The following is a 144,179-nucleotide window of genomic DNA, read 5'->3' on the forward strand; positions in this document are numbered from 1 at the left end:
GCTAAGAACCAGGCTCTGTTTCATCACTCGCAGGCCCATCTCTGCTGGGCAGCTGTGGAGGTACCCACTACCTCCCAGCTCCAGAAGAGACACCTGCAATGGAATGACCTGCAGCAGCGCAGCATTTACTGTGAAGCCGTCTGGTCAAGAATCTGTCAGGCACCAGTATTTCTTCTTCACGTTGGTATCACGTGTACCAATCCACTGTAAAACTCCCTTACGACATACTTTACGTACTCGGATTTACAGCAGATGCATTATGGAATTACTTTAAGAGTATGAACAGATAATGGAGATGCCCATCGAGAGGCCTGTTTTTATTTACTTAGTAAGAACAATTAAGTTGAACCCTGCTGGAAACTCTCCCTGCAATGGATGCTCCAGGAGGCAGCAATGCGAATTTCTTCAAAGTGCCATGTCTTAACATGGTCTTAAGAGCCAGTTTCAAGACAACCCTCTCACAGACACAAAGCACCAGCCATGAAGCAGAATACAAGACATCAGGCATTGCATGACACCAGGTAGCACGTTTCCATTTATTTGCCTTTCTTCAAGAACCCTTAGCTCACCCTTGGGCAAAGGAGTGCATACAAGATGTACAAGAAAAGATTAAAAGAGACTTCCTTATCATTGTGTTCTGTGGTATGAAGGACCACAGCCTTTGTTCTTCTCTGTAAAAGGATAATTTTCTGTGCTCCAGCTGACATGTCACCGTCCAGAGAACAACCTGCCCTTCTACAGGAGTCTCTTGAGTCATTTACCAGGTGGCATGACTGAATCGACACTGCCAGTTGGAACAAGTGCGTTTTACCAGATACCTGCTTGTTTGTGAATCCCTAAGTTCAGAAGGACAGAAATCAGAATGCAGAGGATGGGGACTGGGAGAAGTCATCGGGGTTGCTCCCCCCAGGCAGCTGATTCCTGCCTGTTGTAAACCGTTGTGTTTTTATACCTCAACACAGCTGAGGTTGTGCCCTAGACACATGTAGGTTTTGCCCATGGTCTGACTCAACACATTAGTAGCTTTCTTGTATAATATTAAAACCCAAGGCTCAGGTCCTGCTGTCCTTCACAAGACACTCTGTCTGTTCACGTCCACATTGTATGCTGATGATTTGGAACAGCCTCGGCCAAAATCAATGAAAATGCCTTCAGAATCAGAGTCAATGGACTCTAAAATCTGGTCCACCATGTTCTCGGGGCTAGAAGAAGGAACAGGAATCAAGGAAGGGTCCCTGTCCAGCTCAAAAGACCTACGTGGGTCGTCCATTGAGTGGAAGTGTCCTTTCTGTTGCTCCACTGCGCTGAGCTTGCCAGAGCACTGCGCTGACCCAGCACTGGACCGCTCCTGGTCGGACAGCAAGTTCTTTGTGGCCGTCATGGAGCTCTTAGAACCGTTGTCCATGATGGTGGTGAGGTTGGAGTAGCCCTGGAGCTCCAGGCAGGAAGTCATTTCTGAAACAGAGTGTCTTCGGACACTTGTCCCGTTGGCAGCCATACCCTCTGTTTCATACTCAGCTACCGGTGTCAGCAGCGGATTATTGTAGCTTTTCGATCGCACCACGGGGTTCTTGGCGAGGATGTCACCTGACTTGGAACGCCTGAAGAACCGCTTCTCTGTAAGTAAAGAAAGATCCACAATGACACCTGTGACGTCTCCTGTTTCTGTGGTACTCGTAATTATGAGTGTTCAAAAGAAAAGTCAAGGCCCACATACTAAGAAGCTTTTCTGGTGTGACGGGAACTTCTTAACGATAATATATTTGGCTGGTTTTATAGCTCCATAGGATTCAGATTCCTAGCTTTCTTCATCATACCGAATGCCTCAACTCTAATTAAAAAATAGTTGAAATTCCCTTACGGTCATTCAATTTCAACTGCTAGAGTAAAACAGTACATATTGCAGAAGGCTTGATGTACACTTGAAAATATTTTCTTCAAGCTGTGCCAGAAAGCCAAATTCTGTTCTTGTTCTGCCTATTAAGATCATCACTAATTTCAAGTCTTTGAAAGCTGACTTTGAAGATCAGTGGCACCGATTTCTATTTAACTTCACCTCCTTTTGCGCTTTCAGAACCTCATCTCTTCAATCCAAATCAAAAGGGCACTGCAGAGGCAGTGCAATCAACCCACATCAGAAAGCAGGGAACCAGACACCCACCCTGGGAAAAATCTCATCTCTTCATATTTGGAGCATAAAGGATGAAGATACACAGTTTCACTAAATTATTTTGGAAAAAACTTTGATTCAAGGCATTGTTTGGAGACCACACCACGAGAGAACACCAACAGCCTTTGCAAAAGGTCACTGGAGGGCAGTGCCCACAGCACCTTACTGGGAAACAGCGCGGCACTCAGCCCGGCAGAAGTTTTCAGGACGCCACTGTTAACACAGTGCGTGCTTTGCAAAGAATGAACGGCAGGTGGCAGCAAGTGAGCATGGAGATCCTCCACCGGTGCTTCAGGGCAGGAGTGATCTCTGCAGCTAGATGAAATCATCATCATGCAAATGTTTGGCCTATTTCATTGCTCTGCCTCACTTGTGCACAAAATAAAGATAAAAACGTGGTGTATCGATTGGGTCACACTTCTGAAGCTTTCTCCCTGCCACTCACACTTCCCATCCTCATGAAAAGGGCACGGCTGGAGGAGGGAATTGGGTTATAGTCTGGATGTCAACTACAGCCACTGAAAATAATAATAAAAAAAGTGCTTGAAGTTAGGATGCTTAGAATATGCTCAGCTCCAAGCTTTGCAATTTCCATTAACAATGCCTTTCTCTTTGACAATTACACTTTCGTGCTTACCTGTATACAAAAGCCAATCACACAAATTAAAGAAGTTTCTGTAATTAAGACCGCAATTTACAATATCACATATTTGTTTCTTCAGTGCATACTGCAGCACAAGCATTTTTCCACTCAGCTTCCAGAGGAAGATCAGCAACCAGACAAAATGGACTGTACAGAATCCATGCAATTTAACTTATTTACTCCTCGATTTTCTCTATTCAAGTAGGCCATCACAATACTTACATAAAAGTATTTGGGTTGTACCACACTTCCTCGATACCTTACAATGTAAGTAACACTGTAACACCCCCTTTGCAATTTCAACAGATTACATCACTCAGAGGGATTTTCCAAAGACTTTCCTCTTGACCTCATCTTGCCTTCGCATAACAGAGCACACGGAACCCTAGACAGTAAGTTGGAAGGGACTCTGCCATCAGGCAGGACATTTTCAACCACCGTGGTTTTTATAGGTGCAATGCATAAATAGCACCTCTAGCAGTGAACATTCAACAGCCTACGCCAACAATTTACTCCAGCACATAACCAATGCAATGTTAGAGACCTTCCCTCCCGTGTAATCTGAGTTTCTCTTGGTATGTGTGCTAATCTTATCTTCCACTCAGCAGAAACCTTTTACATATTTGAAAGCTCGCCATTTAGTCTTTTTAAAGAGAAATTCTCACTTTTTACTGCCTTAAATAACCTTGTAAAATCTTTGCACACTAGTGAACACACAATACTCAGCAATCTCAAAATTGCTTCTTACGTCTTCTCTCTCTGTCCATAAGGCATCCTGTGTCAAAACTCATTCCCTCAGAGTGAATGGAAAAGCAGAACACGTTCCAGATTCAAAGCACTAAAGCAGTGAGTGCTGGTTCCATCTTCTGCCACTGCCAAATCATCGTGACTTTGCATTTTGCGTGACCTCAGAAAAATAGCGTGGTCATACTGCTCAGTCTCATGGAACCATAGAATCACCAAGGTTGGAAAAGACCTCCAAGATCATCCAGTCCCACTGTCCACCTACCACCAGCACTGCCCACTAAACTATGTTCCCTGGTACCACATCTATACTTTCTTGAACCTGCAGGGTCGGTGATTCATCTCTGGTCTGCCCACTCCAGCACCAGGCCACTCTTTTGGATAAGCAGTATTTCCTGACGTCCAGCCCAAATCTCCCCTGGAGAACCTTGATGCCATTCCCTCTAATCCTATCGCTGTTACCTTGGAAAAGAAGCCAACCCGCCTGTGCCACAACTTTCATGTAGCTGTAGGGGGCAGAATGGTCTTCCCAAGACTCCTCTACCCCAGATGGAAAAATCCCAGCTCCCTCAGCCACTCCTCAAAAGACTTGTGCTTCACTTCCCTCACCAGCTTCATTGCCCTTCTCTGGACTCTGCCTCCTCACGTGCAGGCCCCAGTCCTGTGTGGACTAAGCTTTTGGGGATGCTCTCTGTGCCGTGTCAAATCAAGCTGCAGTGATACTCACCCAGGATACAGGAAGAGTGTGTGAAGGGTCCGTCACTGGAATACAGACCATAGGTGCCCAAATAAGGTGAAACCACTTTCTGGATCAGAGATTCCAGTTTCAAATAATCTTCAGTCACACCTTTTGACTCGTGAACCCCCTGAAAGAGAAACACCAACATGATGAGCGCTGTCTCCTCCAACCACAAGCACTTGCTCACCACAGCAAGCAGAGAGGCAGCAAGCACGTTCAGTAAATTACACAGCAAATGCAAACTGTAAGGTGATGCTGTTGTTCTACTGCTGCTTCATCTGACTGTAAAGTCAAGAGACCATGTAGCACTGCACAGATGCTCAGAAGGAGGCAGCAGCTATTTTGAGGAGTTGACATTGCAGGCTTTTAGAAGCGGCCTGGGTGGTACGAGGGCACTCTGGGATGATGGAGGATGAGGTCTGTGAAGATCGGTTAGACCAGCCCCAGAGTTCCTGTCATTTGCAATCCTCTGCTGACTTCCTGAATGAAAGATGAGCACTAACGACCAAACACTACACCTGCAGCTGGTACCACACGGTGGCACTGCCATGTAAGTAATGCAACAGGGTCAAGGAAAAGATGAAACCGACTCTCAAAAGTATTTCTTCCATGGTATTGTAAAAAAAAAAAACAACAACAAAACCCACACCTATAGTGAAGGGGTTTATATCTCCTTCTTCCCTCCTTCCTTTTATTTGCCAGGGCAAGAGAGGCAAAATTGCATAAATCCAGGCAAAATTCGCATTAAAAGTAGCAACTGCAACAATCCCCTAAAGACAAAACCCATTGCCCTTAGATCTTAACTCTGCAATTCCACTCACAAACAGGCTCATAAGGCTAAGCTCTGTAGATCTGCACTCTCGCTTCCACTTAGCGTGTCTGCTCCTGTGCAGAGCACAGCTCTATTTACTCAAGTGTAGGATGTCTCATCCTACCTAAAGTGTACTCACCTATGTTGTACACCTGACTAATTTTGTTCAGATCCTAAATGTCACACCCAACAGAAATCTTCTTGAATTTACTTGGATTCCAGAATATTATCAAATAAACAAGAATCAACACACTGGGATAAAAGCCTCCTGAGAGCCAGATGCAGAACAAATGGGAAAAACTGCAACACCTCCTACAGTACGTGACAGGATCCTGATGTTCTGGATGTATTAGCTGCTCAGAATGACTCACCAAACAGTATCCACAAATGTGCATCAGCCTGCAATGTGTTTATGAATGTTTGCTTCACCCCTTGGCTGCTGCACATCCTGAATGCCAGCTGGCACTCACTGACCAAAATTTATGAATGAAAAACAAATAAAATCCAGCAGAGGGTACACAGAATCTCCTTTCCAATTCACTGGGCTTTTGATAATGAGTAACAATCTTTGGTGATGTGCTATGTCCTGTAAACTTACAGAGATTCACAAATACAAATATGACTACAAGCACATATGCTGTGAATCTGAAAGCTTGCAAACACCAAACAAACCTGCAGAATAAACTCATAACTACCTAACCAATTAAAGCTAGACAAAAGTAACACGGGAATAATTCAGAATGCTTAGTGAAGATGCATGTATTATTTCTAAGTTACTGAGGTCTGCACCACAGAAAATGTTTCAAACAGGAGGAGGATGGCTACTTTTTTTGATACTGAGATCTGTTCCATCTCCTGTCTTGGTGGGATTTACTCAAGATCTTTCCAGTCCTCATAAAGGTAACTGCCTTACACCTTAGTATTCATGACCCCATCTCATTCACAACCTGCTGACAAAGATCAAAACAGTAGGCCACCCACTTCAGGTACCTGCTTCAGTTACCTCAGGAACCAGTGCCCGAAACATAAAATTGGTAGCAAAGACAAGTGTTATTTAACATTGTCCGTAGCCAGAATTTGAGGCCTTACGCACTTTTCTGCCACTTAGGTATTTTTGGTGAAAGAGGGCAGCTAAAATATCAGCTGTGGAGAATGAAACCCAGTAATTTGCTAGTACCACGCTGCCCACAACACAACCCTGAACACTGGCAGAACTGGTATACTGTGTGAGTGATAAAAGCAACCTTGCTCAGTGGCATCTTAATGCTGCCAGATTTCCTATCAGTTTCACACGCCTGAATTTTTGGTTTCCATGGTAGCTATTCATAGAGTCATAGAATGGCCTGGGTTGAAAAGGACCACAATCATCATCCAGTTTCAACCCTCCTGCTATGTGCAGAGTCGCCAACCATTAGACCAGGACAGCCTTCCTGAAGGCAGCTCCCCCAAATCATAGTTCAGAAGCAGTCTGCAGCTTCAATGAGAAAACACACAGCGGACTTCACACCACAAACTGAGCATGTAAGGAACATTTTAAAATGATGTTTCTCTCATATCTCTTTCGCTATGTTACTGAGAGATAAACTTATTCCCCCAGACCTCGGTTTAACTTCTAGTGGAGGTTTTAGAATGGAGCAAAGTATGTTTATAAATGCTTCACATATCTACACATTAATATAAAATCAGCTTTAAATTAAAGCCAGCTTGTGACTGTGATCCATTTCACAATAGTTTCTAAGATGGCAGGACTTCCAAGTCGCCAATAAGCATTTTCCTGTTATGCTGGAAACTCATGGTTCTTCTTATAAGTACTGCTTCATGTCTTAGTAGACTGACATGCCACTAAGTAGCAATAAAGCAGCAGTCAGATCTAGCAGGATGGCTGCTTAGCTTGCAGGAAACTGTATCATAATTTGGAGAAAAAAATGAGAACTTGGAACATTATCAGTAAAACAGAGGCTCTAGCCTTATCTTTAATGCAGTCATGTATTTGCTCTGCAGTCATGCAAAAACTTACTTTAGAAGATAACTCTGCCCTTTCATGAACTCAATTTCATTTTAGCAGTAGAGTTTCATGCTTCTCCGAAAGCACTAGATGTATCTATTACCTCATTACCAGTGGAAGGATTGCAGTGTACCATTTTGACAAGTCTGCCCTACTCCCAAGGCATGGATAATGAGGATTGGAGTCTTGAATGTGTGAAAACCATCACAAACGGTAAAGTTTGCGCTCAGCATCCAGGAGACATGTATTTCTGCATATAATACTGTATCCAAATCCCTGACTTCATGAACATATAATTGAGACATCTAGAAACAGAGAATGGCATACAGCAGTTTGGAAGCATTAAAGGGACCTTATGCACTCCTATTTTTGATATATAAAAATATACCATAAGTACTCCCAGAAGGGCCATATTCACAGAAGACCACTGGTTACTGGTAGCTCTTTTAGGAAGTTCCTGCTCTCTCTGCTGGAGCTTGCCCCATCCATGAGCCTGCAGTTACCAGCAGTGACTTTGTCATCCCAGTGGGGATAGAGGCACTGAGCTACTCAGGTTTGCATTGCTACCAGTGCAGCAAGCTAACCACAACTCCCACTGTCTTTTTAAAGGACACAAGGACTTCATATGAAAGCACAGGGGAACAAATAGGTGATAAACTTGCCTTGGCACTGCTAATAAATGATCGGAAGGATGATGTGGGGTTTAGTAAACTAATATAGTAAACTCAGCCTCCTTTTTAAATACATAGGATTGCTTGAAGCATGAAAGAGATCCTAAAGTGGGCCCGAGTCCAGGCATGCATTTAAGGGCTTGAAGAGCCTCTTCAAACTTGCCTATGGTTAGCATTTATGGATTTGACCTTAAGCAAACTGTAAAACAAGGACAGATTGCTCTGGAGGTTTTTTAACAAACACACATATTAACACAAAATATTATTAATCCATTATAAATGTTTTACCTAAGTGTAGGTTATAAAACTTGCAAAGATGTCAGAAAAATATTCTCTGCTTGTCACAATTTTTCTGACAAAAAAGAACAAAATGAAAGAAAGACAGAAATCAAATGTCCCTCTTTTTTTTTTTTTTATTTCTGTCAATGAAATAACAACACAATTCTTCATTTCTATATCCTATGACACCCATTCTAACATCCTGCATTTTTCTTTGCAGGCAGCCAGCAGTGGCAATGGCACAAAGCAGATCAACCCTCTGCTGAATTCTCTGAGAGGATGCGAGCGTGCCTGCAGCCTCTGCCCCTGTACCCTGGGTCAGCCCCCCCTGATGCTCCTTCTCTTTCTTTTTGTTCGTCACAGCAACTCAGATCCTTTCATTTTTGGTAATAATGACAACTAAAATACACCCTGATAGAACCAGCACTTCCAAACGAGCGCTGCTGATAGGTTGGTAGGTCTCATTAGAGAGCCTGGCTAAACAAGAGCACAGTTTTAGGCTTCCCATATTCCTGTAAGTAGATGCAGGACTTCTTATGGAAAAGAGCTGGTTTGTGAAACCTGACATGCTTCAGAAAGGGAACTGCTTTTGTGTTTTTTGTTTCTCACTTCTCACCTCAACAACTGGATGCAAAGCTGCACGTCTCCTTTTCACAGATATTAAGGTTCAAAGTGATGCCAAAATCTGTACTGTTTATTGGCAGAAAGTAGTAACAAATCTCTACTGTTGATAAGAAGACTGATAACAACATACAGCCCCTTAGGACCAGATGCCACAGAGCACACTGGGGAATTTCTGCACTGTTGCTCCATGAATTGTAGCCTGCTCACACATCCTTGCTAGCACAGGATCAAGTAGAACAAAGATGAAATTTTCCTCTCCAGCACTTCTACTGGGCAGAGCAACCACAAGAAAAAATATGATCTATTTATCACTTCATCCAGCTTTCTTGAAATCTTAGGGGTTGGTGGGTTATGTTGGCTCAGAAATACTTATCCTAAAAATCCTGCAGTGCATCATCCTCTTGATGACAGGCAAGGTACCAGATCAGAGAACTGAACACATAAATTAAAATAATTGGAGACAAAAATGCTACAGCAAAAGCTGTCATGTCCTCTTGCTTATCTGGCACACCTGAAAAGAATGTCTCATGCATGCCAAGAGGGTAGGAACAAAGCTACCTGCTGGCTACTCTTTGCCTCCAGATTCTCCTGGATGTTTTCTGTTGATGCTTGGCTCATGTCATTCTTCTTTGGTATCTTGGCTGGATTTCTACACAGCCATCACTCCCTCATACCCAGCTCCTCTCAATTCAACCCTTAACTTCATCCCATTGCCCCCACTCTCTCCTAATACCTCACATTCATCCTTAGCTCCTTTTTCAAACCCTGCACGAGCTCCTCACCATCTGCTGGGCTTCTCTGTAGAGCCCTCTGTACTCATCTTGACTGCAGGCTGCTTCAGTACTGGACTACTGCAACTTGGCCCATGTAACTCCTCACTCATCTGTGTGTGAAAATATGCACAAACAACCATTAACACCAAACCACTTCTAAGTAACCAACAGAAACTGAAGAGTTTTGCTCAGAACTTATGAAAGGTGACAGGTCCTTTACAGTTTCCAGTTCTGACTAACAATTTCCACCACTAGAAACACCTAGAAATGGAGGTCTCAATCAGTTGCTTTTCATTTCTCTCTTTAGCACAGAGTATTATAGGTCCATTTACCTAATAAATTATACAAGAAAATATATCTCCAGTGTCTAAGTGTACTCTAACAATTAGACATAATGCTGACCTAATGGGCTGACCACCCAGCATGCAAATGTAGATATGCTCAAGTGTACACTGGTTGTTGATTACATGATTATAGTACTCTGAAGTTCAGCTTTAATGTTTCAGCTGATCAGCATGTTTACATGAATAAACAGTGGTGTGGGAGATTGCCTTGTAATTAAACTGCTGGGCAGCAGCACTACCACAGGGGACACCAAGCAGGAACAGCCACAAGCCAGATCTTAGTTTACTGACTTCTGGACTCGAGAAACAAAAAAGCAAAAACCAGACTTCTGGGTTAAGTAATCATAGTAATCATTATTCTTGGTGTTTTGATGACCCACAGGAGTGAAGTCCCTGGGGCAGGAAGCTGTAGCAAGAGTTGTATGTGGCTCAGCTTATGGTTAGAAAACATTCCCTGAGAGTTAGGCTGCTGGGGCATCCTTATCCACTAGTCCCTGCCGACAAAAAACAATCCTGCCCTTGTCCTGCATGAAATGAAACAGGCAGCAGGAGGTGCCCACAGGGTCAGGCCCAAATACAGAATGAGGTCCTGGCCTCAGAAACCGCCCTGTCTCAACCACACAGGAAAATGGCTAAGAAACATAGCTCTTTTCTGCTAAAACCTAGCAGATTCTTTGAAGGAAAGAAAAATGCATTAAGAAATGCATTTCTCTCTTTCACTGGTGAAAGACCAGATCAGTATGACTGACACGCATGCAACGCAATAATCTGACAAACACTGGGTAGTAATAGTCGGCCAGATACTCCCAGGGAAAACTGCAATTAAAAGTCACAAGTCATACCACAAGACAGACACAGAACAATGTCTACAGTGAAAACACGCGTTATTCAGCCAGTCCTGCTTGTGGAGAAGTGAACGAACAGACTACAGCATACATCCTGGTGACCACATGACAGCAAGATCTTTTATTTCAGTCAGTGAAGTAGCAGGAGCCTTGCTTCTAAGAGATGAGTGAAAAAGTACCCTCACAGGCCATAACTGCTTCTCACCATGCTTTCATGGAGCCATGGAGCCTTCTCAAATTTGAAGCAACACAGCAGCAACCTTGACTCAGGGCAGGCACGAAATCACTGCAAGTGGGGTGTGGGGACTGTGGGCCACTGGACTGTTCTCCTGCGCACAGCTGCTCTTACTGCAAAGTGGAGCACCATGAGCCTCCTCGCAGCTCCTCCATCAGCTAACTTGCACAACACTCTACTGAAAAACTCACTGACCTTGATCTTACAACTGCCTGGGGCTCCCATCAGAATCAGGATGCCTTAAGCTATATACACGGTGACCTTGATTCCTACCTTGTGCCCAGAGAGTCACACCCACAGAAAGGATTCCCTTGTACTACACAAATGGAATCGTATTCATGGAACAGCATATGCCTTCACTGACACATAGAATAAAGGCAAATTCGTGAGTAAACTCCTGCAATATCACATGTGATAACTGATTCTTCTCAGCTTTCCCAATCTTGACAATCAAGGGCAATGCAGTACATAGAATTCAGTGCTCAGTGTCAGACCAAAAGTTCACTAACTTCAACGTTTTGTCACTAACAGTGACAGCATGTGAAGTGCATGGAAGAACAAAAAAAGGAAATAGTGTGTACATGAAGGGCTTTCTTGTAGGAAATACTGATGCTTCTAGAAAGCAGTGATGTAAAAACCCAGCATATGGCAATTTGCAGAAGACCGTAAGAAAAAAGAATACGTGCTAGAAACTATTTAACCACTGAAATGGAGATGGTGAATAATTGATAAGACTAGTTTCTAAAAATAAAGGAAAAAACAGATTAACTAGTGAATCCTCTGAACAGGGGTGAGAATGGCTTTCTTCAGCACTTTTGCAAAACGCTTTTCTTGTGTAGCTGCATCCTTCCTCTTGCATGAGTGCAATGCTGAACTCTTCTGCTGTCCTACAAAAGAAGATTGGGCTATTGGGCTATACAATTATTCAGCCCAAATCTGAATATTAGTCACAGTTAGTGAAGGTATGCTGGGTGACATCAGCTGGCAGACTGACTCAACCACCAAGGGGTGCAAACTGACGACAGATATGAGATAGAAAGAGTGATAACTTTTCTATGTTGATTAAATCCTAACATTTCACCATCAATACAGAGGCTCGGTATTTCTGGAGGACTTTACACTTGAGAGCTCCCAGAAAGAACTGAATCAAACTCTGTGAGCTCACTTAGAGGGACTATGTGATCAGTATGTGCCCTTCGAAAAGTCTTCTAGATAAAAGGAACACCCTAACTCAAACTAACTAGGTGCAGAGACAGGTTGAGAATTGACAGTTTAAACAACCAGGTCCTGTCTCTAGCCCACTCATCTGCATTTTCCAGCCTGGACCAAATATTCCAGTTACTTCCTCCTGGGTTCCCCCAATGATTTGTGCCACTTGCATGCCAAGCAGACAAATTAAACATTTTTAGCCCTTAGGAAACAGACTCAAAAAAGGATCAAAACTGCTTCAAGCAGAGACTACATTCTGCTTTGAATCTGTGTTGCCAATGCTGAACCTGATCCACCTGAATTATCCATGCCCCTTTCCAAGGGAGTTTCTCTGCAGCAGCCCAAACGCTGCTGTCCTGGGAAAAACAGACTGCCCATTTCTGCAGACAAGACCAAGTTTAAAAAAAACTGCTTCCCCTCTCTGATACAGCCCTCACCCCTGGGGAGGAGGCCAATAATTCATGTCTAATGCAGGATAATTTGTTTTCAGCAGTATGTTTTCACAACTAGATATACCTGGTGCCTGGAGGGAATGTGAAAAATTGGTCTTGTTCATCAAACATTCAGAATCAGAACAGTCCCCATTATGTTCATGGTTTCATGCTGTTTTACAACTACTAAAGGCCAAGCTCTACGTATGACATGTCCATTTCTAAACAGCAGTAGATTTTTCACGTGTTGGAATGATGCAGCCACACAAGTGATGGTTGTATGCCTACGATCCGCTGGCAGTACCACCTCAAGTCATTTCTTTCTCACGTTGCCCTAGCTTAAGTCACTACTACACTGGTAAGTCCTCGAATATTTCAAGGGTTAAACACATCTGGTCTTATCTCTGCCTTTTGCTTTTCTCATAGCAACAGTGCTCGCAGAGGAAGAGGCAGAACAGCTTGCCAATGAGGCATTGACAGAAGTCAGCACTTCAGATCCCACTGCCTCAGAAATAAAGATCTTGTCATATTCACTTTAATCTCCAGCAAGTGCCAAGTTCTGTCACTGTCAGCGTGAGAAGCAGTGCTGTCTCTCTCTTCCTTTCAGTGGTGGCACTCAGACACAGACAAAAGATAAGGGAGACAAAACAGCAGACATGGTATGTGTTAGGCAACTCAGAGTTTTCCCAGTGGTTCATCTGTACAAAGACAGCAATGGGATTTTTCTTTCCAGAAAGGATCAAACACTGAGAAGAGGCCAGTCTTCCTCTGACCCTCAGAAATATATATGCTACTAAATACACTAAATATACTACTTTTCTTGAAAATGCTATATGAGATTGCAAAAACAAACAAAGCAGAAGATGAAGACTGAAGATAAGTAAGTGATACAAAATGATTAGAAGTAAGGAAGTTACTTTGAGACTTTGGTTAGCATCCTGCAGAAGCTGAGCGGCCAATCTGCTAAAAAAGATTCAGCAAAAATAATGCTATGCATTTCGACTTTCTTAGTTTTAGGGCCGGAGGTTGCCTGATTCCCAGCTAAGTGTCTCCTCTGGGCACTGATAAAAACTGCAATCATTCCAGTCAAATAAGCTAATTAATGTGACTTTGACAACACATCAAATGAATCTGTGCATAAGTGAGTGTCTCTGAAGAGCTATTTATAGAATAAACTTGAGCTGGAGCTAGTTTGTCTGCGCTTCCAGATGCTGTGGCACTGCCACATTAGACTCAGAGGCAAACACAGGCTTGCAAGAAGAGCAAGTGCAGCCCCACACAAAGATCACTCTGTGAGTCACCAAATAATGAGATGTGACATTTAATGGCCAAGGGAGTGAAACCTCTCATTTTTCTCAGGTTCCCTCCTGAAGTTCTCTCTGATCTGTACACATTAAGCTCATCTCACCTTGCTGGGAAATTGACAACTTTTAACTCTGAGCATTCAAGTCTTTTACAGAGTCTTGTCTCCAAGTTTCTTCTCACTAAGTATTTATTATAAGAAAATCCATCATGCATTTATTTTCAGGTGGGGACTTGAACAGAAAAAAAAAGGATGGTAGAGCCCTCCCTCAGTGCATCTGGCCTCATTTGAAAAGACATCGAAGAAATGCTTTTGAAGCTCTGCAAACACTAACTTGACTGCTGTTACCTACCTGTGAGGACTTCCGATGCCGTCTTTCACTGCCACTCTCCTCTCTTAAATCATTAATAAGTATTCATCCCTCAGCATCCTCCCTGCCACTTCAACCTCTGCAGGGGACTCAAGAAAGGAATTAATGGAAAACATGTCAGCTGTGCCTTCTGAAGGTTTTTTTTTCCATTTTTGCTATTTCTGATGGTGACAATTTCCATGCCCACCAACTCATCCCCGTGAACCAGGAGGCAGCATCTTCCAGAAGCCCTATCCTAAGCAGTCAGGCAGGCTGCCCATCCTTCCTTCATCCTGGCTACCTGTCACACTAACGACATCACACTGTGGCACATCAGTGACACAGCAGCTCTCGCAACAACTGCGATAGATTAACATGGAGGAAAAAAACGTGTGGTTGACGTCAATTGAACCTCTGATGTACCTCTTGAAGATACAACCCTGCTACTTAAATGAAAGCCATTTGTCTTCAAAGCAGTCTGATGCTGGAAGTTAATCTGCATAACAGCTCACAGCTGCCTGCTGGAACAATCCTTCAACTTGCTGCTGTTTTAAATGTTAGTAGTTCTGAAAAATACATAATCATATTATACAACTTTTCAGACCACACTGCTGCTCAGTTTCTTCTCTGGAAAACAGGGGCTTTAGTCAACCTGCATTAGTTTCTTGCTGCCTAAATACCCAGCCTTGTGTGATTCAGACACTGTGAGAAATAGTGGAAATACCCCTTCTTCAAAGCCTTTGTTCTTTGTAGCTGAACAGTGAAACCACAAGAAAGGCTCATGAGTGATACAGGAGGAATGAGAGATTTATCTTCATTCTTGGAACTCAAAAGGCGACCTACAGCCTACAGAGGACAAAGACCTCATTGCCCTCTCTAGAGGACATCTGGATCACTGTGGACAACAAGAAATTATTTGCCATAGATCAGTACTAGTAAGTTTGACTCCTTGTTTTGTTACTCTATCCATCTGCCCATCCATATATTTCCCTGTCTCCTATCAGGTTGCAAAGTCTTCATTGCAGAGAGCATATTTCTATTGTGCTTATTCAGTGTCCTTCACAGGAAGGCTCCATCTATCCATATTGGCGAGAATCGTGGAGATGCACCTTAGCAGAAGAAACTGACAGCTCTTAGATGCACAAGAAACAGAAAGTAAACTGGTGTTACGTGAGAGCTACTCCAAGTGCAACAGCTGTGTTTTGCAGAATATCTTCTTGACAGGCTTCAGCCAGGCTAAGCTATGACTCTTTTGCCAGTATCTTCTCAATTCCAGTGTACTTGCATTTTCCAAAATTGCACTTGGATTAGCAAACACTAAAAAGCAGCACTGCTGGAGGGAAAGACGGGCAAGGCAGCCCCCCCCTCACTCCACCATGCCTCTTCTCACTGCAGTTCCCATACTGTTTCTGACAAAAGGTCAAGTCTCAGCAAAACTGCACTGCGAAGGCCAGTCAGCTCACTCAGCCATAGCAAGGCTGCTAGGTATCAGGGCCACTCCACAGTGACCCACTGCCTGACCCCAGGCAGGACCATCTTACCCTGCACCCCTGGAAGATTTGCAGCAAGGAGTAGGCAGCTCACTGGCAACAACAGATGGCTGGCAACAGAGAGATTTCAATCAAAGAGCATAATCCAAAGCCTGCACAGGCACATGATTAACTGTTTGCCTTTTAATTGCTTGTAATTACTGGGTAGTGGCAAGTTAATGAATTTCACAGTACGCATATCTCTGTGCCACGCAGTTGTTACTTCTGCAGCCACAACAGAGCTCTGGGTAAGGCTGCGAAACTCCTGACGGAAGACATTTCACACTCCGCACTTGCCATGAGAGAGAGGATGACTCCAAGATACTCAGCCACTCCTCCACCTACTGTAGATTGAGATGGACAGCCCTTTATTTTAGAATACACCACAAAGCAATTACCTCCTGTGCAAGCCTTCACACCACCAGCCTGCAACATACTCTCCCATGGACTTCTGGCTCTAGTTGCCACAGAAGGGGCAACAGTAGGCCCAGAGATAGGCTTGGGTAGCATTTCAGAGCAGAAGCTTCCATATCTTTCACAACTCTTTGCTTTTCCAAAGCATCTTTCAGGGAGATGTCAGAGGCGAGGAAAATCTGTGCAATTTGTTTTAAGCACCCTGCCGCTTTAAATGGAAAATTATAGCTTCGCATAACAATAAAATCCTATGGCATAGTTGAAGAAACAGGCAAACAACAAAACCCCAGGAGAAATCATTCCTGAAGGAAAGCAAGCAGCTGTCAGAACTGCTTCCAAACAGTTCACACAGGAAATTATTTTTTTCACTCTTTAATTACATATGTGGGACTTCTCCACCACACTGCCATTTGAACTGACGTAGGCAAACTGCTCCCACACTGCCATCGGGGAAAAGCCATCTCTCGAACTGGGAGTGCTGGCCATGCCGTCTGCCCCCAAACCACCTGGCTGCCCATTTCACTGTGCCTGAATTTCATAGAATCATGTGAATCATAGAATGGCCTGGGTTGAAAAGGACAGCAGTGATCATCTAGCTTCAACCCCGCTGCTATGTGCAGGGTCGCCAACCCAGCAGACCAGCTTGCACAGAGCCACATCCAGCCTGGCCTTGAATGTCTCCAGGGATGGGGCATCCACAACTTTCTAGTGTCTTCTTTTAACTTGCTGCTACCTCTGGGAGGACAGCACTTTGGACATTATCAAGAGATGTTCATCAGTCACAACCACCTAATGTGCCTTGCTGTTGTGTCCTGGCACACAGCAACAGGCTGCTTCTGGGGCCTGGTCCAGTTTAACATCATGATTGAAGATGGGAGAGGAAAACTGAGGCCAGAGAAAAAGCTTCCTGTAAGGATGAGCTTCCAGCTCTCTGTGAGCAGTGCCAGCTGAATCAAAACAAGAAATGCTGCTCACAGATGCCTTGCCCAAAGCATCAGTTGGCCTTGCGACCTGCCTGAAAACACCATGTGCATGGAGATCCCGCTGTCCTCCTTCCCCTGGCACTAAGTGTCACCACTGCTGACAGGTGCCACGCAAGGTCTGGTGGCACTAGGCTCACAAGTCAATGTCTGTGAGGGCTGGGAAGTGACTGATGCTTCTGGGAACCAGCTGCTGTGATTCCACGGTGGTTTGTCTACCTGGAGGCACTCAGGAAAATGAAGCAATATTCACTATGAACCTCTTAGATAAATTGTGCGCTGGCCTCTGAAGTAGAATTAAAGTGTCATTCATCTATCTTGCCACTCTTCCTAGTCCTTTAATTCTCAGAATTAGTATCCATACCGAGTTTTAATGAGGTTTAATTAATCTTATTTAAAAGGTAGCTAAACTTTCTTACATTCCCCCTGTAGACAAGCCGTGAATTACAGTACTAAAACACCCTGCCTCAAAGGATTCCTGCACCGTGGGAACACTCCCTACTCAGTTTTCAATGGTAAAAACTTCTATACTGCCTTTTATACTGGGTTTAGTCCAGTAGCCTGAGTAGGTCCACAAAAGGCATTTGTACAAACTAACGTAATTAGGTAAAGCATTCCACCTCTCAATAAAATTATGGAGCCTGCAGGGATGTTCTAATTCAAGTTAAAAATGATTTTACCAATTTAACTCTGTTTTGTTTGTTTGTTTAACTCCGTTCAAGATTTGCTTACAAATGAACTGGTTTTAATAGGCCAGGCTCAATTGAGGCCAACTCCAGAGCACAAATGCATTTTAGTAAGGACTGCTAGGTGTAGCACAGGTTAAACATGTATCGACCTGGCTTGAGCAGATGCAGCTCTTAGGATAATGCCACAGTGCAAGATGACATTCAGGCAGTTCACTGCAGCTCTGGAGGGATGGGAACAGCCTAGCTCAAAGAAGAGCTTCACAGCCATGCCTTTGGCATTCCTCACAGAAGTGACATTTTACATAAAGCAAGGTACTTTCAAAATGCACCATGAGCATACACCCAAAGGGAGTTTGCACAATGCAAATTGCCTCCCAACACAATTGTGTTTAATTGGTGCAGGCAAGGCTGTGGTCATGTTGCCTTGAACTGACTTACACTGCCTTTCTGTGAAGATGATGAACAAGATGCACATTTGAAGGATTATGACATGGTATTAATGAGACAAGTTCATATACAGCAAAACAACAGAACAGTTTGTGTTGCTTTCCTTTTTTTCCCCACTGCTTACAGTTAGAAAAATGGTAACACATAGTGCTGTCAAATGTTGACAGCTAGTTTTAGTGAACACTCAGTTTCAAAATGCAATCTGTTCTTTTCATTTATGACCCTGGACTTTCACCGCCATGATAATAAGGAAGATCCACACGAGCACCCACCTTTCCAAGTCAACTAAGTGGAAGAAATGACTGAAATGCAATTGTGATTGTAGAAGCCCACAGTCAGACAAACTTATGGAGTGCTCAGCAGCATCCATCCCCACCTCCCTGCCTCTGCACCTAGAGAAGATGTGGCAAGCCTCAAACTAAGCACAAGGTGGAAACTGAGCTAGAAGCATTAGAGGGGAACAATGCCTGTGATGTGGTTTCTCTCTTGAACTACAAATCTACAGCTGGAAAAAGGACAGCCCCCAGCTGTCCCTAGCTCATGGCCTTGTCACTTACATTGTTGTGTCTGCCCGTGGCAGGGGAATCACTTTTGACTGACATGCAAGAAAGTGAATGAAGGCATATTTTGGCTAGGACACATGGCGTACTTGGAACTCCTGTCTTGGCACCATGGTGCCTACAGAAGCGTCAGCAGTACTATAACACACATTTAAACCTTTCTGGTTTAGGGCTGCTGCTGACATTTTTTTTAGAACACTCCCATCAATTCCCAGCTCCCCATCCCAGCCACCTGCATAGCACATCCAAACCTGCTTGAGGTAATACTCCATGACACAGATGGAATAATGCAGCATTTTTACTGCTTCCATGCAGAAATATATTCCAGCATCTGCAAACTAACACAGTAATAAAAATCATAAGAAGAAAAGCAAAATCAAACATGAAAAGTACTCCTTGCTAGTGAAAACACCAAGATTTGCTTTCAAAAGCAAATTTTTCCTACAAAAAATGAATGGTATGCCTTGATAAAAATCATGGTCATACAAATTCATTCCAGCGTAACAAACTTCTGACAATTTCATTGCTACAAACTGCACTTTCAGAAACAACAAATGCAACAGAATAAGACTGAGGACACTGCTTAGAAATTCTCAGTTTACTTTATATCAATATAAAACAAAGGTGGGATCTTCACTATTTGTCAAGGACTGTCCTGGCTGTAAGATTTCTGATCTGACCCCTTACATGTCTGTGAGGTTGACGCAAACAACACAAACAAGACAAAGCATTTTTTTCACTGGGAAGGAGGAAGACACATCTTGCACTAACTAGGGGAAGCAGGGTTTTCTGTTTGTTGATTGATACTTCTATAAATAAATATATTGCAAACCCTACAGGTTTCCTTTTATTATTATTATTATTATTATTGTTATTATTATTATTTTTGTATCATCAACCAGAAATTAAGAGGAAAGTAGAGAAGCATTGTGGTTTAACCCAGCAGGTGGCTGAGCACCACACAGTCATTTGCTCATCCTCCTTCCCTTCTCAGTGAGGTGGGGGGGCAGAATTGGAAAAAAAAAAAAAAAAAAAAAAAAGGCAAAGTAGAACTTGTGGGGTGAGACAGAACTACTTATTAAAAGAAAAGGATAATAGTCAAGACCGTGTATGTGATATACACATATATATACATATATATATATATATACACCTTATAGCACACACTATTAACAGTGAAGGGTCCAAGGAGCAGGGAGAGAATAGTATTAGAACAGCTGACTATAAATGGCCAAAGGGATATTCCGTACTGTATGGCATCATGCAGAAGGAGTTCTGAAGGGAGTGAGAATTCATCTCACTCTCTTCCACCGCTTAGGGGGTGAACTGGGCATCTTTGAGGGGATAGTGAGCAATTGCTTGTGTATCACTTGTTTTATACACTCATATATGACAATGCCATACAGTATGGAACATCCCTTTGGCCAGTTTAAGTCACCTGCCCTAATACTATTCCCTCCCAGATCCTTGGACCCTTCAGCGTGAATGGCCTTGGCACTGTACAACACTGCCTAGCGGTAACTATAAACATTGGTGTGTTGTCAACATTGTCTTTTTCTGAGAATGAAAACAAAACACCATGCCAGACACTCTAAAGAAAACAATTCTGTCCCAGCTAAAACTAAGAAAAGAAGAAAATAAAGGTATGGACAAACCTTACACCCACAGCACTTTGTTCAAGTTACGCTTCAGGTCCAAACGATTTAGTAGGAAAACCTCTCAAAAGCAATCACCGAATTAAAAATCCTATGGCCACAGTGACTTGACTCCCATTTACAGACATCACAGTCTTTCAGAAATTCTGTTTTTCCACAGACAGACCCCTGCAGTTTTCCGATAGAAAAGGGTATTTTCTTTCTAACCACTGTGCTGTCTTTGGTTTGCTGTGTGGTTGCTGAGATGGAAAAACAGCAGTCTTTGCATCTACTTTCAGGTCTTGCAATGTGCTCTTCCACATCTTTTTAAGTGTGAGGAGTTGCATGTTTGTTATCTCTAGAATGTCCTAAACATACAGGTCCCAGTGGGTGATTTTAAGTATTTATATTGTCTCCTTTTACAGAGAGAAAACGAACAAGGCATTTCAAGTGAAGCTCAGAGAAGCCGAAAAGGAAACCACAGTTTTATTTTTCTCTTTAGATCTAAAGTTCAGTGAGGCCTTGTCCCTCAACACAAATGGCTGTGCTATGCTTTTCTATAGTTTTGAAAAATCTCGGGTGACCTAGAGACATTCTTGAACTCAAATAATCCTGATGTCAACCAAAAGATGCAGATAAACACTCTTTAATTCTCCCACTTCTGACTTTCTCAGATGTCAAGAAAGATACCTGGAGACAAGATGTTCCAGTTTCAGTGGCAAAAACCTTAGGCAATACGGGTTTTGGAAAATAAGGTAGATTGTTTACCCTCTGGCAGTATTTTACTCTCTTTGATTCACACAATATATGGGATATATATAATATGGGATATTGTGATATCTTGTTCTGTTTACTCCTCTTTCTCCACCTTCCTAATTCCACACAAAAAGAAAGGTCATTGAGGTGAGACTGATAACACAGTGTATTGATGTGGATGTGACTCTGGGCAGTCTGGTCTAGTAGTTGGTGACCCTACAAATAGGGAGGGGGTTGAAACTAGATGATCATTGTAGTCCTTTTCAACCCAGATCATTCTATGATTCTATGATATGCACTCCAGTGCATATACCTGTGCTCAAAAGCTTTTAGCTCTTCTTTTACTTCCCTCAATCACAAATCTGTTCTTGAAGATTCTACCAGATAAACAGGAGCATCCTGCCTGGAGGCACTTTAACTTTAGTGGCCACAAAGGATTAACATTTCAGTTCATTCTCTGTAAGTGGGTCAGGCCGCACTGGCAGCAGAAAGTATCAGTGGTACAAGGCACTTCTTCCATTCTACAGTATTAAGTGCATAGCTGGTAGACACATTTCCAAGCAAATAGTTTACTCTGGACAGGAAGAACGATTTGCTATAAAAAAGGCAAAACAATCACTCAAACAATGAAATAGGGGGAACTTCATCTCTGTACCTGTTACCCAGGAGGTCTTTGTCAGAGACTGTTTTAATCTCCTTGCTAGAGTGGTGCCAGCTGAGCAAGCAAAGTACATGTGAAACTTGCAATAGGTCAGTAACCACACAGAGGCCAACAAAGTTGCTCACGTGCTAAAGCCAGTGAAGCTAACCATGTTCAGGTAAAATACTTGCTTACTGAGCTTTGCTGGATCAGCAACCTGCCTCCTGAATAAAGTTCAAAGATTGCTGCTGCTTCTATTTCCTCTTTAAAAAGCTTCCTTTTCCCTCCATAAGGAATGTGTCTGCTGCCAGACTGACAGAGCACTACCTTTACGTTATGACAAGATAGTACATGAGCAGTATCAGATGCACCCTGTACTAGTTACCAAACCTCTGCTTTTTCGAGTCCAACAGGCCAGACTGGTACATGCAAGCATGTGCCTTTGTCAAACTGTGACCTTCAGCTGACATTACAGATTCTGTCCTGAAGAGTATGATGTGTCTGTAATTATGTAATGTAACTGCAGAACACTTTCAAGGACAGAAATGGGGAAATTTCATGGCAAGTTCAACACTTTGTCCAGGGCCACTAGAATCATCTTCCAGCCATGGGAATTTGCTGCAGTATCACTGAGCTTCTTAGGAAAGTGATATAGATAGCACACAGAATAGGGATTAAACAATGCCTACACCAAAGCATCTTCTCTCAGTCTGGGATATTTATACACACAACATCACTATGTACTTTTTGGGCAGCTGAACTGTTCTCCCGCTTTCAGCCTTATTCACATATTGAGCTAATCTATCTTGAGGAAATTCCATTATTATGTCATAAACATATAAAAATTGCTTTTGTGTAATGTGAAATTTGCATTTGGGAGAAAGTCTTTGCTCTGAAGTTCAATTATTGGCAACTATAGGCTAAGCATGTAAATAGCTCTTTCCCAGATCCTCTTCTGTCCTTTTCCTGTAATTTCCATTAGATTTTAAACCACAAGTTTGGCAGAGCTACTGCCAATAAAGGACTTTCACCATCCCCACCACAAAACTGTAGGTAACACATGCAGAAATGAACACCCACGGGCAAATTCCCTCTCCTTCTTTTAATTGATTTCTACCGACATTTTTGCAATGGGAATGGATTAACTTGACAACTTGTTAACTCTTTTGGTTATTGAAGAAAGCAGATTTGTCAACAAACTGTTTCTTGTAGCACTGATCCTGGCAAAGGACTCTGCATGAACTTTCTGAATCAGGATGTTCATTTTCTAGCTCACCATGGAATTCATTTGAAGCAGGATCGTGCCCATAGCTAATGCAGATCCTTTAAAGAAGAAACCACAACAAAGCTAGCAGATGTCAGTAACAACACTTCTGAAGCTGGTTTCCGATAGGCAGTTTACCTTACGTCTAGAAGAGGAGGCTTGGTAGAAAACCTTCCTGTGATTAAGATTTTCATAATGGTATTCTCTCATGTGGAGTCTCTGGTGTCTATTAACACAGTCGGGTTCACAGTTCAATTATGTGAATTCTTTGAAGTCTCATTATGCAGTTAAGCTCTTACTCCAATTTTTCCTTGAGGTTCCTCTCCTCTCTCCAGACAGTAATTTCCAAGGAACTCATAGGAATATTAATATCTCTGATATCAATGTCAATGTGTCACAATAAGCCTGCAGTTTCAATAAACATTTGGTGAGAGGGAGCCTAGGGAGAAAGGTAGTAAGCGGCAACCAGGCAGTCCTATCGCGTAAGGAACTTTTTTGAGGAAACTAAGTTAAACACCTCAACAAATGCACTCTGTAATCCCTGAATGAAACACTATTTCTTGACAAAGTGAAGGTCATCTTCTTGCTCCATTTTCATCATCAGCTTGTAGATTATCAAGCCCTTTAAAATCACTCCAGACACAGGACTAATTAAGTGTGAGAAACCATATCCTTTTGTTTGCTGTAAATCTATTTGTTTATTAAAAAAATAACCAACCAAGAAAATATCAACTTCTCCCACTCCATAGGAAATCCACTCCTGGGTCTCTCCCTCTCTCTGTCTCACCCTCCTTCTCAACACAAGGCCATGCCTTTCTTCAATTAGGAAAACATTTTATACACTTGCCTTTTGACCTGAATTCCTCCTCTTCATTACTAATAAAACTTTTAACACAGAAGGCAAGTACCAGTGTTTGGTTTTAATGCTACTGTGTTCACAGTTTTGACTGAATTTCTTTCTAGTGACCAAATATGACTGTAAATTGCAAATTTGTTTTGTTGCCTACTCCAGATGTGAATCTTCATATCCAGAACTGCTAGTGCAGTAACACAAAGCACTTCATGAAAGTCATGTTATTACCACATACACTGGTTGCTTGCAAAACTTCTTATTTTAAGCCTTATGGTTTCAAAACTAGTGTGTATTCTTGGACCCCCTGAATCTTAAGCATACAATCTGAGATTCTGCAGATCCAGATAAATTATCAAGATTAAATTTAATTACATAGAAGCTATAGAATTTTGGGTAAGAACTTTTCAGTGAAGGATTAAAATTAGAAGCCACTAAAGAAGACTTGAGCAATACAGTAAGGAAAGACAGATAAAGAAAACAGTCAGAAAAAGTATCAATGTACCTGGAGTATTAGCAGCATTTGAATAATAGAAGGTGGAACTCTTGCTCTGGAACGTGATAATGCATCTTCTAGTTTAATATTGAGGGTAATTATATTCCTAAAGTGCAGAAGAGCCAGCTGCCGAACTGAAGGTTCCTTTCCCTGGGAACAGAAACAAAGAAAAATGGATTATGAATTTTGTGAAAACGAGTTTCCATATCCTCAGTCTTTTCTCCACTTCTGAAGGATTACAAGAACGATCAACCTGAGTGAAAAGCAGAGGAAATACAACAAAGGATACAGGACAGCCCACAAATCTGCACAGTGAATGTGATTCCGAAGTTCTGAATACGCAGACAATGAATGAGTACAGCTACATATGAAGATAATGAGAGATGGGGGAGGAGAGGTGAAAATCTTACCTGAGTGCAGGATATATATTGTACATATTGTACTTTAACACCAAGGAGACATACAGTGTGTTAAATAAAAGAAAGTAGTGATGAAAAAGCAGGGCTGGATCTCCAGTATTTCTCAAGATTTTGAGTAGTGCTTGGGTACTCTCTTCAATTTATGGTGTAATTCCTGACTCAGCCCACCTGTGGATCCCAATGCTCTCTTCAGCTTCAGGGTTTTCAGTGTAAGGCAAGAACTAAGCTGAAGTCTCATACTGCATTTTCCAAGATGTCTTTCTGCAGTGCAAGAATCACACCTTGTTTAGAAAAATCTGATCTGAAAAATGTGATGCTAGCTTTGCCCACAAAGATTAACAGCACATCATTTATGCCCAATGAGAAGTTGTAAAACTGTTCCAGTTGCTGGGATTAGGGATTTTTCTTCAGACCTATGTAGCTGTACATGCATATTCTTGCCTGCAGTTTTGAGTGCTGCCAGTCAAATATCAACACTTCTGAAAAATCTGGTTTTCAGCTAGCACTGATTTAGATTAGCTTAGAACAAAAGCTGACTCCTCCATACCGTCATTCCTTTTCATTTTGTGTAATTATTTATACTAAAGTAAAGAAAGCCCCCTAATCTGCTTTAATTGCCAGTGAATAGAACTCCCAGGAGTGCATGAACATCAGTTAGGTTTTTGGAAATAACCTTAGAACATCAGGGACCTAGATCTATTTGAAATTACCCGGAACTTAGGGCTTTTATTCCCTTCAGGCTTCTTTGAAAATTAAAGCAATTATTTCCATTTGAAAAATGAAAAGATTTGCATTGATAGGTTATTTTCAAATGTTTCAAGAACACAATATTGAAAAGAGGTATTTGGTGCAATTTTCAAAAACATCCGAGTTCTAATTCAGTTAAGCACTTTTTAAAATCAGGTTGAGAACTTACCTATACTCCTAGGTTCCTAAACCCTTTGGATTTAGCTTATGTGTCACTATGAAAAATCATGATGTTCTAACAGATTTTAATATCAACTTCTCTCTACCATTTTAAACTTTCTACTAGGCAGACACAAGTCTGTGAGCTAGCAATATATATGATTTCAGAGTGCTCCTCTTTCAGAATCAAATTTTCTGTAAAGTTGCAACTTCTCCACTTAATTCATATTTCATGCCTTCAATTAACTCTGTTAATTGCAAAATGGTAATGCTGATGACCTTTGCACAATCACTTCAGGCATAAAGTCCATTTGGCAAAATTAAAGAAAGTTTCCAAAGCTTTCCCAAATATGATTAGGCAGTGAACTCCCCAAAAAAACCTATAGGTATCCAAGAATAACTCTAGAACACTTATGACTATCTGGGACAAATTCCCTTAGGACCTCAGTAAAAAACAACACTCCTTTGACCATCAGTAAGTTAGAAGTTTGAGCCTTCATTCAAATCAGACCAAGTACCTAATATGGATTTTAAATTACTGGAGTCAAACTCTGAGCTCAAGTTAACTTGTCTAACTTTACTGACTGTTGTTTTCCATTTTAAGTAGTATAGAATTTGACCTTCTTCTCAAAAGTAGGGTACTTCACAGGCATTCATATGGCAGAGGAGGAAATGTGTGCATTGAAGTCAACACAGCTCCACTTATTTCCCTGTGTGCACATTTTAGTTTATTGTTCAGGACCTTCATGGACTTCTAGTGTGAGCTGACATAAGGAGTCATCCTACCTGTACTCTATACCTATTTTCAAAGTTCCCCTTCATCTTTCTCACCCGAGCACTTCAAATCTCTGTTTGCATAAGTGACTTATTTGCATAACTTGTCTGTACAGAAGAGCTGTAATGGAAGGTTGGCCCGAGGAGAGAGAGTTTAGGATTGCATCAATCCGTTGACGAACCAGTAAGGTTGCTTTTTCCAGTTTTTCAAGATTCTATAGTAACAGTGTAATTTTTCACCTGCACAGGATAGAAAATAGCCTGGAGCATGGGCAGGACATCACTGAAGAAAAAATCCCAGGTTTCAGCTAAGGTATCCAGCAGCTTCTGCCCTGCAAAAACATAAAACAAATTAGTGAACTGTTTTGATTTTAATCAGCCAACTGAAAACATGACTCTGCTAGCTCTATATAAAGATGAATCATTTACCACACACTTTCAGTAGCAAGGAATTTGTATTTCTTTCAGAACATCAAATAATTCAATATTTGTATCTTTTCAGATGACAAAACTAATGCTCTTACTAAACTCAGTGACTTGAGATTCAAGATTATGCAGAAAAACCTTGTGAAGAATAGAGTCATGCCTCCTCTTCCTGCAGTAATTCCAACTGGACAAGACTGCAGGAAACAGCAGGAGGACACAGCAGATTAAATGTAGAAGCATTCCTGCAGGAAATTTCCCCCCACCATCTTTCTCTCTGCACTTCAAGCCACAGGGCAGCAGAGAAAGGCTTACTCCATAGAGATGCTTCTACAAAGCAACCCCATGCATCAACCTTTCGGCTTCCTTGCATCTACCCTTACACAGTTGATCTCAACCAAGGTCTATGGAAAGCAGAGAATGGTGCTGCAGGCGTTCCGCTTTCCTATAGCTTTCAAAGGATGCATCAAATCTGTGATGACATGACAGGAATTTCTTCAATTCCTTTCCAGTTGCAGCTACCTGGAAGCCTTCACAGGACACACTGGAGAAGCCCTGGATTATACAACCAAGCTGAACACCGAGTTCCTCACAGAATATCTTATATAAAACATAGAGGCAAAGGCAGGACCTGAGAGCTGCAGGACAGAAATTCTGGCTTGATAGCTGAATGCAGGCCCAAGAGGCCTATGTGAACAGAGGCAAGCTCTTCAGTAGCCTTCTGCCCCTCACCCATGAACTGGGGACAACTGCACACACACCAGCAAGTATTCTGGACATAAATACATGAATGACATGAGGCATTCAGATATGACAACATGACTTATCAGGATGCAAATTTAATGGCAATCTCAATACTGGTTTCAGAATCAAAAACTATTCATATTTGTACTACAGCATTATTTAAGGTTCAGCCAGGAGCATTTTGCCCAGAACTGTACACATATCACTAAGAAAATCTGCATGAAAGCACCTATATTCTGAGTTAGACAAGTACCAATCTTTATTATGGGATACTTCATCTTGCTGCATTTTTAAATGCAAGACAAACAGCAGCAGCTCTGGCCCAGCTGCAGCTCCTGGGTTGATGACATAGAGTGCTCTGAGTGACAAATCCAGAGCCAGATCGCTATTCTATACTGCAGCTGATGATCCATTCCAAGACCTTCATATCTGCAATATCAGGCAGGGGTTCTCCCTGTCCTACACACTCCTGTACTAGACTGAAAAGGGTCTTCTCATTTTCAGTTTGTTTTTTTTTTTTTATTTGTCTTTTTCCTACCAGCTGTGGCAGTAGTAATTGTAATAAATACCACTGCATTATAAACTCCATAAGAAACTGTGTTTCAGCGACAAAAAACTTGATCATGATGGAGAATCCAAATAACACCAAGCCAGAAAGGCAGATTTTTAAAAACAGTTAAATAAATTAGCTGCCCATAAATTCAGGTTAAATGGAAAGGAAGCCTTTAAAAAATCTGGAACCAAAATGTGGGTGTTGAATATTTAGATTCAGTCCTTTTCAAATTTTGCTCCCAAATTGTACGAAGTAGAAATACGTGGTTGTGATAAGCATGCCTTTAGTACAGCACATTCCTTCCATGTTGTGGGCAGCTTGTTTTGTAAAGGGGTGGATTTCTGTGCAGTAGCTCAGAAAGGCTGCAGAGATAATTTTCACCAGGCAGGCCTTTTATTGTGGGCTGAGGAGGAATTCCTGTAGTGTGGTGATGATTAGCATCTTTCACATCAAGGAATATGACTTCTTGGTCCTTTCAAGAATATGTTTTCTTTTACTGTCAGGCAAAGAGTCCTATATTTACCGTAAGTATTTGCTTGATTCAAGAAATCTAGGTTACTTCAAATGTTCATTTAAGTGAAGGGTAATGTTGTCAGTTTTGTATGACTTGAAAATACACACTGTACATTTCTCAGCATTTCCTGAAGTTAACTGAAAATTCTGAAGGAAATAGAAGACTGAAATACCATTTTCTCAAAACAAAGGCTGAAATTTTCAGAACTTCCTGCAGAACAAAACCACTCCAATGTGTGCTCTGAAATGACCTGTTCTCTTCTGAAAACACCGAGTTGACACAGACACCCACACCATCAGATGCAGGACAACCTGAGATTTGAGGGAAGGACCACTACAGACCAAGGAGGGACCTTCCATTGGAGAGACCAAGGACCTGCTCAGAATGGGAGCTTCCATGACTTCTGGGCTCTCAACTTAGTGGCAGGTATTTTGAGAGAGAAATGGGATCAGCAACTATGGGATAGACTCTACAGTGTTGCACCTTCGCTGCTGTGAAAACCAGATTCCAGCCCTGGAAACTCACATCGACCAGCAACTCAAAAGGTAAGGTAGTAGAAAAGTTTGTGCCAGGAAGGTCTCTGCTTCTAAATTAGATTCCTGAACTGCAGCTGCCTTCCTATATCCTTCAGTGAGTTGACATTTCCATGTTTTTTTTCCAAGCGTATGTTTGGTCAACTTAACAGTCACCAGCAGTTCTGATCATATTTTAAAGAGAAAACATAAAATGATTCACCACATTAAAAAAATAAATAAATTCCCAGATTGCTGAAATTTTGGTATTTAATAAAAACACTCCTGTATTTGAAAGCCACTTACTGGTCTTACATTTCAATTTTTCTTTTCATTTTCAAGCTAGTAAAACCTTAAGAACAAGGGATTGAACTTTGGTAGTTCTCTGCATCTAATTTACCAATTTGATCCTTAAAAATGACTTTCTTTGTGATATTCAAAGCAGCTACAAAGACCTCGAAAGCCTTACAGCTCTGTTGTGCTCTCCAAGCTGTTATTTCATGTAACTGAGGAACTCAGTGTTTTGCTCAGAAGAGTTTGAGTACTGTAATGTGAAACTTGTTCTCCTTCTGTTGTGTTCTGGGCTATTGTCTTTTTATCAGAAAAGTTGGATCTTATAGCACCATCTTATACCCATCAACTGTTCTGCCAGTAATGAAAGGTCACATTTAAGGTTCAGAGATAGCTGAAATGAATGGAAATGGTTGTCTCCAGGCTACTGCTAAAACAGTATATTTATACTAAGTGATATTATGACTGCAGCTCTGCTTGGGGAAAGCCACATTTCTTTAAAAAGGCTCTTCAAAGATCTTCAGACCACTTACACATTCAATAATCTTTGAAAATATTCCGAAATCATGTCACTTTCTAATGCTGTATGCCTACATCTAAGACAAAAGAGCATATTGAATAACACATCTGAAAGCTGCAGAATAGCATAGGACAGGAAATGAGGGTGGCCATCAATAGGAAGCATTGGTTGAAAGTTGACCAGGCAAAACACATCTGCTCCTGCTGCATCTTTCCCATGCACTGCCCGAGGCACACAGAGAAGATACCTTTCTGCATTCATGTAGATTATTCAAAAGCTACCCTGGCTCAAGTTTTTTTGTGGTGCTTACACTGACAGGGAAGAGAACAAGTGGACCGAGAAATGTAGATTGGGTAAATGACACCACTGTATCAGTGGGAACTAATTCTAATGGGCACATTTCTCCAGATTTGCACACACACATACGAAAAAAATAAAAAGAAGAAATTGCTTCGCACTCACAAATTCATTCCCTGTCTCTGTATTCATTTATTTTAAATTTGGACTGTTCCAAACATAAAAGAAACTACCTTGATGTTTACTTCTACAAGGTGACACCTCCAGAAGGTGCAGGCAGTTTAACGTTGCCTTGACAGTAAAAAAAGAGACAGCATCTGACCTCATTTATGTAAGCATGAATCCAAAACAACTCTTAAGACAACCCACAGCATTGCTCTGCATTTTGACAGGCGCTTCAACTAACTTGGATCTCAAAGTCATTCTGTTTTTCCTCTTTTCTTTAATATTGAGTAGACTAATTGGAGGAGAAGGAAGTGCCTACATCCGAGGTATTAATCCTTTACTCTCTAGCTTCTCTGGGCTGTCACTTCTCCCTGATGAAGGTCAGTGGGAACATCATGGTATGTCAGAACAACATATTGGAGGAATAGACTGATACCTCTTAATCCACAGTACAGAAGAATTCACAAAAAGAACTGAGCTGCTTTCAGGATGCAATGCTAAAACTCCTCTGACACTATAGGTAGCTATGCTAAAATTCAACTTACCTTCATAAAACCGGATCTTGTCTCTTAGGATCACCATGCCTTTTGTGAGCAGTTGATTCTGTAAATAAAATAAAGACTGACATTACTCAATTATATACTTCCCTGTAGCCATCATATTTCACCTTTTGATCTTTCTTAACTTTTGACAGTAGACCAGGTTTCATTTTGATGATCAATTACAGAAGGCCTTTTCCTGCCACGTCCAACTTGCCTGGGACACTTTTCAAATAATGCTGTAATCTCCTACTGCTTGCAGGACACAGCATCTACTCTGTGCAGTGCAAAGTGCTCCTTGACTTCAAATGTCTGACTGACACTGCAGGTATTCTGTCTCAGAAAAGAATACTGCTTCAATAGATGATAGATACCCAGTACTAACTGTCTTTCCTAGGAACCATACTTACAGTGAAATTAGTTGCTTTATTCAGGAATTTAAATTTTAAGTTACAAGTGAATGTCTGAAATCTACTGAAAGATGGTAGTGCCATACAAAAAACATCAACTGCACAAAGCTATTGCAGGTACTGGGGTTTCACTATCTGAATGTATGTATAAACCCCAGATCTCACTTACTCATAAATGACAACATAGAGAAGTCAATGGAAATCTCTAAATGGTTTCAAGTGACTCCGTATTGGCATTTAGAGCAGGGGAAGGGATTTTCCTCAGTAGCATGTAAAAAAATTTCTGATTTAAATGAAAGAAAACACATGCCTACCTGTAAATATTCGGTGAAGAAGGATCCCAGTTCTGTTTTCAATAACTGCCTGTATAAAAAGAATATGAAAAGGACCTCTGTAATCAACAAACTGTATTAGCTGCTCACTGTATGAGAAAGGGGAAGATGCTAATAACAAAATATTTTCACACGGCCTGCCAATAAAGGCTAACTAAAATTATAACAAACAGGGCCAACAATACTAAGACTCTCAACCAGCATTTCTCTGCGGTGCAAAATACCCGCTGTTCTTTTAGATGGTTCATTGCACAAACACATATGAAAAGAAACTGAAAGAGGTTGTATTCCATCCTACATCTAACGCTTTTAAAAATGCCTGAGCTGTTCTTCTTCAGTGTCAGGGTTTGACTGGTGTCTGGTGTGGCAAATGTGGGAGAAATCTTGGCACTCTGTGTCTGTCAGTGCGGCTGAGCCAACAAACGGGCATGTAACTTAGCTGAGGTGTACTCACAGCCAGATAATTTGTTCTGTGTAACTCCCCAAAAGAGCCATGACAAAATGTTTAGTGGGAAACCTGAGACAAGATGATATTCCGCAGGTGTTGTTGCAGGTATGAAATGTAGTGAATTTTCTGAAAGGGGTCACGATCTTCCAAGTCAGGATCCAGTTTCAGTGAAAAAGCAGGTATAAACGTAACAGTTCAACCCTGTGTTTCATGACTCCTTTGCACTAAAACCTACAAACTCATCTCACAGAGCAAACCAAATTCACATCCAAAAAACCACAACAACCTACCATAAAGAACTTTCATGTCAAGAGCCAGCATTCCTCCAGACCCACAAGCCCAACAGTTCCATCCAGACAGAAGTCACCACAAAGCTGAAGAGCTGTATATTGTTTAAGTCTCACATATTGGATGCTAGATGTTTAGCACTTCTTTGTACTCATGTCACTGTTAAGATGCACAAGCAAGAGGTCAGACCATTTAAGAGTTTCACTCCAACTGGACCTTCTGAGCTCTTGCCAGTCAGGCCTTGGCCTCTTATGGAAACCTGCCCATGCAGTACCAGGTAGAAATGAGGTAAAATTCAACTCAAAATCTAAAGACTTGCATCAGCTAGACAACTCAGTGCTCTGATTATTTGTGTAGTTATGTAAACTACACATTTGGTAGCAAATTATCATCTATCCCTTTAGGCTATATCTTTAATAAACAAACAAGCAATTAAATTATTACAACTAGTAACCAAATGCATGTCCAGTTTGAAAAGCCCAGCATAACACTATGCTCCCATAAAGAAGTCTGCAGAGTTGTTGTCTGATGCATGGGATTCAGCATAGCCTCCTGAGATCTTCTGAAAGTTCAGGGGAAGGAGGGTCAGGCCAATCTTTAGGAGGCCCAAATACAGTATCTTATTTATTTATCCTCAAGTGCATGTCCACACTGACCCCATATCACACTGGGGAAACACTCCAGACATGAAGGAAATGGAAAATAAACACAATGAAGAGTTTTTTTCAGAAGCTTCTAATCATTTAAATCCTCTTTGGTTACAAATCTGATTAACTCAGACAAACTATCTATAAACAAAAGTTATCTAAGCCAGTCCAGGCTTTAGCTGTATGTCTCTCATTGCCATGGATGACCACTGTATGGGTAGACCTCTCAGCATGCCTGCTGTTACAACATATGGGAGAGAACAATCCTTGCAGAGTCCTGAGACTCCATCCTTTCCCATGTGCATTGACAATCCCATCATCAAGGTTGAACACCTGCCCCCACAAAACTGTTAAACCTTAAAGCATTAGAAGTGTTCACCAGCCCTTACTTCAACAAGTAAAAGGATGCTATGCATGCCATGCATATTCAGAATGGTAATTTACTGTCCAAGTTGTTTTTCTTCTGGATCACAAGCAATGGAACTTAAGGTTTTTCTTACTTTGAATGTAGATAATTAAGCAATTTTATGTTAAAATAACAAGAAAGATGTGGTTTTGAATTCTACTATGCTTAAATTTCTACCCTTTCCTCAAGCTAGCAGCTCTTTGAAGTCTAGTCCTAGTTTCCTCGTAGTCTTTAACAGGTGATATGCAAATACTTTCTCTTTTTATTCTACTGATATCTACTGATAATTCTTGGCATTTAGAGAAAGAAATAAAAAATGATGTTCTACTTATCTGATAACTGGCCCTCTGATAAAACAAAATCCCATCCCATTTCCACTTTTCAGCTGTGAATGAACTAAACAACAAGCTTGCAGTTAATTATGTCATAGAATCATGTTTAAAAGAGAACAAAAAACTTTTTCTACAAATATATTAACAGTAAGAGAAGGGCTAAAGAGAATCTCCATCTTTTACTGGATGCAGCGGGGAACATGACCGCTGAGAATAAGGAAAAGGCTGAGGTTCTCAATGCCATCTTTACATCTGTCTTTAAAAGTCAGACCACTGTCCTTGGGGTACTCTACCCTCTGACCTGGAAGTCTGGAATGAGGAGCAGAGTAAACGCCCCATGATTCAGGTGGAAACAGTTAGAGACCTGCTACTCCACCTGGACTGCCACAAGTCCATGGGGTCAGATAGGGTGCTGAGGGAGCTGGCAGAGGTGATTACCAAGCTGCTTTCCACCATGTAACAGCGTTCCTGGTTAGCTGGAGAGGTACCAGAGGACTGGAGACTTGTCAGTCTGATTCCCATCTACAATAATAGTCATAAGGAAGATCTAGGGAACTACAGGCGTGTCAGCCTGATCTTGGCACCAGGTAAGGTTGTGGAGCAGACTGTCCTGAGGGAGATCACATGGCATGTGTGGGACAGCTGGGGGCTTAGGCCTAGCCAGCACAGGTTCATGAAGGGCAGGTCCTGCTTGACCAACCTGATCTCCTTCTGTGATGCAGTGACCTGGCTGGTGGAGGAGGGAAAGGCCTTTGACACTGTCTCTCACAGAGAAACTGTCAGGCTTGGATAGATGCACTCTGCTGGGTAAGGAACTGGCTGGAAAGCCAGTCCCAGAGAGTGGTGGTGAATGGAGTTAAATGCAGCTGGTGACCAGTACTGGGGGAACAGTCAGTGTTGAGGTCTGTCCTGTTCAATATCTTACCAACAACCTGGATGAGGGCATTGAGAGCACCCTCAGTAAGTCCGCAGATGACACCAAGTTGGCAGGAAGCGTCCATCTGCCTGAGTGTAGGAAGACCCTACACAAGGATCTGGACAGGCTGGATTTATGGGCTGAGGCCAACAGGATTGAGGTTCAAGAAAACCAAGTGCCAGGTTCTGCACTTTGGCACTTTGGCCACAGCAACCCAGGCAACACTAGAGGTTTGGGGCAGAGTGGCTGGAAGACAGTGTAGGGGAAATGGACCTGGGAATATTGATCAACGCTTGGCTGAACGTGAGCCAGCAGTGTGCCCAGGTGGCCAAGAAGGCCAAAAGGCATCCTGGCTTGTATCAGAAATAGTGTTATTAGCAGGAGCAGGGAGGTGATCATCCCTTTGTACTCAGCCTCAGTGAGGCCACACCTTGAGTACTGCGTTCAGTTTGGGGCATCTCACTGGAAAAAAGTGGTATCAAGTCCCTGGAGCATGTTCAGAAAAGGGCAACAAAGCTGGGGTAACCTGAGCTCTGTACAACTACCTGAAGAGAGGTTGTGGCCAGCTGGGGGTCAGCCTCTTCTCCCATGTAACTAGTGATAGGACTAGAGGGAATGGTTTCAAGTTGTTCCAGGGAAGATTCAGTTTGGACATTAGGAAATACTTCTTCACCGAGAGAATGGTAAGGAGCTGGGATGGGCTGCCCAGGGAGGTGGTAGAGTCCCATTCCCTGGAGGTGTTCAAGGAATGTTTAGATACCGCACTCAGGGACATGGTTTAGTGGGAAATATTGGTGATATGTGGAAGGTAGGACTGGATGACCTTGGAGGTCTTTTCCAGTCTTGGTGATTTTATGATTCTATGACTGTACGCACTGGACTGCTTCACATTATGCAGCACAGCTACATTAACACCTCTGGTTCAAGGTAGAAAAAACTGACAGCACAATTAATGCATCTTGCTCTTTGAATCCCTAATAAAACAGACACTTCACACTGCTTAATTAATTTCTAGTGAAATAGTGAGGCCCTCAGGCCACAGCAGAGCACTGCTGTTTGAAGTTCTCAGCACCATATTCATTTCAGAGTTCCACAACGAAACTAGACAGAACACACTGCTTGCTCTTTATTCTTCAATCCTTATTTAAATTCCTTTAAAAAAAATCGATTGGGTTGTCATCTGTCAGAAGCTGGAAAATTCAGATTGCTGAGTAAATTTATCTAGATAAGTGGATGTTATGGTGGAATCTAGGTAAAAATCTGATTAAACCTGTAAGAGATCACTGATCAGATAGAAGACTCGTGCATCTGATTTTGCTGACAGTCATTATGCAGTTTTATGATGCTTGTATATCATTATTATCAGACTTTCATTGCCTGTTTAATGCCTTCATAAATTAATATGATAGTAAAAATGCACATAAAACACACTAAAATAGTTCCTGTCTTTTTTAATCTTCCTGCTGCTGCTTCCTTGGTTCATTTTGAGATTCTCTAGAAACATTACTCAGAATCACAGAATCATCAAGGTTGGAAAAGACTTACAAAATCTTCATCCAGTCCAACCAATTAGTTCTCACTAAACCATGTCCCTCAATGCAGTGTATGAACATCCCTTGAACACATCCAGGGTCGGTGACTCCCTGGGCAGCCCATTCCAGTGCCTGACGACTCAGAGAAGTAGTATTTCCTAATGTCCAGCCTGAATCTCGCCTGGTGCAGCTTGAAGCCATTCCCTCTAGTCGTATCTCTGCTTACAAGAGAGAAGAAACCAATCCCCAGCTCACTGCAACCTCCCTTCAGGAAGTGACAGAGTCCAATAAGGTCTCCTTATTGTATGTAATTGTACTGAATTTAAAGTCTAAGACAGTATTATACCTGATTTTATCTTTACTAGCAATTAGATTATATGAAGCAAATATAAGGATGTGATCTAACTGGGTTTGAACTTTTGCTACAAAAGAGGAAACAACACTGAAGTGTATTGTGTTTGATCAAAACATTATCTTGAAACTCAAAAAAAGGGAGCTATGATGTGTATTGATCTTAACACAGGATATTGGGCTTCCTCTCCATTTCCCTTACCTTGTTTTTCTTCCTTGGTTTACAAGTGGTGTAAATAAACATTTTGAAATGACATATTGTGACATATGAAATGAAAATGGAAAACGTGCCATCATTTCCACTCCACTGCACAAATAAACCAAGATAAATACTAAGTAGTAAGTATATGCATAGAGATTTTTGTTACTTAAACTTTTAATCAATCCCCTACTGAATTATCTAGTAAGAGCTCACAAGAAGTAATGTACAAGACATGCATTGATGAGACTCCTCTTACTAGAGTATCTTCTCTGGTACCTGCATTATGATGCATCTTTATTCAGGTGGTAGGGCAATTTGAAATGAACTGAAATCATACACTGTTTAGGTTTTTTGTTTTAGTTGTTGTTCTTGTTTTGATGTAGGTCTCCTCAGTTCTATCCAACTTCTTAAGGCCACCTTCTAATACCAGAGTAATTACATAACAATGGTGTCAAAAGGCACCGGTTTAAATTAGTGGCCAAACGCAGAGCAGTAAGTGATACTGTACTGATTTGTACCCACTGACACTTATTAAGCAACCAGTGCATAAATAATCAGAGTACAAATCCTCTACATGTGTATTCAGGCTAGGAAGCTGTACTTGCCCATATGCGTGACTTATGGTAATGGAACACTGTGACATTCCTAAATCAAATTGAAGGTGCACAAACATCACAGGAATAACGTGCTCAAATATTAACACTTGGTCTGTGGGTCAACTGGGTATTCAAGGTTTAACTATGAAAATACTCCAGAATCTGCTCCAATTAAAGTGTCAAAACAAAAACTTCCTTTACCATTCAGTAAATGCTGAAAAAGGTTATTGATAACTCAAACACTTCCATACAAAAAATTTTGCTCCACGGAAGTAATGGTGATGTGTTTCATTTTATTAATGTACTTCTTGGGAAAATACATCTAAAACAATCTTAAGGCAAACAAGGACTTGTCCCACTTCTGAGGTCATATTTATAAACCAGATATTTTTACACTGAATACTAATATTAACCAAAATAAAATATTTTGAATTTAATATCAAGAGTAGTAACCCAGATTTTTTTGTATGTGTGAAGTTGGTCTCAACCAAAAGTTGGTTTGAGCTGAATTTAATTGAAGAGAAAGGTTTGAGTTGCAAATAGTCAGGAGGTCCCACAAAGTTAATGACTATGATCAGCAGTAAAATGAAGAAACTAGCAGGAATGCAGATTCAAGAAAGAGGCCACATCTGGACGTGTACACAAACAGGCTCAAAAAATATCACCACCATGCTTTCTTCTTTAGACAGAGCTTTCTGTACTCTTAGTCCATTTGCTGTTTTCTCATCTTAGAATTCTGTGTGAATGAACTGCATGCAGGACACACACTGAGAAGCTTCACCAAGAAGTCCAAGCAGTCAATAAGAGAAAGGGTGGAATTTGGCAATGAATTAGAAGGATGTTCAGGCCAAGTGGAAGGTGAGAGGGAACGACCGCTAGGCTGGGGCTCCTTTGAATAACCTGCCCTTACTTTCCAGGCTGTAAGGGGAAAGTCATACATTTCCTGAACGTGATTCTCATTAGGAGCTTGATTTGATTAGTGGGAATCAAATACCTGTAGCAGGGACACAACTATGTGAACCAGCCTCAAAAGCCATGCTGCAGCCCATCACACATTCACTCACATAACAAGTGATGCTGCTGATGTCTTGTTTATGACAGCGCCTTTCTAGATCGATCTAGATTTCATAATATTTGGTCCATCAGTTCAGGTGTGAGTCACCAGACATTATTCCTCCCAGAACAAAGCAAAACTGAATGATCAGCCATGATGACAATGCAGCAGCATTATTCTTACACTAACAAAGGAAACAGGCCTATCATGCAGCATCATAATCCATCACTAGCTGGGAAAAAAAATCGGTCTGTAGTCAGTTTGCCTCTTCTGCTGCCTCAGATGTTGCAATTAAACACAGCTGTACTAGCAAGTATCATCGCTGTGCAGGGCTTACACCCAGGTGAATGAATGCAAAATCTGGGTGCTGTTTACTAGATAGCAGCAATTTTACTTCTGTTTATTGGTCCATACAAGATTATACTTGTATCCTCAGAGGATAATTTCCTTTTCCTCTTCTGTTCCTTACCAGCAGACAAGCATCCCGAGGCAAGTGCAATGGACCAGGAAATCTCAGCCCAGAACAACCATTTTCTGTCATTCAGATGAAGCTGGAGAATCCTAGCTTCACTTACAGTAATGATCAACCATTATTCCAATAACCAACTCAAAATGATTGATGGATCATGCTAACTGACAGCCATCCTAGAAAATCTATTCTTTGCGTGTCATTTTCTCCCCAGAGAAATAAGAAATAACTGAAGAATAAGTTTATTTTAATTTTAAAAAGACAAAGAAAGAGGAAAAAAGAGAGAGCTCACTGGCCAAATGTAATCTGCCTGGACTTCTCTGAAGATATTCCCACAATTATCCTGACTGGACCAGCATTTTCTGGATATTCTATGGATGTTGTCACACTGTGGTGCCCAGACAGAGCAGGAATAATTATCAAGTGACAGGGAGTCGTTGAGGATTTATCTGAAGACAGAGAGGGAATACAAGAAGCTGTCTGTCTTTTGTAAATGTGGCTTGTTTTTCCCTTGCTTATTCTTCAAAGCACTGGGACAAGCTTTGAAAAGGAAATGTGCTACTTGCCCTTGTCAGTGAGACAGTTTAGTAAATAATCACAGATGCTGTAAATCCATGTTGTCAGCTTATGTCTTGATAGATTTTTCTTTGTAACAAAAACTTATATGACTAAAATGATGGGATTTTCACCTTCACTTTTCTTCATGTAAAAAAAAACCAAAACCAAAAACAAAAACAGAACAAAAAAAACAAAAAACCAAAAACCCAACAACCTACAACATTATATGCCTCACTGGTCTATATTTAGTCTATTGAAACAGCATCAGCACAGCATGACGGAGAAACAGGAACATTAAATTGTGTTACTAAGGTCACTCTGCTGACAAGACAGCTTTATAACATCTAGAGCACATTCAGTTCACACAGAAGGAGCAGCTACATGGAAGGGACTCCCAGGCACAATGTCCTTCCTTGCTCTGTTGCACCTGAGCACTTGAAGGCTTTGTATCATACATGCATGCAAAGGAAGCACTTCAGAGATAGGCTTAGCATCAGTGGAAAGGATGGCATAATTGCAGTGGTATAGAGCTGCATTGCTATGTGTTCAGGATGGGATCCTGTTTTTCCTTCCTTATTTTCAAACCAACATATCAAGAAAGATGATACTCCAACTGCAAGTCCTAGCAAACCGTGCTGCGCATGCCAGCTAATGGCACCTTGAGTAGAGCTGAGTCACCTACCTGACTCCTTCATTGAGGTTGTAAAGTTCATGATCGGGGAGACCCTTACGCTGGAACACGGCTATTACTCCATTGTGGATACTGAAAGAGAACAGGAGGAGTCATTAGCACCAGATCACATTTTAGAAAGGTATCGCTTCCACGGTGCGGCAAATATCTCTTCCCAGACACCACAGTACCATTCTTAAAAGTAACAGATGACTGCTGGTTATATCTCAGATCCCTTAAAATGAATTATACTCTAGGAAACAAATGACATTTTTGAAAAGCATCTCTTTCTGATTTTTGCAATTTCACAATTTTCATAGTTACGCACCTGAAATCAGTAACCTCAGAAAATTTATCCTCATATACTCCAGGTACTTCTGTATAATTTTAAGCATATTTTTGCCTATATTTTATGGGCTCATTACAGAGATAATTTACAACTTTGCTATGACATCAGTTTGATCTTTCCAGCATTGCTGGCATCTCACTTATGATTACTTGATTTCTTTACTAACAAACCAGTGTTTGTCAAGTCTGGACACTGGACCTGAAGCTCAATTCATAAATAAAGCATCAATTTATTAGAACAGGGTTATTGGAATCTCAAAAATAATTAGTTCTTTAAAAAGTATAAAAGGCAGAAACACTACACAATTATGAATTTTAAGGCAATTTCATCAATCTCTCATTCATTTTCAATAAAGGGGCAACACTTACAACACTTACAACAGCAGCGATTACAAAACACGGTTTTCTGTTTCTCAAAAATTTGTGCTCGTGCTCCATCTAAAGAAAAACCAAGGCTGCATAAAAAGAACAACAGGTGGAAAGTTTCTGAGACAGACAACAAGAAACAAAACGACGTGCTAACCATCTGTCCTACAGCAATGCTTCCTTTTCATTTTCATTGATGTATGTAACTGTCCTGAAGGAGATGTTTCTTAGTGGTGATGATTTTCTTCTGCAATCAGCCACAAGTGAAGCTATGATTAAGAGCGACAGAATTCTCTAGCTCAACAGAAAGCCACATTTCCAGCACAGTCTGTAAGTGGAGCACATGGCCACCATCCCCACAAATGCTAAAATGCTGAATGACAAACCGCTGAAAAGTGTTGCACGTTCTACAAAGCAATCCACATGCTTGGCAGAGATGCTTACCAAACCCATGAATTTAACAAGACCACACCTCAAAAGGTTGCTAAAATGAGTTCAAGTGCTTCAGGATGAAGCCCTGAAATGCTCCTGAAACACACAGAATGCACTTAGGGTGATGACACATCAGTCTAAATCTCTGAGGTGAAGTCTGAGGGCAAAGGTAAAGAAATGCTAGTGAAAGGTGAGACCAAACCTGTTCCAGTACTAGCAGAAGGAAGGTAGAAGTCTCCTTCCTTCCCCATCCCAATTCCATCTTTTACAGCTTCACCGCAGACTTCATCTTTGATTCCTAAAGAAAAGAAGACTGATACAATCTTCCTATCTGTTAGCTAATCCCTGATCTTGTAGATGCTTGGTGATTTTTGCCACATTTAAGCATGGAGCTAAAATCCTCAAAGTACTACAGGGCTTTTAGATTTCAGCTGGGAAGGAAGGACCACCTTCAAGCAGCCCCACTAAGGTTGAGTACAGCCTTTACTTGACAGGCACACAGATTTGTCCAGCCAGGAGGTATGAGGATTTGGGACTGCCCTATCTAGTGACAAAGAGCTGAAATGAGTTCTGCTCATAAGGTCTACACAGACAACCTGATTCCCACTGGCAGAGGATCTCAGGAGGATTTCCAGGTGCATTCAACAACATCCTGCAAGGCCAAGGCATCACTGCAGTGTCACAGCAAAGCTTGGTATTTGCTGCTTAGAAGGAAATGCAGAGGGTATGTGGGAATCGCAGGGACCCACATCAAACCTCCTCAGGTCCACAGTAAAACAAAGCCCTTGTAATACTTGCTGGAAGCAGAGGAGTGAGCTGGCAGATAGAACTGCAGACCCAACAACATCAAACAGCAAAGAGAAGCTCAGTTGCATTCATCTGTGAGTAAAGGACATTAAAAGTGGCAGCTGAAGGATATGACACACTGGGAAGAAACGCACAAGCAGGTCCAAATAGGAACTGCTATCATCTTCTCCCTCTTGGTGCTAAGCACTCCCACACACGCAGTGGTCATCCCTTCCCCCCATGCATTTATGTGCACATAGACATACATGATAATCTAACCCAGTTTATTTTGGCTGGCTCAAGCAATCACATTCCATTTACGACTATTTGAAAATGGGCAGCTAAATGTCTACAGTATACAGCGAGGTGACTTGGGTATTTTAATATTGTGAGTAATATGTGAAGTACAATGAATGTAGTGAATAAAACAAGCAGCCTTTACACGCTCTTCTGATTCGGAAATGAACTTTGCAGTGTTCCTGCCATCCTTCTGCAGGGAGGAATGACTAAACCTCTCTCCTAGAAGCCAGTATGCTCTCGCTTTCTTTCTGGTGCTTTTCTAAATGAGGGGGAGGTTTTCTCTTTCCAGCCTAGCAGGTCCATCATAATCCCTCAAAGAAATCACACAGAACAAGGTTTTTTAATGAGAACTATGAGTTGCAAGCACCTATAAACATCCTAGTGATGACATTTCCATCTGCCTGGGATCCTTCTTGAAGTGAGGGATGGCTGTTTAACCCACAGGACAAGTCTTGGCCCTGCCTTCCCATCTCAGCCAGCAGTGCATTCATGCAGGATGCCGGGATGCAGTTACAGTCACACCACTATGGTCTGCCGCTCAATGTTTGCTCAGCAGAATGCAGAGGAGTCAGAAAAATAGGAATGCTACTGATGGCGTAAGTTGGTGTCAGAGTAATAAAAAGCTAGCATAAATCCTCTTAGTAAACATAAGCTAATGAAAAAAAACCCCAGCAAATCCAACTGTGCTTAAAGTAATGCTATGGTTTCCTTAATGAGTGATTGTTTAAAAGGGTTTAGTCAGATCAGTACAATCTTTTGGTGAAAAGAAAGCCTGAGCTGCTGCTTACACACAAGAGTTCTGCTAGATGCTTAAGGTGGGTGGATCACTTGTGCCTGCAACCAACCTCCATTGAGGTTTAAGTCATGATGTACATAATTAAACTTACATTTTAATGGTTACACTAAATTGGAAATGCTTTGTAAACTGCCTTCTTTAACTCTTTTACATCATGAAAGTTAATAATGGGTGTACTCACGCACTGATATTACTGTGAACACCTTCCCTGGAGCTGCTGTGCCTGTAAATGTGTGCTCAAGGTGAAGAAGAAAGCAGAACAGAAGACAAAGCAGAGCTGAAAAGAAACCAAAAATGGGTCTGTTCCCGAGGTACCCACACTTGGTAATAAATAAGGCTGTAATCTCTAATCAAGACAAGACCCCATATGATTTTAAGCTCAGGGTTATGAATGTTTCTGCTTTGCTGTATTGACATGTTTTACATATAACTCCTCCTGGTCCTGCATTACTGTGCTTTCTCCTGTTTAAGGAAATGAGCAGTTTCTAGCAGAACCCCATCAGTATCTTCTGGTAGAGAAGGGGACTGGAAGGCTCTGTGCACCCGAGCAGTAAGCATCTGAAACATGCCTCCATATTGCAAAAGAACACAAATCTCGGGGTTATGGGATTACTGCACTTTTTGAGAGTAGAATATTAATTCACATGCCAGCTCCTCAACTAGCAGGACTTGGGGCAAACTGCTGTGGCTGTGTTATTTAACATGTGCTATTTAATATGGATTAGTGTCCATGCAGTAAGACACACACAAGCCATGGGCCATTCGTGGTGTGAAGATGATGGCTGGTATCCACAAGAAGAAATCATTTTGAGAAACCAGCAGTGGAGCAGGAGGAAGCCTGGGAGGAGGCATGAGCCAGTGGGTGGGCAGGGAAGAGGTGAGTACCCACAGTAGGCTCAGCCCAAGAGTGGAAATTTGGATGAGACAACTGCGGAGATCACTGTTGAGTAGAAAATGAAAGTCTACAAAAACTTCAGAGCATTGCAGAGTTGTCAGTTTTATCCAGTATTTCAGTCTTGAAAAGAAGAAAGTAAGAACAACAAAAAATGTTTTGATAATGTTCTTTTTTTGCCTTTAGAATTAAGACAAAATGCTAGATCACTCCAGTAGTTGCCACAGTTACAGCTGACTGCCAAAAGGTAACTAGAATTGAGAAGGCTCTCACAGCAGCAAAAATCAACCCAGAACACTAAGAAATTTCAGCTCCTTGGAGAGATCACTCATTACAGATTTGCCTGACCCCGCAGAGAAGGCAGCAGTGGCTACAGCTGCAGCACACAGCCCTGGCTTCACCGCTGTTTACATTAGCATGGAGGGATATAGAAAATGTCAATCTCTTTGTGTAAAGCACCAAGTTTGACACTCACTATTGACACTCCCAACCACCCTAGTAGTACAAGTGCCAAGGCAGGAGGGTGGGGCTTATTTTTCTGACTTTTACCTGATAGAAAGCCCTTGCCAATGCAGCTCACTATCACCAACACACGCACTTCACTTGAGTCACTAGCTGAGCACCCAAACACCACTGCCTTCTGCCTCACTGTCCCATTACTCCAGCCACAAAATACCCCTGACATTTTTAAGAATCCAAAAAGGAAGAAGTGCAATGATCAAAACACTGTTTTCTGTCTCCCATAACAACCTCATAAGTGAACTTGAGAAGTGTGAGATAGATGAGTGGACAGTGAGGTGGACTGAGAACAAGCTAACCAACATAGCTCAAAGGGTTGAAGTCAGTAGTGCAGTCTGTTTGGAGGCCTGTGGCAAGCAGTGGCAAGCAGGGGTAGGTACTGGGCCTGGTCTTCTTCAGTGTCTTCATCAATGACCTGGATGAAGGGATAGAATGCACGCTCTGCAGGTTTGCTGATCATGAATCTGGAATGAGTGGCAGACACACCAGAAGGCTGTGCTTCTATTCACTGAGACCTGGACAGGCAGAAGAATTGGGTGCAGAGGAATTTGGTGAGGTTCAAGGTACACTACAAGAGCTAGTGTAGAGTCTAGACCTCAGGAGGAGTAACTTGCTGTGTGATATGGTTTAGTACTAGTGGTGGCAATGGTGATGAGGAGACGGTTGGACTGGATGATCTTATAGGTCCAACCTTGTGATTCTTGTGATTTGTGATTCTTGTGATTCTTGTGATTCTTGTAACTGCATGCATCATAACTGGCTAGGAACAGACCTGCTGGAAAGAAGCTCTGCAGAGAAGGACCTGGGTGTGCTGGTGGACAAGAGGTTGACCGTGAGCCAGCAGTGGTGCATTGTGGCTAAGAAGGCCAATGGTATCCTAATATGCATTAAAAAGAGTGTGACCAGCAAGTCAAGGGAGGTGATCTTTTCCTTCTACTCTACCCTGATGAGGCTACATCTGAAATGCTGTGTCCAGGTTTGGGCTCCCCAGTTCAACAAAGATAGGGAATTTTGAGAGAGAATCCCACGGAGGGTCACAAAGAACACTAGGAGTCTGGAGCATCTGCCTTATGAGGAAAGGCTGAGAGCCCTGGGACTGTTCAGTCTGGAGGAGACTGAGATCTTACCAATATTTATAAATATCTAAACTGTGGGAGTCAAATGGATGGGCCAGGTTCTATTTAGCAATGCCCAGCAAAAGAATAAAGGGCAATGGACACAAACTGGACCACAGGAAGTTCCATCTGAACTTGAGGAAAAAATTCTTTACTTTGAGGGTGACAGAGCACACTTCTCAGAGAGGTCACAGTCTCCTTCTCTGGAAATATTCAAAACAGAGGGGATGGACTAAATGATCTCCAGCCCCTACAATTCTGTGATTCTTTGACTCTATCAGATCAGAAGCACTTTGCCTGCAGAGCTGAGAAACAACTGCAAAATCCGACTGCCTGTTTGGTCCAACCAGATCATAGCCCCAGGTCGGGACCGCCTAGCAAAGCATGTGGTGTGGCCCAACATTTTACTTGTGCAAAGCACGCAGGTGATTTTTGTTCTCTAAAGCATTCATTACTGTCATATGCAAGCAGTGTGTGTAAAAATATCACTGTATTTTTTATTCAGGGTCTGCAAATTTCTTTAGGTGAAATTGGTGAATGTAAACAACATCACATAAATAATCAGTCTTTGCTAGCACCACAGAGTTAAATGCAATGTTTTTGAAAGGGAATAAATGACTGAGGGCTCCTTTTCCTTTGGACAGTATTCCAAATAGCTAATTTGCAATGATGAACCTGATACAATTCTTTGAGGACAACCCTGCTCCAGAAGATAGACTCATTTTTCTGAATTAGCTTAATTCAACCTGGACAATCCCACTTTCAGAATAGCTTCAGTCCAGCTGGAACTCCACAGGCTTTGTCCTTGTCAAAGTAACATTGCAGCTGCTAGTTCACTGATGTTTCTCAAATTTCTAGCCAAGGTAAAGCAATCTACAAAGTGGGATAGGCTGTAATTATGCACTGCATCACACAGCTGAAAGTAAGCTGGTCTGCGAAACTGTCTTCAAAGAGTTTTGGAGACATTAGTTCCCCAACTTCACCAACTCTAAATACTACTTTGACTTATGAAGAAGTTGAGAAAGACAGGTGAAGTGACTTCCCTGAGGTGTACCAAGATTTCATATTTTATGGAGTGCAAGATTATGGAAACTCTTCCGATCATACCTGCATTCAAACAAGTACAGATGAGTCTGGAGAGCTCTGGGAAGCAGCTCCCACCACCAGTTCCTAGAGCAGCAGTCAAGGCTCGGCATGCTGCACTAGTGTGATGGTGGTATGGCCAAGTGGGAAGTCCCCTGCCCCCTTCCCCACCCTGCAGCTTGCCTCTGGCTCTCACCCATGTAAGTAAGTGCTCTCCAGAGGACTCCCACTGAAGGGAGAGGAAAAAGAAGCCAGTCCTCCTCACACAGGCATGAATATCTCACAATATTTCTAAATAAATACTAAATAATGGAAGAAGGAAGTTTTCCCAGTAGAAGCAGTAGATATATATGAATGCATCTATTACCATACATACTGTATCTATTGAATATGGAATAGGTCTGGAATGTTTTCTCCACTAGAGTAGCCTCACTATGATCCGGAAAAAAAAAAACACTCATGTTTAAGTAGGAGATGAAATATGGTTCCTGTGACTGTAAAAATTACTTTACAAGAAGTTACTGCACACATTACAACCCTATAAAAATTACCCCAAACCATAAAACTCTGATTCTGCATGTCTGCTTGGCTTTACTGCTGGCATCACTGCCATAACAAGCATCCCATCTTTGCGCTCTTTGCCTTTCCATCACTACCTACTCCTTCACCTTATTCCCCTTAACTTCCCCATTTTCACACAGCAAGAGGACAGAAGCACCTTCCACTGGAGATTTATCCACAGCAGAACCTGGGCAGCATCAGCCTTATCTGGGCAGTCTGTGCTGGCTTGCTCAGAAAGAAAAACTTTCTGGATTTTATTTGCCCCAGCAGCAAGCTCAGGATTACAAACTCTGGGTTTCTTGGTCCGATTGGTTTAGTCAGCACTCAGCTCTCAGTTTTTGCCTGAAGCAGAAGAGGGCGGGGAGTGGGGGAAGGAATTGAAGACAATTCTAGTGAAAAAATCTAAGCTATTTTAATCCAATGCAAATTCTGTGAGCTGTAATGAAACTGCATTGTTCCACTATGTTGCTGCGGGTTGCTAGTTAACATGCGACCTGCGAGCTGATGCACACTGATCTTCTGCGGTTTGTGGAAACGCAGGTTCGGAAGAAGCTGTGATATAAAGCCTGATTTGCAGCTCATCACCAATTTCTCTTGATCTATCAGTGCCAAGAATTTTTACAGCACTTCTGTTTGCAGGTGATGGAAAGGTATTACGGAGGAAGAAATTGTCCTTTCCCACAGCAGGCACTGTGTTTCCCCTTGCAAGCCCTACCATTAGGCCACAGAAGGCAGCAGTCTCTGCGCTGAGAGGCAGCAGAGGGGATGTCTCTGGGCAGCCATACTGCTGTGACACAAAGCCTGATGGCAGAAGAGAGGCTGCAGGTCCTTGGCAGAGATTGCCTGCTGTGACTAAGCAGTAGTCCACAGAAAGTCTCAGCACTGTGACTGCAGCTTGGACTTGCTCCACCTCAAAGCACAACACCACCAGCCCCATGCAGGGCAGGGCCTGCCATGGTACTGTGCTTTCCCTCTCCCTAAACCCATTTTGATGTACTGGGTACAACACCTCTCTCCAAAGCAGATACCTGCATGGCACGCCCAGACAAAGCTGCTGCCAAGAAACAAGAACCGACAGTGCATTTAAATATAGCACAACCAGGACTGGCGAGAGGGGCAAACTCTTCTGGTGTGTCCTGACTTCCTTGATCAGCAAGATCTCACACTCAGTACTGCACAGAGCACAGCAGCACAGGCAATCTGTTCATGCTAGCTCTTTGTTGGGGTGTGCTATTGCATCAGAAATAAAGGCTCTCCCCTTCGTCCCTGCAGCACAACCTGCTCACTATCTGTATCTCGTCACAGCTCCAGGGAGCTGCTAGTGCAGACATGGAGATGCCCACTTGGTTTGCAGGGCAGTACCAGGTGTCTCAAGTCTCACGCCACCAAACCGTGGGGACACATGGCACAGCCACCAGTGCATGGGGAAAGGCAGCCCCAGCAGAAAGCCAGCCTGGGCAGGGTTCACACACAGTAGTGGCACAGCTGCTCACAGATACCTCGCTCACACCAAGCAGCACCTCCCCTCCCTGCTGACTCCTCCCTGAGTACCACCACCATCAGGACACAGGAAGCATCTCTGACATTCAAACAGCACGTATTTCTGAGCAGGTACCCAGCCTCTTCTGTTATCATACAGTTTCAGCGCTCACTGTGCTGCTGACAGCAGACAGCCAATTCATAATCCGAGTATGAATACACAGCAATGGGTGAGAGGGATGAGAGATATTTTAAAATCTTATTATAATTGCTTAAAACTGAAATACCTTTAAAAATGTGTCTATAGTTCTCCACTATTTTTCTTTCCGTGACCTCCAGACAATTATAAAACATGAGTGAAACTTTCCATGCAGTGACACAGTCCTCAGGACTCAGAGGCTTAGACTCATCTTTCAGTGTCACTTCATTCTTTATTCATTGAATCTCTGCTCAGTGGCTCATTCAAGATCATATGTTTGAATGTTTGCGATTTTCTTTTTTACCAAACAGTAATAAAATTCAAATGTATAAGAACACAACCAAGGACCGTTTTTCCTTGCCCAAAATGCATGTGCACAAACACACATGCAAACAGAAACAAACACAAACAACTTTTTGCACTGAAGTGAATAAATTGAGTATTTCAGCAAATCTGCATCAACCATCAGCAGTACAGTCATGTGGATAAAAATAACATATATATGAATTTTAATAATTGTAAATATATTTTTGCATATAATGTATATATACAATTGTTTATATATGTATATGAATGTATATATATGAATTGTATCAATTGTGTGTGTATATATATATATATATATATATTTTTTTTTTTTTTGAGTAAAATAAACCAAATCCACTTTGAATGAGAATATCCAGATGGACTCAAGGACCTACATGCAGCCAGATCTTTTGCAACGAGTCCTTGCCTGTCACAACAGAGTGGCTGAACCATCTGCAGGAAGCACTGCTTGCTATCAGCCTGCAAAGAAAATCTAACAGCAAGGTGAATACAAGCTAGTCTGGCCTTTCGCTGAAGCACATATCCATGGAATGCACCAAGGCAGAGCCCAGCTAGCTCTCACCCATTCAGGGTGTCAGCAAGCCAGGCTGCCTGTGCCTTCTTGGCAAGCACGGGGCAGCCCGGGGGTGGCAGGACATGGTGCAGGAGCTCACCTGTTCCAGGTAGCGTTGGAGCAGGCCCGTCGCTGCTGGGTCCCCCGCTCATCCAAGGCTGCCTGCTCTCTCTTGCCCAGATCACTGAGGCTGGGCGAACTCATGAACTTCAACCTGCGAAGAGTCCTCATGGTCAAATGTGTGTTTGCGCGTGGCCGCTACAGATACACCATCCTGTTTACACACACACACGCGCAGCTGGAGCAGCAGCAGCAGCAGCAATGCGAGCAGTTCCCTCCGTTTGCTGTTCAAAAAAGAAACTTAAAAAAAAAAGAAGAGAGAACCAGTCTCTACGGAGCACACCTCTGCCAGCAAGAAAACAAACCTTTAATCAGATCAACTCTGACGTCATGAATTGTGGTTAATAATTTCTCCAGTCCTTTTAAAAAACAAAAGCCGAGCTCCCGGCTGCGGCTCAGGCGCTTTGAAGGGGCCCCTATAGCCCACAGCCCCCGGCACAGGGCTGCTCCCACCCCAGAGCCAGGGCCCAGAGCCCTGGGGCGCTCCACCTGCCCCGGGACCTGCGTTCCCCTGGGGCCCAGCCCTGCTAGCTCTGCTGAGCCCGCCTCTCTGAGATCGTGATGGAAATGAAACTGGAGGCAACAGACACACACACACAAGAAAAAAAAAAAAAAAGTAAAAAAAAAACAACACCCAAGCGACCAATACTGACGCGCAGAGAGTTTATTGGAAAGTTTCATAACTGCCTGTGCCCTGCCATGTTACAACACTGCACTCATGTGCTCTCGCTGCCTCACTCATACAGACATACACACAGTACCGCGGCACCAAGAGCGCTCACACACAGAACAGCGGCAGGACGGAAACTGGAAGTGTGGTTTTGCCCTTTTGAGGAGGTTTTGGTGAGTCTGATGGCTGGTCTTTCTGTCTCTTTGTAGAATAATGTAGCAACTGCATGACTTGGGGCATAGCAAGCTCCTTTAGAAGCCCTAAGTGCCTTATGTTCAAAGGAGAAATCTGTCAGAGCACTGGGGCTGAGGCTATGCTGCTACAAGGTCCCACCTCGCTCAGTTTGCTGCTGCTCACTCCAGGTTCTGCTCTGTGCCCAGGACAGCTTCACTCCCCAGTGGGGAAGGAGCTAACAGGACCACGACAGCTCCCTCAGAAAGTATGCAGGCTGCAGCAAGAGTGAGCTGCAGTGCAACGACCACTCCTGTCACTGCAAAGCATCTGGTCAGAGCTGTGAGGGCTCAGCCTGGCAGATAAGAGGGCTGCAGTACAGAAGGACTTGTCTTCTCCTTTTCTGTTTTCATCTGTGATAACTTACTGTCTAGATCCAGGCTACAAGCAGATTTTTTGTGCTCAAATAGTATCTCAAGGATGATATTACAGGAGAACTGATTTGTTTTTTCAACCATGAGATCTGCCCTCTCTGCATCAGTTGTTGAAATATCTCAATAATAGCTAATTTCTTTCGCTACTCACCAAAACTCAGCCAAGCTTCTTGCGTATCAATATCTACTTCCCAAAATTATATTTGGTAGCACCTTTGTGGGAAGTAGTAGCTGAATTGCACAGGAAAAAAAAATACATATATTTTTTACCTTGCACTAGTTTTAGTAGTAGTAATAGTATCCACTGTTTGGGTCAGTGCTAATACTCATTGCCCTTTCCAATCCAAAAATCTGAGTACACAAACAAGCACTGCAGCAGACAATACGTAACTTTGCATTTTGGAAGGGACCTACAGCTCCAAATCTGACTTATGGACAAAGGCACTGCTATTCCTGGTCTCTTCCAGATGTGTGAATCCCTCAGACAAACAACAATCTACTGTGTACACAGCTACTAAGGGAAACAAACACAACAATACACTGCTGTATTCTGAGGAATGAGACAAATCAGCCACCAAAAGTAGACACAGCAGAACAGTGCTTTGTTCACAGAGGATGAAGGACATCCAATTTCTGTGGACAACACAGCCAGTGAGACTAGCCTGGAGGTGAAGCTTCCGATAAAAGTGCACCTACCCCTTTAAGGGACACAAGTTAGACAAACCTCTGGCAATAGGATTCCATCTAATTTCATTTTCCACCTAGCTTGGTTGCTTTTGTGTTGCTCACGTGCTGTCAATTCGACAGGCCTTGCAAATGTTATTATCCTGAATTAAACCTCTGCATTTTTTTTAACTCTTTCTTTCCTTGGCAATACTGAAGATTTTGTGTATTGCATCCTAACGATGCCAGCACGCCAGCAGCTACATAATAATATTTCATCTGCCTTTTTTTCCTCTCAAAATCCTCCACTTCATAAATTGATCAAATCCAAAGAGCTGTTATGCTGGATGCGCCAGCCAGCACTGCAAAGAGCAGTGCTTGGCTTCCTCATAAAGCACCAAGTCCCAAGAGAAGAAAAATCATAGAATCATCATAGAATTATAGAATGGCCTGGGTTAAAAAGGACCTCAAAGACCATCTAGTTTCAACCCCCCTGCTATGTGCACGGTCACCATTCAACAGACGGGGCTGCCAGAGCCACATCCAGCCTTGAATGCCTCCAGCGATGGGACATCCACAGCCTCCTTGGGCAACCTGTTCCAGTGTGTCACCACCCTCTGTGTGAAAAACTTCCTTCTAATATCTAACCTAAACCTCCTTTCTCTTAGTTTAAAACCATTCCTCCTTGTCCTGTCAAAAAAAATCTTTTTTCCCTCTGTATGTTGAAACATACACAGCAGTCAGACTGTTTTCATGCCACCCCATCCTTAGCCAGCACTGGACTCAGCATCTAGCAGGCACACAGCACAAGGGAAAAGCAGCATTCCAGTTTCCTGAAACATTTCTGACAAAGGTAGAAGAGGGCAGGCTTGGTCTATGCTTCCTGCTCCTTCCTATGACTCCACCTGATCAAATGTTGACTTATGATAAAACGAATCACTCTCAACAAGGGTTACCTCACCCGTAATTACAAAGCACTACTTCACATTTACATTTTGCTGTACGTCCTGGCACATCATGGACTTCACGGCATTCATTAATTCAGCCTGAAGAGCTCTGGGGTACTAAAGCAGAACGCAGGATCCGCACTTTGGTATTCCCAGTGAAGAGGAAAAAGGTGAGGTGCAAGACTACCCAGAGAGCAGGCAGCAGAGATGCCAAGGGAGCCTGGTGCTTGAAGTGCTTGTTCCAGCACATTTCCCAGGGGATGCTGCAGGGCCAGGGCGGCCAGAGTGTGATGCAGTACTCTTCAATGGGGCCTGTAGGCAGCTGCTCCTCTGGAGTCACAGGTGAAGTAATCACAGCACAGTGACTGAGGGGATGAATGGCAGAGAGCACTCACTAATGTCCCCCAAGAGGGCTGAGAGCCCTAACCAGGGTGGCTGGGAGGGGGAGGCTGGCAGGCAGAGGCCCTCCATGGGCTCGGTAACAAGCTTCTTAAACAGAACAACTTGGCTCAGCACACTTGTAGAGCCGAGGCTCTAAAGCACTATTCCATTAATTTGGTTAATCTCTGTACACAGTACCCTGTGCTAATGTCATTCTACTTGCAAGAAGCTTGTGGCACAAAGGTTAAGTGATTTCATCAAAGTCCCACAGCTACCTCAGTGCAGCAGAAGACCCAGTGCCAGCACCTGCTCCCACCCTTCCAGCATCTCCCCATCAAACCAGGCCTGTTTCTACTCAGAACTGCTTTCTTTCATATGGGGTCCCACATCCCATGGGTGACTGTGGTACATCCCTCAGTTTCCACAGAGCCTGAGATGAAGTCAGGCATCCTGCAGGGCAACACTGCTTGCCTGGAATTGCCTGCAGGCCTCAAACAACACCAGTATATATTGTGTACGTATAATGACCCTGCATAACTCTGCAGTTACTGCTGATGTGCCTGTAACGCCTGCACTAATCCTTTGGGAGCTGGGGCCTTGAAACTGTCAGCAAAATTCCAGGCAGACCTCCTCCTAACAGTTTCAAAAAATGAGATTTGCCTAAAAAAAAAGAAAAAAAAAACCCTACATTGTATTTACTTAACATTATACCAGTTTCTACGATACAATCTTGCTGGCTTCTCACAAGTTTCCTATGGACTGCTATGAGATGGGAAAGAAAAACAAAAAATAATGTTCATGAGCAGGGACCCTAGGAAATTCACAATATATGAAATCCTTAATAAAGCTGCCAATGCTGTTACCACTGTGGGTCAGCTGTTCTGCTGACAGGTTAGCACTGCGGAAGGAATGGTGCAAGCGTGGGGACATAATGAGGAAGAGAATCTGCCATGTCAGCTTTATTCAGCACAGCCTTGGCATGTAAAAAGCGACTGAATAAATACAAATTTTAACTGGAGAAAAAAATATATATGTATATTTATATGTATATGCATATATATCCCCTTCCCTTTTGGGGAAGAGAACAGAAATCTTTACAGAAATGCTGAACAGTGCATGCTCTGCAAGCAAAGAACAAAGAGGAAAAGCACACCCATGGCAGCAAGGAGTTAAAAAGCTCCCCACTGCAGTTTTTCATAAAGCACACCACAAAAGTTGGGGCATGCCTAAGCACATGCCAAAGCTCAGGAATTAGTCTTTGGAAAAACCACTCTTCTTAAAGGCGCAGCATGGAAGGGCAGAGGGAGATGAGGCTGTCAGGAAAAGGACGAAGAGTGGAAGGGAAAACGAACCTTATGACTCATCAGTTCCTTTGCTACAATAGCCACATAAAGCTCCTCTATCGTCAGAAAACAAAGAATAAAGAGAATAAAGACAGTATAAAACTACATAGGGTCTATTTACACCCCACCCCCTCCATCCCACTCATTTTGCAGCCCCTGGAGATAAAGGAACTCTCAAGGGCAGTTTCTACCTGGCATTTTTGAGACTGGTCATAGGACATCATCGGCTTTGCTGGCCGTTTCTTTTACCTCTGCCCTCGTCACAGCTGAGCACTGATTTATAGGGCACAACTGACTTTACTGGGCCCCCTAAGCCTCTGAAAGACTTCCTGTGCCCTCCTGAACTGCTGCGACCACCAGTGCTGCCTGTCAGAGAGCGCTGGCGTTTCTGCTCTATCAGCTGCACGTGGGGCATGCACATACAAGGTTTCTTTGTACTTTACACTGATAGAAAGAAGAAATGCTGGACAACAGTATCTCCTTCCTAAGCAAGCAGAAGAAGGAAGAACCTTTCTGGATTCTGCTAGAAAGAGGTGACCTGTCCCCCTTGTGACTTCTGCAGCAACACCTCCAAGCACAGTTCATCCTGCAGAACTTCAGACCCTACCCACAGGCACCGCCTGCCTTGGAGATACACCAACTTACTCCAGCTAAGGACAACCATAATCACTACAAACCACAGCAGATCAGGGCCAGCTTCCTAAGCATTCCCTTCACAGTTTGAGCAGCTAGAATGATCTTAGGAGACTTTCTTAGCAGAAACAGAGACCTGCATTGTGAGCAAAGGACCACCTGAACTACAGCAAACATCGATGTCCTCCCATATCTACTGGACATTTCTTAACTTGCTCATTGACTGTGCCTACCTTTTTCCCTTCCTGTTTCTCCATCATCCTTTGTCGTCATGGTTCCTGCTTTCTTGGTTAGCTAACTCTTCAGGAAAAGTTTTAATACAGACAGGGGGAAAAAAAAGGGAGACTGAAATGGTGCTACTAACACAGTCCTTGCAAATGAGTCTTCAGCTGTCTCATGAATCTAGCAACACTTAGATAAACACCTTTGCTTTAAAGCATCCATGAAATCTCTTCCCCTTTGACAGCAGAATTTTTCAGTTTACTAAGCACAACAACATAATCAGTTCTTAAAATACAGAAGATAGCTACATCTTCTATCCTAGTCCTTCAGGAGATTGAAATTAGGAGACAATTGGAATAGGAATAGGCCCACTACGCCCTCTTCTAAAATATGAAGCATCCCATAAGCAGGCAGTTCAGCTCATATTATTCCTCATTATCTCCATATAGGTTTGGGGAACTAAAGGTAATGTTGCAATCCAAAAGAGCACAGTGGTCATACGCTCTTGGTTACAGGACCTGTGCCAGTATAGCATTCCATTCACATCCCCTCCAGGCATGTGGTGGGCTTCCAAAGAGCAGATGTGCCCATGCCAGGTTTCACTGTTGCCCACTCACCAAATTCACAGATCATTGCAAACAGCATACATCGCACAATTGATATGAACTGCAAGGCAAACGCACAGCTTGACTGTTAAATGCAGTCAGCCTTGTAGTTGTGATTTAGAAACTGAGGTCTTCAGAATCCTGATCAATGAGCAAATCAAGCGTTTAAAATACTTTGTGCTTTTATTACAAGATCATGAGATAGCAAAAACTTAATCTTACAAAGTAACTGAGCTCATAATGTACATGAATTTTTTTTCTTCCTAAACTCTATATGAATTCTTTCCTAAATTGCTTATCTTGCATAATTTTAATTGGATCCCAGAACACTATGACCTTGATCCAGCAGCTACAGTATCTCAGTGCTGTCATCTACAGTTATATATGGTACAGTACCTTCCAAATCTGTGAACCCTGGGAGATCGGAACTGTGTGCTGCGCAGGGCTATTTTTCTTATACCCAAATATTTTTTTTATTCAAGGTCTTCCAAGAGGGCTCTGATTGCTTTGGAAGGTCACCAAGACAAAGAACCCACTCCGGTAACCTGCTGAGTTCCTAATAAACTGCACTGCTGGCCAGCAGTTAGTTACAAGTGATATCCTGGCTTCACAATTAGTGTATGAGAATGTAAGCATGGCTGGAAACAAGAAGCATGCCTTGAGATTACTGCCACCTCCTGTGCATAAGTCAGGAAGGTCGCTCCAGCACTGAGCAATGCAAGAGACAACTCTGCAAATTCAGAGGATCTCTGACTCCAGTGGTACTGTGTGGCTGTTACTTTAATGGTTCTATAGCTCTCTGGAACAAAACTCACAGCCCTGTAGAAGTCACAAAAGCCTAGTCTTCAGTACAAAGGATTCTTACAGAAAACTGATCTTTCTCCCTTGGGATCACAAGAATATATTTTTTAAAAGAAAATCTGCCAGTTTTTAGAGATAACAGAATGTAACATGTGGCTGTGTATTGGGCTCTGTACTGTTTAGTGTGGTAGAGCTTTCATGGGGAACTCAAAAATAGTGACCCTGGGCGTTCTTTTCATATGCACACGCTGAAATAGTCCCTGCAGACTGAGATACTTGGCCATGGAAACAGCAAGGATACAAAAGGCCTTCATCACATAAATGCCTGAGCCATCAGGCTTGCTGCTATAGGGCCAGCAGCTTGGAAGCCCACACAGACTGAGCTCCCAACTCCTAAGCAGAAAGCTGGAAGTACTTATTTCAAGCACTGCTCACAGACACTTTGCCAGATAGCTGGGATCCCAGTTCTGAAAGGCCTGGGACGCACTCCTAGGATGCACGGCTCCTTCATGCAGAAAATCCTAGGCCAAGTGGTGCTGGGCTTGCAGCCAGCAGTTGCTTCAGTCTTTTCCTGTGAAAAATGCTTCATTTTGGGAACATCAATGGAAAGAAGGATAAATTGAAGACTTCTCATGAATGGAGTTGTGGTCAGCTCCACATTCAAACCTGCATCTCAGTTTCTTTTAAGATATTCTGGTCTTTGGAAATAGTCAGACACCAAATGCCACCAAGCCGACATTTTCAAGGCAAGAAACATCAATTGCAGAGGGGAAGCCTAGAGGAGGATGCACAGAGCTTTCCCTCACTGAGAAACTGCAGCCTCAGCCACCTTTTACACCTACGAAATCACAAGCTCTCTTATGTTAGCCCAAGCCCACAAAGCTGCCTGCCATGCTTCAGCATGACAGTACCTGAAGACCCAAAGGCACAATGCTGTCAGGCTGGGATATCTCCTCAGCAGTGCATCTCCAAGCATCGCAATCCAGTGGGCCCAGATGCAGGTGCATAAAACTACAGTGCACTTTGCCAGGCAGCAGAACGCTGCGCAGGATAGGCAGTACTACAAAATGCCAGACAGGGCCCCAGCCCACCATGACCGTCACAGCAAGGCTGGCTGTGCAGCCCACTGGGAAGCAGCATGTGGCCTCCTGACTGAAGGGGTGACTACCTCTTGATCACATTTACAGTTGATCAGAGGCAACTAATGCTTTGCTGGGCTCCTGGAAAGGAGTAGCAAAGGCAAAAGCAAAGCAGCTGGGATGGCAGCTGTGCTCACTGCTTCCATGTGTCACTCCATTTTTGGTGGGCACAGAAATTGCAGGCCCCTCTCCAGTGAACACCCCCTTCACTACATCTTGCTTTTGCTCTATTCCCCGCATCTCAGCACTGAACTTGGAGGGCAGTATACTGTCATGCTTTCTTAAAAAATGCTTTTCTTGATCCAGCCCATTCTTTGACCTGCTAGGAAGCCTCAGCATTGGCCACACAGGTTCTTCAATCCTCTTTGTCAAATCATCCAGAGAAAGCCCTGGCAGCTCTGCCTGCACAAAGGCTGCAGGAGCAAGCTTGCTGTCAGTAAACCTTCAATTTTTGCTCTTCATCTGGTTTCTGCCACAACACACATCCATAAAGGTTTAGTCCCTGCTGTGGTATTTTTGTACTTGCAAACTGTAGGACACCAGACAGAAGATAAATGGAGGCAACCTTTCCCCTCCGCCTTTTCTTTTCATTCTGAATCTCAGAAAGGTCAGATTTGGATTTAAATTTTCCTGCGCAATGTTTTGGCTTGGTTTGTATTTATTCCAAGTGAATTCACCCATTTCTTCTGAGGAATAAAAGGTCATGAAACCACTGAGTTCTCTCCCTCCTAAAAAGGGTACTTTCTTCTAGGGAGTGAATTACCAATGAAACCAAGAAAAAAAAAATTAAGCAAAAAATATATTTTGTTCCCATTGGGCAGGTGGAACTGTAATCACAGCTGAGTGTAATTAGAAAATCTGTAAGGATACCACTACTTTGCATCAATTTTAAAGCAACCCGTTTAATTTGGTTGATGAACTCAAGGTAAGAAAATAAAACTTGTAATTTTTCCTGTTTGTTTATTTAAAAAAAAAAAAAGGTTGTGTTTCTTTCTGCAGTATTTATTTGTCTATGCAGCATTAGGAGCCGGCTAGTTTTGGAGACTGGAAGAACAGAGGACACAGAAGGGAGGGTTGGATCACTTCATACACAAAATCAATCCATATTAGCCTTCAGCTATGGAGGAATGAGAGCATCCAGAATTGAACTTTTAGCTCTGACTGAAATGAATAACTGTTCAAAGCCAAGTTTTTGGTTCATTTACTTCACTTGAGTTTTCTTGCTTTGTTTAGTACAAGAATTTATCATGTCATTTGAAATGTAAACATATCTAAACTTATTCTGCCAGAATAAAACAGAACTTCTTCTGTATTCATTTACTGTAATACGCTGCTTCCTACCCATGCTTTCAACAGAAAATCATCTTGGTTCAAATGTTTTAAAAGAATTTTTGAAAAGGCAAAATGCCTTCCAACACCACTTTAAGAACTCAGTAGCAATGAAAAAAAAAAGTACACGGTTCTAAATATCTTAAGGATGAATCCTTAATGCTGTGTACCTGTCTTTCTCTATGAGAGGACCTAAAATTTTGTTACCAGTTATTGTGTTAAATCCTAGTTAAGATGCTTGATGAAAACATGACAAGTAATCACTTGCATTTATCTACATATTTCTACTATTTTATTAAGAACTGCTATCTAGTCAAAGTCAAATGCTGAAATAGTTGAAGTCCCAACTCAACTCAAAAACAACAAAGTTCTAAAGAAATCAAATTAATAATAATTTACAGGCTCAAATCATTTGACTGATTTTGACAATCCTCCTGATTTAGCTTTTGGAATATTATTCAAACCTCAGTGAGGTGATCTGCCCTCTACTGAAGTAGTCTGAGTTGCATTTGTATGGATTTCAGGAAAAAAAGAGGAACTAAAGTTACTATTTTCTTCTCTCTTTATTTAAAGCAGAACTAAAGGTAATAAGTGTAAGATTTCAGCTGCTACATAGGTGATGCTGTTATTTTAGATACAGTTAGATAGGTAAATCAATAGATTGCATATTTGTGCATTTATCTGCACTTTACTACTATCTGTTTTTTACTGAGATGGTGAATAAAGAAAAGAAAGAAAATCAGGAATAACATTTGAGATCATTTCTTCCTTGTAAGCTTTCCACAGGAGCTCTGGAAAAGAGATGGGACACTCAGGGCTGCAGTGACAGTAGCATAGTAACCTGGAGGTCACAACTGCAAGGTGTGAATAAGAAGCTCTCCGATAAAGGTGAATTCCTGCAGCTTGGCCTTTGCTATTATTAAGCTCATTCAAAATAAGCTAGTAGTAAATGAGGTAACTTTGGTAACATTCACAGGAGAGAAATGCAGACTGCATTTTTTACAGATGCTGGAGAAAACTGGACATACCTGTGCTGCATGTCAACACATTCTATGAAGCTGAATGAAACTACTGCGCTAGGACATGCTCTGGAAGTGCCTGTTCTCTCCACTGACTGCAAAGACAATGTAACGTGAATCATTCAGGTACAGATATGGTATTCCAAGCTGTAAATATATCAAATTAGAGGAGGTGAATTTCACTCCCAGTCTCTTACTGCCTCATTGATTAGGAAACAAGTGTAAATAATTTGGCACCCGTTTAATGAATGCTTCACTTCCTTGAGTACATGCTCCAACCCTGGATGAAGAGACCTTAGGGAGCTATCTTTTGTTTACAGGCTCAGCTGGTGTTTTGAAAAGGGAAATATTAAATTAGGTGTATTTCCAGGAGAGTCTGCTGTTGAGATTGATCAAAGGTATCACAAGGCACAGAGAAAAGGGTTAAGTACATAAGCCTTCATGGGACAGACTGAACAGAGAGGACAGCCAGCCAGTTGTGATTACTATTAAAGAGAATCTTCTGGAGAGGGAATCAGCTAAGATTTTTAGGGAAGATTTAAGCTGAGTGCAGCACCTGCTCAGGGGGCGGACAAGAATTAAATAATAAATGAAAATAATGCCAGGTCTCCTCTTTCTATTGAAAGAGGAGCGAAAATAAAGGGTGCAAACAAAGCTACAACTTTCCTAGGAACTTCTCATTATACTAATTATGGAAGGACTGGTTTCTCTCTCCTTGTAAGCACATGATCTTCCTGTTTCTGATTAGGCCTGTCATGTCAAGACTTCTGCACATGATGAATTTGAAGCATGGGATACTCCATTGGCTCCTATGGGACTGTACACATCCAGAAAGTTAAACGAATGCACAAACATTTACAATGGCCACGGCCTGCAGATGTAAACTGATGGGGTTCTGAAACGTTACGTATGTACTTCCTATAGTCACTGAAAAAACATAACCAGAATCCTAAGACATTTAAATTATACCACAAGAAAGAGTAAATAGTAAATACAGCTGTGAAAATACGCATGCTGTTGAAATATCAAACTGGAATACAATGCCACACTTAAAGCCATATGCATCATTTAAAGTCTAGTACACTGCCAGCAAGTGAGAAGTTATGGCTTTTGCAGTGAAAAAAAAGTAAGTGGTTATAAAACATTAGGTTTGCAGTAGACAGGGACTGTTTTTTCATGAAGCACTGGTACTTCAGTTAGCAAACATTCTCTCGGGGTGCTGGTGGTTTGCTTGAGGCATTGTGTCTATATTGCCTTGCATGGCAGGAACTCCAATCAACCTGTCCATCACAGTAAGGTTACAGATTATTACAGATTACACAGTGCTTTATAAACAGTTTACAGCAGAAAAAAAAAAGCAAATGCTCTACTAGAAACAGGAGCCATGTGCATGTCCAATTGTTTGTTCTGAGATGCAGATGTTTATAATAGCAAGAAAAAGTTTAGCAATGAACAAACCAAAGACGGACTGTTTGCTGCAATTTAAAAAAAAAATGTATCAATGAAGCATGAGGTCAGTGTTTAGTTCTGCTTGCAATGACTGAAACCTCCTAGGAGCAACGTTTGGAGATGCTTATGGGAAAACTTATGTTTAAGAACAGATTAGTTGGTAGATTATTAGCTTAGTACACAGCAGATGTGGGTACTTGTTTTTGAGAAGGATGCAAAATGCCGAAGCAGAGATTTCCTGAGCACATTTGAAATAACATGGGCATAGGTAATGACCAAGTGGCACCCTGATACTTCTCTTTTCCATAGAAATTCAGAGTAATACCCACACCCACACTTTCGTGGCCTGGGATCTATCACAGCTGCCAGGTTGTCCTCTCTGCTATTTGTGCCCCTGATTTTCTTCTCTAGGTATAGGTAAAAACACCCTGGAGATCCTTGAAAAACAGGTGCAACATGAGGGAAAACGATTTATCTACCTTTTATCATAAAATGATAGAATGGCCTCAATTGAAAAAGACCACAATGATCATCTAGTTTCAACCCCCCTGCTATGTGCAGGATTGCCAACTACTAGACCAGGCTGCCCAGAGCCACATCCAGCCTGGCTCTGAGTGTCCTACCATCTGTATCCAGTTTACAGATGAAGCTAAATTCTGCTGTGGGCTACAATGACTAGGGCACAAATTCCCAGCAGAGCTGCAGGAGGAATCATAACCATGTAACCCTGGTAGCCTGGAATAAGAAAAAGTAATCACTGTAGCAAAATCCAGCTACCACTGTAATGGAGCAGCATGGAGTAGGCATTCCCACCCCTTAGGGCTTGATATAAATTTTGAAGAAAGTATGCATTACTGCCCAATAAATCAGAATTGAAGTTTTAAAGAGCAAGCCCTTTAGAAGAGACTTCTTTGCTTAAAAATCACAGAAAAGGGGGAAAAAACAAACAAACAAACAACAAAAACCTGAAGTAATGGCAGTTTAACTCCTGCAGCTCAGTGATAAACTAAATAATTATCTAAGAGGAAATGAGTCTCTAAATATATGATCAGAAAGAAAACTTATTTTTGCAGGAAGAAACTGGTGATTGCTTTCCAAGAAAATTTAAAAGCTGCTTTGAAAAAATAAAAGCTACCATATGTGATGATAGTATTAAAGAAAAACAGAACCTCAAGGACAGATTAAGAACATTTACTTTCCTTTCACATAAACACACACACACACACTCTCCCATATACGCTCTCCATTAATGACTGATGTTTACTGAAAGTCATTTCAATAAATCTGTCTCCCTTCCTATCTAAAAACTTTGATCCTCAAATGCAAACCCAATTCTAGCACTGATCATTAAGGAATCTGAGACGGCCGTGCCCAAGCACCTCTGCAGAAACAACTGCAGCTGTTTAAAGATACTACCGCTACTCAGCTGTTTGGTGCTGCTTCTCACCCCACCCACACATACATATATATATATATATCAATCATATATAGGTCATTTGGGAATTCCTCATATGCTTCAGTGCACAGGCAGCTGGGGCGGTGTAATCTGCTTCTGCAATGCTTGTCTGACTGTGCTCTTGGTGAGCAGGATCTGACTCATTCAGCTCAAGGTTACCACAGTGGGTAACACCAGATCTTTTGCACCACCCGTGCTGGCTCTCTACTTCAAGCCTTTTTTCCCAAGGAGTTATTTAGAGGCTCCTCTCAGAGAGTAGAAATTCAAGCAATTTTCTATACTTCTTTCTCATAGCCCTTATTCAGCTGTAAGCAGATTCACCACAGAAAGTTCATGCAAACCATTTTTTAAGCTGCACTAAAGCTCGATGGAGAGACTGACACAAACATGTTAAAAATTACAGAGAATTGCGTTGTCATACAAACTGATCTGAGCAACAATGAAACACAGTAGGATCTGCATGACATATTGGAAGGGAGATGCTAACTCTACTCTGTCCAACAAAAGGTGCCCAAAACTGGAAACATTTTCCCACTGCAGAAAGTGTTACAGGAAATTTTGCTTACCTGCTGAAGGGAGAAGAAAACAGGACTGAATAACTGATAGCGAAGACTCCGTAGCAGGTATCCAAGAATCACATGAAAACTCTTGACAGGTGATATAATTTGGTTAAAAAATTCATCCCCTTGTAAAAAAGGCAGCTCTGCAATAAAGAGATGAACAAAAAGTAGCATCGCACATACTGTTATTCTAGGAATTGTTTCTCCATTGTGCACTAATAACCTCACACACATCACAAACAGAAGTGAAACAACTGCAATACTCAGTTCACATATCTCATATCACATATCACTGATATAAGTAAACATTTCTTTAATTTTCCCTTCCCTGCTTCGTTTTCCTTGAGAGGGAACCAACGCATTGACACCAGCTCTAAGCGCTGTGTTTATCACCGAAGTGGAGAAGCCACTTTCCATTAGCATACGCACTGCAAGCAGTTCTGCATCCCAGAACAAAAGAAAGGTTTGAAATAAGCTTCATAGTCTGCAATGATCACCACCTTTGGAGAGAAGCTGTCCTGTAAGACCTGGAAAAGTATTACATGCCTCAATTAAAAATAATGGAAATTCTTGCTTTAGGGCTTCAAATAAAGGTTGTAATGTCTGTCTGCCCGTCCACAGCTGGTCTTGAAGTGAGATGCTTACAAACACAATAAACAACCCTAGAGTGGATATCTTCCTGCAGCATAGAATTTATTCTTATGTGACTTCTATCCCAATATAATCACCTTCATAATTAAAAGACTTTTTTTTTTTTTTAATCACTGGCCAATATATACCAAAAGTACTAAATAATAATAATGATGATGATAAAAACAATTAGAGATCTACATATACACAGACTCAGCACACACATGCATACACATTCTGAGTTCAGTTTTTCAGCACACTGTACGTGGCATAGTCATTTGTACCAGCTCCACCACACTGCTAAATATAACTAGCAGCAATATACGGATTTCATTCTCAACTCACTTAAACCTGGGTATAAAACAGTCCAGCTTTAGTTTCCTAGTATCGCATACACACTTTATAAGTCACTTCTACGTTTTAAAAAGTTGTACTTCTTACTAACATTAATCTTCTGTGCCTTTGAGAGAACTAAATAATGACAGAACCACAGAATGGCTTGCGTTGAACACAACCATCATTTAGTTTCCACCCCCTGCTATGTGCAGGGTCACCAACCACCAGACCAAGGCTGCCCAGAGCCACATCCAGCCTGGCCTTGAATGCCTCCAGGGATGGGGCATCCGCAGCCTCCTTGGGCAACCTGTTCACCAACCTGTGTGTGAAAAACTTCCTCCTACTATCCAACTTAAACCTCCTCTGTCTCAGTTTAAAACCATTCCCCCTTGTGCTATCACTATCCACCCATCCTTAATCTTTGATCACCTCACATTCTTGTCTTCTGTCTGTTCTAGGGTATATGCTTCCACTTTCTCTTTTACCAAGTCAGAGGCCTTAGTTTAAATAACTGTGTACAAAGCCAGGAGTTTTACACTGCAATGTGTTAAGGAATGCACACTCAAGCAGCTCAGCACTCAGTCTGCAGAATGGGAGAAATTATCTAAGCTTGAAAGCTTGTAAGGAAGTGGCACTCTGCATTCATGGGGGGCAAGGTAGAGAAACCGGCCTTTTCAAGCAACACCCATACATCTGAAAGATGACAAATGAACATATTTCATGTGAGATATTTCACATAAATGCTTAAAAAAGGTAAGAACACCATACACTGCTTATGAACATCCTATGCCAACAAAAACTCCTGCAGACATAGACAGGAGTTGTCCAAATACATGAAAAATTTTGTTAAGCAAAGCAACCTGTATTAGGGCAGAATTTTCTTGGTTTGGCTGGCTTTGCAGTAGAAGCACCTGCCAAAACCACAGCGGTTAGGACACAGACGTCCTTCAAAGCCACAAACAGCTCAGCTCTGCTGAAAGTGAATATCATCACAACACCTCTCTAAAATAATAGGTGTTGCCATGAATTTCGGCTTTATTTCCACCCTGCTTAAAAGACAAATTGAAAAAAAAAAAAAAAAGATTCTTAAAGTATATGAGAATTCCCACTGAGATTGGACAGAAAGTGCAATAAGAGCTATTTGGTTCACAGATTAGATGCTTACAGGTATGAAAATACTGTTGTGCATGGAGATTCTGCTTTGACACTTCAGTGCCAGCAAAAATAAGAACATCTTCCACACTGCCTATAACCTGTGGTAATTTGATTAGCTGGAATAACAAACCAAAACCATACCACAATTTTTTAGGACTGGGGGGGAGGAAGTACTTCAGGGCAAAGATCCTCAGCCATTTTGATTGATGATCAAAGCTCAGCCATTCCTTAAATGTATGAAGCATCATTTCTTTTTAAACTTGTGAATTATATTTATTTTGCTCTCATCCAATATCCTGCACATTTCAACCTATTTATAGGCTCAGAGGAAATGGAAAATGAGAATGCATGAGGAAAGTAAATAAATAAATAGAAAGATCAGCACACAGTGCTATAGTATGGAAGTTGTAGGACATTTTAACTAAGTGTATTTGTTGCACCAGTGGAGCAATCAGTGTGTTATTTGGGCAGTAGAGCCGATCAGGAATTCATACAGCTTTTTATTACCAAGCATTGATACCATGCCTTAAAGCAGGCACTTCCCAGAGGTGAGTTTTAGAATCAGTTTTGTTTCCTAAGGCACAGCATCACTTACAGACCCCCAGGCCTTGCTGCAGGGAAAGCAGGAACAAAAATCCTTGATGACAATCACTGCGGATGACCCCAAACACTTTTGCAGACACAGCCATCACTTTGTTGCTTTAGGGCCTGAGATCTCCCAGCCAGCACGGAAGGAGACACGAGCTCAAAGGAATGCAGATCCCAGAGCACACTCACAGATGCAGTACAAACATGGACTAATGTAGCTGCCCTCTTTATCTACATGACTGGCTTAGTCGTGAATGTGAGTAAAACTAATTCTTTCCCAACAACAGGAACTTGTTTGGCCAAGGGAATGCCGGCTCCTACTTAGGACTGACAGCAGGGGCTGCAGAAAATCCCTCTTTCAGTTGAGCTGACACAGTTGCCCAGTGATGCCTCTGCTTAGCCAGCTGCAGTCAGAGGAATCAGTCACGGACCAATTTGTGGTATTACTGTGCACGTCATTCAACTCAGCTATGAGTGACTGTCAAATAACTCCCAACATTTCAGTAACTGCAGTATGCAAGGTGCTAGCCAAGAACCAACATGCTAGATGGAAACTGATTATAACTATAGCCAGCCTGGCATGATTGAGGTCTGCTGCCTGAAAACCCACAGCAGAGCATTACGGGCCTTCTCCTGTTGAAAGATGTTCTGACCAGACTGACCAGGAGGAACATTGGTGGCTGGAAATGCAAAGGCTGGGTCACTGCTTCAGTTCTGTAAGCTCAGGTAAATCAAGAAGAAGCGTGGAAAGAAGAAGGCACCGATTTAAAAATACAGTTCATACTCTCCACTTTCTCTGTGTGTGGGTTCTTTTTGGTGGTGGATAAGTAGCATTTCAGTCTATGAAGCAACTGGCATTTGTGCTCTCGATATTCCCCTCCCTGGCTATTTAATAAACCAGCATACATCTGGTCCCAAGCACCAAAACCACATGGTTCAACATATGCTATAGCTGCTACCCAGGCACCCTCATTTACTGTTTTTTCAGACTAATGCGGGATTTGTAGGTAAAAAAAAAGATGTATGTATTTCTTTTTGCCAGAGATAAAAGATAACTGTACTTCCTCTGCACTTTATTTAAAGATTAATTTTCTGAAGGGAAAAAATGTCACTTTAATTAAGCTAGAATTCAAGCCACAAACTCAAATTATAACAGAAGGATGAATTCTGATGAATTCTGGCTACAGAAATCAACAGGAAAACCCTTGTTGACTTTCCCTGGAGCAACATTGTACCCCAGACAAATAATGATTGTTTTTAATACTGACTTCTTGTAGCTGAAATCTTTTTGCTGACCATCTGTTTCTGTTCCACATATCTTTCTGAGTTTTCTGCTGCAGTAGTGACAATCTGCTTGTGCATCTCCGAGGATGTAAACTTAGGAAGACAAAAACCCAAAAGGAATATCTTCTCCTCAAAACCCTCGGTGTTACCCTTATAAGAAGTTGGAGGAAAACTCATAGAAAGCTCTGCACCAAAATGGGTCAAATTTTATTCCGTGGAGACAAAGGAAAATATAGAATGTGTACCAAGAACAAGAACAAAACGTAAGGGGCTATTAATAAAATTAACTTAGTCCAAAAATATCAAAAGATATCCTCTCTTTCCTTAGATTGCAACCTTTTCCATCCTGAAAACTCCTGCTTAAAACCTCTTTCATTCTTTGTTTGCCATCCCTTAAATCTCAAGCACAAAGACTAGCTGACAGCACACACCAAAGTGGTGCTTTCATGGGGTTCTGCCTGTTACATGCGGGACCAATTCCACCAGAAAAGAGCCAGACCGCTGAAATTGAGCTGTGCAGTAAATCCCCTGATTTGTTACCCAATAATGCAAATGTTTCATCAACATTACTTAAGCAAAAACACTTCATAAGCGAAGCTGCAAATGCAGCTGCACCACTGCCAGTGCTCTCATGGTGCCAGCAGGCTGTGAGTTGCATCAGAGGTAAAACAGCATCACATTTGTGAAGAGGTGATTGCCACATGACAAAACAGTCCGAAAAAACCAACCCAAAAGCTGTGCTCCTCCAGATCATAAATGTCATTGCAGACTGCCATTTCTAAACCCTTCTGTACTGTTCTGGTTTTGCTTTTAATGACTACTATAACAAAATGCTTAGCGTCTGCAGAAAAAGACTGGAAAATCCTATTCACGTGAATCATTTCTATCTATGTTCATATTTGATGTATTACTGCTTAGGTTTTACCAGTTGTCCATTTATAGAACTCCCATCAGAAAATCTGTGTCCCACCATGATTCTAATACAAAAAATAAGGTTCAGGTAGCTCAAGGTGGAGTTCTTCTGGGGAACACCACATTTAACTAAACACTGTTAGCTCCCTTCAGCTTTCTCAGGTGAAACAGAAATACCTTTCCCATGCTTCCATTAAAGCACTCAAAGTTATGAATTTTTGACACAGCCTTTGAATGGTTTTACTAGGAAATGATGCAGTTGAGTGTAAGCAAGAGAATATAATGAAGGATTTCAATGGAGCACCTGCTGGGTCTCCTTTGCTGGCTCAGTCACCTAGGGCAATCTTGTCGATAGGGACCATCACCTCATTTACCCCTTAATCTGAAAACTGAGCAAATTAAGGCAAGGTCCAACATTCCCCTCAAAGAAGAGAGGCACTTTGCTTCAGCTGCATCTTCTTTTTAGTAAAGCATCCATTGTTTACCTCCATTCTCATTCCTAAACACTGCAGCGAGGTAGAAAAGCAAAAGAAAGACATTTTCATCTCCCTCAGCTATTCATAAGCCATTCTGCCCACAGCCCACCTTGCCCTGACACCCCTGCCAGCCCCATGCTCAGCCACCAGCTGTGGAGGTGCCAGAGCACATTTACAGCAGCTGCACCTAAAACATATGTGAAAAGCATTCACAGCAAAAAGCAGCTTCCTATGAGAACAACAGCAGGCCTCTACGGAGGGATTAAGAGACTGATGGATCCCAGACAACTGAGAGTCATGAGCAGCTAAGAGGAACAAATCATTGCCTTCTCATCCAACTCATGGCTTCTGGCAACAAGCAAGCTTTGGAAGAAGCAAAAGGAGAGGCAGAAAGAGGCATCTGACAGCAGAACTGAAGCCAAAAGCCATTTTCAATACAGCAATAACATTGAATCCGCATGGAAAAAAGAAATGACAAGGTCATGACTTGTGATAGTCCTTGACAACTTAATTTCTCTCTTTTCACAAAGCTGTAGACTCTGCTGAGCATGCTCTAAGGCCCAGAGACATTAACATGAACTTCTCCAGTCATATCACTGGGATTCTGGCTCATAACTTCTCTGAACTGGGCAAAAAAACATGTGAAATCTCACAGTTCCTCATTTTCAGGATTACTCTGTTGGAAAAAGAGAGTCCTGTCTTTGCACGGATAGCACCCCATGGTCATGCATGCTCTCTCTATGTGCATTAAAAACGTTTTCTTTCTGGAAAGACAAGTTTAAGAAATTACAACACTGTCACCCCTTCCCTTCCTCTACCAAATCAGAGATTGCAGATGGGACATGTCACGTGGGTCTCTTTCGGTGCAAAGCCCTACGGTTGCAGGTTTGCTGCCAAGACAGGTGAGGCTTCGGTGAAGCTGCCAGATGCAATAGGGAGATCCTTTCTACCAGCCTTGCTGATTTTGAAGAAGGGTAGCAAATAGCTAAAGGCAGTGATTTAAATTTCCTCTGATTTCTACTGTATGATCAGTAGACTTCTACCAACGCACAACAAGCAGCTGCTTAGTCAAAAGCTTCTTGAGTAAAACCCATATAAGGAGAGCAGGGCTCTACAGTTGCACCTACTGTTGTCCTCAGAGTGCACACCTGAGACCCCAAAAAGCCTTGGAGAATAGATGGAGAAAATGAAGTAAGTTCTTGATTAGTAAGGACAATATGCCTGGATAGCAGGGAGTAAAACAGTAAAACAGTAAACAACAACAGCAAACAAAACAAAAATTTCCAGGAGGAAATAGACTGGAGGAAATAGACGGCTTTATCCTTCCTCCTGAAACTAGCCAGAGGCTGGATGTGCTGCAACTGGGTCAGGACAGGGTGCAGGATATAGGGAAGGACTTTATAGGAAATAAAAAGACATCAAAAAGAAAAGAGAAACAGAAGTACAATTACAGGACCATCATAAAATTCACCTAGATTCAAAGCAGTCATAATTTTGTGCCATCAATAATTCAAAGCCCTGCAATGCAAACATTAGGGAGCTGTAACGTTCCCCCAACATCAACCCTTTGGACAGGGAAGAGGCACACAGAGCCCCTAAAAAATGTAACATTTTCCAGTAATGATTACAGCGAGGAGATGTTAATCCCCAGAAGTATCAACTGCCTGAGAGGTGCTCGGGCTCTGGAAGGGACGCTTGTCAGTGACTGATCTGTGGAAAAGCTCTATGATCATTAGCAACAGCATGTGAGGAAAAGCAGAAGTAGAGTTGTGCTGGATTTTAATTTTTCTGCACTGGGTACACAAGGTATTTTTTATTGCCACCAACAGAGACTGATTGGGTCAGGAGCCAGGTTTTTTTGATACCCCTCTGAAGAATATGTGGCTCCAAGGAGAAGAGATGGACTCCTCTCTTCTGAGATGTCAAGGAAGGTACCCAAAGATTCTCAAAAACACAAACACACCCTGAGTATTTTTGCTTAGTTCCTAGCATTCATCACCTTGAAGGCCACATGTGCCTGCTCTCAAGTTCTCCACAGAAGTAAATGCAAAATACAGCTTCCCAAAGGAAAGGAGTGCTTCTTCCACATGCCCAGGACAGAAGTCATCTCACTACAGCTGCAGCTGGCACTGTACTTTTACTTGTACTGTACCATACCTGTACTTTTAGATAACCTCTTAATTTTCCAAAACTGATTATGATGTACTCAGAGGTACAGGATTTGATCCAGATAAAGCACTTGTACTGGAAGTACATTTGGCTCCCAAATTCTGGCCAAATTCTGGGGGCAGAGAAGAAAGAAATGAGGTGAAGAAGAGGATATTGTAGGATTCAGAGCAAATAGAAGCTGTGCCTTTGAGTTCAGTGCAATCTGAGCAGGTTATTTACCAACCTCAGTCTCCAGGGTCTGAGGCTCTCTGCACAGCTCCCATGGCCATCTCCACTGGGTGAGAAGAGTGCAGTCTGCCAGCAGCAGATCAGCTGAGCAGCTCAAGGTGGGCGGATGGTGAAAACAGCAGTTTGTACCCTTCCTCTCCTGCATTTTGCTCCTCACATTTTATTCCCTTTCCTGCAGGTGGGGGAGGAGAGAGAGCTGCTTGGACCTCCACATGTTCAAAGAGCAAACGAGATTCACTTTATAATTGCTTCCTGATTCTCTGCGTGAGCAATCTGTCCTTAACCAGACAGATGGCAACTGCTGCTGCACAGCTGCTCCAGCATGGGCAGGGCTGGCGGGTGAACAGCAGGCTGGTGGGATGCTCCTTTGGCTCAACAACCCCACAGAATCCAGGAAGAAAACCCCGACTGTCAGCCAAAGAGAGCACAGTCTGTAAGTCATTCCCCAGGACGGCTGGTGGTTCATCAGAGACTAATTTAAAGCATACTTGTTCATTAAGACATAGACCATACCAGCCAACGATGGGAACACATCAGACAGTCAAAGGAAGCTACAGCATTCCCACCAGTGCTACTTGTGAACAATCTCCTCACCAGACCTCCTACTTTCTATTAACTGGGAATGCATATACATATACATGTGCATATATACATATATATGTACTTTTTGAGTGTGTATTTTTGTGTACTTAAATAAAGACTAATACAGTGTAGTCCTGTTCGTAAGTTGCGTAGGCACTATCACCACAAAGTAACTGAAGAGCAGCTGCAGCACTAAATCTCTCTTCTGTCACTCCATATACAAGGTACAGCATCACTTTGTCAGCCACCATAGCACTGCTTCGTCTCAGCCTGCCTCTGTTATGGGCATATGAGTGTAACAGCCTCTTCAGTGCTAAACTGGTGTCAGCCAGACCCAAAAAAAACAAAACAAAGCAAACCCACACCAAAACTAACGTATAGAAAAATACAAAAGAAAGAAAACACAGTCCTTGATTCGCCAATTAAAAAAAAAACAAAAAACAAAAAACAAAAGCCAAGAAGTTTTCCCCATTCTCCTCCATTCCATAAAAGCAATGAGTTGTCCCAGACAACCAGCTGGCTCCTAACATAGCTAAAGTTTTATACAACTTCAAAAGAGAAAGATACCATCACCCAGAGTAACAAAAACAAAGAAAAAAACTCTTTAATTTGCCATTATGTGTTCCTGAGAGATTTGACCCTTGATTGTAATGTCACATTCCTACCAAAATTTCCATGACAGTTAAGATTTTTACACATGAATGGATGGATGAATTTGTTTCCAGCAAAGGAAGTCATATCACCTACCTAGCTGCACAGAGCTCTGTGAACTTTTGGACTGTGTACCAAAATATGTGGTAAAAATCCATAACAAATGAAGCTCCCACACATTAGCTTCTCACCAAGCAGAGAGGAAAAGAGCTGCTAGAAACCCAACATTGAGCATTTAGAAAATGAACATTTTGCCAACGAATACATTCATCAGGCTCACAGCATCACTCCAGTTCTGCTCCAACACAATTGTTATGCTGGTGTGAAATGCATGTACTGAAATCTATCCAAGCTCCTGCTCAGACACTATGATATGCTGCAAGCAGGTCCCCTGGCAGATGCAGGTGGCAGGTTTAAAGCAGGCACCAGCTGCAGCAATCCTGATGCCCAGGGCAGGAGAAGAGCACCATGGCAGTACCATCCTTTACAGCAAAGCAAGCATATGCGAGAACAACTCAAGGCAAAGGAACAGCAGCAACTGTGTGGGGAACAGAGGAGCTGTGTATTTAAACTGTCTATAGCAGGCTTGGACATGTATGATCACACAGTGTACCTCCTTTGAGTAATTCAGCAGAGGCTTTCTTTTCCACCCAAGAGTTGCAGCGGGAATGCAAAGCTACAAACCTTAATGTACCACTGAGCGCTTACAGCTTTCCACAACTCCTCTGTAACCAGTAACAACCCTGTGTAAGCAGCAGGAGTCACATCCAGAACACACACAAATGCTTCTTCAACAAAAGGTAGCCCTGTTGGGGATCCATGTTGGTTGGTTACTTTCATGCTCCCGTGAAAACAAGGGAAGTACTGGAGATCCAGTATCACAAGCAACACAATTCAGATCTCAGATCCAACAGCACAGCTCAACCATAGATCTTACAGCACGTTAAACCAAACTATGGGAAATCTTATGAAAACCCAGCATTACAATAGCAAAATTAGGTGATAAGCAAAGAGAAGGAAGAGTCTGGATATAAAGGCTCACTGTGAAGCTTGTCAAAACTCTTCTGGTGGACAGTGTTGGCTGGCCAGTGCTTTAATGGTGAATTTACCTGGAGCCATCTGTGTAGCGCTGACAACAGAGGGAATTTTTGCTAGGGTTTCAGCATTCACATTTGAGCATCAGTTGTATAAAAAGACAGAAAAGTGAATCAGAATGGAGATCCTGAACAGCGATGGCCAACACTGGCAGCAGTTATCTTCAGCGAGCAAGGAATACATATGTTAATGGCAAGGAACTGCAACCTGAAGCTGCTCCAGCTGCAGTCCCTAACCTCTACCAGTGCTATCACTTAATCTCTGCTGAATTAGCAGTGAAAGCACTGCTCTACCCTTTCAGAGAACAATGCTGGAAAGCTGCCAGGGGTTAACAGGCAAGGAAAGTGTCAGGGAAAACCCCCCAAAGAACACAAACCCCATACTTGAAAGCTATTCAGAAGACTGATGCAAGCTGAGGCATTGCCTCTCACATTTAGTTTAGGAAAATTTCTCACAGGCACTTGCACCGTAGTAAAAATTAACTACAAGTTGGACATTTTTTTCCTCCAAATTTTATCAAGCAGGCTCCCAAGCATTTACGAAACAGCAAAAAATAGTTGTATTTAAGCATTTTTAATTATTACTGTTTTGCATTAAACTGTGGGGGTCTCAGCCATAGACCAAAATCTCCCTGAGTTAGGTGACGTGGGAAGGCAGTACAAAAAGATTATTTTAGCAGAGGCAAAAACAGAAGCATATGTTCTCCCAGGATATGTTCTAGGCACAACCCTTCATGGGTAATTAGAGTAGCAGAAGAATTTCCACATAATCTCACAGCAGCAAGCTAGACAACATGGAATTAAAAAGAAAAAAAATCTTCCTTGTATCCCTTCATTTTCAAACAAAAAGTGAGAAAAAAGGCTTTTGTCAGGCACCAGGAAAGACCAGCGGACCCCAGTTGTTTTGCACTGAGCCAGCGTTTGGCTCTGAAGACCTCACCAAGACAACAGCAGCACAGCTGCCCTGTGGCAGGACAGCACTGCCCCACTGCTCATGGGAAGCACATGTGGCACATTTGCCCCTGTTTAAAGGCAACTTCAAAATGAAAGGCAACTTAGAAATGACTGCCCTGACTCCAATTTAATTCTGATGGCTAGGAAGTTGAAAGGTTATTATTAATACTATATTGCAGCTATAAATTCTGTTTTTTACTTCTGCATGTTTGCCACATAAATAAATATACACCAGAAATGTCTTCGTTTTGCTGGAATACGCTTGGGTGATGGTTGGCAGCTCTCATCTGTTAATTAAAAGGCAGGGGAAGAAACATACTCTCTCTAAAATATTATTTCTGTGGTTATAATAATGATGCTCAAAGAAGATATACACACACAAAAATAGCCCTCAAAGGTGAAAAATAAAATAAATAGAAAGGAATGCTCCCTCCCCTACAGCTCCCCCAGATCCACTCTTTTCAGCAATCTGCAGGCAGAGCTTCAAGAGCTGTAAGAATCTGCTGCCTTCCCCAAGCAGTGAAACTGGGCCAGAAGTCTCCAGGTTTTGAAATTCAAAAGCCCCTCTCACCTTAACTGATTTACTGTGTTCATGGAACCCAAGCTTCTAGTTTTAAAAAAAATCAAGCATATAAAGAAGGGCACAACCCTCATGCATATTAGTTCCTCATTTTCACTTCACTGCCTCGCTGGAGGGAGAGCTGGAAGGCAGTTTTCCATCTATGCCATCCTGGCACTACAGCCTTGCCGTGGTGTCAAACCTGCATCTCCCACTTGGGTGCCAGGGCTGCACAGCGTTTGAATAAGGTGTACCAAGGTGCAGCAGGGCCCATATATCTGTGTCCTCCCTCAAGTTGCTTCATGCATAAAGGCTGCAGCAAATATTTCCCTTATGTATCCTCAAGTTTGCTATATGAGCTCTTCCACTCTGTAGAAAATAGACCTCTAGATAGCCCAGCATCCTTAATACAAATGGTCTAATCTTCTACACTGCTGCACATTTCCACTCAGTAACATCAGCCACAGACAGACACATCTCCTGAGAGTCACAGGTATACTGTAGTAATTTACAGCTTTTAAACAGATGAAACTGGAATGTAATTGGAGAAGGTGGGGAAGAGGACAGGATAGGAATTAGGACAGCACATGAGTTGACTGTCAGTGCTGCAGGCATTAGCTACAGCACGAGCAGTGTTTGCATACAAATGCCCCAAGAAAAGGGTACACAGCGCTGCCCGTGGAAACAATTTATACCGGGAAAGCAGTGCAAAAAAGAATCGATACCTTTAGCTACTCTAAAAGCATGGGTGTTACTCACCTTCCCAGCACTTGCTCTGACAAACTCTTTCTCAAGTGCTTCCCAGACTTCAGCCCAGCTGCTAGCACAACAGCATAAATAAGCGCTGGCTCATCGCATCCTGCTCAGTGCCACAGAGCAACCCACCAGCACCAACACACCTCTGCATCTGCCGGCCCCACAGCACAACAAAACATTTGGGTTGCTTTTCCACAGCAAGAAGTTGTAAATTCACACAACTAAACAGACTGCTGCGTGGAGAGGACCTGCATCAGGCCAAAGGTGTTTTGTTTTCCTTTCAGCGTTGAGAAGATAGGGGTTTTGCTGCACCATCAGGAAAAAAAAAAAAAAAAAAAAAAAAAAAAAAAGTTGTTTTTAAAATCTAAGCAAAGTGATTTTCTCTTAACTAACTTCAAATGTCCCCTATGACTCTGGCCACCCTGACCACTGGCACCATCCAGGCTTTATTTGAGCCCAGTGCAGTATTCCTCAGAGGTCACAACTGTCTTCAAACTCCACTAAATCCACTGTTATTTCCTGTTCTTTAATCTATCAGCTTAATAAATCTGCTCCATTATTGCCTCATTTGCAGAGGCAGGCAAGAGACTGCACAGCACAGCAGATGCAGAGAACTTTATTAAAAACAAAGGGACGAGGGAGGGAATCTAAGCAAATGCTTCAGTTTGTATCTGAGATCTTGAAACACATGCCCAGAGCTGCAGGAGCCAGCCAAAGTAGTGGCAAAAGTTTCTGAGGCCTTTAGGTCCCTCAAGAAGCTCTTTTCATCACTGTGGCCACCCTAAACCACAGCACACCACACCTCTAGCATTTATATGGGATAATACAGCAGAAGTGCTGGGTTGCACCCAAAGATCAAACCACAGGTAATCTAGCCCCGTGGTATGTAAATGTAGCTCAGTAGCAGACATGGATAAAAGCCACTCCGAGCTCTCCAGGGCTCTGCCAGATGTATCTAGCCAGTCTCTGGAAAGCTCAGATTGAATGACTACAAATCCCAGTAGATATATATATCATCTGTTTCATTGCCTGCATTTCCTGAAAGAGTACAAAGCAAAAAGCACTAAAGGGTACATCCCTTTATGTATGTCTAAGTTGTGTCCATCTTTCCTGGCTCCTGCTGGCAATGGGATTGAGAGGACAGAAGATGCTGGTCAGAGATGTCTGTCTGGACATGCTCCTCCACTGATAGGAAGAATGGCAAGCACCATACACTATTTTCACTAGTTGCACCAACACAGCACAGGCAATCTCTAGATATCTGGCATATCTTTGTGGGATTTACATTCTGCATACATGACTACATAAGTGCACTGCAGAAAAAGTGCAGAGGGGTGGCCTGTTTTAAGAGCAGCATCAACATTCATGCTCAGTCTGTCACAGTGTGCATCCACGTGTGTCCCTCCGTGTGACTGTGCAGGTGAGGGCCCTTATGGAAAATCAGAGGGAAAACAAAAAATGCTTTGGGAAGAGCCTGGGTTCAGCTAACTGCCCTCTGACATCCCCATACTCGGCTTCAAACTCAAATGCCAAGAAAATCATGCTCCCAGCTCAAGTCTTCAGAGGGTACTAAGTATTATGCGTATAGCAGGTTGCATTCTACAGTGCCATCATCCTGATTTCAATAGGCTTTCACAGTTTTTCTTGCCATTACACGAGTTAGGGACAGTAAAGAATCTCACAGTTTGACCATTTGTGCAGGAAACTGAATGTTCTTTTTCACAGGATTACGTTAAAACAGTGTACCTTTATTTTCAGCAGCAATTCTCTCCTCCTGTTGTCTAGTACTGAATAGAGAAGCTGTCAAAACCAGCAAACAAACAAGACAGACAGTAGGAGGGGCAAGCTCTCCCTAAAGCATTCGCTCTGCCTTACCATTTGTCAGCCCCTTTATGCGAATGAGAGGAAGTGCAAGGCAAAGAGAGAACGTGAGAAAAAGCATCATGTTTCTGCCTAAGCGCACAGAGGAAATGAAGGCTTTATAAAGCCTAACTCCTTGCAGCATTCAATATCCATAGGACACAAAGATTGTTTTTGCAACAGTGGTGGATATTTACTCTCTAGGATACCTAAATGCTGCTAAAGCGTCAGCTGAGAATTTGCCTCGTGTTTGTTTACTGCCTAAGCACACGGGTGGTCCTAGCTCCCGAACCCAAGGGTTTAAAGACTCAATTAAAAAATGCCAATAAACAATAGATACAAAAGCAGATAAATGGGGTACTGGAGCCATTTGTTAAATAAGCATGACTAAGACTTCCAGAATTAGTATGTACAGGACTCCTCGTAAGCCAAAAAATAATGATGAGGGACAGGATTAAAACGTGAGTGATCAAAAAGCCTTCACAGGACTTCAGGGTGGACCCCAGTGCATTCAGGGGGAGAATAATAGCTCTGCAATTCAGTTGCATCTCTCATTAAACACTGTTAAAAACTCTATGGAAAGAAAATGGAATTGAATTTAAATCAGCTAGTAGATATTCTTTTGGATAGCATTCTGCCAGCAAAAAGAATAAAAAGCAGCAGTGCCAGTGGTGTGTTACCAACGTTAAAAACTTGACCCCAAAAACATCAAAAGAAGGAATTTACTATGTATTATTATGTCAGTATAAACCTTCCATCTCTTTCCTTACTGGCACCATTCTTCACATGACATTTTCTGGAAAATGTTGAGAAACCCGTGATGACTGTAACAAAGTGTATACAGTGCTGTAGACAGGGAAAAAATATCTTACAGCCCTCTTTAATACTTTCTGTCCTTTCTGTATAACCGCAGACAATTCTGGTAGTCATGCAAACACACCCTTAAGCCTGAGTGGCCCCAGGAAATTGCTTAATAGTGATGAATGAACAAAAGCAATGCAGAATAAAATGTAAAAAAAAAACAACCAAACACAAAACCTGACTGATGCTGGAATTGCACATTACAGAATTAAATTTGAAGCATGCTGTAAAGCCAAATTTGATCCACACAAGTGAATCTCACACGCTTGAGCCAAGCCCTGGCTTCGTATCTGAAATTTCCAATTGTTTCACTTACACAAAACTGGCTTGGACGTTTTATGAAAACAGACTCACTTTCAAAAGTTCCAATACTTCCTATCTTCAAGGGTGCCAGAATTACCACAAGAATGTCTTTTTCCTGGCATTTTGAATAGGCCTCACTGATAGGACACACCAAAGGAAAACTTACACCAGGAATACTGCTTTATTTAGGATTAGAGTTTTTGTTATACCAAGCCAACCCAGACATCTCCTCAGTCTGATAACCCACTGCCAGTGGCTTTCGCTGAGTACTTCAGAGGTAACTTAAAAACCAAACCAAAAAGTCCTAATGGCCTTTAACAAATGTTCAATTCTGGTAACACCCCATTTCTGCACAAGCACAATCCCTTGCTGCCAACCAGTGGAGTAATCAAGAGCGAATCAAGGCTCTCTGTATATAATCAGCAATGCCTGTATTTTAATAGCAAATTAACACTATAAAACCAGATCACATTATAAGTTAATGCAGACAATAATGCAGGCAGCACTGGATGTTTCTCTTAGAATTGTATGTGAAATGAATTTATTCACTGGAACCAACAAAAGTTGCCACATTCAACTAGTTTGATGGCGTTTTTTTAAATCGAAGTATAAAGAGGTAATTAAAGGAAGAGAAGTCACCTTTTAATCTTTCTGGAGAGATCCCTGAAGGGATATATTTTATGGCAAAAAAAAATTGAAACAGTAGTAAAAACGGCAGTACTGGCTTATAGAGGGGTTGGATAAGCACATCCAAGCTAGATTAATGCACTTTCTGGATGAATGTTCAATTTTTCTAAGCCTTCTGACTTCCTTTGAAACCAAAACAAAAAAAATATATATTTTTTTAAATTATAGTTTAATTTCTTCTTTCCACTTCAAATGGGCAATGCAAGAAGCAGAGAACTGATTCCAAGTCATCCAATGAGCAAATTCAGGGACTCAAGTTACACTTAATTAAAGGAGGGTCATCTGTAAGCCAGTTTTGTAAATGCTTTTTTGGTTGTTGTTTTCTTGGGTTTTTTTCACCCTGCCTGCACTCCAATAAACCATTCATGCTGAAGACAGTCAAATAATCCCCAATTTTTAAAGCATCCACTATGAGAATAGAAACATTCCTCCCTGTCTTGCAGCAACATACCATCTTGGAGCATTTGTGACTCCACTTGTTCTTGCAGTAAGAGCACGTCTAATTCATACAAACCCTAGACTATTCCAAGATGGACAAGAAATGCAGTGGAGAAAAGACTACATGTTACAGACACCAAACCACCTGAGAGAGGTATGTTATCATACTAGTTGGCCATTCAGTTGTCTCTGTTCATGAACACATCAACTGCGTATCTGAACAGAGGGACAGAATAACCACTTCTATACAGAAGTACCACAAAACTGATTAGGTTTATGTTCAAAATCATAATCCTTTCATATTCTTGGAATCATCTTCTAAATAATACCTTAAACCCAAATAAACTGATTAAATTCAAGCAAGCAAAAATAAGATCTTGGACTGAAAAATCCCAGGCACTCATCCAAAGCAGCCATCCCTCCCTCCCCTGACTGCAGTGTTTCGGATCACAGCCCTCAGCCCTTCTGATCTGTTTGTGCATTGCCCAAGATTCTAGAATAGCCCCTTTGAAGTTGCTTTTCACACTTCAGCAAGCACACAGTGTTGTGTCTATTACAGGACTCAGCAAAGAGGTAACTATATTCCAATAATATCCTTTTTTAAAGCAAGAAAATGCCCCGAGTCTTTTCCTTTACAGATTTTCCTCAAGAAAATATAACACAGATCCAAGAACACAAAATAACAGAATCAATGTAAACAAAGCACTATTTCTAGCGTGACCTGCTGTGATCACCACCAGAAACTGTCCCCCATCTCTTTCCCCCTATCTTTCCTTGCGCTGTGATCAAAAAGGCACATCATATGCTACAACATTTGTTTTACAGAGTAATGGCATGCATTTCAGCTGCCAGCAAGACACGCATTCCTATATTCCCTGAACTGCAGGCTCCTGTGAGCTAAAGATGGCACAGGATCTATCAGTACACCCAGCCCCCCTCTCTCCCCACAGCGCCTAGCCCAGGCTGGCAGGGCGGTCCATCCCTCTCAGCAGGCTGCACGGGTGATCTAGGAGTGGGTTCTAAGCAGAACAGCAGGCCTGTTAACTGCACACTCATTTCTGACATCTCCATCCCAATCCCCAGGCAAGGCTCAGCCTGGGAGATCATACCACTGAGCTGTCAGCCCTGCAGAACATCTTCCTGGCCTCTCCACAAGCTCTAAAAATCCCCAAACCAACAGCGCTACCAGGATTTTTCATGGAAGACTATTTAGAATCATAGAATCACCAAGGTTGGAAAAGAACTCCAGGATCATCCAGTCCAACAGTCGACCTGCCACCCACAATTCCCCACTAAACCACGTTCCTTAGTACAAAATCTAACCGCTCCTTGAACACCTCCTGGAGCAGTGACTCCACTATTTTGGAAAAGAATTTTTTCCTAACATCCAATCCAAATCTCCCATGACACAACTTGAGGCCATTCCTTCTAGTCCTATCACTAGTTACTCGGGAGAAGAGGCCGACCCCACCTCATCACATCCTCCTTTCAGGTAGTTATAGAGAGCAATAAGGTCTCCCCTGAACCTCTTCTTCCCCAGACTGAACAACCCCAGTTCCCTTGGCTGCTCCTCCAGACCACCAGCTTTGTTGCCCTTCTCTGGACACACCCCAAGGCCTCAATATCTTTCTTGTAGTGAGGGGCCCAAAACTGACACAGTGGCTTCACTAGTTCTGATACAAGCCAGGATGCCATTGGCCTTCTTGGCCACCTGGGAAACCTTGCAAAGGCTAAATGATGCTCTATGGGGTATCTGCACCTGAAATCAACACTTAGCATTTCCTCTTAATTCTGCCAATTCAGTTACCTGGGCAGTTTTTTCCCTTCCCTCCCAAGCTTTCAAAACGCAGGAGTCTTTCTGCTTAACCCAGGGAGCTCACTGCACCCAGAGCACCCACGCTACTCTTTTATGCACAACCAGGATACCACAGACAAATGTTCCACCTTACATTGCTGCTTTACTGCCACAGCCTTCCATCTGTTTTAACCCCGTGACTTTTGGTATGCCTTCACACACCCACTACACACACTAGCATTGCTCATTTTACTGCCCTTTTCCACTCCTCAGATCGTTCCTTGCTGCTGGTCTGCCAAATGCTGAGGGAAGGTTCACTTCCAACAGCTGCAGGCACTGAAGTTTTACACATTTGCAGGTAAAATGCACCAAGCTCTTCTGATGCCTTTCATGTTCCATTCCTGATTGTCATCATACTGGCATTTATGTTACACTGGTAATGAGTATAAATGCATTTTATTCTCATCCACACCAGGTTTCCAAGAAGAGCTGCAGCTTTGCGTGCTTGCTCAAGCATTATGAAGAGTATGTACATGATGATACACAATATCTTTCAGTCCAATGCTGAGCCCCAAACTGCTCTTAAGGCAGATGGAATTTCAGCCTAACCAACACAACGGCATATACTGTGGCTAGCTGACAGGCAGGAAGGGGTTTGGGTTTTACAGTTCTTGCGAGCCTTCCAGCAGTCACAGGGTAATGCAAAAAAAAAAAAAAAAAAAAAAAGTGACAGAATGTAAATATCTTTGAAATGAAAATAGTTTGGAATAAAACGGATGTTTCATTTTTTCCCCAAATGTCTCTTTGTTTCAGATCAATAATCATTACGAGTAACAATCTGAAACTCAAATGTCTGAGCCTGGGAATGCCCAGGATCCTTATGTAGCATCTGATTTAGCTGTCAGGTTTTGTTTAGCATTCTGCACCCGTCCTCTAGTTTAGCTTGCCTGAAAATTTTAAATGCAAATGTATTTGCAAGGTGGCATAAAAGAATATCAGAATTTTACCTTATACCACAGCTTCTAACTCAGCTCCCTCTTCCTCACTCCCATATATGCACATTTCACAGCCACTAAAATAAATGTTTGAATAGAAGAATCCTTACCTATTGTATTTTTCCCTACTAAAAGACTTCCATTGGCCTTTCTGCTGAAACAGACCTAAATCACAGTTTAAGCAACACTTTAATATCACCAACAGCTTGAAACATTTAATTGAAACATATAATTTTAGAACAGGCAACCGATGTCTCAAATAGTAATACTTAATTCAAATAATCCATAAGCCTCATAGTATTTTCCATATGCGTGAGCTAATTAATCACTTTAATCACTGTTTTCTCCACACCTCAAACTCACCATTCTTGTTCCAATAAACCATGAGGAAAGCAAATGGTACCAGGAGGACATACTTCTGGACAAGCATTGGTCATTTTCCTCTCTTCTTTTTGTTCAGTGTAAGAGAGTCCTGGACCACAGACGTAGGCAGCAAATTACCAGGTCTCAAAATTCAACAGTTCCTTCAGACACTGTGGTCATGGCTACAGGAAAAGCAAATTTTCCATTGACTTCACTATGAAGACATTTTTCTAGCAGTAATGCTGAAGAACTTTAAACACCATTAGATGTTCAGAAACAGATCTAACCATTCTCCTCTTGGTGCGCGGATGCTCCTTCCCGTTTACAGGACCAATTTAGGCACAAGTTGAACACAGCTTAGCCATTCTACACTGAGTTATACAAGATCAGAATATACTTCAGAAATTATAATAACACTATTTACAGAAAAAAAAAAAAAAGAAAAAAAAAAGCTCTAATCTTCCCCTTTGAGAACAATTTTTGCTTTGCTTTTGTGGTTTATTATCAAACATACATGCAAGAATGATGCTTTAAAGGACGACAAAGAAGTAGGCCTGCATGTCAGCTGGCACAAAGTATCAGAGCCTTCAGTGCTGAACCAATATACCTTCTTTCAGCTAATATCCACAACAATATTGAACTCTCCTGCTGGAAATGCTATTTTTAGAATTACCTATTGTTTTTCTTAAGAGATTAATTGCCACTTACAGCTCTCTTACAGATCTTGCATTTTATCATATGTGTTTATGGAGTTATTCATTAATCCTGGTGGTTTTTATATTATTAAAAAAAAAAAAAAAGATAACTTTGCTGACTTTCTTTATTGTGACTACATCTAACAACTATAATTCTACCTGCCATAAAAATTGAAAGACACTGCTTCTATAATAGAACTCTGTGAAGAAGAGGGGTGACTGTAACTGAAGGATCAGATTTTTTTTTTTAACTGCTCAGGGCTTGATTTTCTGAAGTGCTCAGAACTTGACCTGCACTACTGGTTGACACAAATGCACTTCCATCAAGGTCTTCCTAATAGCTCTGAATACAACAGTTTGAGAAATAAAGAGAAAGAATCAAGAATCTGGCAGTTTATTCTGGAGCACAGGAGTGCTAAAAATCCAGCTCCATCTTGAGAAATGAGTTCTTTTGGAAATTCCTCTTACACTGCTTTGCAGTGTCTGTTTACTGCACACTCTCTGGGAACATGTCTTAATTCCATATTCCTTCCACAGTCTTCCCCTAGTCAGATTATTAATAAGAAAAATGAAGCATTAAGTCACCCCATCAATAGTGTGTGTTTCGAGTATGAAATCTCCGTCGATACGTGTATCTAGTAACACATTAATAGACTAACATGGAATAAAACAACTGGAGTTAAATTCACTTGACTCCTAGAACTAAGTTTTAAATGAGTTATTCTTTGGCTAAGGGAGAAGTTATGACCAATGGACAGTTTTGCAAGGTAGCACCACAGTGATAAATCCACCTATGTCCTACATACCAAGACAACCTTCTTTCACAGCTGGCCTAAATGGTACTACTTCTATTATTCAAACTATAGGAAGGCTGCCTCATCATCACCTACTGTTCTTCTTTCTGTACAGCTAATAGGTGTGAGAGACAGTGAAACAGAAAAGAAAATCATTTACTTTAAATGAAGCACTAACATTTTTGTTTTAAATGTATATTTTGATAATTAATCAATGCGCTGATAACTGCAAAAACCTGATTATTTCCTCCGATTTAAAATGAAATGCTCAAAAGCACACTGGCTGGGAATTAGAAGCAGTAGAATAGCTAAATCATCTCCTTGATCCTTTTCCTCCAGGCTGCCTGCTCTTGTTGCCTCTCCAATATTAAATGCTAGATTGCATCCAACTTAATGTATTCTTGTAGAGAAGGAGGCACCGGACCTTTATCAACCATCAGCAATAAACTGCCAAAATTATCAGCACCTGCACACGCGCACACACACACATACTGAAACTGAAACACACGAGCCCATCTTCTGCAGAAGCTATCAGAGATTATTACAAGCTTCAGGATGGAAACATGCAAAATCATTCTGTAAAAAATCTTACTCATGCATACAGATCGTACTTGCGTGAATAAGGCTCACAGCAGCCAGCCCACAGGAATCACATTTAGAGCCAGCTCGTTACCTGAGACAGCTATTTCAGACTGCAAGAGAAAGGAGATGAGCGTCTGCACAAACGCTAACCCAACAGCCCCGCGGCGTGCAAGAACTGCGAGCCCGAGGTCTGGAACTAACAGGAGCACCACGCTAGGGGGAAACGTGGCTCTGCTTCCAAAGGAACGAACAAAGCCCTGAGCTGACCCACCTCGCTGAGAGCCCCAACATCGAGGGGACACCCCGCTCCCCCCGCTAGGACCGGGGCCGTCGCCCGGGCAGGGACAGGAACAGAGACAGATCCAGACTCAGACCCGGACCCGCCGCGCTCACCGTGTTCCGCTGCGAGCAGTGGCCGCGCTCCCGTGGCCGCTCGGTGCGGGCCGGGCCGCACCGCGCCGCACAATGCGCGGCCGCGAGGGCGGAGCGGGGCGGGGAGAACCGCGGAGGCGAGGCGGCCTCCTCACCGCCGGGAGGGGGGATTAGAAAAAACCCTAAACCCCCTGCAACCCAAATCCGCCACGCCCCGGCCGCGGCCCCGCCCCGCCGTCCCCGATGCCGCAGCGCCCGCGGGGCCCTGCTGTCATTTTCGGCCGCCCCTTCCCTTCCCGCCTCGCCGCCCCGTCCGGTGCCGAGGATGCCCGGGTGCGATGCCCTGTGGAACCGAGGTACAGGCGGGGCTGAGCTCCTCCTCCAGCCGCCGAGCCGGACTGCGGGGCAGCTGCCGCCCTCGGGGGGAGACCCATTCTGCCCCAGGCAGCTGCGGGCAGGGCTGAAATGGCTAAAGGAGCGAACGCTGAACCCCTCCAGGGGAGGTGCGGGCTGAGCCGCGCTCCACAGCCTCGCGTGTGAGGAAGCTCCGGGCGAGGCTGTGCGGGGGGATGCGCCCGGCGCAGGGAGAGCAAAACGCTGCCCGGCTGGAGTTTGCCCTGCGGATCCGGGTCACAACTTGCGGTTTTGCTTGGTCTGCCGTTAGTAGTTTTGGTCTGAGTTAACGGGATTCGACGTACACTCTTGAGGGGGTTTAAACCAAAGCAGGTGTTACAGAAATCGATCCCAGCACTGATTTCAGCCGCATCAGATGCCAGCTCGCTTCGGGGAGCTGGTGGGAACACCGCTCTGCTTCACACTGCCCGCGACTGAACTGCACGGGGAATGACTGTGCCATGCAACAGAACCAAAGGGTGGTCGGGTGGCTGTGCTTATAGCCCATGTCTCAGCCCCATCAGCTTCATCCTGCGTGCTCTTCCTCCTCTTGAGAGAGGCTGCTCACATGTTCTGCTGTCCAGTTTCTGGACGTCAGTGACTTGGTGTAGTGAACTGAATGGACAAAGTTGTGCATAGCAAAGTTGTGCAAGAATCATGCAGCGTGCAGAACTGTATTAATCCATGGAAGGAAGCCATGGTTTCTCATTAGCTTAACCAACCACAGAAATCTGGGTAACGCTGCCCTTCTGAACCTGGGGGAAGGAATGAAGGTTACAACATGTCCATGAGGATCATGAAGCAATTTTCTCCCCAGATCTGATGTTTTTTCTTCAATACCACAGATAGATAGATAGATAGACAGATAGACATACAGATAGATAGATAGATAGATAGATAGATTCATGTAGAAGTCTGTAGGGCAAACTAAAAGCCTTGGAAAAGATGTTTGCATAAGTTTCAAAGTTGTTTCCATTTAGAAATATAAACCAAAAAGGATTAATTAAAAAACAAACAAACAAACAAACAAAAAACCAGATAATTGTAATGCAAAGGAGCCTGAACTGGGTGGTTGTTCCAGAAATGTTACAGAATTGTGAATAACCGATACCTCAGGGGTTTTTTTTTTTTGTTTTTTTTTTGTTTTGTTTTGGTTTGGTTTGGTTTTGTTGTTTTGTTTTTTTGTTTTTTTGGGGTTTTTTTGAGTGGGAACTTGTACCTGAATTTGTCATCAGGAGTCTCAAATACATTCACCTGTTTAAGACAGCAAATTGTACAAGCTGCATTCTCTCTGGAAGTTTTCTTAAATCTTAGCTTAAAAACTGTATGCTCCCTATCAAGCTTAGAAGCTGCACTTACAGTTTGTTTTGAAGATGGCTAGGTATCAGGGTCATACCTGATGGTAATTCAAATTGGTGACCCCTCTGCACCTCCCTACAGCCTGGCTGAATCCCATCAAAACTAGCACGGGCACAAATGCCCTTAAGTAGGAATCTCTTGCAGGATTGGAGCTTAGTTTTCATGAGATTATCCTGCAAATACTCCTTGCTGGGTGGAATATCACCCACTCAAAATGACCAAAGCATGCACAGAAAGGCAGCAGAAGGTAAACCGGCAGACAGCTGAGCTGATTTCGCTCCTTGTGTGTCAGGTCAGCCATTGTAAGTGCCAGCCAGCCTCCCTCCTGAAAATGTGCCTCCAGTGATACTGGGGTCTGGAAGTCCTTCTGCTGCAGGGAGTTTGCCTGGCAAAGGATCTGCACAAAGCAGTGAGGCAAATAAATATTTCTCACAAGAGGTTTCAGGTCTTGGATCCATGCTAGGGAGCTGCGCAACATGAAATGTAGGCACCCATGTGCTTCCAGAGGCTGCTCACATGCACATCCTCAGGCTGCCAAAGAGTCTAGAGGTTGGTAAAGTTAATTTTAAGCCAGTATTTCCTCATGCCTCGTGGGGCGTTCTTTAGATGTTTCAGCTATGGAAGCAGAAAGAGTATGTAGGGCTCTTGGAAATGCAGGGTGTTAGTGGTTAGCACCTTTTTTCTGTCCTCGGCAGCTCACAATTATCAAAATGGGAACAAAATTGTTGCCTTATGAAGTAAAAACTGCGCAACAGAAGTTGGGGATGGAAAGAAATTTGCACTAGAACAAGCACAGGAAACCACAGAGCTGCAGAAAGGATGAGTTAATGGAAAAAGGTTGATGTCCTGATACTGGGTAAGTGCTGTGGAAAACTACCAGCTCAGACCATCAGAGTATCACTGCCACTATGTCCTGTGCTCAGCTAAGCGTGCCCCACCAGGCAGCTTCATACCACAGCAGATATTTCCCTCTGTTGGCAAGAACAACACCTCTCCAGTCATGCTTTTTTTTTTCTTTTTTTTTTTTTCCCCTAAATGATGAAGTGTGAGCAAAGGCAAAAGCTCAGTTTTCATCAGCTGATTGAAATTAATACAAGCCTGGAATCACTTTATTGCCCAGAGTAACAGGTTTTTGTGCATACTCAGCTGAAGCAAAGATGAACCATCATCACGGTGCTTGAAATAGGGCTTGTAGCACAAAGGTACAGGACAGACAGCGGAAAAAGCAACTGAGGCTTGAGTTGATTATTAAATAGCTTCCTCAGCTACAGAACAGCTAGGATAAAGACCTTTCATTTCTGATTCTTAATTTAGACACAGGACTTTGGCTTTCTTCTTTGCTTAAGCAGCTCAGAAATGGGATGCCTTCTTCTCATTCCCACTGTCTAGCCACAAAGTAATTACGCCCATATAACTTAGCATAAGAAGCCTTTTCTTTGTTTCTTGGCTAGTAGAATTGTTCATTGTAGATGTCTTTTTCACCTGAAAAGGAAAGATCTTCTGATTAAAATGCCCCCAGGCAATTGTATCTTACCTTGTGTGTTGGTTTTTGTTGTTGTTGTTGTTGTTGTTTTGTTTGTTTGTTTTTATTAGCTTCTTAAGGTTTGCTATCAGCCCTAGATGAAAGGAGTATTTAGGAATGGAGTGTAATCTGATTTACAACATAAAGCATAGCAATTTATTTTTCTGTAGCTGTGTATCCAAGAATACCAAATGCTTTACTAACATTAGTTAATTAGCTCTCTGAAAGCATTCAGTTGAAACACTGATAGCTATTTTATAAAATGGAATTTTAAGAGCATGTATGAGTTGCTGAAGGGCATGTAACAAATCTGCACTGTAATTCTGGCACAAATCTTGCATCCCAACTCCCGTTGCTTTTTGGTGGTCAAGAATCTTACCAACCTTAAGTGTGGTACCAAGCAAGTATCTGTAAGTTAAATGTGAGTACTGCAGTAGTTCTTCACATGAAGATGTCTGCCACCGAGCATTCACCATACAAAGATTTGAACACTAGAACCATTTTTTACTTTGGAATTATTTGGGCCAACACTGGAGGATACATGAAATAAACCAGAGGCTTCAATTTGGTAGTCTGCAGGGAAGGAACATAAACTGCCGTTTAGCTGACATTGCAAAAACCAGCATGCTTGATGAGGCAATTCAGTGCAACGTAAGCTCTGAGCACAATTATTGGTAACAGTCCTGCAGCACTGCAGTGATGCCAGCTGGGATCACTGCTCTTTTCATGCTTAGCATTGTTCCAACACACAGGGGTGAAATTTAGCAGAAGCTTACAGTTCTAAGCCTACCATCCCACAGACTAGATGGCTACAAACTGCAGAGAGAGAGAGACTTCTGCCTATATTTAGCTCATCTGATAAACCAATCAGGATTTTGTACAGAAGGAATTTTCAAATTAAGCTTTGATTAGGAAAAGACTCTTGAATCCAGACTGCAACTTTTGATCCAAATCAGTGAGACTGCCCCGAGAACATGCAAGGCACCTGAGGACTGAGAAATGCTTATCCAGGATGCGTGAGACCCAAGCTCTTGCTTTGGTTCCAGTGTTGAATTTGCCTGCAGATCTCCCACAGCTCCTGTAGAAGCAAACCTATGACCATGTTTTTGATTGTTCTAGGGCGCCAACGTTTCATCCTCTCTCTCATCTTTGAACTGTTCAGGATGAAGTGGTCAAAGAAGCAGGCTCTTTCCTGTGGCTCCCATTGGTCACCAGAGAACCTTACAGCAATGACTTCAACTACAGCAACACCTCAAACCTCAGCATCTGAAATTTGCTGGCAAAATGAATCTAGCAAAAAAAAAGCTATTGCTGCCCACTCACCCTGTTCCCACCTCAATTGACAAAGGCTGCTGAGCACTTCACTCTGCCTTCCCAGGTAATACAGCTGAGGACAGCACTACCCCCTCTGTCCCTCCATTTCTTAAACCCCCTCACACTCCACATGGGCCTGAAGTGCTGCTGCTACTCACTGGCTGACATACCAGGACTTTCTCAGCCATGCTGTGTATCTGATAACTTCCTCAGAGCAGAACAGCTGTATCAGAAGAGACTAAGAAATATTTTGAATATTGAGAAACATCGCAGGAAGTGAATGCTATTTCTGCACTGCTCTGCCATGGACACTGTGGGGACTGTTGCAGGTGTTTCCTTGATGTAATGCTCCTGCTTTTCTAAATAAGTAGCTTTCTTTGGTCCAGGGAGCTGTGTTACACCACATCTCTGGACATCCTTTTTAAGACTTTTGGTGATCGCTATATTCAGACCACTGCTGATTTCATCACACGATCTACTTCAACTGACCCTTCCATTCCTCCCATAACCGAGATACCATATAGCATGGCTGTCTCTCTACTAAGCACTTGCCACTCTCCATCTCAGCTCTGACTGCATTTCCCCCACTGCAAAAGTTATTCTCATATCTTATGAGGTCTAAAGTTGTTCAAGTGCTGAGAGTATTTTTCAAAGAGGTAGAAGAGAATTAAGATTAATTTCTTCGGAGTAAGATTCAGAAGTGTGTAATAACAGAGGCCTTTTAAGAAAAGATGTTTTGCTAAAAACCTATGTGTATCACATAGTGATAGGAAGCTCTTGTGGAAATATTTTCATCTCAATATTTCTCATTTTATGTTTTTCCAGTATGTGTTTTGAAAAAAAAAATAATGCTACCATATTAAGGCTTTTCCTTAAGAGAATCTGTTCTCTTTTTGAAATATTATTTTTAATATCCCAAAGAAAAAGTAGTCCTACTGCTTGCAGTAGTCCTACTGTAAAGTCCTAATGTAAAAAAAAAAATATTAAATATTAATTATGGCATACCAGTAATGCTGTAGGGTCTTTAAAATTCATGTACCAAAATGAATTTAAGGAACATTACAAATATGATGCTGAACTAAATGTGGTAAATTATAATCCATACATTTCTTTTTCCCTTTTATCTACTGTAGAACAACTATTATTTTTTTTAAAAGTTACTATTATTATATACTACTATTTACCATGAAAAAATCTGAAATTTTTACACTACTCATATAGTATAAAGAACTTTTGGTCTCTGTATAGCCACTGCTATTTCCAAATAATGTATCCCGACACTGCGTGCCTTACTTGGACAGTTTAGATCAGCTCAATTTCATTTATAATCTAACACTTGTTTGCAGAAGCATCTATAGCTGACATTTGTCTAGCAACAAATACAATTGAATTCAAATCTCATATATTTGTAAGTTAGGAATTTTTTGAGTTTAAACTTCCAGTCTTTACTGGCTACATGAGGAAGGGAGAAGTTAATACAAACATCTTCATACAGTTTGATTTGGGGAAGGGGACCAGTAGATGTAGATTAAGAAAGTTCCAGCTATTGATGAGTGTTATGTTCTTTGGGAATGGCTGAAGACTGTGGGAATTGTGTAAAAACCAAAATGACAGTGGTAGTTTGCTACTCAGCAAAGTCTAAAATCTCCAAATTCTGTATTTTCAAAGCATCAAATGGCATATCTATGCACATGGGTGCATACTTAGATGTGTAGTAGATGTCCTGTGCAAGGACATCTTTTCTATCATCAACAATTCTGCTCCATTTTCACAATGTGAGATTCTAACATTTCCAAAGAACAGCTCTGTAGAAAAGGATTTGATCTGGTTGGTTGTTTGGATGGTCAGTTGGTTTGTGTATGTGCGTGTTGTTTTTTCGAGAAAGGGCCTACTAAGAAACATCCCTGATCAAGGAACAATGCACAGTTGTTTAGGAATTTCCTGTTCATACCTTGAAGTGGGACAATTCAAGGAAGCTTTAGAGAGAAAAAAAAACATCTATCGGTATGGAAAAATGAACAGCCTAGGCACATAACTGGAAGAAAGACTTGTGCATCACCAGAATGATGAACACTGCCTGTGTAATTCACTTCACTTGTGGAGAATGTCTGCTCTGACAGGGTCATTACCAGGTGGTTAAACAGGCAAGTAGAAGTATAACAACACTTTCTGCTTTCATCTAATTTAGGGTTTTCAATCTTTCTTGCTGTTGAATTGTAAAGCCTTCCAGGAGAATCTATACGCCAAACATAAGCCCACTTATCAAAACAAATGTTTTTGATTGTTTGTTTCCTTCTTTCTTTGGGCATCTGAGTGGACCTGAAAAAGTTAGAGACACCTAGGAGTCCGTGAATCAGTGTAGAAAACAGCCGATATGAAAGTTGATTTCAGTAGCAGCTGAAAGCCCATTGCATGGAATATAAAACTTTCAGCAGAAAAATAAGATAGAGGAGCATACTAGGAGCAAGTCATGTATGAGCAAGGGGTGTGAAAACAATAGTATTTGTTGGCTTTTAACTGTTCAGACAGTGGAAAGTCTTTGTGCACTCCTAAGTAATACATCATTCCTACCACAGAAGGAACAGTAAGTGCCATTCACATAAAAGAAATATATTCCAAAGAATGGTTAGAGCTCTTTTCCCTGCCTTTTTTTCCTGCACTAGAGATATTGTCTATCCCAAGTAAATCCGTTTCTGCTCTAATAAATTCCTCTGTTTAATGAATAGTATGTAGGAGAAGATTCCATAATGCAAAAGACTGGTTAGACCAGATATAAAACTACCGAATAGTTTCAGAGTGATGTTGTATAACATTTTTTTTAGTCCAACTGCTAACTGATGATGCTTTTTTCTATGTGGGAGATATCTATTTTCCTTTTACTGCCCTTCTTTCTCACATGAACAGGGTGGACTTCATATATACCAGCATGCTTCTGAATACTGTACAGAAAAGAACTTCCTTGCTCTCTCAGAGAAATTTTTCTCTGCAAAAGCTTAGGGCTAGTATCTAAATCCAGAGAGAGGGATGAAGCACCAGTGTCTTAGGGAGTACCTTGGTAATGCTGAGCCAGATGTTTTGCAGAGGAAAATCTCATAGCTCTGCTGACATCTAAAGAAGCAGAGGAGCACATGCCTCTGCCTGGGCTCACGGCAGGTTCAGTCCTTACACAGCTGTGGAGAAGGGAAGTGAGAATGAAGCTACAGAACCAAGCAGTACAAAACTATTAGTGTCCAAAGGAAGGCTACAAAAGACTATGAAGCCTCTAGAGGGCAAGACATATGAGAAGAGTCTGAGGTCCCTTGGTGCGTTGGGCCCAGAGCATAGGAGCTGAGGGGAGGCCTGATGGCAGCTGCAGCTCCTCACAGGGAGCAGAGGGGCAGCGCTGAGCTCTGCTGTGTGACAGCGACAGGGCGAAGGGAACGGCATGGAGCTGTCAGGGGAGGGCAGCTGGGGGTCAGGGATCAGTTCTGCACCGCAGGGTGGTGGACATAAAACTGGGTCCCCAGGGCAGTGGGCACAACCCCCAAGCAGCTGGTGTTCAAGGAGTGTTTGGACAACGCTCTCAGCCGCTTGGATTTTGAATGGTCCCATATGGAGTCAGCAGTTGAACTCAATGAGCCTTGTGAATCTCTTCCATGTGACTCTAACATTAGCCCATGGAATATTTTAATGTGCCAGATTTGGTGAGTGCCTCTGCCTCACAGGGTTTAAATTTCCCAAGGAACGTCTGAGAGAATGCACATAGCTAACTAATATCTTTGCCTGGGGCAACCCAACAACAGTGCATCTTATCTACCAAAGTCAGAGAAAGGAAATGCCCATCTCTCCTCTTCAGATCATCTTCCAGCAGCCTCAACCCAGGACAAGATCATCAGTGTACATTTTACAGTCACACAGTATAAGACAGTTCCTGCCCCAATTAGGCTATCAGCTCTACAGCCAGAAAGAGCCATGCAAACAGGTGTTACTTTACCCATTCAGGCAAATGTCCGCTGCTACCCAGAGTTCAGTAATGCATGAAGTACCCTCAAACTGTTGGGAAACTTGGATATGCTTTTTTTAGGGGGCACATTTTCAGTATTAAGAATGACCAGTGTTCTGGTTAACAAGAGAACTGAAGTGCCCACTACCCTTAAGAGTACATCATCTACCCAATCAGAGGTAATCCAAGTGCCTCCGTCCCACTATGCACCTCAGAAGATTTGCAAAGACCCATCACAGAGAATGGAAAAGCATTTCATAATGATCTGATGATTCATTCTCAGGATTTTCTGAGACGTCTAGTAACAGGAGAACAAAATGTCTTTTTTTTTACTCTGATGATTCAGTTCAATCCAATCCAGGTAAGTCTGCTAATTCATTTTATGAAAGCCATCAGATTGTGTGATAGGATGCCAGGTTGGCTGAAGACTTCATATGAATCTGTCAAGACCTTTTCTTTCATAGGGAGCTCCTCAAAGGGGACCTAAGCATTCAGATTTGGAAAGAGTCAGTCTTTATTAGACCAAAAACTTATTTGTCAACTCTTTCAGAAAATGTCGAATGACTATCTAAGATAGGAGCAGTTAAAAGGGGTTATGAACAAATCTGCCCCTGCCCATTGATTCCTAGAGAAAGATCAGCCATCACTCTCACTCTGTATTTTGGAATTGCAGCTATCTGAAGAGTCTCCTCAGCTCTCAAAGAAATTTGCTTTCATGTCAGCACAGGGGTCTGGACTGAGGCATTCTCACTGCTTCTCAGCAGTCTCTCAGATCAAGCTGTGCTGCAAATTACTGCCTTGCTAAGGGTTTGCTGCTGCTTCCTCTGATCCACATTGCAATATGGATGTCTCTCCCTTAGGCAGATGCAATTTCTTCCTAAAAGAAAGGGCATTACTTCTTCTAGATGCTCCTTCACTCAGCTTTCTTCTTACAGGAAGGTAAACTATGATGAGAGGGCAAACCAAATAGCCCCTGTCTGCCATCACTGCTTGCCAGCAGTTGACAATTAATATTTATTGTTCAGAGCTGTATTAGGTGATCCATTCCCTACCCTTTGCTTCTTGTAGTGATGCAGGCACCCTTGCACAAGTTCCTGCTCACAGGACTGACACTATGGACTTGCTTCCCAGCTTCACTGCTAGGCAGAGGCTGGAGATTGTGTGTGGTGAAGAATCAGGCCTCAAGTCTGCAGGGCAGGAACAGCTGATATGCTGGAGATTAAGATAAAGAGAGACGATGTCATTAGATCCTCCCACAAGCTAGACTTCAGTGAATATGAACAGGAAGTTTCAGCAAGCAAAATTTGGAAAGAGGACATTTCTAAAGAAAGCCACTTGCTCTGTCAGAATTTTGGGGGTGGTGGGTGTGATATTCATAGTGTTGAGACACTGAATTTGTAAAAAGTTTGAGAGGATGCTTTAGACAAGAAACTCCAACAAATATCTGTTGCAAGCAGACTCCTTGTCAGATCTGATTGAAGCTATCAAAGAAATCAACTTTAACATGTTAGTGAGTTTTCTGGGAGAGTGATGTAAAACCAAAGATGTGTTTAAAAGAAAATGAACACAGGACTTACTCTGTCAAAATGAGTTTTTATATCATGTTGGGCATCAGAGAAGGCTGCAGAATCAAATAGCATCACGGTCCTCATCACCATATCTTCCCATCCAAGTTGTGTAAGTTCGTGGTCAGTGTGTGTTATGCTGCCAAAATAACTGCCAACAAAACTTGATGACAGAGATAAGAAGAGGCTCTTCCTTGTCCTGCCTATAGTTTGAGATTCTATTTCTTCCAAGTCCATTTTTTCCCAATGCTGTCTTTTTTTTTTTTTAATTATTCTGTAGTTGGATACAAGGAAATTATTCACATCTAAAAGCCACATCTTCTCCAGGACTTGATTACAGTAAACAAAGTCAGCAAGGCCTGAAGAGCAAGACCCCTAGGGCACAGATTGGTGATAAATGACTGCTGCACAACAGAGACTGTGTTTCCTTGCTGGGAAGATTTTCTATACTGCAGCAGCACCTCCACATGGAGTCAGTTCTTAGAATTCTCCTGCTCTTGCATGTTATTAACACAGGCAACTAACTCCCAGTCCAGCCAAAGTTCTGAGACTCTCCTCCTCTTGCTTCTACTTATTCCTGTTTCATCCATTTTGTTTCCTATGGTTGTTCTGCTTTCCAACAGGACAGATTATGATAAACCAAATGCAACTATCTGCAGGCCTGGAATGCAAAAACCTTACGACTAATCGAAAATAACCTATGCCAGGAACTGGGCACACCCAAGGCTCAGGGAGGCAGTGGACTTTCCTAAATTCCACCCATTATGCTCTTCCAGCATTTCTGCCCAACAACACTAAATGAATTAAGAAAGCTTCAGAAAAAGAATGAAAATCAGCAGGAAAAAACCAGCCACAGACAACTGTTCCTTGCTCAGCAAAAAAAAAAGAAAAGGAAAGTGAGTAAAACAATGTGAATGATTTATACCACTCCTCTTAAACAGCTTTTCAAAAGGCGGTGTGTGGGCACACCACAATTATTCATTTTTAAGCTCTATCTCACCACTGTTATGAAGTGGATTCTGCAAACTTGCTTTCTGAAGCACTACGGGACCAAACTGAGACATCCTCTCTAGCCCTGCATTTGGGAGAGGGAGGGAGTTTTCTCCAAAGAGCCTGTCTGAGAAGAAAGTCAGAACATCTCTTCATTATGCCATCACATTTACAGCAAAAATTGTTTCTACCCCATGTAGCTGAAACAACAAGCTGCAGGCACTGACTGCAAAAATGCCAGCCTCAGCTCTCTCCATCAAATTCAGCTGTATTTTTCAATATGAAAATACAAAAGGTGACTGTAAGATATAGGAATACAAGGCGAAGTTCATACTTTAAGAACTACCTTAAACTGCCACACACCTAAGAGTCATAGCACCATGAAATAATAAGAAAAACATGGCCTTGAATGGATATAATAAATTGCCATAGTTGATATAGTATCACAGAGGTACAATTAAATATGTGTGCAAGAGCCCTGAAAGTAGAGAGCTCAGTTCTCAGTAAAATACCCAGAAGAGAGTATATGCATCCTTTGGAGCCCCTCTCCAGTCTGCATCAGTGATCAGTAATCCCAGTATAAATAAAACTGTTTTATTTTTCCTTGAACTACATGGGCAGTAGGTCACAATACATGTTATGTGAAGGGTTCTGAATATTACCTTTTCCTAGGTAGTCTTGGATATCACACATGGGTCTCTGCTTCATAATCTGGACTTTTAGTAAGCACCCTCTAATGAGCTCCTCTGCTAACACAGTGCAGTTTTCAAGCTTACATGAAAGAACTGATCAGATTCTTACAGTTTTGCGCGAGCTTTAACTGATGTTTTGCTTAATTAGAGCATTCTTTCATTTTTGATTTTTTCTTTTCCAAATGTCAAAGCTGGTTGCTTCAAAGGATCATTTCAATCACCCCTGCAGGAAGAGAGAAAATTGCTTACAAAGATTAAAGAGTGCAAGAGAGGGAGGTGCAGACAGAGACAGAGTGCAGAACAGAATATCTATCGAAAGCCTGATCCTACTCCCACTACAGTGAATCTGCAGAGAAAGCAGAGAGATCAAATATAATTTTTGCATCTAAGACACATTCATGACAATGTACCAGAATAGTAAATGCAACTTTTGTGACATCTGTGAGAATCATTTTTGCTGAAGCTCACAAGAACAGCTCCAGAAAAGCCGTTGTTAATCCTTCATTCTTGGTTCCTTTCTTCTTCCACCCAGCAATTCAAATTAAGTGGGATAGGTCTTAAATCACAGTACCTTTTTTCCTCCCAAATACACACCACAAGAGTTAAGCCCTGGTGATGGAAACGTATTTGACATATTCCTGTAATATTTTCATTCTCTGAAATCACCTCAGTGTTTCTTCTGCAGATCATACCAACAAACAGAAATGTGTAGATGTAGAATTCAGAAGAGTGCAGTCTGGTTGCATTATGCATGTCTATATATCCATCTCATTTCATTTGAGGCCACAGTGATATGCCTATATATTTTAACAAGCAAAGCTGAGGAAATGATGCTTCAAAGGATCTGTAAATACAGAACCATTGACTTCAGTGCATAGAAATAGGAATATCTTTACATAGCATTGCAGCATGCCACACGGATGTATTCAGAGGGGAAAAAAACACACCACCTTCTTCAGGCATTCATCTTCACTCGCTCAGAATATGACAGGAGCTTATACTGCCTATGTAGCCAATGAATAATGAAGGCTACTTTTCCTGGTGGGAGGGAGGCATGAACGAAATTGCTGAGATTTAATGCCAGAAGCAGCTGACTTGATTTGGTTTTCCCAGATGTATTCAGCTAAAGTTCTGTGAAGGACCAGGATCTTTTTAGGTACTAAACAGAGATAACAGACATCTCTCAGTTTTTGGAGGAAGAGCTTATCTCTTTTTAAAGGTGTTCTTAGAGTCTACACTGTATCAAAGACAAATAAATCCAAGAATAAATCTAGGATCTTTCTAGCCCAAGCCTGGCATTATCAAAATAGATAAAGAATCTAAAAATCATTCAGTGGGAAAAAATGAAAAAGTTCAAAGATCATTCTCTTCAATCTCCCTTTCCAAGATAGATTACCTGCTGGTATCCGTATTTTTCAAAAGCTGGAAAAGGTATAATGATGAAATGATGACTTGGGAATTCAAAAGTCTGCCTTCATTCCATCATGCAGGATAAACATGCAAGGAGAACTAACAATGAAATCTTAAGAAGCTCTATACAGAACATTTTTTTATATTAGGTAGATAATACAGATAACTAAATTAGTAGCAGAGTATTACAAGATGTGCTGACTGGAAGTTTGGAAATTCAAAGCCAGATGAAGGACACATGTCTTTTGAAGTATCATGCCATTAAAATGATAAGTAATGAAGGAAATACTGCATGTCCCAAATTCTCGCTCCAAAACAACCTGAACACTCCATCCCCAAACTGATAATGGAGATGTTACTTGTCTGGTTTATGTTAAACTTTTTGTATTGATGTGCTTGGTGTCTGTGTAGATTCAGTCATGTACACAGGATTGTTACAAATGAATGTCACAAAAAAGACTGCTTTTCTTTTAGCCAAGAAATGTAAGGCAGAGTAATTAATCCAGCTAAAATCTTTGTCTCAGCTTCCCCACTAATTCATGTGTTCTTCATTGTGGACCCAGATTCTCTGGATAGCTAGGGTCCTCCTGCTCAATTTCTTGTGAACCTTCAACTGTTCTTTTGTTTCACCTGTGTACTCCTGCTCATTCAGCAAGGTGACAGGCAAGGGTTGCAACTCAGGGAATTTTTTTGGAATTCAATTTATTGCCAATTAACTTCTGCTTTAGTAACGACTCTCCACCCTCCAACCTCAACTTAAACACCTCTCTTCTTTTCCTTACTCCAGCTTCCCTGATTTTCACAGTAGGTCATACTCAGTCCATCCCAATTCCTCTGTTGAGTTGTTGCACAGATCTGGAGGTTTGGGTTACACACTTAACACTTCCTTTGTGCCACATATCTCCTTTACTCATCTTCCTCTGCTCCAGTACGAGTCGTACACAGCCACTGAGCCCTCATGGATATCATAGCCCTCATGGGGATCTCCATCACCATGGAGGTGCCCCTGCTATTATAAACTCATTATAAACTCTCCATAAATATTTTTATGATATTTGCATTTTCTTTATAAACTCCACTCTTTGTCTCTAGGAAACTCCCTGTAGCAATTAACATCTCCACAGCTTGAATTTACTGCACATCCCACTCTCCCCTTGACCCTGCAAACCATCGTATCAAACCCAGTTTTTATCCATTGAAATTCAACCCCTTGCCTCTTCAAATGGGTATATGAGCAGTCTGAACCCTTATCCTTTGCACACTCTACCCATTGCTTCTGACAGATCATGGGTGTTGTCATAATCTGAACACCTCCTGCAAGCATCTCATCTCATCTCTGCAAGGTATCCAAACAAGAGCATAATACCAGTTTAAGATATATATTTTTCATGCTAAAATGTAGTGAAAAATCATTACAGACAAAGATTACCACCACTATTGGAGGTACCGATAAGTTCCTAAGGTCATCAAGGCTTTATCCAGATCCTGAACTATTAGTGGACACTTCTCCTAAGCATGAAGCTTTCCCCCATTTGGGGAGTAAAGCAATGCAGGGTGCAGCACTCCTGGAGCTTGCTCTCTGTCCTGTAACCTTAACTGAACTCTGACCTTTCCACAGGGCCTGCAGACCCTTAACCCTCACCACTCAAACTTTGAGGGACTTTTTCTCTCACTCCATGATATTCATACCCTACTCTTCTTTCTTCAGAAACCTATTGTAGTCCCTGCATGTGAATTAAAAAAATGTAAAAATTGTAAATATTTGCTTGCATTTCCAATTCAAAGCAAAAAAAAGTATGACAGTGAAGTTATGGTGCTCCATGTTATTTCTCATTATTCACTATCCTAGGCTCTGTCTCATTTGACATGCTTTCTGCAAGACGTGCACAGTTAGTTAACATTTGAGTTAAAACAAGTGGGATGCTGCAGACGAAGCTTTGTAGAAGGCTATCCAGGCAAAGCACTTAGATTTAATTAGGCTTACATTGGGGGGGGAGGGAGAGGGGAGGGAAGGAATGAGGGAATGTGTGCACCACAAACGACTACACATGCAAGAAATAAAACAGTAATGTGAAAAGAAAAAAATACAGAAAATCAAGCATGTTTAGAAAATAAATGGGAAATGCAGGGAGGGAAGGAGTGAACAGGGCAGGCCAGGAGACTTCTCTAGCAGAACAGTAGAGAGAGGATAGGCTCCTTCAGAAATATTTTAAGGGCAAATTAGAACCTAGGATTACACAGAAGCAATATCTTTAGCTGTTCAGTGAATTTTGGGCTCTGGCTAAAGACATAAATTAGTGACTGGGATTAACAACTCATGGCTAATCGATACTTCTTTATGGACTGAGAAGGCATTGCATTGAACGTACAGGAGAGTTTTGTAAGGTTCCCCCCCCACTTTCCATCTGCCAGTTGGAAGATAAAATGCATTTCACACGCCATCTAAAATTGCACAGAAGTGGCTATATATTATCTAAGCAGTAGCTGTGAACTTTTTTAAAAAAGCAAGACATCCTTGAAACAATTTCTCACTGCAAAACTTAGGCTGTTTTTTGTGGCCGTAAGACCTAAAACCATTAACAGCCAGAGTAGATAGTCTAATGATATTTAAGTGAACTAAACATTATTTGCTCCACTGTTAGCTGCATTTGTTTCTGTTAAGAAAATAGACAAGTAATCAGTGGGGGCAACAGGTCTCATAAATCATTTTCTGAAAAAACCTACACAGCTGAAAACACAACGCACCAGAGGAAATGCCAACAAAGGCATTCCTCCTAACAAAACATGGCTGAGGGAGTGCAGAAATACTCCGCTGTGCATCTCTACTTGGCATGCACATATGGCAAATGAAAATCCAAGTTTTTGCCATGTATTCCAGTTCTATACTTACACCAGCATTCTGCTTTCTTCCTTTATTTATAGGCTCTCTAAGGCAGCCTTTTTTGATGTGTGTCTTTTACAGAGATTTGCAGATGAAAGGTTCACTATATTTTTATACATGTACATTACTTTGTGCAGGGCTGCTCTATACCCTCAGTCAATGCATTCTTCATCTGAGCTGTTTTTCATTGGATTAGGTAAAAGCCAAGCCCAGAAAACCTGTGAAAATATATAATCATGAGTGGGAACACTGATCTACTTGCATTGTTTGTCCTCAAGGAATACTTGGATGACCTAAGAATATACCTAGCTATCTGAACAGAGGCAAGTTTGAAGAGTGAAATCAATGAATCTAGACTGTGATCTAGCTGATAGAAAACTTTGAAGAGTTGCAGAAGAAGATTGCTTTCTACAGAATGGAAATATTATTTTGTTTTCTGCTTGGAATGAAATCCTTCTGAGTACTCATAGTGATTTATCCATATACATTTCATATAATGAGCCTTTCATAAAATGATATGTATTTTACACATCCTTTCTATTTTTGTCTACTTGTAACTTGGACTTTAGATTGCATCCTAGAAACAACTATGACAAGTAATTACATGAGTTACATTAATCACTTTTTATTAACTGTTTCTTTTCTTAGTCTCCCATTCAAGGTCTTGGGAGCAACTCAGAACTGCCTTTAAATCTATTAAAAAAAAAATTAATAATATTGGACTTAGGATGTATTTTAATATTATTCACAACTTTGTCTAGCTGCAGCCGCTTATCTCTTTCTTCTCCCTTGACTGGACTCTTCCACTATTTCCATTACATCAAAAACAGATATTTTATTGCCATATGTTGAATCGGGTTACTTTGAAGAAAAAAAAAAGAAAAAACCTCTATGTTTTATTTATTTATTTAGAAGATGAGCAAGGTGATCTACCAGTGAGACTGCAGTCCACCATGTCCTTGGCAGACTGACTGATGGGGACCAGGCTGCCTTTCTCTTCAGCAGACCAGAAGTCATGTCCCAAGATGTCCTGTGCAGTCATAATCCTGGTTATCCCGGGGAATAATGGAAGTTGTTGTGCACCATTTCTCTTTGATTCCTGTGAAAGAACAACATTTCTACCTGGAATTTACATTTGGTGTAAACAGGCAATAACTGAGCCATAAGCTGGAGAAGCTGTTTGCTGAGTAGTTATTGGCTCAGAAGCAGCAGGCTTTCAATCTATTTCCAATTATAAACTTATGATATCTAGTATGTCTTGCCTTACTTAAAACAGAGCAGCAATCATGCTGTTAGTTTTCAATGACACCTGAATGATGATCATGAAATGAAAGCAGTGAGTAAACTAGACTGGAACAATTACAGTCAACAAAGAAATAAAATAATTGCAAGTGAAGTGTAAGGGCGCAGCTAAGGCATGGATCTGTCATGTAAAGTGCCTACATTTCAAAAGGGAACAGCCATAGCATGCTATATGGCACTGCAAAGCCGAGAAAGATCACATAAATGTTACAGGGCAATGAAGTAGAGATTTAACTGCTGAGTAACGGTAACACAATCTCACAGTATGCCAAAGATAATAAGTTTTAAGAATTGAGGAGTTCAATTTAGCACGGGCCAAGAGAATAGGAATACCCTTATGCATATGCTAATACTGTGTGTATTCTGAAGTCTTTGTTGAACTGCAACCCGTGACTGAAACCTGTATTCGTTAAGCTACGGCGCAGCAGCAAACACACATATGAGGACCACAACTTTTATAAAAACCATTAAATACTCATTTTTGGGCCACAAATCACGGTTATAACGATTCATACTAATAATTACATTTCTTGTAATAGTCTTGTTATTTGTAAGAGATACATTCAAAATGAATTGCTGCATCTGTTTTATGAGTGATTAACATCTAATGAATGCAGTTTATTTTTTATTAAAAGAACTAACTTTCTCTAATTGCCTTTTTTGTCTTTAGATAGTTCTCTCCTACCATATCAGGACAGACTGGAAATCTCTATGTAAGCACAGAGACACTTAAACAGACACATATCCACCTGACAAGTGCCTTAACTAGTTTGTGACTGGCATTAATTCACTTATAGTAGATCATTGTTTCATTTGCTCTAGAAGATTTTCAGCTGCACAAAATCAGAGTTCTGAAGAATGCAAAGACCGAAATTCCTACATTTTTGAATGGGTGGATTGCACAGAATAACAATACTGCATTGTAAGGAAAGTATTCATGGGACATGGTAAGGAATGAACAGCACAGCAGTACACCTGTGACTGAATCAACTACATCAGACTATCACTGACAGACCTTTCCCAAGTCTGTACCCACACACAGGAGTTATCTGTGAATATCAGCTCTGCTGGAAACATCTTGGCAATATGAGAGTCTGTAGAATACATACAAATTTATCGGAGGGCAAATGTGATGCATTGCATTTTGACAAGTGATAGGTACCTGTGAGAATCTAAATTCCCATTTTTACCTCAGCTATTTTCCAGTTTCTGGGTGCTATGTGAAGATGATTAGGTTGTGGATAAAAGTCTTAGACGATGCGGTGGGACACAGCCCTCTGCTGAAGATGTATGTTTTGCTTCAAAGTATGTAGAGGAACAGTGGACTAAAAGTATTTAACCCACCTCTGTTTACAAAGAACAAAGATGTCATAAAGAACTGAAATTTTGGGGACAGGCTCAGTAAGCTTCCTAAAACAGAAGCCAAGTGAAACAGAATACTGGTGATGAATACCATGAATACAGTATAAGTGAACAGCAAGAGGTATAATTCAACTCAGTGGAGAAAGTGAGGAACGGAGAAGGCCAAGAGGTAGAAAAAAGGATTTCAGCTGTAGACTAAGTAAGGTCCCAAAGTCCTGTGACAAAGCACAAGTCTTAGCAAGACAGTGATTTCACACCACCCTTTTGCTCTGTTCAGCACGGCATTGCTGTTACTTCTTTTAACACTCCCTTTTTTCATATATGTACTGTCAGTCACCAAGCATTTCCAGCATTTGGCCGGTTGGAACATTCTGCCTTCCTGAGGATATCTCTGACAGTAGTTGGCACTTCCCTCCAAAAATGTCTGGAACAAGCATTTGGCTAAGCATCAAATTTTATGTCTGTCATTATTAAGACCGTACAGCGGCTGCTGTTTTAATTGCTTTCCTCGACTCCCATTGTTTTGCGTGTCTACAGCTGACCCCTACCAGACATATGATCCTGTTAGTTGCAAAACACAGATGGATTCACTTCATCTCATAAAGCATGAACAGTTACTTGGAAGGTAAAAATGAACAGCAGTGGCAGGAGAAAACAGCTACATTTGTATGTCTTTGCACAAGAAATGTCATTTGTAGCAATAACATTTGTTCTGACAGAACATATGGAGACTGAAGATAATATCTTTGCCTCGTAGCAACATTAATAACTTTGGTACCCTATAATTACACAGTAAAACACTTAACCAGGATGAACACTTCTGAGTCACCCATATAAGATTTAGTCAGCAATACTCAGCAGAGCTGGATACAGCACAGAAATAGGTGTGGGAAGGGAGCAGGATAAAACTACAGCAGTGAAAACACCTGATAAATTCATGACTCAGGTGTTTCATCCCTTCTATTTTCTAACATGATAGAAAATGTAGGGTGCTCTGAAGTCTCACCTGGCCACAAGTCAACATTTGCAGAAGTCATCAGAGCTCAGTGAATTCTCGCTGTGAAATGACAACCCTATGTAACACTGGGTATCATACAGAATGATTCCCCAGAGCCTTTTCATACGAAAATGAGGAATCAGCTGCAGAAAGGCTGTATGGGCTGGTTAGAATATAATGCTATCAGTTGGAGATTTTGTAGGTGACAAATAGGAGGCTCAACTTACATTCGCTTCACCTGGCTACCCTTAACACTTTGAACCATTTTTTTCTATACAAATCATTTAAAAGTTTGCCTTAGTCACTGTCAAAATACTTTCCTATATGCAAGCTTTTATATTTAAGCTTTTTGCCACCACTTGCCTACCAGCAGCAGCTGCAGATCAAGCTTTAAAACACCACTAATAGCTCAAGTTTCACTAAGAGAGCTGAAAGAGGTAAAATAAACATTTTAATTTCAGTGAGCTATTCTGATGTAAACATAATTTTGTGAGTTTTTTTCAAGAGCAAGACCCCTTCAAATTTAAAAAAAAAAAAAAAAGGAAAAAAAAAAAGACCAAACATGCTGGCACATGCCTATTTCCTTAAGCATAGGTGTCCTAGAGTGCTTTCTCCTTGTAAGATGGCTTCTGTGACCATTTCACCAGTCGTTTCCTTTCCCAGTTCCTCCTGTGTATATCACTCTGCGGTTGGAGAATGTCTAGTGTTAGCTGATATCAGGACCTGATCCAAGATGCTGCTAATTTGGTGGTCCTCATACTGCTATCCTATCGCCTTTTGGAACATCACCAGATGCTCCCTGCTTTGCTGCTCACTGCTTGTCGTTTCTCGCACACCTACCTGCTTGAAAAGCTGCGGCTGCTCTGATGACAATTCCTACTATGGCAGCTCTCACCAAAGAGCAGTTAAAAAAGTCTCTCGCAAGCAATAGACTCAAAAATAGTTTCCCCCACTTCACAGCTTTCAAAAGATTTTTCTCATTTCCTTCTGTTTGAGGCTGTGATACTTGCATTCTAGTCTGAACCCTATGGCATCAGTGACAGACTCTAAGCAAGAGTTCTGTAAAGTAATACAACTAGAAACATCTCTCCCTTCAGGATATAGGCCTGTCTTTGCCAGAAATAACCAAAGAGAGGCCTAAAGGAAGGTGAGCCACAAGCCAAGGAGAGCCTCACAGCCGTCAGGAAGAGGCCACAATAGGCAGTATCCATCCCACAGAGGCAGAATCAATCTGAGAAGTCAGCCCACATGCCAGGGCTAGGATCAGTTTCAGTGATCAACCAGCTGGAAGGTCCCAGATTGAGCTAAGAAACCAGCCCACAGGCTGAGATCCTAATCAAGTGTAAAAGCAGCAGTGGAATAGAAGCATATTTCCAACGGTATTCAGTCAGGAACACAAACAGCAGTTTAAGCAGACCTGAGATTAAAGAGAGCCCCAGGATTTATGGGTATGAATAGAGACCCCAGATGAGGCTGGTCAGCATCTATTTATTGGTGTCCTCAAGGTCCTCTAGGTCCTCTAAAGTGCAATAAAGCCATAAAAGCTATTTGTACCTTGCTGGCAATCCTTCATTTCTCTCCTCCTCCTCTAACCAGAGCACTGCTCAGTTTTGGGCACAGAAAGAAGACTTTACTTTTTTTATTTTAGACTTCTACTGAGAACTGTTGATGCTTTTTTCCTAATCTAGCATCCACAGATCTGTGCTCAGCTCTGAACATTTGTTTTAGAAATTACTGATACTGCTCAGCAATGGAGAGGTAACTGTCACAGAGAGAATCATAGAGTCACAGAATCATAGAATGGCCTGGGTTGAAAAAGACTGCAATAATCATCTAGTTTCAACCCCCCTACCATGTGCAGGGTCACCAACCACTAGACCAGGCATCCACAACTTCCTTGGGCAACTTGTTTCAGTGTGTCACCACCCTCCATGTGAAAAAGAGAACGGAGAAGATGGTCTTGAAAACATTTCCCATATATTGGTCCCTTCCAACTCAAAAGACTATGATTCTATGACACGAATTTCCAAAATAACGATCTCTATGGTACATTCTTCTCTGAAAAACTGCAAACTCATTGCCTCTGGGCATGAAGCATAGAAACAGCTGGATCATGCCCAGGATGGCTAGTGGATACCAACTCCAGTTTCAGCACAGTTCTCCTTCGGGTGAGAAGCAGTGGTCTCCTTTCCTTAGGGACAGGTACTCTTCCAGGCCTGGACCTCCATCTGTTACCAGGACTTCTCAGAGAGTACAGTATAATTCAGAACATGGACAAAGCATTTGCATGGACTCCAAACAGAGCCAGCTGCAAAGGCAGCAGCAACCTTGGGTAAAGAAAGCAGCATGATCTTCCACACAATGTTTCAGTATGATTTTACATCCTCCTCACCTAAACGTAATGTGCAGACTATTAGTTAAAGATGCTTTAAAATAAGTGTGCCTTTTCTATTCTTCCTTTCAATTTTCTGCCTTTTCTGTTGCAGGAGAACAGAAAGTGAGCAGTTTTAGGTCATCATCTCCTTCATTCTAAAACATATCTTCTACAACACTTTTAATTTTTCTTCCCTTATTTCATTCCTTTGTTCCACCTGCATGCTAAGACTGGGAAGGGATATATGGTGAGACAAAAAAGTATACAGAAGAGGAAATATTACAAAAGAGATGAAAGAACATTTTGTATGAAAATGTTTGCAAACTGTGTCAGACACATAAAATGACTTCCTTTCAAAACCTGTAGACTGAAAATGACTTAAAATTAGCCAATCTTTTTTCATTTTGAAGTTTTCTACCAATTCTGTTATCAATGTTTCCAGGGACACCTTTGTGTAATAATTACTTTTCAAGTGACGAAAGCTTCAAAGAGACAGCATAGCCTGGAGCAGGACACTTCCAGGAAGACAACCAAGACAGGTAGATAACATGCTCTGGTTCTTATGTACTCAGCTGTCAATTGTAATAAACAACTTTCAGATCAAATTTCACAGGATGTGATATACAGCAATCATAAAAGAAGAGAAATTATTGCTTGTGTACTTTTGAATATAATCAATGCACATGAAATATTGCATTGCAACAAGCAGAAAAGGCATAAAAGTAAGCCGGTTACATTTTTAAAAATAAGATGGTATTACAGTATATGAAAGCAGTATGAGTTACATTTCATTAATGCAGAATTAAGTTATGAATTCCAAATATATATTTCTTGTCCTTGCATCAAGGTATGCTCAAAGAGGCTCTGTCATATGAAGCTTGATTAAATGGGCCAAAACCTCAAGAAGCATAAAGACAGTTGCCTCTTTGCAATTAGTAGACCTAGATCAGATTTAACCACTGAATACATGGCCTCAATTTTTTATGAGCTATTTAGGCAGGAAATCACATTAAAAATGTGAATAAGTCCAAACAAAGAAAAATCTGCCTTTGTGTCTCATTCTCACGTATTAAAATAGGCTTATAAAGTTGGATTTCATTTTTAAACCACAGCATTTCCTTCTGCTTTTGACACTGAGGCATTAAGACATTCGTGGCCTGAATCTCCACTGTCTCCGCAGGGATTCTGGCAGAGTGGAGCAGCCAGGATGCAGCATCTCTGAGCTGCAGCTTGTTTTCCAGTTGCCAACAGAGAGAGGAGCACATAAGGGATCCAGTGTTTCTGTGTCTTTTCTGCTCCATGCATGGATACTGGAGAATCTGTTCTGAAGCCTTCTGAAGCCTTTTGTTGCAGACTCCAAAAATATTGCCACGATTCTCTAAGAAAGGAAATCTAGCACCTGCATGTCCACTGCAAGAATAATCAGCAAACACTATAGAGAATGAAGAAAACTGAATAGCTGTTGAGGGGGCCCAATAACAGAGAAGGCAAAAAAATATTTATTACTGTGCTGCTAAACTTTCATGCATACACATTTGCAACAGCAGCAGACAGACATCCTCATGACTGAGTAAAATTCTCTGTCAGCAGGCAATATCATGTTATCATATTCCTGCCTGATGTTTCAGTTCACAAGATCCAAGCTTTCCAAAGAGACATGAAATAAAGCATATATTTTAATATATAGCATATATTTGCCACTAAATCATTATGGATTCCTCAGGAGGGAGTCTTCCAGGAATAAAGAAATGAAAACTGGACTCTGCTGATCTTTGCAGGTGAATAAAAAGCCAGCTAAGGAGTAGACATCTCCAATATAATCTGCTGAGGATCTGCAAAGTAAGCTTGCCTGACACTGGAATTACTATTGTAAGGGTGACTGGACATTTGAAATTTTATGTGAGTGGAAGGAAAATCCAGAAACCTTTCAATATAGATTATTGTCATTCACAAAGAACTGCATAGAAATGTTTTGTTATGAAAGCTAATTGAAGTTAAAGGGAGTAGCAGAGTTAGTAAACAAAAGTAGTCAACTTCATATGAAAATAGCTGTAATAGCTGTTCATTTTTTTTAGATGGAGTTCTAATTCAAAATGTTGTTTAATTCCAACTGTTATTTTTAAATGAAAAATATCAGAGAGCAGTTTAATGGCCATGGAAATGTTGAGGTTGCTTTTTGTGTAGAAGAAAGCCAGAAGTATCACCTACTGGTGCTAAAAGCAACTCAAATGCAAAGCAATCAGATACTTGGCTGTGACAGAATCAGATGCATATCATTGGACAGTTCAGAATTAGAACTCTTTTTCCCAGTGATGATGCACAGTAAAGGACACTTTTTTTTTTCTTTTCTTTTTTTCCCATAGTAGCTCCATACTGATTCAACAGACCTGATATGTGTGGTAGGGCATTTGCTGGGTTTGGCTGCAATTCCTTAGCTACAACTCTGGGTTCTGAGGATTTTGAGATCTCCCTTGAATATCTAGGTTTGTTCATCCTTGTGCTTGCAGCCAGAAGGCCAAATATATCCTGGGCTGCATTAAAAAAAGGGGTGGCCAGCAGGGAGAGGGAGGCGATTGTCCCCCTCTACTCAGCCCTTGTGAGGCCCCATCTGCAGTACTGTGTCCAGGCTTGGGGCCTCCAGTACAGGAAAGACATGGAGCTCTTGGAGTGGGTCCAGAAGAGGGCCACTAAGATAATCAAAGAACTGCATCACCTCTCCCACAAAGAAAGGTTGAGGGAACTGGGCTTGTTTAGCTTGGAGAAGAGAAGGCTTCAGTGTTGCCTTCTAATACTCGAAGGGAGCATATAAACAGGAAAGGGAACAACTGTTTATGGGGTGGATAGTGATAGAACAAGGGGGAATGGTCTTAAACTGAGACAGGGGAGGCTTAGGTTAGATATTAGGAGGAAGTTTTTCACTCAGAGGGTGGTGACACACTGGAACATGTTGCCCAAGGAGGCTGTGGATGCCCCATCCCTGGAGGCATTCAAGGCCAGGCTGGATGTGGCTCTGGGCAGCCTGGTCTGGTGGTTGGTGACCCTGCACATAGAGTAGGGGGGTTGAAACTGAATAGTCGTTGTGGTCCTTTTCAACCCACGCCATTCTATGATTCTATGATTCTATGTTTCTATGATTCTATGATTCTACGATCTTCTGACACTGGGTGTTATTCTGGTGCATTCAATCAGTATAGTAAAATCTGACATTACTAATTTTGTTCCCCAGTTCTGACTTTGTGGTTTTGCCCTAAACTGCCTGGTTACCTTGAGGATTCATAATTTCCCTCACCTTAGTGGCTGAGATTCAGGTGTAATCTTTACTGTACTTTATTTCTCAGGTTCTTCTCCTTCTGGGGATAGCGAGTGGATCAGTGGATAAGCAAGCCTCTCCTCTAAAGAAAAATGAAAGTACTATTGAAAGTGGGAAAAGAGAAGAAAAGTACATACTTGAGAGAGAGATCATGGTTCAATCATGAGATACGCGAAGGTTTTTCTAAGATTTTGTGCAGCATATAATTCATCAAAACACAGTCAGCCTTTTATGAAAGAACAGAGCACTGAGGTAAGAAAGAAAGTTTTTGGTCCAGACTGAAATGTTTCAGCAAGCTGGGAAAAAGCAAATGAATGAGAAATGTGAGGAAATAGGATTTTACTGCTAGGAACATCAAACATATTTGAAAGAGGATGTCATAAAAATCAGGTCCTAGAGCTCAAGCTGTTTGCTAAAAATCTCCTCAAACACATTGCTGAATGTACCACTCCACTAAAAAGTCCAATAGGATTGTAATGGGAATGAAGATGATTTTTGGGGAGAGGTGGATCATCCATTCATGGGCTCAGAAACGGTTTCTGTACAGAAATGGAAACACCAAAAAAAAAAGGCTTAAGAAAGATTTAAAAAGCAAGAGTCATTACATTATAGTCTACAAAAGACCCACAGGAATATTTGTTTTTTTTCTGGACTTTCTTTAGGTCTCAAAAGAGTCTAAGTGCATGAGAAATAATTTAAATATGACCAGTGTGATTAGTTATGGGCTGAACCAATGCCAAACTGAAAGTAACAGAAAGCTGAACATAAACACGTGGGACAGTTTGGCTCTTGTTATGCCTTTTTTTTTTTAATCATTTTATATAAACGTTAAGAGAGTTCAGGAATAATTGAGATCCCAGATAATCATCAAGAGGGCTTCTCTTTGCAGTTCTAAGAAGACCATTGTCTCAGTCTGATGTACAGCAAAACTTGCCATCAGCCTGTGCCTCTGCTTGGATTCTCCTTTCCTAGATGCAGTTTTGATAAGAATAGGATTATCTTAGCTGTATCTAGCTTTGGATAACTTATGTGCACAAGCTATTGCAATGTATACATAATAAGGACAAGGATGTAACACTGAAAGTATATGGCCAATAGGGAAAAGGCTTGCAGCTTCCTGGTATGAGGTCTTATTTTAAATCCCTTCCAGTGCTAGAAATAAACTGGCAGCTACTGAATAAAGAATAAGGGACTGCAGAGCAGTACCAGGTAGCTACTAGACAATGTGCTTTCTGCGGAGAAAAAGAAACAAGCATGACAGTCACAGGCTGTTGCAGCTGAGTGAATGAAAGCCTGTCTGAGAGCTAACAAAAGGAATTGTTCTCTACCAGACATCAGCAAAGAAAACAAAAATGAAATAATCCTGGGACGTTTTCTCTAGGAGTAGATGTAGAATCTTCCACATTCTGTGGACCATTATCAGACTTGAAATGGAAATTAACTTGATTCATTTTCTACAGGAATCTGGGGCTACTGAAACAAGTTTCTTTGTCTGTGCCAAGCGCTTATGTTGTTTTCTTAACCTCATCAGCAGTCTTTTTTTTTTCCTCACTTAGTTATGTCAGCAGCCTATCCACTTTGATTCTTCATCAGGATGAGGCAACTACCATGCTGTGGAAGAAAACATGGTAGCATTTCACAAACATTGCTACTCTAAGGTGAATACCATCACAAACACCTGGTTGTGGATCTTGAATCTCAACTAAGAGATACAGTGTGTATCTCTCTTAGATATCAGAGCCTTGTTATCTATCTAAGAAATGCATCTTCTTAGAACACAGTTGGGTTACCTTGAGGTCCTTTGTGGGCTATGTGCTCCCAAGATAACAAGCAGGAGACTTCCCTATAACAGAGTAGGGGCAGGCAGCAATGCAAAAAATGGGATCTGTCAGGGTCCTCCACAGAACTGCCTGGAGCTCCAGCCTCTCTTCCTGAGTCACACTGAGTGGGTACAAGAGGGTCACCTTTCAGACAAGGCCTTGGGCCATGTGGTCTTGGTGAAGCATGGGAGTGTGTCCTAGCTTGTGGATACGAAGACAACTGAGGCTGAGAGTGTTTCTTCCCTCCTTGATGTCCAGCTCCTGAGTGAAGCACTTTTATTCTCCAAGCCATTTCATTTTCAGATGAGACAACATTATTGAGAGATCAACCACAATACAGATTAGCCCAATGTCATTCTTTTCAGTGTAGTTTTAATTGCTGAACATTGGAAGTAAGTATGTATATATTTTTTAATACTCAGGCTGGAATCAAGTACCAAAGAGGAGAAAAAAAATTAATCTGAGCTCCAGTGGGAAAAGTTTTATCTCTACCAGTAGAAACAAAGACAAAATATTCTTTTTTGAAGGTAAAGAAAATTCACTTTTGGAAACAAAGTCATCCTCAATAAATCCTTTTCTTGTGTTTGCAACATCTGAACAACTCCTCTTAAAATGCAAAAAATGCTAACAGGGCATGAATTGCCACTCTTTTCTGTGCACTTCCACATATGTCTTGTGACCTGGACAAACAATTTTACACTGCTGGTCAGTCATTCTGACAAACAAACAAACATACAAACAAATAGCATTTGCAGACCTTACGCTCCACAAATTTAAACCCATTTTCCTTTAATTTGTAAGCTTTTAGCTCTTACTCAGGATAAAGTGGTCAGCACGGTATAGTTTCCCGTGGGGAAGAGCAAACTGTGAGCTGTGACAAGAAAAAACAGGGCAGAGCTGACAATATGGCTAATGATTGTAGATTTCTTTGGAGAAATCTACAATGTCCCATGTCTTTGAAGCTGGAAAAAAAAAAAGACTGAAAAATTTGACACTCAGGAATTTGTGCCATCAAATTAAATTTCTCTGAAGTTTGCAGGAGGCATTTGTGAAGGTAAACCTGTAAACATCTCTTAGCCTCATGAGAACCCAACAGCCTTGACAACAATGATGAAGCCTTCAGAGCAGCGGACTGCATCCCACTGAGTGAAGATGCTGATGAACATAAGCTCTTTTGCTGTTATCCCTCAGTTAGACAGAGAGATCTACTCCAAGCTCAACCAGAATTCACAGAGGAAAAATGCAAGTAACAGAGCATTTTCCATTCTTTTCAAAATTTAAATTAATGCCATCATTCCCTCCCAAAATTTTAAACAGTTTGATAAAAAAATAAAATCATCACTGCAGTTGCTGGAAAGGATAAAATCTGAAATCAGTTTTGTTTTCTTAGTATGAATCTGACACCTAGTAAAAGCAGGCTCCTCTACTATTTGCTTCTGCTGAATTTAAATGTATTTCTCTGACTTGTATCGTACAGGATGATGGGCTTCAATCAATAAGAGTCTTTTCAGAAGAATGTACCTAATTACAACTCTTTCAACTAAATCAACAATGCAGTTGGATAATTACAGTGTAGCAGAGCGAGTTAAATCAGAGTCTCTAAAAACAGTATTTTTCAAACAAGAAAATTGAGACAGTTTCAAGATACCTCTTACTTATCAGTTAAAGACTAAGTGTGAAAACCACAGTTTTTCTGGGCTCTGTCAAACACAGCCCTGAAGAAATGATTGCTGACTGTAGTAGCTGGTTGCCCCAAACCAAGGAATGGGTGGAAAAAGGACAGAATTTAGCAACTCAGAGTTGCATGCACAGTTTACCAAATAAAAACTTTAATCTGGTGTTATTCCAGGAATAAGTTTCTATAAACATACCAAAAAGTGGATTTTTCTGCCTGGAGAGATCAATATATTAACTTGAACGGGCATTTTCCATCATTTTTATTCTCCTTCTGTTGCATTTGTGATGGAAGCCTCACAAGTGGTGGAAAAAGGGAAAAGACAAAATAAAATAGTTTGTGCCTTGAAAGAGCTAGTAATAGGAAAGACAAACAAACAAACAAACAAAAACCAGGCTGTTTTGAAGAAGTGAATGAGTTGCATGGTACCAAATAGCCTTTACTCCAGGCTAGATGGTAGGTCTGGTTATAGAAAAAGAGGTAGTGTTTCCTCCTGAAAGTCCCATACTCTTGTCTCAGAACTATGACCACAACTCAGCAGAGCTTTGGATCACGCTTGATCAGATCTGTGTGATGAAAGGTACTGATGCAGCCTTTCATCATGATTTGTTTAGCCTCGCACTACATGTAGAATTTAGGATGTTTACTTCTATTTATGGTACTCAATCACTAAAATTGTGGATGTGCATTTCTCGGAATTTAATACTCCCAAGATTTATTTGTGGTTAGTTTGGATAATTAGACCAAAGTCTTGCAAAAGCCATTTCATGTTACTCCTCTGCAAAACCTTTCCACAGGTAGGGCTGTAAACTGCACTGAAACCTTACTGTTCTGCTATGTAATAACTGTCCAACTAAAAGTGTAACTGGAGTGGTCAGTGTACTAATGTTCCCCCATTCTCTCTTAGCCTATAAAATGAGATGATATTACCTGGCCTTTTTGTACTGTTCAGCATCAAAAGCATAAAGTTAACCTTGCAGAGGATGCAAACAAGTAATGGAGGTCTTCTTGCTTGCTGCTTTGTAGTACCTGAGCAATTGAATATGAGTTAGGGAAGAGGAAGTTAGGGAAGAGTTATGATGTGAGGTTTGAGACCATTCTGAGGCTTAAATTTTTGTCATTATTTGTTTGAAAACAGGAGAAGTAGAACTTCCTTGATTTGCCTGTCATATGTCACAGAATGAGTGCACACTTTTCTTTGCTGTGATGGTAGCAATAGGTCCCACTGACTGAAACAGACAGGTTCTTCTGGTTTCTGTGTAAGTGTGGTGTCCCTGAGAGAGGTTCCTGCGGTTGGAAATTGAGAGGATGCCACTCAAGGCATGAAAAGCTTCTTGGTTTTAGTACATGATACACTGACACAATACTTGGAATTGAAGTTCCTTGTAGAAAAAAATACTCTATTCTTTTCTGTTCTGTACTGGTCTGTTATAACTTGTGTTCTGCATTTGGCACATTGTAGGATAGAGGACACAGACCATAGTTCATTTAGTGGTTGCCAACCCTGCCTATAGCAGGGGGTTGGAACTAAATGACCTTTGAGGTTCCTTCCAACCCCAGCCATTGTATGATTCTACAACATGAAGCAGAAATGATCCTGGATGTCTGCACTGTACAAAATCGATGAAAACTGGAGTTGCTCGATGTGATGTGGACACTGTCAGTGTCAAAATTAATGGTACATAGCTTTTGTTCATGCCCAGCAGGTAAAAGGAACAAGGAGTAAGAGAAAGTTCAATATGGCCCTGTCCAGCAACAAAAATTATGGTAAATTCAGAAGCATGTCACAGCAGTACTTAACTGAATTTTGCAAATTGAACTAGATTGGAAAGTGTTGGGAAAATACCAAAATTAGAAATGACAGGAAAGGAATTCTAGGGACATGTAAGAAACAGGCTGGACTTGCCAGCAGATATGATCATAATCTACAAGCATTTGCAGCATGTAACCATCAAAAGTAAAATCTTGAAATCCAAAGAAATTTTTCTGCTAATACAAGTGAAGGCACAATTTAATTCCAAACATGACAATTAATATTCCATGAGGCAAAGATTAGAAGGTAAGGAAAAGAGAATTTACTTTCAAATTCTGGGATTCGATCAGGATAAAGGATTCAATCAGGATAAACTTCCTGCTAACATCATGTGTGACACAGCATTATGCTCAGTCAAAGGGAATGTTCAAATCGATTAAAATAGACTGGACTAAGCACAGGAAAACCTGCTGTTTTAATAAGTTTTTCTGGAGCAATCCTTTGGTTTCAGAGTTTGAATTAGTCCTTCACATTTTAATGCTTTTTTTTTAACAAACATCAACCAAACAAAGCATTTCTATAATTTGTTCCTGAGTTCACAGACTGCAAAATAAGAGGCACAATTTTCATAAACTGATGTTTACAGAACTCAGCCCACTGAAAAGAGAAGCAAGCACTTCATTTTGCATATTGAATTACAACAAGTGTTTTATTTTGCCTTAAAATTTAAGATTCTGACTCATCCAGGTTTATCAAAAGTGCTGCTAAGCCAGGTAGGAGGAATTGGTGCTTCAGTTCATTGCTCCCAATCTCAGACAGCTTAAATGGTCATTCTTGTGTACAGAAGAATGTTGCATGTTGAGGATACAGGCATCATAAGAAGATCTTTCAGATCTTCTAGTTTAATGGAGAAATCAAGATGCATGGAAAGAAAGTCTGTTATGAGATAGAAAGCAGTTGCCACTATTTAGATGAAAACAAGACAAATAGTGGGGAAAAAAAAAAAAAAAAAAGGAAAATTAGAAAAAAAAATCAGAAGAAAAAAGAAAGATTTGAACAAAATGGCTGTCCCCATTCTACAGAGGCTGTTCTCTAAGACATCTCTATTTTATGCCTGTGAATTGTTCCTAGTTGTTCTTCTTTTGCACATTTTAAGGTTCTTTGTATGGGTTTGTGGATGTTTGCCATATAGAGATTTTTTAATACATGGTTTATAGGACCAAGCATACTGATTGCATCACTAACATACACAGGTCACTACAAAAGTAATGCCTCCTATTTATTTACATGGAAAATAAAACAGATATAAAGTGCCCAATAACATTGTTTGGTAGAACAAATTTTCAGCTACAAAACTCCACTTTTCAACACAGTCCCCACTGTTAGCTATGCAGTGATGAACAAGAGCCTGAGTGCCATGCTCATCAAAATTTACACCAGTGGAGGTGACACACTGTTGCTGTTGCCAGTGCTGAAATACAACACCCACCGCCCCACTGTGCTCACAGCCACAGTTTGGTCTCCATAAATATTCAACAAGTGTTAACAAATGTCAATGAATGACACTTCTTTCCTCATGGAGGAATTCAATGACACATCTTGGCTTCATACGCCCTCCCATGTCAGACACCATTTTGTCAACCTGCCCCTCTGCTGCCATCTGTCACACACTAACAAAATATGATGGAATATTGGCAGGAAGGTTCAACTTGTACTGCCGTATCACCAGCATCCACCTCTGATGTCATGGGCTGGCAAAACAAAATAGGAGGTATTATTTTTGAAGCATCCCTCATACCATTTTCTCCTTTCAGTTCAATCCCTACTTCTCCCCTCCATTACATACATCAGATGAGAAACGCCCCAAAGTACAACCACGTACACTGATTGTTCTCTGGGATGTTATGCCTTCTCAAGCTGAACAGCTGTATGTCACTGCATTACATACAGTCTCCCAGGTTTCAAGTACCTGTGGCCACAGTAGTCAAACGAGAAACAAAGAGTGCTGTACTGAAAAAGGTCATGATAGTCCTCTGCCTCCTGTAGTCTACAAAGTCTCTTCTGCTGAATCCGACTAGAATAATACTTTGTTCTGCTTACTGCTTATTGCAGGACTTCCTCTTTTATAAAAAGGAATATATTTTTAATAATGAAAGAAAACTCCATATTCAGGGAAAAAAAAAAAAAAAAAAAGAAATTTCAGATATATTGTCAAGGAGTATTTTTCAACTGACAGCAGCTCTTTAATTCTGCTGCCATAGCAATTCTAAATGAAATACACTGAAGTGGAACTGCATTTCCCTACAGGCCTACTGTGAATTGATTAACTTTTGCTGCTTGGATCGAGATTCAAAGAATTAGGAGAAGGCTCTGAAGCAACACAGAGGACTCATACTTGCAATACTTCAGATCTAGTTGTAGCTAACACTACAGATGAACTGACAGCATCTTTTAGCCATTAGGTTATACATTCATATATACAAGCCTAAACTGGTTCCTTTTTAAAATCAGCAACAAAATAATGACTAATATTTTCTAAGTAATAAAAACACTTAGAAAATCCACCTTTGAATTTGCAAACTTCAACCGTGTCTTGAGTTTGAATCACTCATATGAAGCAGTTGCTTTAGTTTTATGTACCTGCATACTTGAGGGATTTTGGAAATTTTCCATGTTACCTCAACTCTTGTTTCATTAAAATCCAGTAACTACTGATGACTTTAATGATTAATTCACTTTAGCAAGCCAAGTTGGTTCACTTCTTAAAATCCCTCTTTCCTTCTACATTGCATGGAAACAGAAAACACAAACTTATTTTTGAAAATAAGTCTGTTTGAACCTGAGAGGCTGCAAGGCTATGAACTGTGTAACTCAGCAAATTGGAACTTGCATGCAGAATAGTTTTCTTGATGGAACGATGTCCAAGTGTAGCTGAATTTGACTTCTGTGAAACTTTCTTCCCACCACATTATGAAAAGAATGCTTTCTATTCTGCTACTTACAGAAAGGTATTCATAGCAATGTCAAATCTAAACAGCTACTACAGGAAAAAGCTGGAGCAAACTACAGGGACCCAAAGTTTATGAGATATGGAAGGGCATCAGAATTTTGTAAAAAAAATGTGATTTATTACTCTTCCTTGGATCATTCAGTCTGTTGTAGTTAATATTGCAAAATATTCTGTATTTGTAAACTCCAGTTTTCCCTTCCCTAAAACTGTCTTTAATAGGTCAGTTTCACATCAAAAGTTCGTTAAGTTTAAGGAATTCTTTACCACCTTCCTCTGAACTTGTGCTCTAAATGAACTATAACTTTAAGCAATGTAATTTCTAAACTGAAAGTGATTGTCGAACTATTCTAAGATGGCAATTATTGACTAAGAGAACAAACTCTCAAACATGCTAAAGATTAAAAATAAATAGTTTCTGCAACTTGCTTTAACAGTAAAGCACTTGCACCATGTTAGAATAAAGGTAGACGGCCTCTCCTACCCCATGCCCCCTAACCAAAGTGCAGAACTGAACACTGTGAGGAGACAAAAACTTAAACTTAAATATTCCAGGTTTAAATTCTAAGCAGACTACCTGGAAAAAAAGGCTGATATTTCACACAGTACTTATGCTGAAATTAAGCATAAAGCTAACAAGGAAGTTAGTGATGACAGCTAAAATAGTTCTTTAAATTAGTGACAATAAACCTAACGCAAATGAGTCATAGAACGGATGTACACATGAAACCAAAATATAAGCTCATAACAGACAATGCACTGTCACAACTTTGTAAGATTTGCTTGAACATTATCATGATGTTTTTGCCTAAAGAAGATAGTTTCCAAATATGTTTCAACTGCAATAAGACGATTCAGATAGTAAAAGAGCTGCTACTGAAAATAACAGTTATAAAGAAGTAAGTATAACAGTATAAATAAAGTAAGTAATGGAAGTAAGAACACCAAAATAATAATTAGATATGTTTCTTAAAGTCCTGTAGTGTTAACAGCACGCGAGACATTGAGGAGTCAAGCAGGTTCATGTTTGCAAAGATCAAGCAAATCTGTTGCCCTAAAAGAGATCTTTCCCAGAAGACTGCGGCCAGAGGACTCTACAACTTGGCTTAATGCAGAAGATTTTCAGAACTTCATGCCTAAGCTACTTACTGGAGAAAAAATACAGTGGAGAAAAAATACCAGAGGTTACATTTTAGACCACCAAACTAAAAAGAAATGCAGAAAATAAGTCTGTATATAGCAATACTAAATCAGTTTAGAGACTACTAGAGTTTGTAAATTATCTGACATTTCTTCACAGATGAAGTATGTTTTTCACTTAAGAAGTATGATGACTGAAGTGGTCCTTAGATGAAGGTGCTCAGGTAAAATTAGTTTAAATAAATGCAATCTAGGAGCACAGAGAAGGAAAAACAATGCTAGAGAAACTGTATGTAGAAATTAGTGGTCAGGAATTTGAGTCCTAGCTGCACAATTAATAAAGCATAAACAGTACAAGTACAAACTATTTATTAGTTTAAATAAATGCTAACAGCAATGAACTGATGGCAAGACAGATTCATCAGAAGCCAAAAAAGGAGGCTGCACTGAAATGTAACATCTCTTACGAAGAAGGACAACTCATACATCAAGACTTCTGCTGTCAAAAGAGCCAGGCAAAAATTGCAGAGGGCTTTGTACAAAAAAGTTGCACATGCTGAGTCTAACCAGTATGTCCAAAGATAGGATGTGAGGAAAGGAAATGTGATTGTAAATCACCAAAGGGATTTTATAAAAGGTGTCTCCCACCCAAATGCTCCCTCCTTTGACACATTGTCTTAAACTTTTGGTTCTCCACTTCCTTACTGGTACCAGCACAGAAATAAGGCATTTGCACAGGCATAAGATAAGCTTACAGTACCATTAAATGTGCCAGTTAAATGCCAGTTTCATAGCAAGAGCCAGAATTAATCATTTTAAATTACATTTTTTGCATATTTGTGCCCAAGAAGGCATGACATTATGCCAAAATGCCAGTTTGTCGTTCAAGTACACTTGAACTGTTTGAGAGAAATTGAGCTAATAAAAGTCTGTGAAAAACAGGCCACAGATAACTCTTGACACTGCAGAGAATTTATAGAACAGAAGTCTGTCTTGTTCAGCAAATTTTGGTTCAAGTGACAAAGCCAGCTGGGGAAGCTCAGGCCATTTCTCCAGCAGACTTTCACACAAAGCAGGAGTAGCATTTTCCACTGAAAGTTATCCAAACAATCTCATTACACTGCTTTTCAGATGGATGGGAGCCTGAAGATGGAATATCCATGGTTGTTACCGGTCTCACTCTTTGTGGACAAAGCAATGATACATCCTAGCAAGTGTAATGGGCAAGAAGTATAATTTTGTAAGATGGACAGATAGTTTTTTGGTTGTGTTTACTTGGAAGCAGAAGCTAAGTCATACCCACTCATCCCAAAGATATTATTGGTCAAAAGGTCACAACAAAACTTGCAGTGTTAATGGCCTTACTTTAGAAAGCTGTAGGCCCACCTCTTCTAGGCAAGAGACCAATACTGCAGATTGTTTGCTGGATACTTTGCTGCACGTTGGAGTGTGCTGAAGGGGCAGTGTCAGATAGCACAGCAGGAACAGCAGCACAAATCCGTGCTGCATACAGATGAACAAACCTCTCTAAAATTGTACTCTTCAGATACGTACACATGCAGAAATACAAATATTGCAGTCCATGAAATGTACAGTTTACCTGATCACTTTCTGTAATCCTTGAAATACACCCTCGGTTGAATCTGACCACTTGGAAAGCAATGAAGAAAAAAATGAAGAACAGAGATATAAGAATCAGATATTCTGAAAAACTGCAAAACTATGAACAGCTACAATGGTTGTGGCATGGGCAACCACTCATAACTGTTACTACAGATCAAACACATGTATGCAGTTCAGCCTTCCACATCACCATGAAGATGTACCCAAAGTCAAGGAAAAATTCTTTCTGACTAGTAAAATAGCCCAGAGCACTGGACTGGGATGTTGGACACACGTCTTTCCAGCTCTGCTGCTTCTATTCTAGAGCATAAAGAATTCCCCGTTTCTACACAAGGAGTTATACTGATTTCAAGCATAAAATGCTCAGAAATCTGCTGTGTCTTATGTGACAATTCTGAGATAAGAGAGTACAAAAAGACCACTACTATTAAATGCTCTACTTACCCTTCTTTTGAATATCCATAAAACTGAAAGATTTAAAGTTTATACAAACTTCTTAGTAAGGAATGTGTCAGTTGGTAGGCTTGGTTTTTTTAAAACAAAAAACACACAGAATGATTTTCCCAGGGCCTATCTAAGACTTGCGTGTACTGTAAGTTCTGTGCATATTCCTCTTTTTTCAGCTTGTGGGTACAGCTGGAACAGTTTCCACTGGACAAAAGAGGAGATCAGAAATGGCAATTTTTCCTGTTTTAACAGTGACACTACGTTGGTTCCATTGTTCAGATCCATGATTTCCTTCTCCTCCTTTCTGTTATTCCTCTAGTACGGTAATCCTTTATTAGGATTAACTCAACACCAATCATGGCTCAGGGAACAGTTTTTTAATCCCTTAAACAAGACACATCTTCGGTGCTGAGACTACAGGGTGCCTGCAATGGTGTAAAGAGGAAGAGGAAGGGGCAGGAAGAAGAAGGCACCAGCAGCCTGAGAAAACAATGAATAGCTTTCACTGGAATCTCTGAACCTACCCTTCCTTAGCTGAGCCCCTTCCTCCTTCTTTCTTTTCGAAATTTGTCCCATCTGTGGTAAATGCAAAGCCATGCATTGCTTCAGAAATATCAGTATTTAGGATTTAAATAATTTACTTCACGTAAACAAAGAAATCTAGGAACACAGAGAAGGAAAAATAATGCTAGAGAAACTGCATGTAGAAATTAGTGGTCAGGAATTTGAGTCCTAGCTGCACAATTAATAAAGCATAAACAGTACAAGAGCCCAGCTTAACAATTATCAGTTAACACAACTCTTCTTATGAGAACTTTCAGAAAACAAACGAAAATTGAGACTGTGCTAAAGGTTTCATGATACTTTCTACTCTTATTTTTTCAATTTGGCACTTGCAAAGAAAGTATAAGTTCGTATTTCAATTTCAATCATCGTATGTCTCTGAAATGTGGAATTAATAGTGAAAGTCAATTGAAAACAAACCCAAAAATAATGCAGTTTTTCCTCTCTAAATTTAGCCAAGTTAGTTCAAATGCTTATACTACCACTTATCTGTATTGTTTTTCCTCACAGGATGTCAGCAGGCTTTCATGAGCAGTAAAAAGTAGTATGTCTCTACATCTTAATGAAATTCATAAGGAACAGATAAAAGTCCTTGCACATCCTGTAGAGTTAAATGCAGCTATATCTTGGATACAGCATGCTCCAAGCACATAATAATACAGTCTATCTAGTAAAAAGACAGAATACCATGTCCTGTTACAATATAAAAGGAAAGGCAAATACAAAAATTGCCTTCACCCTTGTTATTATTATGTTAACACTATTCTTCTTAGCAATGACTACAAGTTCTCAATTCTTTCTGGAAGATTAACCCCTGGCACAACAAAGAAAATGCCATTGAGAATATCTGTACAGTGCTCAAAATCTGCAGCACTGTGAGTAACGCCTGCAGCACAGAGGTCCCAGGACCTCATCCCAGCTTTTTGTTCATGCTCTGGACCATAGCTCAATAGGACAATTATCAGATCACTCTTCTTGCTAGATCCTCCACCAGAAAACCTGGGTACAATTGGGATAATTAATCTTTACTCCAAACCTTCTGTGATTGCTTCCATCACATATTCCACTACAGATCAGACTTACCTTCATTTGATCATCATTATTGGGTGAAAGAGAGGTAGATATATACTAATCAGACAGAAAAAAGCCTGGGTTGGATACAATAGGTAAACTTTCCACCTGTAAGCATATGAAAGTGGAAGCTCCACTGATAGGTACAATCTATTGGTAGCTTTTTCATCCTTAGGGGAAAATGTGCCACTTTAATATCCAAACTGAGTGTGAGATGGAGGTAACCAGACATGCCTCACAGTTCATAGCACAGGGACAGGTTTTCTGTAGTGGGACAAGAAGAGAATAATGCAGTATGGGGATGCTTTGCTCCAGTCACGTTTGAAGACTGACGTGACAAACTTTGGCTTTGGAAAAGTTCCTGACTTCATCTAGAACTGTAAATGCATCAGAAAGGCCTCACCATGCGCTTTCCTGGCACACATCTTAAGATGATAGGTAAGGTATATGACTAAGAGCACACTGTATTGTAAACATAGATTAAACTTTACTTTTGTGAACTTCACAGTCCACAAAAAAGACATGATCGTATTTCTTGCTCTTTTGTATTTTTTGACACAGCAGTGTAAAAGATACTGTCTAACAGCAGGCTAGACCAAATATGGACAGCCCTTGGCCCACAGGCTGCATGCAGCAAGGCCAGCCCATCCTGCCAGCCAAGCGGCCTGTCCCTGCCTTGCGCCATCATGGCGGCAGCTCTTCCTTGACAAGAAGTGCGGTCCAGCTCCAAGCGTGCGCCCACTGCTCAGCAACGACCAGACAGCAGCATGCAATTGGAACTGCCTGGCCTAAAATCGGGGCACGGGGAGGGGGCAGCAGCTTATTAAGGCAAGTTATAGCAAATGATTGTATACACTGGCTAAATATAATCCTGTGAAGAACAAAAAAATACGCATCCTTGCTTTCCATTTTGATAAAGATATTTGAGAAGAGTTTTCAAGATAGAAAAAAAAAGGGCATATTTGCAACTCTGTTTTCAATCAACACAAATACATCACCTGAAAATTTTCAAAAGGAATGCCTACAGTTGCAATCAGACATTGAACTAAAAATTTGATCATGTCCCTCTACTGGATTTTTATAAAACTTTCCAAACCAGAAAGAAATATCCATCACTTCACTGTAACATCTCATGGTCTGTGGGCTGCATGTGGCCTGCCTCAGTCCATTGTGCAGCCTGGCCTTGCCCTGGGTCATTATGGCAGCAGGTCTGACCCACTGAGTGGCTCGACCCAGCCCTGGGCACACATCCTTTGCTCACAACAACCAAATATTGCTGTGCAATTGGCACAGTCTGGGCTGAAACCAGAGCACAGGGAGCACACAATGCAGGGCTAACTCAAATTATGGGAATTAATGTTATGCATTTTGGCGCATTGGCTAAACATAGTCCTGTGAACAGCAACAAAATATGCAACTGTGCTTTCCATTTAGATAAAGGAATTTGAGAATATGTTTCAGGAGTGCCAAAAACATCATAGGTCTTCTGTATATTTGTGACTCCACTTTGAGTCAACATAAATACATTAACTTCGAATTTTCAAGTGGGATGTACTGAGCTACAATCAGATGTTCAACTGAAAAACTTAGTGATGGCTCTTTACCAGACTTTTATAAGACCTCTTTTGTCCAAGAAAGATATCCCTCACTTCACAATCACACCTCATTCATATCATTGCTTTTTGGCAGTATGTACAATTGTGAAAACTCTGCTCAAGGATGAAGCACAGGAAGAGTAAAATTTAATCAAAAATCTCTGAGAAACACCTTGAGAACTTAGTAAGAATTGCAACCACTTCCACCACAACAGCCTGATGCATTAATTTCACAAGCACAAAGTTAAGTATCCCACAACTTCTAATGTTTTTGTTGCTCTTTTCTTTATATTTGAATTAAAAAGAAAAAATAAGTTTTGCTACTTATTACACATACAGCATATTGTATGCTTTACAATGACTGCTCTGCAATTAATGTCGCCTCTTTTATTATGTTAGTCGACAGCATCAGAGGTGGACACTGGTGGTACAGCAGTAGAGTTTGAAACTTCTCACAGTCATGGAGTTACATTTTGTTGCCAGACAACATGTGGCATGATGGCAGCAGAGGAGCAGTCTGACAAAATGGCTTCTTACATGGAAGGGTGTAAGAATCATCTCCTTCACAAGGAAAAAATTATACCCACTGACATTCACTGATGCTTTCTGAAGGTTTATGGAGACCTAACAGTGGATGTTGTCACATTGAGGCATGAGCTTATTATGAACTGGGGCTCTTATGTATAGTAAGGATCAATCCCCATGTTTTCAGTTATGGAATTGACTGAGCTGCCTGGCAACTGTACCCAGTCCAAGCAATAATTACTGCTCAGCCCTTCATATTGCCCCAGCAACAGCAGCAAAACTATACCCACATGGCTTTGCTTGCAAACAGCTGAGCCATTCTGTGATTCTGTGATTCTGTGAGATCTCTCAAAATCCAGCTTGGGCTGGAACAGCCACTGTCATCAAATAGATCCCACTCATGGATGAAGAGGTGGCTGGTGCCTACGTCCAGGGGGAAGACATCGTCTTTAGCAAGCAACATGTCACGAGAGAGCCATCGCCAGGAAAGGGAACCTCAGCACCCCCATCCTTCCTCCTCCCTCAAAACTGGGGCAAGTCTTAAGCTGTAGGTCCCAAATCCCAACACCGCCATGTTTTGGTCACCATGGGACATTCTTAGAACAGCATCACCATGGCCTCCTGATGTCACAGGACACCTCACAGCCCATTGTTACAAGCCCTATAAATAGGGGGACCCTGCACCCAGAACGCCAGTCGCTGAGCCTGAGACGCCAGTGGCAATTTTGAGCTCGCAAGCCGAGTGCTGGTTTTGTTTGCCGAGGAGGAAGAATGGATCCTCATCCTCCAAAGAAGAGGCGGCTAATGGAGAGGCTCAACACCATCGAGCCCATGGAGGTGGACCCTCCCGAGAGCGATGAGGAGCCCATGGAGGTGGATCCGCCTCCATCAGGGCAGAGTCACCATCAGCCCATCGCTCTCGGGAAGTGGCAGAGGAGAGCCAGACCCAGAGCCCACCCCTACTACTGGAGTGGCCTGAGGTCCGGTCCACCTCCCGGCAGGTAGCCGCCTCGATGCCGACCCTGATCCTCCCATCCTGTAAGTTTATCATTACCTGATACAGCCCCAGCTGTCAGACCTCTCTGCAGGCTCACATGAGACATTCATCTCCTGTGAATTCTTCTTTTGACAGCCAAGGTTCCTGTGAACCCACCCTTCCCGTTCCCACCTCCCGTCCCTTCCCAAGTCCTCTCATCTCTTCTTCACCGAGAGGAAGAAGGAAGGCCAGGGACTGGCAGCCTCTGAGACACTGCTGCGGGGCAACAGGAGGAGCCCAGCGGAGGGACCTGAGTTACCGGGGGACGTGAGGAGGCCTCAAAGGTGTCATCGAGGGTCTCTGTTCCTATGGAGAAGCAGAAGACTTTGGTTGAGACAGGAGGAAGGCTGAACTTCAGTGTGAGAGACTATTTTTTTAAGACTGGACAACAGAAGATTTTAAAAAACAGAACAAGCAAAATAAATATGAACAACTAAAACAAACAAACAAACAATCAAGCAAAAGTCCCTAAAGCCACAGAAATAACGGATATAATAATAAAATTTTCTCTGCTTTTTTTTTGGAACCTGAGAGTCTGTGTGTGTATTCCTGCATCCTCTCCTATCTTCTCAGTACAGGAAAGATATTGCTACATGGGTGAAGGGCCTCAGAGATGAGTTGGGGCCAGGACATCCAGCATCTCAAATACCACCATGTTGGGGAGTGCTACTAATGTGACTGAGGGTAGGAAGACTCTGCAGAGAGGTATGGATAAGCTACATCAATGGCACGTGCCCAGTCTCAGTGATAGAACTAAATTGCACCCACTGACATTCATCACCAATTACTGGAGGTTAATGTGGAACAATCAGTCAATGTGAGCCCAGTAGGCCGGAGATGATGGGTTTCAGCGGTGGTGGCAGCGATGTGGAAGACATTTTCCAGACAGGCATGGATATTTTTGCAAGAGTGGCATGCAAGTTCTTGTTTGTCACTGGTGAACATGCATGGCTAATGGTGGTGACCACACTGAAATTTAATTTTTGGAGATAAGAACTCGCTTTATGAAATAGTGTTGTTGCACTTTTTCCCTCAGTTGTAGTTTCCACAGAAATAAAGAGGAGGCGTTAGTTTCAGACTGACCCAGGTATATGTAGCCCAAGACAATTCCTGTTCATTCAGTGCAGCCCAGGCACGCCAGAAGTTAGACATCCATGCCCTGCGGCATTTCAAATGTCATTTGATTTATGGAATTGAAACGCCTGGCCTGGTCTTTCAGCGGTTGCATCCACGAGGCCAAAGCTGGCGCAGGGCTCCCAGCCCAGCCCGCTGCGCCCATGACTGCCCTGCTCATCAGGCAGTGCTGAGAGCCTGGCCTGGGCTGCAGAGGGCCTGCCCAGCCACACTGCGCCCCTGCCTGGCCCAAGGGCCCGCTGGGCCTGTGGCTCCCACACAGGACATCCGCAGCCCACAGCCGAGTGCAATGGGGCTGCCCCGTGCTGCCCTGGGCCTCCATAGCAGCAACGATCCTCATGATGGCGCCTGCCCACTAACCAGTTTCCTTTCCACATTGCCTCTGAGTGCTCTTGGCTCTGCAGCAACTTTCTCGTGGTCCTGGAACCCTGCAAGCAGGGAAACCGCTCCAGAGATAATGGGCTGGGGTACAGCAAGTGTGCTGGCCCTCCTGCTGAAAGCCCTGACTTATGGTACAGCACACATCCCTGTACCACGTACTGATTTCCCCAACCTCCTTTTTATTTGAGGTTTTACTACAACCACTCTGCAGATGCAGAACATAGGTGCATAACTTGTTCAATTTCAGTCTAACCTTATGTCTCATTCTAATGTTGAGAATAAATTATGCAATCCTTTTAAGAGTTGCCAGTATTTAACACTGCATTACTTGTTATGTATTTATATTTTCCTCTCACACAGTGATAAGGAAGCAACTGAGAAAATAAATTCATGCAGCCAGGTCTACCATCTCATCTAATTGAAATATGAGATATCAGAGAAACAGAAATTATATTTGCTAAGATTCAATAACAATGAGAGTTTGTGAAATAATTTGAATAACTACCGAAATCTTTTTTTTGTTTTTATCTTTGCTTTCTATTCCTTGTTTGATTTAGGCTTCTGTGTTTCATGAGCTGAAACTTTATGAGAGACACAAGATATCCCACATACAGAACAAAATGCATGTAAATATATATATTAAATTATTTGAACTCTAATAAATCACGATTAGGAAATATCTTGAGAGAGATTTTAGAAGACACTGCTTCTGTAATTTTTTGCTGCATCTATCTTGATCAAGCCAACATTATGTTATCTCAAGGTCAGCTACCTGTAAGAAGTTCAATCTGTTCACTAAAAAACACATCAGGATGCTAATAACTTTCTTACTACGGATCCAAAATTAGCTATCCCCAGGCAAGTTGAAGCTACCCTATATGCTTGTGTCTGGTCTGTTGCAAAACATAAGAAAATACATGTTTTTAAACCCTATGAAGAATTTCTTCTTATAACTCAAAAAAAGTATATGTTAAAGACAGTAATTTTTCATTTAAAATAAGTAAATGTGGCTTTAATTTGTAAAAAAATTCATAGAAATAATCAACACTGCTTTCTGATTGCGTTAACTTTCACTCTAGAACTTTTCATGGTGTCTGTATTTCTATGTGATTGTTCATCACTCTTACCTTTCTAAAGATAAGGTATTCAATGCTAACATGAAAGCTATAGTAAACATGAAGTATGATCGATAGTATGTGATCAGCACAGTAACAAATAGGAAGGATGCTGTTTTATAGCCAGTGAATAGTTAGTCTTTTTTTATTAAAAAAAAAAAAAGTTTAACAAATTGTTGTTTATGCAATGACCCAGTCAACTGTTTTATATATGTGTACATTTCTTTAGCTACAACAAGAGGCTTGCTTTGTGATTTCTTATAGTCTCCATAATATTTGCAACTGCAAGCTTCCTATCCCTTTCATGCTCCCCAAAAGAAGCTTCTGAAGTACTTTCTAAATGCAAACACTGCTGACACAATGAAAAGAGTCAGCCAGAGATTTCACTACTCCCACACCTACATGTAAGTTAAATTAAACTGCTTGGGAACTCAAAGGTGAAAAAGCTGTATGATTTCAACAAGGGACTGTGAAATCTGAGTGCTAACCTGTTTGGGGACATCATGCAGCACTATTAAGCTATAATATTAGAAGATGTTGGGAAGACTAATAAATATTGGGTTGCATGAAGACAGTGAGGAAAGAGTAAACAATTTCTATCTTGTTCTCCATACATTTAGAAAGACAAACATAGAAGAATGTGAAAACATATGTTCAAATACAAATTCTTTTATTGTGGAATATACCATCTTTATTTTTCTCTGCTATTCAAACATTCTGCTACAAACAGAAAACAGATCTTAGAGGAAAAGAGGTATGTCTTTTTGGGCGAATATGCTAATATTTTTATAGAAGTGTTATCGCTTGTTCCATATATGAATATTTGGCATAAAATTAAGAGAACTGCATTTCTTCCAAGCTATACAGTGTCCTGTACAAGAATAATGTTTTTATACTTAAAAACATTATTTGCACTGGGTAGCAATTCACAGAATCATAGAATCATAGAATTGCTCAGGTTGGAAAAGACCTCAATGATCATCGAGTCCAACCACAACCTAACCATACTACCCTAACTCTAACAACCCTCCACTAAATCATGTCCCTGAGCACCACATCCAAATGGTTTTTGAACACATCCAGGGATGGTGACTCAACCACCTCCCTGGGGAGCCTATTCCACTGCTTAACAAGCCTTTCTGTAAAGAAGTTTTTCCCAATATTCAATCTAAACCTTCACTGGCACAACTTGAGGCCATTTCCCCTCATCCTGTCACTTGTCACCAGTGAGAAGAGACCAACCCTGCTTTCCCTGTAAGCACCTTTCAGATATTGGAAGAGAGCAATAACGTTTCCACTCAGCCTCCTTTTTCCCAGACTAAACATCCCCAGTTCCTTTCATAAATAAAGACAGGCCATAATAACACCTTGAATTCAACTGTTCTTGCCTAAATAAGAGAGAAAAATAACTGGTAGGAATTGCAACTATTGCCAACTCAAAAAATTGAAACCATTGGAGGCCTCAAAAAGGTAATGAGAGAACAAAATACAACACAGTCATGCAGGTTTCTACTTAAGGTAATAGTTTTGAGCTTTTCAAGATTCTTATTAGCAAATCCATTCTATAGTAATGTAAATTGGAACATTAGTTTTTTGTTGTTTTTTTTTTTTTTAAGGGAAATTCATACTGGCATATAACTTGAAATACTACAAAAATTTTGTATTTGTTAGATGTAAAATGTTAGGCTGCTATACATGATTGTCATGAAGATCCTTATACATCAAACATACTCTGACAAGACAACAGCTCTTATGTGTAACTGGGAAGAATTACTCTCAAATTCCTTTCCATGAATGAAAATATATGCTTTGATATTGATGATTCATGAGAAAGTTATATAACATAATCATTTGAAAATGAGGAAGGAATTTATATCAATTCAGTCCTTTCAGAAAGCGTCTTTGTCTCGGCCATTGTTCAAGGGTGCCAAGTGTGAGGCATCTTTCCATGCCATCGATGGAAGAGCAACCAGGATGCAGATAAGCCACTCCTGACACTTTGTGAGTAGAGTTCATCACAAAGATGCATTCAACACATGTATCAGTTCTGTAAATACATGGGGTCTAAAGCAATTCTTTAATGCCTCAGCTTGACTAAAGCTGCCATTATTCAGCTGCAGGCCCCCACAGTTCCCTTCACAACCCGATTCTTGTTTCTAAAAAATGTTGATGAGATACCTCCAGTGCTACATACAGATGTAACATGACAGAATCACAGAATCGTGGAAATTGGAAGGGATCTCATAGAATCATACAATGCCTTGGGTTGAAAGGGACCTCAAGGATCAAGTTCCAACAGTGGGTTATACAGGAAAGAGACCAGGCAGTTTCTGAATATCTCCAGAGAAGGAAACTGTACAACCCAGATCCTGCTCTACAGAGCTCCTTTCCAGCCACTCTGTTCTTGGATGATGGAACTGATGGATGATGTATGCTGTTATTCCTCCCCAGGTGTAATATTCTGCACTCACTTCTAGTGGGTCAGCCATTCCTCCCAGCTTTGTACCATCAGCAAACTTGCTGAGAGTGCATTCTGTCCCTTCATCCAGGTCATTGATGAAGATGTCAAACAAGACCAGGCCCAATATCAATCCCTGGGGAACACTGCTAGCTATAGGCCTTCAATTCTGCACCATTGATCACAACCCTCTGAGTTGTGCCAGTCAACTGGCTCTCAATCCATCTAACTGTCCACTCATCTACCCCACACTTTCTAAGCTTACCTCTGAGATTTTTATGAGAGACAGTTTCAAACACTTTGCTCAAGTCAAGGTGTATGTCATCCACTGCTCTCCCCTCACCCACTCAGCCCATAATGGCATCATAGAAGGCTAGACTGGTCAGGCATGATTTCCCCTTCACAAATCCATGTTGACTACTCCTGATAAGCTCCTTTTCTTTGAATTGCACTTCTAGAATTAATTATGTCCACACACCTTTCTCAACATAGAACTGACATTCACATCAGCAGATGAAATAGGTGTACATGCAAGCAATTGATCTTTTTGTACATGACTGTGCATGAGAGATTGCTTTTGAAAATGAAAACTTAGCAAAATTTTGTTTTCAAAACAGTTGTATACATGAACTAAAGGCTGGTGTTGAATTTTCATGGGTTTAAATTGATTATATTTTGATTCACTGCAGAGACTGTCATAATGATTTTGCTTTCCATAACCCGCTCCATTTCTTCATGCTTAGCAGGGAATTTGGAGTGATGGTGGAAGACAAAGAACATGTATTAAAACCAGAATGACATTGACTAAGCTCTAGTTTCTCTCTCATTTTGCATAGAATTGGCATGTGTAATATGACTGAACTGAGGAAGTCACTAGGGTGTGTAAAACATTACACAGGCATAATTCATATTTCATTATATTCTTTACAGAGAAGGGAATGGTTAAAGGGAAGGATAAGTTATATTAAATATTTAAGAATTTTCTATATGCCATAAAAGCATTAGCAATGCAGTAAGCAGCAAGAAGATGCCTATCATTGCTCTTATGCTCTTAAATTACTCTTTAACTATTCATGTTATCATAAATATAATGCAGACAGCAGTAAGCAGGCAATGGAATCTAACATACAGAAAAAATAGGTCATATCTTCTGGAAAAAGAAGAGAGGAGAGGAGAGGAGAGGAGAGGAGAGGAGAGGAGAGGAGAGGAGAGGAGAGGAGAGGAGAGGAGAGGAGAGGAGAGGAGAGGAGAGGAGAGGAGAGGAGAGGAGAGGAGAGGAGAGGAGAGGAGGGTTGTGCAAATAATTACTACCCTAAATTGAGAAGCTAAGAAACTTTTTAAAACTTATTAAATTATGAGTTCTATGAGTGAGCATCAAGTCAAAGTATTCCAAAGAAAGTAGATATTCACCAAAAGTCATTGAGATTTCCATTTCTATGATATGTTCTGTTGCATCTTGAAAATATCTTTGTTTTAAGGCAGACCTTTGCAGAATAAAAGATAAAAAATACAAAATTTAGATTTTAGTATTAATTTCATCATATTTTTTGTCAACTTACTACACTTTTTACTGAATCATTTTTTAAGATGATTTTTCTAATCCAGGATGTGATTTAAGTTCTTTATGAAATATTTTCAGTTTGCAATACTTTTTTTTTTCATTATGTATATCACAAATGTATGAAGAAAAGTATTTAAAAAAACCCATCTAGATATTTAGAATAAAAGTCCAAGATTGATATATAAGCATGTTTTTGAGTGCGGACTTGAAGAAAGATACACTCTTGGCATTGCTGCTGCTTGTACATAGGAAACACAGGCAATGCAGTAGCTCAAATATTTGTGTGAAAGAAGCTGCAGGACTAGTACACAGCTCTTCCCAGCTGCCTTAGGAGAGCCAACCTGGCATCTGTGCTCTGGCTTCCCTTATGGTGTTTGTTTGAATCCAGAATTAATTGAAGGCTACATCAGATGTCTGAGAAAGTGTTAAACAAATTGCATACTCTTTTGAATTTAAGAAGTGAATGCAGGGATTTCCGAAATGTCTTCTTAAGCTCCCATCAAAGTCTGAGGAACCTTTCTTATTTCCCCAGTGTTTTTTTTGTTTGTTTGTTTGTTTGTTTTTGCAGGAGCAGATATCTTAGGGTGTGGTAATACTATCTAACAAAGCTGGCATAAAAATGGACAGCTTTCTACCACAAGAGGACAGAGCAGCATAGAATTAGAATTAACCAAGCTTAGTGAAATCAATTATTTCTCCCAGCACACTTAGTCTGCTCCACCTTTCTCCTTTCTTTTGAGTAGACATGTTTTTTTCTGCTTTTTCCATTTTCACACTGGATCCTTTTACAATCAATTGCAACAATTGTACATAACCTCTAAGTCAAAGACTTTGGTGGGAAGGAATAGGAGGAAAGGTAATTAGCTGGCATAAAGAGCCCTATTTTAGTAGCCCACAATTAGCCATTTGTTCCTTTTTCACTGCAACAGAACTGAAAGGCCTATGCAGATGGACTGCAGAGGTGGACCATGATGGTCTCCAAAGGCTCCTGTGCCTCTGCCTATACCCATATTGCATCAGGGCTCAGGGCATAGACTATAGATTCCATATCAGAAGTGTCTGGAGCACTGATACCATCTTTGAGACTGGGCTTTCAGATACACACATTTATATACAGCAGACAAGTTACTTGATTTGAACACCTATGTTCACTGAGATAAAAATACTTCAGAAACAACATGATCTTGCCTGGTAAGTCATGCACAGAGAACAGGCACAGTCAGACAGTAGTGAAAGATGACAAACAAAAGGAAGGCCGAAGGAAGAGAAGGATGGATGACTGTGAAAAATTCCCAGCAGCAGAGTTTCCTAGACCTGCTTTCATTTGAGGAAAAAAGTTTCAATCCCACCCCCCAGCTGTCTCCTTACTTTCTTCCTTCTTATCTCCTAAATTTCCTCCCAGTCTGCTTGGGTTGCTACCCCTCATTCCACCGTATTCTCCAACTTTCCAAAACCTAATCAGTGCTGAACCATGGCATTCACAACTGCCCTGTTTTACTTTAGTTTTGCTGCAGATAAAGCAATCCAGGATTATGGAACAGTGACTGGAGTGGCTTTAAGAACACTGAGATATATATATAGCTTGCTCTGATTAACCACTAATTTTTGACTTATATTTCTAGAAATAATAAACACACTGCCAACATCAGAGAACTAGTCCCAGAATTCTAGAAGCTGATGGATAGGAAAAAGAAACATTCATATGTGGAGGTGACATGTTTTAAAATATTTAGACTGAATGTAAGAAAAAGTACATTAAGAGCTGCTATTCTGCACTGTAAGTTGTTCAATTAACATCAGTGTAAACATTCAGTGTACAAAAGTCTCTATAGGATGGTGGTCATCTTGCTGACAGGCAGGTCTGAAACAGAAGGGTTTTGTGTCCAAATACAAACATAATTATATGCTCATTATTTCAACGTTGCATGTATGCTCCAGGTGGTAAATGCTTCTTCTGTTTTCTTCTAATCTCAATAATAGGTAGATGAGATCTCTGGAGAAAGAATAGGCAGTTTTGCACAGGTGCTTAAAAATCCACAGCAAGGGATTTTTTATTTTTTTTTCCCACAAAGGTGACTCTTCTTTCTGATGTAAATAGATACAACTTTTCTATTAACCCCCAGCAGAACTAACAGAACAGAGCAACACAAAAGATAAAACATGCAATTAATGAGCAATTACATCTACCTGATATAATTTCTGCACAAACCTTTTCTGTATAATTTTTTTTTTTTGTCCACATCTTCTGTAAGAAAGTAGCTTATTAACCCTGCAAGTGCATTATTAAGTCATGGATGCTTTAAGAGAAGGCAATAAAGTAAAACATCCAGAAATATTTAACCACTGTAAAAAGAGAACAGCATTCCTTTACAATGGGTGATACTGTAAACAAACAGGAGATTTCAGGAGCAATGTGCATCTCTTGATCATAACCACCTCAAAGGAGAGGGAAAATATCAGAAAGAAATAAAGGAGTTAAACTACCTCAATTTCTGCCAGTTTGCAGTTTTATTTTGAGTGATGGCTACAGCAGAGAGCTTTACTTGCAGCGTCAGCTAGTGGCTATGGAAGAAACTGATTACAGCATGAAGAAGCAGGGTTAGATTTTTGGAAGTGAAAACTCAAAAGCCAATGCCATGGGCTTGCATGGGCAAGCAGCTTCTGTTGAAACATACCTGCTGTCTGTAGCAGAATATCACAGTTTTCCTTCTAGTCATTTTCACATTGTATTTGTTTTCCTGCCTTTTCACAGTCACTTTCTTATCTGGGGTAAGTTGTGCTATCTCTCTGAACAAGATTTTCATTTGCCTTCATGTCTTTTCATTTCTTTCCTTCTGGGGTTCTTTCTATAGATATTTTTGACTCTTCAGCTGCAGACTTATCCCTCATCAAGCACAGTATTATTTTTGCTATTTGTACTTATGTCAGCTCTCAAGGAGAACAACCAAAGATGAAGGGTCACTTCTGCAGAGTTCTCTGTATAAAGATGGAAAGAAAAGCTTCTGTGCTCTGATGAAACTTAAGGTAAAGACAAAGATGACAGGAATATCATAGACTTCCAAATGCAATGTGGATCATCCCCAAACATATTAGAGGACTTCAAGGAGCCAGTCCAAACAGATCTGGTTTCCTCAGCAATACATAAAAATAATATTATACAGTGATTTAGTCATGCAACATAAGTAAGTTAATGGGGACCAACTCAGAAAGTATGACAGGTAGGAGCAGAAATATTTTACATGACAGATATGAACTGTATGATAATTAAAGTTCTAGAGACAGAGTATGAAAATAAAAAACAAATGTAAAAGAGAAAAGATCAGGAGTAAATAATACTGCAGGTGTGTAGGAGTAGTTTGGGCAGATATCTTTCTTAACTGACCTAAACTGAGCAAATGCTTTTCTGGAACTGTTTGGATAACTTCTGGCTAAATGTTCAAGGTCAGAAGAATACAACTGAGAATTAGATCTTTATTTGTTTTACTTATATTACTAAGATTGATAATCCTACATAATTTATTCAAATATAATCATATTCTACATATTGAGATAACTAGTATTTAACACGTTTCTTCTAAGTTCTGCCTCTAGAATAAAGTCCTAATTTATATTCTTATCACCCTTAGATAAAATATCCGGTAACCTCATCTCAGTGTAACTCAAGCTGAGGTGAACTAACCTGTCTGTAATAGTTGCATATATGAAACTACTAACAATCTTGGCCTACTTTTACTGAAATGATTATCATAAAGGATTTCCTGTATTATCTTACAGAAAATTCCAAAATGTAGGTGACTTAAATGACTTTGGATTAAATGACAGATATACAGCAGATTGCAATAAACTGGTACTGGCCAGCATGGAAAAATCATTGCTGCATAATTTTTGCATTCAAAAATGTTATGGGATTATTCATACAATGAATATTGTACATATGAGGAAAAAAAAATTGAAGCTGATTGAAGAGGAGGAAAATTATCACGTAATAAAGAAGACCTTAAAAGTGGTGAAAAAAAACCTCATAAAAGTCATTTATAAAAAAGTACATTTTCCTAAACTTTACAGCTGACAGAGAAATGGGATGATTTTTTTGTGATAATTCTCTGCAAATATTTGCAGTGACAAATTGCAAGATTTGGCAGTTTTTCCAGTAGATCTAATGATCACTACAGATACCTGTAGTCTATATATATACTACTAGATATACTCCTATATCTCTATTTCCTCAGCGCCTTTGAATGCTATGGCTGATCCACGTTTCTGATTTCTGCCATTATTAGAGGAAATGAGTCAGCAGGAACTGTCGGTGTCTCTTTGTACGATGTTTTCCTGCCACAGAACCCAACGTGAACCTTATCACAGACATTACCTCCAACCTATCTGTTGTTCCATAGATTACATCAAATTCTATTCTTTGACCTCTCAGAAAACTTGATTCTGTACAGCTTGATTTTGCATTCCTCATCCTCTCCATTTTGTTCCAAACCTGTCTTTCAGTTCAGAACCAGCAAATGAACAAAATGTGCCTGATTACTCAGTATTTTGTCTCTCACTTGCAAGTCTGTATTTTATGGCTCTTCAGCAGACTTATCCCTGTTGGAAATATCCAAATAATTTATCAGGACGGTATCCCTGAAAGAATTAATCACACAATTCAGCAACTATATTTCTAAAGTAAGTAACTAACATATACGGTATTTTTACTTTTTCACATCAGCTATTTCTAAGGACAAGTTACAAAATACAAATACATTGTGCTCTACTTCTTCAGATCAATTCCTGCTTTTTAATATCTAATGCAGAAACAACATTCCATTCCCACACCCCAAACCTGCAGCCTTAGAACCACTTGGTTGGTAGAGCAGAACCTGGATGTGGGATGCAGGTGCCCTCATGACTGAATATCTCATGACTTGGCGTACACTTCAGCCTCCCAGTGGGGTGAAGAATAGCAGTCTGAGCTGGAGGGCTTCAACTTATGAAACCCAGATATTTTCCTGAGAATAAAAAAGTAAAACATGCTTTCTTGAATTGAGCAGTGTTGTAAAGTGCCAAAACCCACCACGAACAGCTCCACAGGCAGCATTTTTTGGGCATGCTGCTCGCCGGGCCAGCAGTCAAAATCTATCGGGATGGGCCAGACCTTGTATATGGACTTGGCCAGGATGCAGAGCTGCTGCTGGATGAGGCCAGGGCCTGGTGGCCACTCCTATCTAGTGACCTGAGCCCTTGGGTGCCAGTGGGGAACGGTGAGGCCTGGCAGAAGCACAAGTGGAGAGTAACAACTCTCCATTGTCACTGAGGTGGAATATTGTGAAGTGAAGCTTTTTAAGTTGCAACGTTTTGCAGAAAAGCTGGAGAATTCTATGCAACTGTCTCAGGGAACAGCCTTTAGGTAAATGAGCTACATATCCAGTTCAGCCTGTTAGAATACGGGGGTGCAGAGGTGTCTTTGGACCTAACATGCCTTTGTCATACGATCCAGTGGGTCAACAGTGATTTACTTACACGTATGTATACCCCTGCAAAGGGGCGGTCTGACAAAATGGTGTCTGACGTGGAAGTGTGAGTGAAGCAAAGATGTGTCATTGAATTCCAACGTGAAGAAAAAAACTACACCCATTGACACTCACTGATGCTTGCTGAACGTTTCTAGAGACCGAACAGTGGATATGAGCACGTGTGGCACATTTCAACAGTAGCAACAGAAACATGAAATACAAGTCATGTTCCAGACTGCCATGCTGCCATAGCTGTCATACCATAAAATAAAGAGAATTTCAATCTACTCAACCATATGAATTGTCAGATTAAACCAGGGAAATGTTTACAAAGCTGAGTACTGATTTCAGTGTGTTAGAAACAATGGTGGTGCAGGAATATCACAAAGTTTGTGCCAGGCGAGACCCATGAATGCTCACACATCGACAGAAAGAGCACTCTATGCAAATCTGTCAGGACTTATTAAATCATTATGAAGCTGAAGGTGACCGTTTCCTGGATTGTATCACTAGCAGTAATGAGATGTGGTATCACCACTGAGTTAGAGTCAAAATGGCAGTTTGTGGAATAGTGACATGAACTCACCGTCAAAGAAAAAGTTCAAGTATCAATTCTCAGTGGGTAAAGTGATGCACACTGTCTTTTGAGATAGGAAAAGGGTGATCTTTCTGGATTTCCTGTAACATGGACAAATCATCAACACTGGCTCCTATATCTTGACTCTAATTTGAAGGCTTAAACTTTCAGAGTTGAGCCAGATCAGAAGAGAGCCCTTCTCTTGCCACATGATAGCATTAGGCCTCATACCATTTTGAATTAGAGAAGTGGAACAGTATCTTGGTTGGACTGCCCTACTACACCCACTATATAGTTCAGATTTGGCACCTTCTGACTTCCATCTGTTTGGGCCAATGAAAGATGGCCCAACATCTTTCCCCACATGCAACATTTTCCTTGCAATGGCACTGTCATAGCAGCTGTGAAACTGCTGTGATCACCTCCACTGGTAGAGATTTTTAGGAACTTGGAATGCAGGCTCTTGTCCATTGCTGGTGAGAATGTTTAGCTACTGCTGGTGACTACACTGAAATCTAGTGTTTTGTAGCTGAGAATTTCTCTGTCCAATAATGTTATTGTGCTCTTTGGTATCTGTTGTAATTTCCATGGAAATAAATAGGAAGCATTATTTTTGGAGAAATATGTATTTGTGGACAAGGCTGTAAAATTAAAATTCACAGTTGAGCACCAGGAGAAGTAAGTGCCCAGACTTATCTCTGCTGGGCTGTTGAGAACATCATCTCCAGTGACATCCTGTTTTCATGATATCTGCATTTCACAGTTCTAGTTAGTTGGTGTAGCAAATTAACTAGAACTAAATAATTTTTTGAAAGATATCCATCTGTGTTTCCATGCTTGAATTTCATTTCATTTCATTTCATTTCATTTCATTTCATTTCATTTCATTTCATTTCAGAAAGGTGAATTACAATGCAGCCCAGAATGTTTTCTCGATGTGACAGAAATGAGAGCTGGGAGCCTGGAGCCTTCTTGTGCAGTGTCACCACTGGAAAACAGACCTATGGAACCTCAGGCATAGGGAGCTACCAAGCACATCTGGAGGTTATTCTTAACCACACCCAGAAAATGACAAAAGTTCTTTAGCAGCAAGAAGATAAATGCAGCCTAATTGCAAGATAAGTGCCTGGGTGACAGGAGCTCTGTGCCTTCCAGCATACCTTTAGCCCAAGGCTCTCCTGACCTGGATTAATGAGTGTCCTGGCAGCTTGACTCCCATCCATATTTCACTATTCCCATTGTCAATCAAAGGACTACATTATCATTATGATGCCATTGTCTATCAAATTAATTTGTCATACTGAAGGAAAGAAAACATTTGTGCAAAGGCTCGTGGGTAAGAGAAAAGTCAAAGGCTAGAGCTAGTTAGAGAATAACGCCAGTGCGTGATATTGAATCTTACCTGCAGGAAAGAGACTGGAAAGGAGAGGAGCACATCTGATCCCGTTTGAACAGATCTCAGATAACTTCTCCTCTGAGGAACATGGAGGAACTGCAGACATGTTTGGGATAGTATATTCCTCCAGCTCTGGGGTGTTATTATCAAAAACCTGGAACCACCTGGGGTGTTCAAATGCAGGATTGTGTGGCTAACTTTACCAAAAGCACCCTCACAGAAAATCTCTGCTGTGTGCTTGAACCCACACTCTAACATCCAGTTGCTGATGGCCTAGAGCACTGGAGCCTGTGGAGCAGAGCCCAGGAGGGAGCAGCACTGCTATGTTGTTAAGGACCATACAACAAGAACAGAAAAAGTCCTTAAATCTTGGTACTGCCTGTAAATGCACGAGCGTCCAGTGCTGAAGAAGAAAGGCACACATGGTCTTTTTCCATCTTTCTCTAAGTCTGATCTCCTTTTCACCAGCCAATTGCTCATAAGGAAGTGTTTCTGGGAAGAGTAATGTTTCCCTAACATCACATCAAGGTATCTGCTGGCAGTGCTCTGTGCACACAGGCAGGGTCATATGCAGGTCTCTGTTCTCCCATTGTCTTCTTGCCTGTGGAACCAACATGTTAAAACAGACGTCAATGTGCAGAGCAATTATATATGCAGATTTATTTGATTAACTGTGCCTAACACTGCAAGCATAAGGATGTTCGGAAAGATGGTAATATAATTATATGCAAACAGATTGCTATTTGACATTTCCTTCCTCTGTGAGGAAATTATCCCAGTATCTTATTGTAAACCACCTATTATTTAGCAGAACTTGCTTTGCTGCCAGCATCCCAGACATAACTTCAGAGGCTATGTCATTCCTAACAACAATTAACTGCTAAGAAGAGAAACTATTCAGAAACAATACAGAAGCTGCTAACTTAAGAACTCAGGTGTGAACAAACATTAGAATTAAGCTTCCTGGGACAGCCTTAACTTGATCTTTTTGCACATATGTTACAATAGAGCTTTTAGTTGTGATAATAAGCCATTTCTCCATATTCCTCTTGAAATCTCAATTCCTAAATTGCTCATGGTTACATTTTCTTTCCTGTCTTCTTGCTATAGAAAATTGTTCTTAGAGGGAAAACTATTTTCTAAAAAGTAGTAAATTACATTGATTCATCTTAATGCCCAAATCTCTGGAGATTCTGATTCACTTGAAGACACTACAGAGTCTGAATTAATTTTTGCAATTCAACTTTCCTCAGGAGATACTGAGGAATGCAAAGCACCTGTAGGATATAAGAACATAAATCAACTTTAGAAAAAAAATGAATAATAAGCTGAGACACCATTGGTTCAATTTCAGACAAGATGACAGAGGACTTTTTGTGCTTAAAAGTCTTTTTTGTGTACCTATTCCTGAGAAAGGCATGGAGATGAACTTTCACTTTTACAAAATGTATTCAATCTTAAAATCTCAGAGAGGAGTACGGCTGAGAAACAAAGCAAGTAGAAGTATAGCAGCAGAAAATATGGAACCTGATCTCAAGGTTTTGGGAGTTTGAGACGGAAAGAGTAAAATAAGTGACAGCAGGGAATTAAGCATTTTGCTAACTTTATTCAATGCAAGAGTTCAGTCTTGGTGTGAAATCTTTCATTTTTTCCTCTTCAATTAATAAACAGTATTTATCTCAGACGTCCCACAGAGATAGGGTAGAAGTTCAAGTGAGCAGCTGGTGAGTACACTGTTGTATGCCAGAGTCAACTCAGCACAAGGCAAATTTCTTAACTGTTTACTCTCCATTCTGAGCACATGAATGATATCAGGATGGATGAAGACTAAAACCAACAGCTTTATCAACCAGGTTGAATTCACTTTCAATAAAGCTAGAATTTATGTATGTCCCTACCAAAGCTGAAGCCATCATTTGAAATCAGGAACTTTGGCACTGTATGAATTTCCATAGAAATAACAGAAGACTTCTCTGAGATTGTGATAGCATATAGATCTGCTTCTAGGAGGGAACATGAGGCTAAAGGGACCTTGTTTCAGTGTGTCATGGTTTTGTGGTTTGTTATCCGTACTCTACATCACATCATTATGTAGCACACTGGGAGTTGAAGAGTGAATGCTGTAGTTCTATGGATTGTTGATAGTTCTAGAGTACCTGGTTCTCAGAAAAAAAAAAAAAAAGAGTGACCTACAGCTCCCAGAAGACTTCATTATTTTGTTACCATTT

The 144,179-nt window shown here is 41.3% G+C and overlaps 1 protein-coding gene and 1 long non-coding RNA gene across 12 annotated transcripts; one reads left to right on the forward strand and one right to left on the reverse strand.

Moving 5' to 3' along the window:
* Positions 1-507: 507 nt before the first annotated feature.
* On the reverse strand, positions 508-86,658 carry PRR5 (proline rich 5). Of its 8 annotated transcripts, XM_052690721.1 has the most exons (12): positions 85,777-85,956; positions 83,677-83,858; positions 64,007-64,143; positions 50,349-50,418; positions 50,159-50,272; positions 40,315-40,395; positions 31,816-31,864; positions 31,098-31,155; positions 26,774-26,865; positions 24,444-24,584; positions 4,285-4,423; positions 508-1,617 (listed from the first exon to the last, which is right to left on the reverse strand). In XM_052690721.1, exons 5-12 carry the CDS (start codon positions 50,260-50,262, stop codon positions 1,070-1,072), a joined length of 1,212 nt encoding a protein of 403 aa, XP_052546681.1. In that variant the 5' UTR covers positions 50,263-50,272; positions 50,349-50,418; positions 64,007-64,143; positions 83,677-83,858; positions 85,777-85,956; the 3' UTR covers positions 508-1,069. The 8 variants fall into 8 exon arrangements, with proteins under 8 accessions (XP_052546681.1, XP_052546677.1, XP_052546675.1 ...); XM_052690717.1 differs by lacking the exon at positions 85,777-85,956 and adding an exon at positions 86,141-86,658 and having other exon boundaries at positions 50,159-50,418; XM_052690715.1 differs by having other exon boundaries at positions 50,159-50,418.
* LOC128084545 (uncharacterized) lies at positions 50,867-64,684 on the forward strand. Of its 4 annotated transcripts, none has more exons than XR_008208578.1 (4): positions 50,867-51,021; positions 60,293-60,404; positions 60,522-61,442; positions 63,058-64,684. It is a non-coding gene; the product is annotated as an uncharacterized LOC128084545 (long non-coding RNA). The 4 variants fall into 4 exon arrangements; XR_008208577.1 differs by having other exon boundaries at positions 60,522-60,661; positions 61,284-64,684; XR_008208579.1 differs by having other exon boundaries at positions 60,522-60,661.
* Positions 86,659-144,179: the final 57,521 nt, after the last annotated feature.

This window comes from Tympanuchus pallidicinctus, unplaced genomic scaffold (genome assembly GCF_026119805.1).
Source record: "Tympanuchus pallidicinctus isolate F22 unplaced genomic scaffold, pur_lepc_1.0 scaffold27, whole genome shotgun sequence".
Lineage (NCBI taxonomy): Eukaryota > Metazoa > Chordata > Aves > Galliformes > Phasianidae > Tympanuchus > Tympanuchus pallidicinctus.

Bases quoted from the DNA above. Each gene is read 5' to 3' on its own strand.
- PRR5 (XM_052690716.1), bottom strand. From the start codon at position 50,289: ATGAGGACTCTTCGCAGGTTGAAGTTCATGAGTTCGCCCAGCCTCAGT. The intron at 31,865-40,314 runs GTAGGTGACTCA...CTTTTTATACAG, and splicing joins AACCTCAATGAAGGAGTCAG to GCAGTTATTGAAAACAGAAC. The intron at 4,424-24,443 runs GTACATTGATAC...TTTCTCTTTCAG, and splicing joins AAATGCTGCTAATACTCCAG to GGGGTTCACGAGTCAAAAGG.